General features: G+C 29.2%; 8 protein-coding genes, 1 long non-coding RNA gene and 1 other non-coding gene across 11 annotated transcripts in view; 3 read left to right on the top strand and 7 right to left on the bottom strand.

Moving 5' to 3' along the window:
• Positions 1 to 7,315: 7,315 nt before the first annotated feature.
• TRNAR-UCG (transfer RNA arginine (anticodon UCG)) lies at positions 7,316 to 7,389 on the top strand. The gene has a single exon. It is a non-coding gene; the product is annotated as a tRNA-Arg (tRNA).
• An 11,169-nt stretch (positions 7,390 to 18,558) lies between these two features.
• On the top strand, positions 18,559 to 23,757 carry LOC107432824 (UDP-glucuronic acid decarboxylase 1). Its single transcript, XM_060812734.1, has 7 exons — positions 18,559 to 19,685; positions 19,853 to 19,999; positions 20,084 to 20,163; positions 22,095 to 22,178; positions 22,308 to 22,382; positions 22,878 to 22,970; positions 23,205 to 23,757. The coding sequence occupies exons 1-7, from the start codon at positions 19,058 to 19,060 to the stop codon at positions 23,412 to 23,414; spliced, it is 1,317 nt and encodes a 438-aa protein (XP_060668717.1). The 5' UTR covers positions 18,559 to 19,057; the 3' UTR covers positions 23,415 to 23,757.
• Positions 23,758 to 29,614: 5,857 nt separating this feature from the next.
• Positions 29,615 to 31,495, top strand: LOC107432804 (protein SODIUM POTASSIUM ROOT DEFECTIVE 1). Its single transcript, XM_016043997.4, has 3 exons — positions 29,615 to 30,444; positions 30,557 to 30,632; positions 31,117 to 31,495. The coding sequence occupies exons 1-3, from the start codon at positions 29,836 to 29,838 to the stop codon at positions 31,287 to 31,289; spliced, it is 858 nt and encodes a 285-aa protein (XP_015899483.1). The 5' UTR covers positions 29,615 to 29,835; the 3' UTR covers positions 31,290 to 31,495.
• A 24,971-nt stretch (positions 31,496 to 56,466) lies between these two features.
• LOC107432827 (uncharacterized) lies at positions 56,467 to 63,415 on the bottom strand. Of its 2 annotated transcripts, XM_016044028.4 has the most exons (5): positions 63,095 to 63,415; positions 61,742 to 61,830; positions 59,561 to 61,561; positions 58,392 to 58,578; positions 56,467 to 57,412 (listed from the first exon to the last, which is right to left on the bottom strand). In XM_016044028.4, exons 1-5 carry the CDS (start codon positions 63,165 to 63,167, stop codon positions 56,784 to 56,786), a joined length of 2,979 nt encoding a protein of 992 aa, XP_015899514.3. In that variant the 5' UTR covers positions 63,168 to 63,415; the 3' UTR covers positions 56,467 to 56,783. The 2 variants fall into 2 exon arrangements, with proteins under 2 accessions (XP_015899514.3, XP_024922499.3); XM_025066731.3 differs by lacking the exon at positions 61,742 to 61,830 and having other exon boundaries at positions 63,095 to 63,414.
• Positions 63,416 to 84,053: 20,638 nt separating this feature from the next.
• On the bottom strand, positions 84,054 to 85,218 carry LOC125419648 (uncharacterized). The gene is made up of 2 exons (XR_007238527.2): positions 84,595 to 85,218; positions 84,054 to 84,472 (listed from the first exon to the last, which is right to left on the bottom strand). It is a non-coding gene; the product is annotated as an uncharacterized LOC125419648 (long non-coding RNA).
• A 1,362-nt stretch (positions 85,219 to 86,580) lies between these two features.
• LOC107432791 (protein SLOW GREEN 1, chloroplastic) lies at positions 86,581 to 88,232 on the bottom strand. The gene has a single exon (XM_016043984.4). The coding sequence runs from the start codon at positions 88,144 to 88,146 to the stop codon at positions 87,100 to 87,102; it is 1,047 nt and encodes a 348-aa protein (XP_015899470.1). The 5' UTR covers positions 88,147 to 88,232; the 3' UTR covers positions 86,581 to 87,099.
• Positions 88,233 to 96,560: 8,328 nt separating this feature from the next.
• LOC107432796 (uncharacterized) lies at positions 96,561 to 98,229 on the bottom strand. The gene is made up of 3 exons (XM_016043989.3): positions 97,860 to 98,229; positions 97,639 to 97,744; positions 96,561 to 97,171 (listed from the first exon to the last, which is right to left on the bottom strand). The coding sequence occupies exons 1-3, from the start codon at positions 97,890 to 97,892 to the stop codon at positions 97,059 to 97,061; spliced, it is 252 nt and encodes an 83-aa protein (XP_015899475.1). The 5' UTR covers positions 97,893 to 98,229; the 3' UTR covers positions 96,561 to 97,058.
• Positions 98,230 to 119,185: 20,956 nt separating this feature from the next.
• On the bottom strand, positions 119,186 to 123,000 carry LOC125419627 (replication protein A 70 kDa DNA-binding subunit B-like). The gene is made up of 9 exons (XM_048465937.2): positions 122,993 to 123,000; positions 122,880 to 122,907; positions 122,637 to 122,784; positions 121,971 to 122,049; positions 121,753 to 121,885; positions 121,508 to 121,668; positions 120,478 to 120,598; positions 120,094 to 120,349; positions 119,186 to 119,999 (listed from the first exon to the last, which is right to left on the bottom strand). The coding sequence occupies exons 1-9, from the start codon at positions 122,998 to 123,000 to the stop codon at positions 119,764 to 119,766; spliced, it is 1,170 nt and encodes a 389-aa protein (XP_048321894.2). The 3' UTR covers positions 119,186 to 119,763.
• Positions 123,001 to 128,742: 5,742 nt separating this feature from the next.
• Positions 128,743 to 133,082, bottom strand: LOC107432833 (serine/threonine-protein kinase AFC1). The gene is made up of 12 exons (XM_016044035.4): positions 132,667 to 133,082; positions 132,096 to 132,267; positions 131,683 to 131,709; positions 131,413 to 131,566; positions 131,281 to 131,329; positions 131,047 to 131,161; positions 130,690 to 130,781; positions 130,164 to 130,320; positions 130,024 to 130,088; positions 129,501 to 129,598; positions 129,295 to 129,400; positions 128,743 to 129,198 (listed from the first exon to the last, which is right to left on the bottom strand). Exons 1-12 carry the CDS (start codon positions 132,772 to 132,774, stop codon positions 129,040 to 129,042), a joined length of 1,302 nt encoding a protein of 433 aa, XP_015899521.1. The 5' UTR covers positions 132,775 to 133,082; the 3' UTR covers positions 128,743 to 129,039.
• A 9,186-nt stretch (positions 133,083 to 142,268) lies between these two features.
• The window catches only part of LOC125419546 (uncharacterized), a 4,709-nt gene continuing 2,798 nt past the window's right edge, over positions 142,269 to 144,179 (bottom strand). The window contains exons 3-4 of the mRNA XM_048465747.1: positions 143,931 to 144,016; positions 142,269 to 143,033 (exon numbers count right to left, since the gene is read on the bottom strand). Of these exons, the coding sequence (XP_048321704.1) occupies positions 142,269 to 143,033; positions 143,931 to 144,016 (851 nt within the window). The remainder of the gene's footprint in view (positions 143,034 to 143,930; positions 144,017 to 144,179) is intronic.

The following is a 144,179-nucleotide window of genomic DNA, read 5'->3' as shown; positions in this document are numbered from 1 at the left end:
CTTATTTTAGCATGATATTGATATGGCATAATGCTAGATGAAGGCAATAAAGAAATGCAAATATATATATATATATATATAATATAAACAGAAAAATCCAATATTATTTATATATCATGTAACAGTTTAATAAATTGCCATTAAAGGGTTTACTTTCTCTTATTAGAATTTTAATATTAAAACATAAAAATAAAAATAAATACTGTAAATTAATATTGTCTATATTATTTGTCAATCTTATCCTTAAAAGCCAATAATAAAGTGAGATAGGTAGTCTAAGAGATCATTAGTGTATATATATGCATAATATCTTTTCATATGCTTTATATTTAATGAGTTCAAAGAATGTTAAATTTGATATTTATGGAAGCTTAACTTCGTTTGAATTTCTTCCTTTTTAATTATGGGAGGGCGGTTGAAGTGATTAGCCCAAACCTACAAATAAAAACCAAACCAGAAAGATAGACACAACCGACCTTTTCTAAAGTCACAATGTTGGGTGACTATGTCTTTATTTAGCCTTTATGAGATTTATTCATTAACTAAAAACAAAATTTATTGATAGTTTACAATTTTGTTAGTCTGCTTGACTTTACTTCCAAGTCTTTGTCTTGATGGAGAACACAACTTGGGTGGTACCATAAATTTCTAACGGCAATTAATTTTCTCTTCAACACAAAAATCACTAAATAGATGCTAATCATTTGACTAATGTTGTTAATTAAATTAATAAAAGTCAAAGAAAAGTGTGCAGAGTATAATGAACTAGTGCATGCATGTTGGGGTAGAGCTCTTTTTATTTTTCTATTTATTTTTTATTTTTTATTTTTTATTTTTTAAAATTTTGGAGCTAAATGCATTTTAAGGTTCCTCTAAGTGGAAGCACCAAAGTAGCTAGATGCTTCTTTCAAAACAAAAAATGCAGGTTTATCATTAAGTGCTATTTTTATAGATCAATAAAAGCATAAATAAATACAAGTGTTGAGAGTTCGAACCAATAAGTCCCACTTAGACTAAAAACAAGCCTTTTATTTTTTATTATTCTTTTTATATGACTGAAAACAAGACTTTTATTCTTTTTGAAAGGCTTTTATAGGAAAGTCCACAATAATTATTATTATTTGTTAATTGCAGATATTAATCACGGTTGAATTTAATTAGGTCTGCAAATAGCCTCATAAAGAGTTTGAATATTTATTTATAGGTATCTATACACAAACTATATTTATTATTTTAAACATACTGAGTACTAATAATATTTTTTATATTTAACTTTACAAACTTTTCAAAAAATTATGAGAATAAAAGTAATTTATTAATAATTGAGTGTTAAAAAATATTTTAAAAATGAATATTTAAGTTTTTAGGATTTTGTATTATAAAGAATCGAATTGAGCTAAACTTACGTTTTTCATGAATGGGCCAAGTCAATCTTGAATCAAAAATTTTAAAATCTTACTAACTTAAGTCGAGCTTGAACACTCATAAATTTTTATGAGCTTAATATGAAAATCCCTAAATATTTTGCTTGGCTTGTGCTCATTTATGCCCATATAACACACACACACACACACATATATGTGACCTTGTACGTATCAAATTCCAATTGTAACAGAGTAAGATTTATTTCTATGCTATATTTCTTTGCCCTTTCTTTTGATTACCATAATGGTGTGTTGTATGTTCACACTAGTAAATTTAATAAACATGCTATATTTTTAATGAAATTTTTACATTCTAAAAATATTTTTTGATAAGAGCTCACAAATATTCTTAAGCACATAAATAGAATAAAAATAACTATGTACATTACAATGGAGTTTTAAGGAAAATAATAAATCTTAACAATTGAGACAATGGAGTTTAGCAATCAAGAGGAAAATATTAGATCATTTGGTTATTCATTCCTTTTGACCTCGAAAATGTAAATATTTAGTTTTTTCCTTTTTGATTTATTTGTTTTTTTTGTATATATATATATATATATATTGTTTTTTTTTTTTTTTTTATAAATTTTGTTCTATTTGTTCTTGCACGATATGTTTTAACTTTCCTCATATATACACTGAATTCATTTAGTACACATGCATTTGGACGATTTGAATTAATCTGGGTTATGTATACTGGAGAAAATAATTGTTTCTGGATTATATAAACCGAACGCAAATGCAACGATATGTATATTCAAGGAATTTTATCTACCAAAATTATATAACCCGAATGAAAATGCAATAATACATGACGTCATCCAATTTATATGACCCAGAAGGGTTCAAAATATATAGTCCGGACGATTTTAACTCCAACCGAGTTATTTATGTCTAATGACTCTAATTCTCTTTAAATTATATAAACTGAATGGAAACTAAATGATCTATGAAGTCTTTTGTTTATATTCATATTTTCATTCTTATTCAATATGTAAAACCAGGACCACCTCAAAAGTTTCTCCAAGATTGCTAGTAAGAGAAAAAGCTTTCTTGTATCTTGAAATACAGAGAGAGAGAGAGAGAGAGAGAGAGATTTTATTGAATTGTACAAAACTCAAACTCCATGTTTAGCTTTCTCATCCCTTTAATTTTTGTTGTTTTAAAGATGGATCTGATTTGTTGCTTTACTTACAAATGTTGAAGATAAAGCAAGATAGAATTGAGAATTAGGATAGTTGGAGGCATCTTTAACTTCAAAGGGAATTAAGGGCAAAGATATATAGTTTCAATATTTAATTATACATAAGGGTAAATTAGGTATAATCAACTGCTATAAGTAGTAAAAATTGAATTAGAAAGGAGCATGTAGAATATAGTGTGGTTATTGAAAATATATAATTGGAATTGAAAACATACATACAAGTATAGATATTTACATAGCCACGCCATCCAAGCAGGAAGGAATAATATTACTTTTCAAACTTCAATCAACATAATCAAGCATACAAGCACATGGCCTTATCTTTGGCATACGATATAATTTATATATATATATATATATATAGCTATAAATAAGGCCTTGAATATAAGAACTAACATGTGATCTTTCTTTTTTAGCCTTTAGATATATTAAGAGCTGAGATTTACAATTATATGTATTAATCATCGGGTCCGATAATGTTTATTTTTCTTAAATAAAATTTTAGTATGTCACTAAATACATAATGGATCACTTTTTTAGTTTTAAAATTTTTGAGTTTTAAATCTTAACCCTTGATGTGATCCAATAATTATAAAGTGTAATCTTAGTTTAATAATGTAAGTTGGACCTTACTTGAGACTAACTGTATATATATTATACAAAGAAATATTAGTACACATCTATTTCATGTTTTACTAACCTTTATTGTTTATACCACTAGTTGCTTTCTTTTTTCTTTTTCTTTTTTTTTTTCTCAATCGAGACTATTTGCTTTGCACATGAACTAAAAATTAGTATAGTTATAATATATAGTAATACCCAAGATAAGTGAGCCCATGACTTAAGGCCTAGCAAATGCTTATAAATAGCCTTGCCACCATCATTTGAGGTATATGTGTGTTCTTTTTTAAACCTCCTTCTTATCACTTTTTCCAAAACACTCCTCATCTACTTAAGCGTCTAAGTTTCTTCAGCTGCTACCACACCGATGCTTAGATTCTAATCTCATTTCTTGTATTTTGTACGTTATTTATCCTTTATTTCTTTTATCATATGAACACTGGAGCAGAATTTTACCTATATAGTTTGGCACCCATCTTGAGGCTCCAACCCCACAACCACAAAGTCGAACACTGGAGCAGAATTTTACCTATATAGTTTGGCACCCATCTTAAGGCTCCAACCCCACAACCACAAAGTTGAACACTGGAGCAGAATTTTACCTATATAGAATTTTACCTATATAGTTTGGCACCCATCTTGAGGCTCCAACCCCACAACCACAAGACATTTGGAGTAAGTGAAAGTGGACCATACGGTGCTTATTAGCCCCACGAGGGTAGTAAGCCATCCATTAATGCTCGTTGCAAGCAAATAACCCACAAGATATTAGTACAGTACAATCACCAAGCAAGTAATAAAGCAAATAACAATAGTCAATATTAAAAGAGACACGTGCACAAAGCAACAAAAGACTGAATGAAATACATTCATTTTATTAGATCTCGACAGGGAGAACAATAGAGGGGTTACAAGTACACATAAAAAGCTCTTACCTATGTTAGTAGGCTAACCCAATACCTAGCTGACTAACCACCCCTTTTTAAAGAGCTTATTTAGCCATTATGATTCTAACAGGAAGAAACATTAAAATGTGCGAGGAATCATGATGGTGCTATTTTTACAATGCAAAATAGAAAATCTAAGCAAATGACCATGAGCTTGACTAATAATCCAGGATAAACTTAACTTGGTATTATAGACAAAATACAAGGTACATGAGACTTTCACATTCTCCCCCACTTAAATTGTCAACATCTTCAACGATGCGATCGTTTTGAATTCTTCAATCATCTACTTGCAGGATGTCAAGTTGTCCTCTTTCTCCCAACTGATATCTTCATCTTCTAGTCTCTTCCATCTGATAAGGTACTATTGTATTGGATGTTGATGAACATATCTAACTTTGTTGTCCAGGACCTCCTCTACTTCCTTCATCATCCTCGGATGCTTGAAGTTGATGCTGGCTCTGGCTGGATTATTGTGCACTAAATTTTCACCATATATGTTGATGATATTATCATTACTAGATCTAATGGTATTGTTATTAAGAAGCTAATTTGATATCTTAATTCTCAATTTTCCTTAAAAGATTTGGGTGACTTACAATTTTGTGTTGGGAATTGAAGTTAAGCGAAGCTCAAAAGGTATGCTACTCACTCAAACTAAGCATATTTGTGACCTTCTTAAGAAAATAGGAATTGATGGAGCTAAACCCTCTCCTTCACCTATCTTTGACCGCAGGTGATATTCTATCAAATCCAGAACTTTTTAGAAGTACTATTAGAGGTCTTCAATATCTCACTATAACAAGATCTAACATTTGTTTTGTTGTTAATAAACTTAGTCAATTTCTTCATGCTCCAACTTCTTCTCATTGGGAAGCTTGCAAAAGGTTATTGAGATACTTAAAAGGTACAGTAGATCATGGTTTATGGATATATTCTTCTATGAAATTGATTATACATGGTTTCACAGATTCATATTGGGGTAGTGGTCATGATGATAGGAGATCTACCAGTGGTTATGGTATATTTATTAGCTCAAATTTAATCCCTTGGAGTTCTAAGAAGCAAGCCGTAGTTGTTCGATTAAGTACTGAAGCTGAATATTGAGTCTTAGCTCATATAACTTTAGAATTATGATGATTGCAAAATCTACTCACAGAGTTGCAAATTCAACTACCAACAACTTTAATCTAGATAGATAGTCAAAGTGCTACTGCCTTGACATTGAATCCTGTTCTTTATCAGAGAACTAAACGTATTTAGATTGATATATATTTTATTAGAGACAAGATACAAGACAAATCTATTGCAATTAAATATGTACTAACAAAGGAGCAGGTGGTAGATGTTTTCATAATGGCTTTAGGCACAACAAGGTTTTTATACTTAAAGGCAAAACTAAGGGTTGCTAATGTTGTTTAAGATAGTCAAACCAAAAGGGGAATATGTGTTTTTTTTCTTTTTTTCTTTTTGAAACTCTTTTGTCAAATCTCTTCATATATATATGCAAGAGAAAAAGACTTCTAGTGTAATATACATGTAGCAATGATGGCATCTATTTTAAAATTTTGCATTTTAGCATATTTGAATTCATACATCACATTAAAATTGCTTATCAAAATATTTAATTGAATTAGAACGCAACAAGTTGAAATTTAATAGTCTCAATTTCACCAGCTAATGCTTAAAAGCCCAAAATTACAATTCTTTCAAATTAAATATACTAAATTGCAATTAACATTTACATGTAATATAAACGAAATGAGTAAATAATATTAATATTCTCATCTCGTGAGTTTTGGTACAGTTTTTCAGAGAATCAATAACGATATTATATTGGTCTAGTTTTTGTCTCCCTGCTAGAATTGTGTATAACTTTAATTTGTCATGGAATCACCAAAAAAAAAAAAATTTGTTCAATTTTTTCATGTATGAGAGAGAATTCCCAAGTGGAAATGGTTAATATATAGTCATCAACTAATTTAGTAAGTTTGTCGGTTAGTTAGATATTAATTGTTATTTACACCTAAAGCAGGTTGATTCAATTAAGAGACATACTCTGAAGGTTGATTCAATTAAGAGACATACTCTGAAAGGAAAAATATCAATTAGTAATAACTGAAACTACCTCTAAATATCAATTTATTTGTAATAACTGAAACTATCTCTAAGGCTGAGGTAGTAGTTTATGTAATAGGTATATATTCCTTTTTCATTCAGTATTTGACATGTATTAATATGCTTTATATGGAAAATGAATCTATCCAACATATTATTAACTAAATGGAATTTCAGCAAAAAAATTATTAACTAAATGGAAAAGAGATACTACATGTATATGTAAAATAGAGAAACATTTTCATCCAAGGATATGTGAAGTTTCAAACCTTAACCTTTTGTTTTTTTTTTCTTTGATTACCAAACTCATTTTAGGATGTTACAAATGATATGTCAATATATTAATATTTAAGAAAAATAAAATACACTATTTTTTAATAAGTAAAAGAGTTTATAACAATTAAATAGAGCTTTTCACTAAAAAAAAAAAAGAAAAAGAAAAAAGTCATACCAATCAAAGATTAAATATTGCATGTATGAATTCTTAAATATATATTCACCAAATTTTTTTTTTTTAAATATTGATAATAATTCAACATAAACCGGTAAAATATTGCCATTTCTTCTCCCATCAATTGACAAATTGAACGATAAACGAGTTGGTGACTATCAAAGCTCAAATATATATTTTCATGGAAAATTTCGTTTATATATAGACAAGCCAGCTAGCTAGGACAATTGACCTTTTTTTTTTTCCTGGTTATCAGAGGGTGAGGTTGACAATACGTGAACCAAATCTCTCTTGGCTTTTTCATGAGGTTCCTCTGGTGAATTGGTAATAGTGACAGCTTCTCATCCATTCCTTTCAAAAACCATAAGCCAATGTCATGTCTGAATGGATTGACAAACTCAAGAGCACGAGACAAAGATTTTTCTTTTAAAATAAAAAAATGCCCAAAATATAAGTGGAAATCACAGATCACAAAAGTTAAGCTTGAGGTCAATACGAAGCAAAATAAATGCTAATAAAACTTCCACGAGACTTAGTTTACCAATCCGACCGCATAGCGCAGTGGATTAGCGCGTTTGACTTCGGATCAAAAGGTCGTGGGTTCGACTCCCACTGTGGTCGAATTACATTTTAATTTTTAATTTCGCAAAACCAAGTACACTGCAAATTGGCCCTTTTCTTTTCATTTTTTTTCTTTTGGGCCCTCGAAAGGGGTTTCCTTCTGGGCCGATATTATTTATTAGGTCTTAGGTGCTTGCTTACCTCAACTAACTTGTATGAAAAGCATTCACCACAAAAAATATATATATATATATATATATATTTTTTTTTTTTTTTTTGACAACAAAATTTACATATCCATTTCTACGCTTGAATATTTATGGAATATTGAGGATTATAAAAATTACATTATATATGATCACATGTTCAAATTGGTCATATATCAAAGCAGCATTCCATGGTGATATAGTTTAAACGTCTTTTCAATTATCAGAAAAACCAATTAAAACATTGCAGTTCCCCATTGAAATTGGCTCTTCATATGAGAGAGGCACAAATTCATTATAGACTAAACTACTATTTGCATCCACTTTCACATACTCCCACTGTGGTCGAATTACATTTTAATTTTTAATTTCGCAAAACCAAGTACACTGCAAATTGGCCCTTTTCTTTTCATTTTTTTTCTTTTGGGCCCTCGAAAGGGGTTTCCTTCTGGGCCGATATTATTTATTAGGTCTTAGGTGCTTGCTTACCTCAACTAACTTGTATGAAAAGCATTCACCACAAAAACAAAATATATATATATATATATATATATTTTTTTTTTGACAACAAAATTTACATATCCATTTCTACGCTTGAATATTTATGGAATATTGAGGATTATAAAAATTACATTATATATGATCACATGTTCAAATTGGTCATATATCAAAGCAGCATTCCATGGTGATATAGTTTAAACGTCTTTTCAATTATCAGAAAAACCAATTAAAACATTGCAGTTCCCCATTGAAATTGGCTCTTCATATGAGAGAGGCACAAATTCATTATAGACTAAACTACTATTTGCATCCACTTTCACATACTCCCACTGTGGTCGAATTACATTTTAATTTTTAATTTCGCAAAACCAAGTACACTGCAAATTGGCCCTTTTCTTTTCATTTTTTTTCTTTTGGGCCCTCGAAAGGGGTTTCCTTCTGGGCCGATATTATTTATTAGGTCTTAGGTGCTTGCTTACCTCAACTAACTTGTATGAAAAGCATTCACCACAAAAACAAAATATATATATATATATATATATATATTTTTTTTGACAACAAAATTTACATATCCATTTCTACGCTTGAATATTTATGGAATATTGAGGATTATAAAAATTACATTATATATGATCACATGTTCAAATTGGTCATATATCAAAGCAGCATTCCATGGTGATATAGTTTAAACGCCTTTTCAATTATCAGAAAAACCAATTAAAACATTGCAGTTCCCCATTGAAATTGGCTCTTCATATGAGAGAGGCACAAATTCATTATAGACTAAACTACTATTTGCATCCACTTTCACATACTCCCACTGTGGTCGAATTACATTTTAATTTTTAATTTCGCAAAACCAAGTACACTGCAAATTGGCCCTTTTCTTTTCATTTTTTTTCTTTTGGGCCCTCGAAAGGGGTTTCCTTCTGGGCCGATATTATTTATTAGGTCTTAGGTGCTTGCTTACCTCAACTAACTTGTATGAAAAGCATTCACCACAAAAAAAAAATATATATATATATATATATATATTTTTTTTTTTTTTTGACAACAAAATTTACATATCCATTTCTACGCTTGAATATTTATGGAATATTGAGGATTATAAAAATTACATTATATATGATCACATGTTCAAATTGGTCATATATCAAAGCAGCATTCCATGGTGATATAGTTTAAACGCCTTTTCAATTATCAGAAAAACCAATTAAAACATTGCAGTTCCCCATTGAAATTGGCTCTTCATATGAGAGAGGCACAAATTCATTATAGACTAAACTACTATTTGCATCCACTTTCACATCAAATTGTATTATTTACAAGTGGAGACAACCGTTGCATCAGGCCATAGTTCCGAATTTAAATCGTCTCACTTTCAAAGTAAAATAAGATAAATATTATCATTTACAGAATTAATTGTTCCTAGCAGATTTGAAAAGTTATCAATACAACAAAAGTAGTAGATATACATTATAAAGTGGTTTTCATTAGAAAATGTTAGTAATCCTACCATGTTTTTGGTCAGAAAGGCATCCTACTTTGATAGCGAGGCCATGTAATATAAATTTAACATTTTCCATAAACAAAGTTCTCAAAATTCAAAATTCTTGATCTGGAAAATATAAACAGAAAATCTCTCTCTATGAATAATATATATATATATAGAAAAATTGAATAAATATAATTGAGCATGCAACAAAAACATCAACAATGTACCAACATCAACAAAGTAGGATCTTTCATATTCAGACCTTCAAATCAACTACGAACATATCTGAAATGGCTGAATTAGATGCAATTTTAAAGGCCATGCAAATAGCAAGGTGGTTTGAGTGGCCCAATGTTATTCTGGAATCGGATGCGCTATCAGTCATCCAAGACCTAAAACACAAAAACAAACATTCTCTTCATTGGGCTTTGGAACCTATCTTCAAAGACATTACTTTACTTGTTTCTAATTTCATTAACTGTTCTTTTTGCTGGACCCCTAGAAAAACTATATATTAGCCTATTATGTTTGTCAATGGATAGCGAGCCGAGAAGTTTATGGGCCTATTGATCCGAATTGGCTTCCGCCTTCTATCTTTATTTTTTGTATACTTCAGAAGAGTGTATCTGAGGAAGTTTCTCGGAATCTAGGCTTTTTTGTTGTACAAGCCTTCTTTTTTGTTTCAATGAATCCCCTCTTTTATCCCAAAAAAAAAAAAAAAAACAATGTACCAACATTCCTTTAATGATTAGATGGTGCAAATTGCTTAGCATTGCCATATTGGACGGTAAAAGAGTAAGCTCCCACAAACCCCACAAAATTTAGAGAATGTAAGTGGTGAAGATAACATTATGCGCAAGGTATCATTTCAATTGCAGGTTTTTGGAGAAAACCATCTTCCCAGAGACCAAAATTTCACACTCAAAGCCAATGGAAAACACCATGCTTTTCTGTACAAATTAATATCAAATTTTCCATCCTAGAATAATTAAAACTTATGCTAATAAGATTTACCTAACTTAGAGAAAAGTCAGTTTGCTGATGAAAAAAGAAATGACATCAAGAACTCATAAAGAATGAGAAAAATGTATTTGGTAATAAGAAAGTTAGACCTAGGCTTCCAACTCAAAACAAAAGTCAAAACAGCCATCTCAATGGCTGCAACTGAAAGAAGAAATCCCTGCAGAACATGTAACATGTTTATAGAATGCTATTTAAGTTTTACGATAAACTTTGATATAGCATATTTTCTCAACGGGAAGTACATTTCCTGTTTCCTTCCATGTTCTGTTTTCAAAGGTGCCCGTACCAGAAAATGAAAAAATAAGAACCTTTGGAGCAACAAAACTATCAAAAATTAATCACATGAAAAGAGCAAATAAATGGAAAAGTTTAACACCGCTAGGGAGAAGACTATAAACAACCATGTAATATCAGAATCTTGAATGAAACATAAGCAATAATATAGTTTTTCTCTATTTGTATGTAAGTAAATTATTTCCCATTGCCCCGGCAGCACAACACCACCAGTGTCTCATCAATTTTTTGTTTATCACATGGTTCTAAGGGACGCCTTGATGGTATCTCCTCTCAAATTACATGGTTAAATAATGCATTTTAGATACCAGACATATCAGAACCATATAACAGAAAGAGAAACACCGAGTAAAAGTTTGAAATTTTGATTCATGGCAGGGTTAAAGAATAAAAAGAAAAAATTAAATCATGTTTAACAATCACATATTAGTTTCATATTTTCCACTGTAATTCTGACAAACAAATTTTTTTAGAGAGAGAGAGGAAAAAAAAAAAAAAAAAAAAAAAAAAAAAAAAAAAAAAACTCCTCGAATCAATATAGCTATTCATTGTCACCAAAGCTGGAGATAAAGACCACATAGATTTCTCTGCATCGATCTTGAAATATTGTTCTTAGTGAAATGTCTACATTGATCTTTGTAGCACTAAATTTAAGACACCACCGAATTGTATCACCACATTGCACAATTTGCAAGCAATGAAGTTCGACTATTGCAATGATCTTGAAATATTGCCCAGAGACATCTATAAACTGATCAACCTTCGGACTCTTTGAGATTGATGGATGCGACAGTCTGAAATACATGCCACGAGGATTCAGTCAATTGACAAGTCTTCAGAGATTATCAAAGTTCAAATTGAGTAATTAATGGTTATGGTATTGTCTCTGGTTATAAAAATGACAATCTCGATGAATTAAAGACACTGAACAACTGAAAAGGGAGCCGAGTATTGAATACTTAAGACCAATAGCACAATCCAAAGCTGCAAATTTGAAAGAGAAACAAAATTTTACATGCTTAGAATTGTTATGAGTTTATAATAAAAATGCTGATGCAGCAGAGGAAGAGTAAGAGGATTATGAAATCCAACTAGAAAGCCTCCAACTCCATCCAAATCTTAAAACATTGGCTTTGAAGTGTTATGGGGGTTTCAGGTTTCCAATTTTGGCTTCCTGTTGCAAACAAATCAGGTCAGACTATGTTTATCCAAATGTTTCAAATGCCAATATCTACCTCCAATGAATCAGTTTACTTCTCTCTTAAGTTACTGGGATCAGAATGTTTGGATGGTCTTGAGTACATTTCTAACGACGTATGGTGTAGGCAATTACTTGTGTTGCTCACCATCAACGAAGAGTGTGATAGTTTAGTATCTCTTTGCCAAGTGGATTAAGACCTCAAACATCACTTCAAGAGCTTCTTGTTTCAAAATGTCCCAATTTGACATCATTGCCAGAAGAAATAACCTGTTTCTGACACTGAAGATGTGGGGGGTGTGCCATTTTATTACAAAGATGCCAAAGAGAAAAAAGGCGAGGATTGGCCTAAGAATTCTCATATCCACGCACGGATTTTTTATTTTTATTTTTTTAATTTTTAATATATTGTTGTTATTACATGGCCAAAATTGAAGTGGCCCCCTCTTTTTTTTTACTCTCACATATTCAGTTTTACAGTCCCCCCCAGTTTTAATACATTTATTCTCTTTTTTTTTTTTTTTTTTGGGATAAAATAGAAGCCACTTCATTGATTTTTTTTTTTCGTCACTTACTTTGTAATATTTATCTACATTATAATGTTTTTTAATAAATACAATTTAATACTTAGAAATTACAAATTTTAAAAATGATGATTATTTACAATTATAGTGAATACACTTAGTTAATAACAAAATAATTATATAATTAAAACAAAATTATAGTTGTTTATAAATAATATTTATTTAATTACTATTTTATGTTGTTTTAATTATAGAGATGCCAATATCTTCACTTTAAATACCACCTTTATTGTTCTTTTTCTAGTTCTCTATTTATTTTGGTTAATTAATTTCTAACAAAATCTAAAATATTTTTTTTTCTCATTTTGCTTTAAACTATGGTTTTTTTTTAATGTATTTATTGTGAAAGTCAAATAAATGTCAGAATATTGAAATTATATTGTTTGAAAAAATATTATAAGAAAATAAAAAAAATAAAACTATTCAATTTATTAAAAAAATCTAATTAGTTGGGCTAGCTACAAAATTTATATATATGTAGATATATATGTTATCTCAATCGTATAATAACAAGGTTAATTTTGAAATATCAATAAATTTCATTAAAGTTTTTTTTCTTTCCTTCTTTTTCTTCCTCAATTTTGAATGGAAAATTAAACAGTTTAAAATAAAAGAAAATTTTCCTTCCTTTTCTTTCTTATCCTTTCCTTTCCCCCTCATTTTAAGCTATCCAAAAAAGAAAATTAATTCCTTTCATTTCATTTCTTTTCTATTACATCGATCCAAACATAACATAAATTATTTGGAATATACTTTAATGGATAAGATAAAGGACATCGTTGTCAAATGAAAATAATTTGTAATATTTAAATCGTTTGAATAATAATGCTTTAGGCATCAAAGTGTTGACAAATTTTATTTACCAGATTATATATATTAAAATATTATTGATTAATATATTTATACAACCTAAATATGAATAAATAAATCCTTAAATTAACAAGTTAATAAAAAAAAAAATCATCAATCATATTATTTGGTAAATAAATTTATTGAATATTTTGATAACTACTTTAGTATTATAGTTGGTCTAAAAGAGGCAATATGTTATACATAATTACACTTGAGGGGTTTATTTGTTTAAGAAGATTATTGAAAATGTCAAATAATTTAGGTGAATTTTGTGTAATTTACACTTATATATAATTTCTAATTTACTTATAAGAATGAAAATTAAATAAATAATTTATGAAGGTGCTTCTAACAAATCAATTTAGTGATATTCATTACAGACTATGGTTATCACTTATCACAAATGATTGCAAAAAATTAAATGATTAAATTTTTAACAAACTTAAGGGTTTAATGTGTGTGCTTGTATGTATATAGATAAATAAAAAAAGAAACTTTATTATTATGCATGGAAAACTTGATTTAAACATTAATTGATTGATAATATATATCTTCATAGTATGAATTTTTCTTATTTTATATATATATATATATAGTCATTCTATGATACGAATGTTCAAATCTTTTTATTTTGTGGATATCCAAAAAAATGATTATTTTGAAAAAATCATCATTTCTTAAGAACATCTACATTTATAAAATAAAAATAAAATTAAAAAAAAGGGGACTTCCGCATCAAAAAATGTCCACATATATACATATATATAAATATATATATATATATATATAAATATATATATATATATATACACATATATACATATATATAAATATATATATATATATATATATATATTTATATATATATATATATATTTATATGCAAGAGTACAAATATTTATTACTGACCATGTAGACTTTTAAATGCCTAACAAGATATTTAAATGGAAAATAATTTGAGCGTTTAGGCTAATAAGGAAACTAGTGTGGTATATGGAATAGAAAATAATGATAGACAAGTGAAGCCCTCTTTTTCTTTTTTTTTTTCTTTTCCACAAAAAAAAAAAAAAAAAAAAAAACAATAGAAAAAAAAATAAAAAAAGAAAGAAAATGAAGGTCCCTTTCAAGTAAGTGTCAATATTGATCTAGGCATCCATTTCTTCGTTGTTTTTGTTGCCATCGATCGGCACCTACTACTTATCAATCTCAAGAAAGTTTACAATCCAAGTCTTATTTTATTCGGTTGATCTTGAGGTTCATCATACACTAAAATTAATTCTTCAACATATTTTTCTTTGAGCAACAAACATCAAGAAAAATTGCACATCATTCTCACTTAAACCATTTAGGAAGTCGTTATTGTATGATTTGTTCACTTACCAAATGCATTTTCATCTATTAAACCTTGAATATATATTTACCTTTTCATGAAAGGTTATATCTATGTCATGTAAGCTTTGACTATTTCATTTTCTAGGAAAAAAATCACATTTATTATCATCATCGTCATCATCCTTTTTACTTTGGGATGATAATAGGGCCTTTATTTAGAAAATTAACAATATATATATATATATATATTCGTTCGTTATAAAAGTGTTTATAATCAACTTTACTTACAATGTTTGGAAGATAAACTAATGCATATTATTTCAAACAATTAGTTTTATAGCTTACTTAATGTAGGGTTGATATATGAAAAAAAAAGGTTCAGTAATGCAAATATTCAAAGTTTGAAAATGATCGTGCCCACTACATTAAAGATACAAATCTTGGTGCTAAATATCACTCAATACAAATAAGAAATATTAAAAACTTTAAAAATTTGGCAGCATCATTTTTTATCTAATTTAAAGTATGATAAATAAATTTGGTGTATATAGTGTTTCTTACTTTAATACAATATGTATTATGTAATACTTTTTTCTTTTTTTTTTTTCTTTTTGGGTATATGCAATACTTTGTTTAATAGTGTTCCAAATGGTTTAGGAATACCAGATACAGAAATGTTATCTTAGACAATATAAGATATGTAACTTCAATAAATAAAATAAAATTAGAACTAACAAAGCAAATATATAAAAAATAAAAAACAAAAAAAGGCCCCTTTTTAGGTTAGCAATATCATATACTTAAAGGGGACATATTTAGAAGATTAAAAATCTCCGAAAGACACAATAATTTTCTTATTTTCCATATCAATTTATGTAAAAATATCAAATCTATGCAACAGTAGTCGCACTTTATTATTATTATTATTATTTGTCTATGAGTAATCACACTTATTACTCCTACCAAACACAACTAATGAAATGCACTTACAACAAAAATAAAGCAACATTAAATACTTAGTTATCTACATAACTACATCAATGAAATAAATGAACTTTCAAAATAAATCTACATCACTGGTCTCAAATTTTGAAATTGGACAATGGTTGATTTGCAAGTCTCAACTAATTAATATGGCAAAGGCATGTTGTTTGTTATAGACTTCATATAGCTACATTATATCCTTTCAGCTGTATAATTTTTAGCATTTTGTCACTATACTACAAAATTTATTAATGAACTATTTTACTTTTCTTTTCTTTTTTCTTTTTTTTTTTTTAGTTTAATCATGCATTTTAGATATATAAATTTCATAAAATTAAATTTATGGAATTCATGTAATTTTGTTTAGAAAAATTGTTTTACTCCATTATATTTTACTTTTAAACAAATACTTATAATTAGTTTTACCAAATTTATTTGGAAAATTTAACTGAAAAATAATAATTAACGATCAACAGGGAGAATTTTGTTGTAAAACGTAAAAGGCAGTATAGCTAATATGTGTGTATATATATATATATATATTGGAGAAATAATGGCAGTATAATTAAGGGAATAGCAATGTAATTACATTTAATAGATTCTTTAATGAGAAATATAATTAATTAATTCAAAACAAGCATTGTATCCTTTTCAAATGGAATTAAATGCAAATTATGCACACTCCTTTTACATTAAAAAAAAAAGGTCTATTTATACCTTCCTTCAGAAAGGAAGTAAAACTACACTCTTTTTAATGGTCCTAAAGTAGTAACTAATAATTTATTTTGGTGAATAAATGGTAACTAATAATTGGTACTGATTACCTCCACAACATTAAAAATCAAATGGTTTAACAACATTTAGTAACCGAAATATGTCCTTTAACTGCTTTAGAGCATCCCAATTCACTCTCAACAAAAAAGGAAATTGTAGATAAATAGAAAATTTTCATAATAAAGCTTATATATCATATAACAATTTAAATGGTAATTATTAAAAATTTTAATATAAAAATAAAAAAAATCAAATATTTCAATTACAGTTTATCATATAAAATAGTAATTATATCAATATAGCAAATAACAAAACTTAAATAAATATTATAATTGAAATGAACTATAATTTTCAACAATTTAATTTTTCTAATTGTTTAATTGCTTTACTGTTAAATTTAACGGTGGAAATGGTATGTCAAAGTCCGATGTGGTCTCATCAGTACATGTAAAAAAAATAACATTTTTATTCACATTATAAAAATTATTAGGTAAATCATATTTTAACACATTTGTATTAAAACTTTTATATATATATATATATATATGTATCCTAAATCAATTAAAATACAATCTAAACACAATAGGATCTAAAATCTTTAATGAACTAAAACAGTTTAATGTTTAGCATTCGAAATTTCCCACCAAAAAAAAAAAAAAAAAAAAAAAAGACGAATAAAAACCAATGTGTCAACAAGATCGAATTGCAAAGGTGGAGTGTTCTTCTATGCAAACTGAAAATCAACGCACTGGTTTGGTTCTCTCAGGAAAAAGAAGATGAAGCTGAAAATATATATGTGGCCAGGGAAAGGGAAAGATGGACAGTCCCACCGGTTGGATGGTAGAAAATAAACACATATGCAGCTTTCAAAGAAGGAGTTTCAGCCTTGGCTTTTTGTGGTAAGAGATGATATTAGGCACATTAATTGCGAATTTGAAGACTAAAAAAGTTGGGGAGAGTGGTTCGGCTTTTGAAGCTGAAATCAACGCTGTTGAGTGGGCATATGGTAGATTGCTGCCACAAACAATTGGAACAAAATTATTTGAACTACCCTCTGATGCCCACACTGTTGTGATTGGTTACTAAGATTTCCTCATAATCAAGATAGATCCTAGTGGAGTGGGTGGGACACCAGATATGATGTTTTGAAATTGAGGGACAAGTCTAAAAAAAAGTTTTCGTTTGGAATATTGGTCGATCTTCCAATAAATTGGCAGACCTGGTTGCCACAAAGTCGATTAAGTTTGGATGTAATATTCATTTTGATAAATAATGTTAACCTTAGTGCTCTCCCTGCTGATCTGGTTCATGTGGCAGCTGCTGATCAATCAGGAGGAGCCATCTACATGCAGTTTCCATTTCCATGGAGTAGAAGAAGATTTAGTGGCAAAAGCCAAAGAAAGGGCGGTCAGGAAAAAGATGGGGGGCATGTAGTGTATTTGTGTGTGTATATAATATATATTTTTAATTTTATATATATATATATATATATATATTGTAATTTTTTCTAAGATTGTTTATGAAACTTTAATAGTTGGAATATTAAAAAATTATTAAAATCATAATTTATCTAACAATTTTTATAATATAGATAGAACTATTGATAAAAAAAAAAATTAGTATATCAGAAATAAATTTATCAAAAACTTCTAAATAAGTAATACTAAAATATAAACACCCAAGGTGCATTCTCAAAAAAATAATAATAATTTTTGATTAAAAAAACATTGAAGAGGTAGAAATTGACATGCCTTTAACCAAAAAAAAAAAAACTTTTTAATAAAAAAAAAGTGGGAAAAGTATAAGGTAGATGATGATGATGATGATGATAATAATAATAATAACACTGGTCAGAGTTTGGCAGAGCCAAAATGTAGGTGATCCCATTCCCAGCACATAGGGGATGAGGGAAGTTCCCCCTGTACTCCATCCTACAATGTAGACCTGCCAATAAGCCTTCAAAATGGTTGGGGGTCCCGCTTGACCAAACAGATTTCAAAATCAGAGTGGCTGAGAAACGTAGAGTAGAAAGGGAAAGAAGGGGGAGTCAAAAAGTAGCCGCAGGAGACCATGTTTGTCCTCCTCCTTCCCTCACCCCAGCCCTGCCCTTTTACTCCAATTTCTGATGCCATTTCCATTTTCCCCAAACCCCATAACTGATTTTCATAGAAAACACCGTTCTTTTTCAATTTCTCACTCTCTATCTCTCTCTCTCTTAAAACTGCGAAGAAAAGCTATGATTTGAAACAAGAAGTGGAGCCACTGTTTCAGTGCCTCACCAACCAATTTTCCTATTTCTTTCCTAGCTTTCAAAAGTTGCAACATTACGCTTCAAGTTTCGAAGCTCAGAATCTCAACCCCTTTTTGTTTTTAAATTAGAATTTCGTTTCCATTCTCAATCTTGAAGCCCAGAAAGCCGTAGTTTCAAGAAGACGAAGAAGAAGAAGAAGAGATATATACAGAGAAATTCGATTCCCTCCAAGCAATGAAGCAGTTACACAAGCAATCTAGCGCGAATCATAGACGAGACGAAGAGATCCCAGCGGCCCCAACTTCGCCATACTCGCCCAAAACGCTTAAACACCCCAGATCTCTTCCTAGATCCATCAACTACCTATTCAAAGAACAGAGGCTTCTGTTTATCCTTGTGGGTATTTTGATTGGCTCAACGTTCTTCATCCTCCAGCCTACTTTGTCTCATCTAGGCCCTTCCGAGTCCAATTCTGCCATACCCAGACATGTCACTACCGGTGTCACCACAACCCATGATCAGATTGCGTCGTATTCCAAGAGCAATTTTGGGCCCGGCAAGACGGGTAGGATTCCGGTGGGGATTGGGAACCGCCGGTTGAGGATTGTGGTCACCGGTGGGGCTGGATTCGTTGGGAGTCATCTCGTTGACAAGCTTATTGCTAGAGGGAACGATGTGATTGTGATTGACAATTTCTTCACTGGGAGGAAGGACAATGTTGTTCATCATTTTGGGAATCCTCGTTTCGAGCTCATTCGTCACGATGTCGTTGAGCCTATACTTTTAGAGGTTGATCAGATCTATCACTTGGCTTGCCCTGCATCCCCTGTTCATTACAAGTTTAATCCTGTCAAAACAATCATATCCTTGTCAAAATGTTTGGTTTTTATTATTATTATTATTATTATTGTTTATCAGCATGGCTAACTGCTATATATTTTAATATGCGTTTGATTGAATTTGCCATTTGATATTGTTTTTTCACTGAATTTTAATGTTGTTTGGAGATTCTTTAACTCTTTGATTACAAGACAAATGTGATGGGTACCCTTAATATGTTGGGCCTTGCAAAGAGAATTGGGGCAAGGTTTCTGCTCACCAGTACAAGTGAGGTTTATGGTGATCCTCTTGAGCATCCCCAGAAAGAGACTTATTGGGGAAATGTAAATCCAATAGGTAAAAGTTGCATAAGAGTCTCTGTAGCTGATGGGTCATGTCTCGTTTGTTATGGTAATTTACTTAATGCTTGAAAATTTATAGGTGAGAGAAGTTGCTATGATGAAGGAAAGCGCACAGCAGAAACTTTAGCAATGGATTACCATCGAGGTGCTGATGTTGAGGTAACTGATTGTGATACTTTATAGTGTATTTGTTATTTTGGAATGCTTATTTGATATGAGGATCATGAACCTATAAAACATCTCGTGACAAATGGAAATGCTATTATTTTATTCTAGTTGCAGCAGTATTATATAGGATTTCATATTTCTGGTAGGAAGTTTTATATGAGAGATTTCATGTTTCATACTTACATGCTCTTCTGTGTGAGAAAAGGGTTGATACCCTGACCATCAATTGCTTGCAAGTTGCAACCCTGTCAGGGACATCAAATTTTGTAGTAAATTTTTTATTTTTACAATTTTATCCCTAGTTGGCATTTATTTAGTTAGCTTTTTAGCAGAGTGAAAATTGACGATTTGAGTACTTTAAAGCTTTGGTAGTTAAGCCTGCAAGGTTGTTGTTTTTAAGTATTTGTGAAACTCGTTAGGATTGTATTAGAGCCATGAAACATATTGGTAAATTACATAAACATTTTCTATAGTTTCAAATTTGTTTCAGATGTACTACTAGGTTGTGGTTTCTTCAAGTACTAACAATTTGGATTTTATTTTTGTTGCACCGTGTAGGCTTCTGTCAGTCAAATGACAGAAAGAGTTTAGCATATTGAGATAATTTTCTTCTTAAATAACAAAACTATCATTGCAAACTTATTGTCCAGGTAAATTTTCCATTAAACTGTTGATGGTATCTCATGAATTCTATATAATTGAGAGAGACAAAGTTTACATCGAGATAAAATTTATGTGTGAGAAAATTTATAGATGGTATAAGTTCATGGAATATCACATTGGTTACAAGTATAACAAAGATATGTCATTTTTAAAAATAAAACACAAAGGGATGTGTGTAGAAATGAAATATGGTGATAAATGTTAAAAAGATGAAATTTCATAAGATATTATGTAAATAACCCATGAATATTTAACCAATCATGGAACATTGATTCGCAATAGGAATTTTGTGCACACAGAATAGAACTTACAGGATTGAAATAACGTAGAAATGATGGACCCCCCCCAAAAAAAAAAAAAAAAAAAAAAGGGTAGAAGAAGAAGGAGAAGAAGCAAGCAGCATAACAGTTATTTATGGCAATGAAGTTTATTCATTCTAAATTTAGATGTTAACAAACTAAGAAGATTTTATCCTTATTTTTCTTTTCTAGGTATAATGACTTGTGATGCAAGTGAGGTTTGCAATGTAGACATTTTGGGAACTTATGCAATTATTGTTGTTAACAATGTTACATGCTAATGTGGCAGGGAAACCTTGAGTATCTGCAGTAAATTTTACGGTTAATATATATTGATAAACAAATAATTAGGACTAAGGTAGTTTTGCTTGGTGAATAACTTTTGCTGTTAAAGGTTCCTTGGCTTGCAGTGTTGTAGAATTTTGGTGTATAAATTGGTGGTTTCTGAAGTCATGGAGGAAGCTTATAGGGTCTTATGTAATTTGTAAATTGTAATTTACTTAGAGGATCTTATGCTTTAAGGAGAACTATATATAGAAGGAAAAGCATAGTTGACCAAAACAGTTCACACCCATGTATATCTTTCTTAAAGGTTACAGTGCAATTTACCTTTCTGTTGATTTTGAATCAAGTAAAATGTCATAGGAGATCCTTAAATTGAAGGATTGATAATAACCATCAAGGATTCCTCTGTTTGGTCATTTTCAGCTGTAGTTAATTCAGCTCCTAATGAACTTGGCTATGCCCATTCTCACCACTGGATCACTCGACCATATTAGCAATTTACTGAAGCTTATGTAATATTTGGTTGCCCTTGCCTGTCCATCCTTGTATTTCTTGTCATATCTAATTGCTTTACAGAGTTTTTATTTTATGAAGTTATTACCTGATGTGGTTCAGAGTGAGATCTATGCATTACAATTATCACACTTGGACTTATGTGAGATTTTTTGTTTACAGGTGCGTATTGCTCGCATTTTCAATACATACGGTCCCCGTATGTGTTTAGATGATGGACGTGTTGTTAGCAATTTTGTTGCTCAGGTTAATAATCTAACCTTTTTTATTTTTTTGCCTGTTCACATTTCTTGCGTGTTTGACCACTAGAGCATGTGATATCTCTTCCACTGTTATTGCTGATTAGTTCTTCTGACCAAAGTAACTGTTTTGTAGGCCATTCGCAAACAACCGTTGACAGTTTATGGTGATGGTAAACAAACACGAAGCTTCCAATATGTTTCTGACTTGGTATTGCAAAATATTATCTTGTTTTACTTTTCCATGAGACACTAATTTCCTTTGTATTTCTTGGATTTGACATTAATGGTTTCTATTTTTTGATTTCTTAGTTTGAAATGCTTTAAAAGATTCACGGATGCATGTATGTTATATGGCAAGCATGAGAGAACTCATAAATCAATTCAAGACACCAGTTAAATGCTTGAACATGAATTAATCTAAAATTTTGTCTACAAAGCAGTTTTGGAGGGTCATTCACATGTGATGGTTCTTGTTAAGTCATACTTAATATAGCAGTATCATTTATTAAGAGTCAAATAATGGTCATATTATTATATCTTATTTTAGGATGAGGAGCTTTAACACAAAGTCAATTAAACTTTAGCAATATATGGGAAGTTCATAAGAAAAATCTATCTATTGGCTTCACAGTACAAAATGGCTTGTAGTTGAAACTGATTGAAGTTTTGTGGCGAAGGACCTAAACATTCAGCCAAATGACAGGTTAATGGATTGGTGGCATTGATGGAAGGCGAACATGTGGGGCCTTTCAACCTAGGTAATCCAGGGGAGTTCACAATGCTTGAGCTAGCGGAGGTTTGTCTTCCTTTAAATCTCTTTTTCTAAAATTTTCTAGTTGGCCCTGTTTGGCCTCAGAAAACTCTAGACATTGAATCTCTTCTTACACATCTTTTTGTGTTTTCCTTTAGTTTGCTCTCTCTATTTTTTTCCAAGGTCTGAAACTAATGTTTAGATTTTTTTGTTTTACTCTGGTTTTTCTATCAATGTGCATTTGTAGTGACTTGGTCATTTATCTTCATGAATGTACAGGTTGTCAAAGAAACAATTGATCCTGCTGCAACTATAGATTTCAGACCAAATACTGCTGATGATCCGCATAAGAGGAAACCCGATATTAGCAAAGCAAAGGAACTATTGAACTGGGAGCCGAAAATTTCACTCAGAGAGGGACTGCCTCTTATGGTTAGTGATTTCCAGAACCGTATTTTGAATGAAGATGAAGGAAAAGGGCTTAAATAAAATAAGAAAGCACAGCCCATATGTATAGTGTGAAGCGCATTTCTGTATCTTATCGATTCCTTTATTAAAGTGATCCTCAACTTCACATTGAAATTCTAGCAAATGCGACCATAGGAAGATGTTGTTTATCCCCAATTTGTGCTTGATCAGCACTAACTTACATTTTTGTCAAAGGTTCTTTTTTTTTTTTGGCCCTCTAAAAGGCTATTTACCAACCTTTTTACTTCTGCATCATGGTATTGGAAGGATGTATATGTATTCTTTTAAATCCTTTTTTGACAGTTTGTAGCAACATAAGAAGGAAGTGGATTTTCTATAATGTAGAAATTGTTTACGTATGTCATATTTTGGCTTCTGCACTTTAATGCTCATGTTGATTGTGGCTGGATGTTGCTCCTTGGGTGGTACTGTTCTAATTTAGACCAAATGCAGCTTTGGGCTTGAATTTGGGCTTGCCATTCTCCCTACTGGGCTTGGATAACTGGCCTTAGCAAAGCAGCATAAAAAAAGACAATTTATCCTTACAGGTTTTTTGGGTTTATTGCAGGACTGAAAAATGGTGAAGAATGTTGCATTGACCAGCTTCGTTATCTACTTTCTTAATCACCAACTTCATTTTCTACTTTGTTAATCGTTCTTGCAACTCACCTCCATATACCTTATTTCCAACACCTTTTGCCGACCTATGCCAAGAAAATTTGTTTGTTTATGCCCTTTCTTTTTTTTTGGACGGGTAAATTGGGTTCCGAACTGTGGTTTTCGTTTGGAATGTGGACACCTGGGTCCGGGACCATATATACAGAGAAAGTACGCAAAATCCCTATTATCTAAAAAGGGCAAAAACAAAAAAAAAAAAAAAAAAAAAAAAAAAAGATCTATATTACAACATCATCTATAATTTTTTAATAAAAAATTGTAAGATTTTTTTTTCTTTTTTTTTTTTTCTTTTTGGTCGTTTGTCAAGGAGCTTGAGAGCTACTTCTAACAACCCCACCAATATCCAACCATTCGTCTCCATATTGTATGCCCATATCAACCTTTATTTAAAGTCATATGCAAGATTTTAATATTTATAACATATTTATTACCAAAACAATTCGTAGTCAATCACCACAAAGACACAAACCTAGTTCTTTATTACCACACGCTTTTGTTGATAAAAAAATTAAAAAAATTAAAAAAAAAAAAAAAAAAAGGGGGGGGGGGCTCTAAGAGAAAAGATAGCACTTAAAAGGTGGATTGCCTAGGGAAGTTTTGAGGTAAAATGGAAGGCAAGTGGTACATTATCAGAAACATCTAAAACAAGAAGCAAAATAAAAAGGAAAGACTAAAAGAACATTTAAAAGAATAAGAGAGCAAAATTAGGCTGTGAGAACATTCTTGGTGTCATTGGAATATTTTTCCAAATAAAAATAAAAATAAAAATAATTAAGGAATCGTTTGGGGTTGGGACTATTAAATTGGTGGGAAAGGGTAGGCAAAGATATAAAGAAAGGAAGAAAAAGGAAAGAAAAAAAAAAAAGAAGAAAGCCATCAAATAAGCATCTGATTCTATAAGATTGTGAAGTAGAGTTTTCATGAGCTACATTGGAGAGGGTAAACAAAGAGAGTGGCTTCGAGTCTAATCCATCCAAAGGAGTGAAAAAAATTAAAAAAGGAAATTCCAAAATGGTGTACTATCTGGCAGAATTTGTTCTGAAGGAATCTAATAAGGCTAGATGCTTCATAAATGTCCTCCGGAAAAAGTTTTTCTTGCTTATCTTTGTTCCTTTTTTTTTTTTTTTTTTGTTTATCTTTGTTCCATTACTGCTTGTGATTGGCCAAGCCAATATATATATAGCTATACAATGTCTATTTTTTCTGCGTGAAAAAAAAAAAAGAAAAGAAAAGGCAACAATTATTTTAGCCCTGTGGTCTCAAAAATATGAATGCCATGATGAAATTGGTTTTCATTGGGACCATCTAGTAGCTTTTGAACCACTGCCAACCACCACCTGAAATGATATTTAAGACGAGCGACTATATATTGTGTGTGTGTGTGTGTGTGTATAAGTAAACTTCAATGAGGATGCTAAATTAAGAACACCATGTGGATTATATATTCTGCAATATATTGTAAAACGTATATCCGCAGCATATCTTTAACTTAATATTCTTATATTGGAATCGAAATTTATATATATATATATATATATATATATTAGTTTTGATTTATTAGGAATATAATTACATTATATTGGACATATAACGATGTGTTAAATATTAAAAATTATTATTTATTTAATTAGAAATTTAATATTAAATTATTAATTAAGTTAACATTTTAGAATTTGACACATCAACAAATATTTTTTTATTTTATGTTGTTCACAGTAGATTATTACTCATATATATGTATATATATATTTGCATGTTAATTAAGAATTTATGAAAGAGCTTTCAAAATGAAGATCCAAAAGAGGAAAATAAAAACTCTATAATTGTTATCATTTTCCTTTCAATGGAAAATCTTGTAATCAATGGTCATTTAACATTTTAAGCAAGCTATACTTTTGAAATTGACTGGAGTACTTGGGATTTGGGAATAGCCTCGTATGTTCTGATATTGATGATAAAAATTAAAATTGTGTATCTATTTGTTAATTCAATTGGCACATTAGTAAAGAATTGACGATGATAGCTGATTTTATAAGTATCTTCCATGCTTTGTAATGATATCCGATTTTTCTCTTTTAAAAAAATTTCTACACATTGTCCCCAGGATTTAACTCATTCACTAGGCTAGATCAATAAGCTTAATAAAATTTATGCCAAGTTATAAATTGAAAACCGTAATTAATTTCTCAAGTTGAGGGTGAATGGCTGTGCCAGCCAATGAGACCACAAATTAGAAATCCCCAGCTGGTGGACTGTGCAGCTGAATGCATTTCTGCTTTAATGTTTGTACTAATAGTAAGAACAAAATGTTACTTATTACTAGCAATGTTGATCATCGGTGCTACTGATCAGAAAATGCTATTTGTCATTAGTTTTAAATAGTTAAAAACATTTAAATAAAATCAAATTAACAATTGTTACGTCAGCTTCCTCTTTAAATTTTATGCTCAATAATAAAGAATACTATTTGTCATCCTTCTTCTTTGTTACATACAAACGATGTTTTCACTTTCAAAACTGCAACAAAAATTATGGGTTCATTTTTCGAAATATAATCTTTTGTTTCAAGAAAAGGTTTAAAGAAATTTAGAAATCAATCAAAAATTGCCATTGCCAACTGTCAGTCTTACTAGCAATCACCGTTTATGCATAGTCATAAAAATAACACTACTAATCATCAACCTCAATTCAGCAAGCAAAATGCGAAAATCTAATTAAATTTCAAGGGTATAATGAATTTTTAGAGTGATTGAGACCCATCATGAACTTCAGAAACGTCTTTTTGAAGTTTAGGAACACCTTTTGACATTTCTTCCTGCTAACTTGAATTACAATTATGTCACATTAATTCACACCAATCCCAAATCAAAACGTTTATCTAACTTTATGGAAAATTTGGTAAGAAAGAACAAAAATCACAGTTAAAAGAGACAAAATGATACTAACCCAGCAGTTGCATCCTTCTTTATATATATATATAACTTTCTTAAAGGTCACGTCTATTAGGATAACTTAGACCATATGAATATTACTATATGAATATATAGACCATATGTATATATATATATATAGTCATACTTATATGAAATCAATTAGATGATATCTTTTAGTAGTTTTTTTGTCATTTTGAAAATTGATATTTAAAAATAAATTAATGTGGTAATATGGATTTATGATATATTAAAATTTTATTTAGATAATATGAATCTTGTAGAAATTCAACAAATCATAAATGCATTTTTAATATATACATATATATAGATATATATGTTTATGTAAGTAATTTCAAAAGTATCAAGAAGTTTATCAAAACATTAATGAAGTGATAAGATATTATTATTTAATTAGTTGAAATATTTATATAATTAAATTATAATAAATGAACATTTGAAGGAACTATACTACTTAGTAAATATTTTAGTACTATTTAGTAAATATTTTAGTAGACTTTTTAATATCTTACAATTATTGGTTTTATGTTGGAGATGTGTTGATTCAAAATTTGGAATCATTGTTAAGAAAACAGTAGTAAAGCTACTTGCGGTCTCCACAGGAAGGTTCCATATGAATATTTAATGGATAGATACAAATGGTACATATATATCCGATTCAATTAATTTTACAGAAAATGATGAAATGACAATGATATTGCACCAAATGTATAACCCAAAATGATAAACAATAGCATGCAGTAGCAGAGCATGCATGATGTTTGGAGATGTAGCCGTTAGTGTGTCTCATGTGATAATAATGTTTGTTTTTTCCAAAACTTGAAGAATTGTGGTACAGCTTGCAGTATAAGTGTTTAATGCTGTAAAAATTATTTTTGTAGGGCATGCCCAGCAGTCCAAGCAGACAAGTTATTAATTTACAGTACCATTGCAAATCCTAGTATCAAATTTTCGTGAAACAAATTGTATAATAAGGCCAACGCATTTTATGGAAATGTCACGGGTGCTTCACATTATTCCAAAATGAAGCCTGCGATTTTTAGTTTATTTACATATTATATGCCTAAATTATTTGCTTTTTATTTATTCGTGTTGGTATTTGTGTTTCAACCGTTGATTACTCTCTCTGTTCGAGAAAATAAATTGATTATTATTGCCTACTTTTAAAATTCGAAATGAAAATATTACATGTATCAAATTCATTTATTAAATTTTGGATATCCTATTATGTTACAATTTGATAAATATAAATCAATAAAATGTTAAACAACTGATTTTAAAATTTTATAAATGGACTTTTTTTTTCTTTTTTTCCCTTTTTCTTTCTTTTTTATTTTTTATTTTCCCCTATTGCTAACTTTGTTGTGTCCAAGGGATGAAATTACACCAATTATCAATCCATTTTCCTCATGAAGAGACTTATGAAATTTATTTAAATTAAATTATAAATTTAGAGTATATATATGAATATATATATATATATATAAAGAAATTCTACGGTGTGAACTGTACGTACATTGTTGTGGTACGGATCTCACTATTAATGACGGTTTCTGAAAAAATAATTATTAATATCTATCTTTATATGATAGTATTGATGATTGTTTTTTCAAAATTATCATCAATACTGAAATGTATATGATAAAAATATACAGACATTCATATCATAATCGGATTTTATATATATATATATATATATATATATATGAGAGAGAGCCTTATATCAAATGCCTTTATCCAAATTCAAAATGTCTAACCCTCTAGAATGACTACTAATAAATACTATTAATTATTACATGGAATTCACTGATGATTATTTCTTCATGTGGAATGAGGGGACTTTTAGCCAAAAAACCCCAAAAAAGAAATATTGAAGATTAATAATGCTTTCATATGCAGATCAAACATACATTGACTCTTTTCCAATGAACTTCCAAAAGATACCTCAATTTTTGGTACAAAATTTGCTGGTGTTTACTCAAAAATGGTATGACTGTGCTTCATTGCTCTTACAGCAGTAGACCAGTGCAGAAGAACAAAACAAGAACTCACTGTACATTATTTTCTTCCATTAAAAACCATAGAGAAGTTGGTTGTATCCAATAAAAGATCACGGTTGCTGGAATGCCCTTCATTTAAAACAAACCAAATTAACTCTCTCTCTCTCTCTTTCTCTTTTTCCCTATTCTTTTCCTTTTTCCCCCCTCTATATATGTACATCGTGTAAAGCAAAAAAATTAGAAATTATTAGTTTAATTTATTCTTGAAGAAAATTAAATATAAAAGAAAAATGTAAATTAATACTAAAGTTTATTAAGATTTGATACACTGGTAAATCCAATATTTATTTTCTTCAATAATAAAAATAAAACATTTATTTTTAAGAAACTGAATTTTAATATATCAGTAGGTACCCAACCTAAAAAGTCCATGAGTTTAGTTTATGAAATTGACAGTGACTGTAAAAAAGAAAAAGACATGGGTCTGAAAATGGTTTTGGGCACATACTGGACATGGCAAATAGCTATTGGTATTCACAAAAAGCGAGCTAAAGAGTTTTTAAGAGACATTATATAGACCCTTCCGCAGTCAAATACGTTCTTTCCTTTATAATTGTTCAATGATATTATAATTTTTCAAATCTCTCTCTCTCTCTCTCTCTTCCATAAGAGTGAGTTTCAAGCTCAAAAAAGCATAACCAAGCAAAGTTGTAAAGAAGCTTTCTCTATCTCACTCACATTTATGCAGATTCTCTAAACCACCCGTTTCCTCTGTTTTTTGGTTCCTCTCTCTTTTATCATTATCCAAAAGATATGAAAGGCATTGATATATTCTGTGCATCCCAAGCTTCAACAGCCATATGTTTAAGCATGGATCAAGCATCATCATCATCATCATCAATTATTCAGCTAGGCGGCCGAGCAATCGACCGCCATAATCCCATAATCCGAGATGAAAGAAGGATCAGCAGGGCTCTGCCTTCAGCTCCTTGCTCTTCTCAATCACCAATCAATCCAAGAGCTTACCATCAACTCCAGAAGAGTACTAAGAAAAGCAACTCTTCAGCTAGGCAAAAAGATCAAAGCAAAAGCTCGTCGAAAGAGAATGATCAGAAGAAGAAAAAGAAGAAGAAGAAGAGTAGTTCTAATTCCAAGCAAGAAGATGATAGCATCAAGAAAAGCATTTCTACTACTCCAAGTGATGGTAATGTTAGGAGGAGCTTTGCTAAGCCTTTGGATTTGATTACTCCTCCTGGTTCATCCAGATACTTATTAAGTGATAATAACTCGATCCTTTTCGATGATTATGATCCTGTTTTGGCTTTGGCTTCTTTTGGAAATAAGAAGAATCAAAGTGTTGTGGATCAAGAGGAAGCCATTAATGCTGCAAAAGATGACTCTCCCTCTGAGTCCGAACCACAGGTTTTGTTCCCTTTTTTTTTTTTTTAATAGTTTCAATTAACTTAATAAATAGTTGTTGAATTGTCTGAGATTTTTGCAATTGGTGATTTTTTGAATGGATTTTGGGTTGTAGGTTGTGGTGTTAAGGGTGTCTCTGCACTGCAAAGGCTGTGAAGGAAAAGTAAGGAAACATCTATCCAGAATGAAAGGTACTTAAACATGTCTCTTTGCCTTCCCCATGTCCCTGCAAATTAAATGGTTACCCTCTTTTCTGTCACTTATCAAAAGCTTTCATTCCTCTATATCAAATTATGTTAATCTCTTTTTACTTGGGTTTCATCTGTTGGTCACTTTTATTTTTTTATTGTTATTTTTTTTGGGTAGTTGGTTTTGGAGGCTTCAGTTTATGAGCCACACAGACTGAGGCAAAAATTTCATCATTGCTTCTTTTTCTTTTTTTTTTCTTTTTTTTTCTTTTTTCTTTTTTTTTTAATACATACAATGGAGTTACTTATGGACCACAAATACCATATAGGATTTTGTTTAATAATTATTTAATCAGCGATACCATTTAAGTTACCAGCAATTTTCGAAAAAGTTTGAATTTTTTTTTTTTTTTTTTAAAGAACCAATTATTATGTATATCAAGCTAAAACAGCAAAGTTTTAATATTTTTGGTGTTATTCTGAGTAGGAGTATCTTCCTACAACATTGATTTTGCTGCGAAGAAAGTGACAGTCGTAGGAGATGTAACTCCGTTGAGTGTCTTGGCGAGCGTATCAAAAGTAAAGACTGCACAGTTCTGGCCGGCACCGGCTGCCTCATCGGCCGGTCCTGCCGCTACCAATACAGATATCAAGAAATAGGAAGAAGGTTATTTTGAAGAAAGCAAAATGGGGAAAATACTAAATTGGATTTTTATGTGAATTAGATGTTAATCCTAGTGTAAATTCCGTATTGGAAAGGATAGCCTAATCAGAATCTCCTTTCATTTGGTAGGAACAAAAAATGTAGTAAACTCTTATGGTTCTCTTTTCCTAGTTATATGCTCTGTGTTGATTTGGAACCTTTATTTTTTTTATTTTATTTTTTTTAATTTACAACCTTATTAGAAATGAGTGGAGTCTTCTAGGTGCTAATTCCTGTATGCCCCATTATATGTCCCATTTCTGCTTACCAATTCCCAATAGTCCCTGCCATTCCTTTGTGCTTTCCCAAACATTACCTTTTCTTATTAACACAATTATTCCCAAGGTCAATCTTTTGGTAAATCTAAAATCCATCAGATTTTTGTTGGCTCAAGGACCATATTCTTGCTTCTTGGTAATATTTTCAATTCTAATATAAAAAGTCCCATTTGGGCAAAAAATCTGGAACTTTGTTATATGTATTTGGAAAACCTCCTTTCTGAAGTAGTAGAATAAAAATGTAGTAAAAATTATAATTAAAAGAGGTAGGTCTGCCTATCCATACCCACCTAAAAGATAGTTTAGATCTAATATGACGATGGTAGATATATATATATATATATGTATATATGGAAATTGAGGATTATAGATACTGAGGTTAAAAACCTATTGAGTGTGACAAGAAAATTTTTTATATGTAACCATTATATGATTGATAGGTATACCAAATCATTTATAATTGGATAGCAAACTTTTTATAAATCACATTTTTATTTTTTTTTATTTTACGTTGTATAAAGTAATAGATTATTTGCTTTATACTACATGTAATAATTGCATAAAATACATTCTTGTGTGATCAAAGGAGGAAATGGGCAAGTTCCATTGAAAATAGCCATGGAATCATGATCTTTTTAAAATGGGAAAGAAATTGAGATCACCAAAGAGAATGATGGTTGATATGAAAGTGATTGTAAGAGAGGGAAATACTAAAGGGAAGCAATCTGTTTATTGAAAGATGTGGAGTTGGTGAAAAGGAGACAGTCATTTTGGAAGAAGGTTGAATTACTATGAAGAAACAAGGGGGAAAAGCTTTGATGGCATCAAACCTATGCTTTAAGCAAAATGAAAAGTATCTTCTAGAAAAGTTTGGCATACTTCAAGCCAGCCAAAAAAAGTAGAGAAAACACCCTATTTACTATAGGAACAAAGTGGACCAACCATCAGAAAGTTGGGGTACTATTCCAGCCAAGTAGTCTTATTGAGTTGCATCGTGAGGAGGTTTGAGAGCTATCCATGGCACCAGCTAATTGATGCTGACAGATACAGAGGTTGCACATGGCTTTAAATAAATAACATTGTGTAATTTGTAAAAGGTGTATAAGGGTTAAAATTAAATGGTTACGAAGTAAATCCAGCACCAACCAAAAAAAAAAAATATATATATATATATATATGAAAAAAGAAAAGAAAGATTATAAAGTAACCGAGTAATGTTTGGCATCCCAAATTTTAGTTCTCAAATTTTATTTGATTTTATTTTTTTTATCTAAATAAATTATGAGTTGCCACTTTAAAGCATGTTCAATAGTGCTTTTGTAGAAGTGGTTTTACTCTGAAGCTTTTTATTGTAAAAAACAGATTATTACATTCTAAAAAAAAATTAGAATATGAGCTTTTTAAAATAAAATAGAAAAAAATGTTATTTAATATTTTGCGAAAATTACAAACTACCCCTATACTTTCACCAAATAGGAAAATAGTTTTGTTTTGAAGAAGCTTCGTGAAAATAAACTCCTTTTTTTTTTTTCGTGCTAATGTAGAAAACAAAGCACTTTCAAATTGAAGAAAAATACATGAAAAATTGGTTGATACAAAATAGGAACCTTTTTTATGATAAAAACAAAAATAAATAAATAAATTATATATATTTATACAATCAAGTAAACATCATTTCGATCTAGTTTTATTATTATAACTTTCCTTCTTAATTATTGAATTACTTAAAAGGGTTAGATTTAAAAGTGCATTCATAAAAGTGTTTTTATGGTTCATTAGATTTTTATAGAATTCATTTTTTCTAAATAGGATTTTAGTATATAATTGAATCATATGAGACCAATAATTAATTTTTAAATAAAACAATTAAAGAGTTAATAAAAAAAGATTTGATACTAAAATTATCAAAAGCTTAGATTTAAAAATCAATTTTTACTTCATATGTATTTAGCTATATACTAAAATCTGATTTCAAAAAAGTGAATTCTATAATGATTAAGTGAATTATAAATGAATTTTTAAATCTCAATTTTTAAAGAAATTTAATATCTCATATGCCTGCCACTCACCTACACTCTTACGACATGCCTCCCTTAAGGAAATACGGCTTTTATACGTGTTGCCGATAAACTTTCTGACCTTGTATGAGAAAGGAAAACTAGAGAATTTTCTACATTGGTGGATGAAGAACCATGAACATTAGAATTTTTAAATTTAAATTTAAAGGCAATAATTCTTTTTTATTTTCTATTGGGATATTTTCACTATTTTTTTTTTTCAGTAATCGAGATATTTTCATTACTAGTCCTTAAACTATATGTTCATTGCATTTAGGTGCCTAAACTTTTCATTTCATTTTTTTGGGGCAAAATCATCCCCCAAATCATAGAATAGTGCATTTTTTGGTCCTTTTTCCATACCTTAAATTAAAGGGCGACCTGATGTTTTTTACACCCTATATATTTTCCTTTCTTCCTCTCGCCGCGTATAATCCATCTAAGCAATTGCAAATTTCAATTTTCTACCATGCATGGCTTTTGCCACCTCTATTTCGTCTCTCCACCTCCTTCATATATATATATATATATATATATAAGAGGAGGCTACAGTGCGGTCCATCTATATGCGAACCAGCATCAAAGCCTGCACTTTTGAAGAAAAAAAACATCGTCTTTGCTGTGTATATATACACAGCTGTACACACCAAAACTAATGTTTTTTTTTAAAAACATCGGCTTTGGTGTGAGTTCGCATGTGGACGAACAGTATTGTAGCTTTTCTATATATATATATATATATTATGAGTTTTCTTAAATATAAAATTCTAAATGGGTTGTGGGATTTTGTAAAACTTGTATTTTATTAGCTTTGAATCTTTGAGGGTATGCTAAATTTGTTAGACCAACATCCAGGTTTTGGGTTATTTAGGTAATAAAGCAAAGGCTTCTCAGTAAGGTAGCCATATTCGTGCAATTTGATTAAATTTTCAAGGCTTACGATTTGATTTGGCTATGTTTTGATTAGGATAGAACTAGCATTGTGTCTAAGAAATAATATTTGTTTTCACCCTAAAACTCTTCTCAACCTAATAGTGTGTAGATAAAGATATATATATATATATATATAGAATAAAATTATCAAAAACATTATTTTTAATGGGTTAAACAGGTAAAACAAATTTTGATGGACAAAGCTCATTTGTGACTAGTTGCATTATATGAGAGCTTATTATTAGTTTGTTACTATAACTATCAATCTCAGGTTGTATTAGAATTAAGAGAAAAACCAATATACATATAGCTTGAAGATTCTTTTCTTTCCTCTATGTTTCTCTCTTGTTTTCTTTTCCTATTTTCTTTCATGCCAAACACAATCTACAATCTATCTTCAAATCTAGCATGGTATCAGAGCCAAGATAGATAGATTCTGAGGACTTGATGATTATTGAGTATTTAATATCAACTATGGCCAACGAAGTTGCATCCATGGAGAATCAAGGCGCAAAAATTTTCTCAAAAAAGCTTTATGAGTCTTTGATTATTGTTTCTCCATTTCCTAGCAATCTTATAAAGTTAGATGACGAAAATTATTTGATTTGGAAATCAAAAATCCAACCAATTCTTAGAGGTCATAAACTTGATTAGTTTATTTTGAGTGATGAACCAAGATTTCTGCGAGAATTTGTTGACGAAGGCAAGGAAGTTACTGAAGAAAACCTAATTATCTATTCGTTCGAGCAATAGATTTGGATTTTACAAGATCAATTCCTACAAGGATGGTTGATTCCTATAATCAATGTGAGTGAACTTGGAGACATTGTTGGTTTTTGGACATCAAGAAAGACATGGACCACCATTGTAGAAACCTACTCCAAAATCTGAAATTACTAGATTTCAGCTTCAGAATCAATTACAGATGATGAAGAAAGGAACCATGAAAGTCATTAATACTGCAAGACAATGATAAGAATTGCCCATCAAATGACTGCTGAAGGATTTGTTGTTTCAGAAAAAGAGCTAGTGATGTGTATCTTGATGAGACTTGGACCTAAGTATGAAACAATATATAGAAATTACACTAACCAACCTCCTCTTCCAAGTCTCCAAGAGGTAAAGAGCTATCTTGTGCATTATGAATCTAAAATTGAATAGAACAATTATGTAACAATATTCAATTATGCAAATTTGGCCTTTGCCTTCCATACTCAAATGCAACTGGTACACTTTGCACCTAAAATGCCTAATTGTTCCTCTACAATAAATTCCAACATTGTAAGTAGTGTACAAAATTATGGACATGTTCTAAATGAACATATGTTTGATAATGGGGGTTATGAAAGGAGCATGGTAATGGCCAACAGTGAAATATTTGGAATATTTAGTAATGCTGCCAACAGTGGAATATTTGGTAATAATCAAGATTCAACCGACTTTGCAGCAACAACAGTCTTAATTGGAGATCCCAATTGGTACCTTGATAGCGGAGCAACAAATCACGTTGTCTCAAGTGGTGATAATCTGTCTCAACATGCTGAGTATAATGGTAACAACAAATTGCTTATTGGTAATGGACAAGAACTTGAAATCAGAGGTAGAGTAATAAATTGATTACTTCTTTATATCATCCTCAATATGTTCTTTTACTAAAAGGTGTATTGGTAGTTCCCAATATTGCCAAAAATATGCTTAGTATTTCAAAGTTAGCTCTGGATAACAATGTTGTGGTTGAATTTAATGATGTTGAGTGTTTGATCATGGACAAACGGATGGGGATAACAGTTCTCAAAGGAACTCTTGAAGGTGGATTATATAAGCTGCAAATTCCATATCAAAGTTTAAGAAGGTGGTTATTGAATGGAGTTCAAGAGGCCAACATAGTACATGAAGATCAACTATGTGACAAGCTAGATTTTAAAAGTAATAATACTATATCTATTTTGTTTAGAGTTTTAGATTCTGATAATCAAAGTTGTGTAGTTAGTGATCAAAATAAAGTTGTAAGTAACTGTGAAAATGTTCCTATTACTAAAAAAGAAGTTGTTGATTGTAATCAACATAAGGATGTTGGTAGTAATGAAGATGTTCATGTTACTAATAAAATTGTTGTCAATTTGGAAATGTTTCATTAGAGATTAGGTCATGCATATTCTCCTGTTATAAAGAAGGTTATTTCTTTGTACAAACCAAAGTTACATATCACTAGAGTACCAAATTATGAGTTTCTTAATGTATTTGGATGTGCATGTTGTTCACTACTCAAAGCATACAATAAACACAAGTTTGATTTCCATGCTTCGAAGTGTGTTTTCATTGACTACAGTGATAGTCACAAGAGTTGTAAATATTTAGACAAATCTAAAAAAGTCTACATTTCAAGAAATGTCAACTTTAATGAAACAAATTTTCCTTTTCAAAATGGTTTCTTCTCATCCAAGACTATAAATAGAAATGTTGGAACTGATTACTCTAGTACTCCACTTGTTTTATTAAGAAATGTTTCAGTCAAACCAACACTTGTTTCTACTTCTGTTGGAAAAACTAATTTTGATCTAGTATCTATTGATAATCTTTAAAATACCTCTAAAAGTACTGCTGATCAGGCTACTTAAAATAATGAAGCTACTGCCTTTTCAAGCCCAACAAATTCTCAGTCAACTCAGCAGTTACCAAGTATTTCTAGATCTTCAGAAGTATTTGACAATCGCAACAAGGATTCAGATTATTTTTAAATTGCCAGTAGTTCAAATCTAAATGTTATACATTTGAATTTACCAATTGAAGCTGATGCAGATAAGATGAATCAATTAGTTAAAGGCAACCTGACAAAAGCTAGTCAAAAAGGCTATTTAATTCATCCAATGCACATATAATCTAAAAGTGGTATATTTAAACCTAAATGTTTGGTAGCTACTCAAAGTCAAGATTCCAATATCAGTGATAATACAGAACCTGTAAGTTTTTTAGAGGCTTTGAAAAATCCAAAGTGGAACGTAGCAATGGATCTTTTGTAACACCTCGTCCCAAAGTACAATGGAAGTTTTCCAACTTTGACCGAGGTTGACCATTGACCGTTGACTTTGACTGTGACTTTGACCGTTGACCGAAGGGGTCAAAAGTTGACTTTTTGACTCGGATGGAATTCTAGGTTGACTGAGGTACCGTTATGAAGTACACATTGGCATGAGTTCGTAGACTAGTAGCACGTTGAAAACGGAGCTACGGTTTGAAAGTTATGAGCAAAACAAATTGAGATCCAAACTGTCCAAGGGGTGCCGGAGTTGACTTTTTATTCATAAAAATTTGAGCTTTGACTCATACATGGTTGTGAAGTACTAGTCAATACGAGTTCTTAGACTAGCGGCACGCTTAATTTGGACATGTGGTTTGAAAGTTATGGACCTGTAGAGTTTTTTAAATACTGTATTATTTTAATATTATTTTTAAACGTGTAACAATGTGCCACGTGTAACTTGATAAATGTAACCATGTGTCACCATGTTGAGATGCCACATGTTAACCATGCTTAATATCATATTATTTTATTATTGTTATTTTATATAATAATATTATTTTTAATATTATTTAATTATTTTATTTTATTTTCCTTTTTCTTTTTCTTTTTCTTTTTCTTTTCTTCTCCCCACGTGGGAAAAAAGGGCCACGGGCCCTTCTCCTTCTTCTTCTTCTTCTTCTTCTTCTTCTAACTTCTTCTTCTTTCTTCTTCTTTTCCTTTCCTTCCTCCCACTCGGACTCACCGTTTTTGTTCTCACCGGCCATCGGAAGGATCCACGCGCCGGCCGACGTGAAAGCCCATGGCTGGGCGACACCAGCGGCCAAATCTCCGGCCGAATGGCCAGTGGACGCGCCGCAATCGGCCTCCAACGCCAGCGGCCGGTGTGTCGCTAGTTTGCCGATTTTCCGGCAGCCACCGGTTGTGCAACCGATCCTTTCCCACTAATTTGGACCCTCTGATTCCGATTCTGAGCTCCAATTAACTCAATTCCCATCAATTTGCAAGATACGAATGGATCAAAACCGACCGAAGCTTTCCAGCCACCGCCGGTCGAATTGAGCTTAATGGAGGTCGGTAATGTGATTCTCATCTCACAAGTTTTCCATAGACATATAATTTGTCAATTTTGGTTAACGTTTGTGTTAGACCCCCCGGGTACCGGGTATTATTTACCCGAATAAAATATTAATTTATTTGACTGTGTGTGAATTGTGTTCTAGGAGCACGAGTGAGTCGTGGAATTAATCCCATGGAGGATCTTAGGTTAATTGCGTGCTCCAAGTGAGTGACCCACCTTAAAAAAATATTTTTGGGGTAATTAATTATATTTAATTGGTATTTAATTGATATTTGGAATTATGCTCATGTGGTGCAATTTAATTATAATTGTGGAAAATTATTATTTTATAAGTACGTATATGTTTGTTGTGCTAAACGGAATTTGGGTTATCCAAAAATCCCGATTTTTATTATTGTGATTTAATTTTATTTATCGTGCATAAGCAAGGTATTTTCAGTAATAAATCGTATGTGGTTTTAATATTATTTTTGGGCATAATTGGTTTAAATATTTTAAGGAAATTATTTGTTTAATTGGTGGTTTAAATTTTATAATTATGCCCGTGGAATATTATTTGTTGAACCTCGTGTTACGAGAAAAATTATTTTTATATTGTTATCAATGGTTTCGTACCGGGTATGTTAAAGGAAAATATGTGGGATGGTGAAATTGAAAACTGGTATATTTTCCATGGTAATTTTTGAAAAATTGGTACGGTAATAATTAATTAAATAATTATTTTAGACGTACTCATACAGTATTGGTGTTCCGCTGTATATGTGGTTAGCACGCAAGTTATTATGTCTCCCGTGAGTTGCCATTGGACCGAGGGCAGGCAAGTTTGATATTGGCCACAGCCGCCCCCCTCCTTGGCCGGGATGACGGTTTCAGCAGCGGTACTGTCAGGACGCCGAAGTGTCGTTTGCAAGTTTTTCTCTTTAACCCCCTCCAGTCGGTGCTCGGGACGCTGGGTATCGGAGGGCATCACTGGTATATGGTGTGGTGCGTCAAGTATAAATTTTCGGATAGAAATTTCAAACCCCAAAGTGTTCAAAAATTATTTATTATATTTTATTACATTTTATTTATATTTGGGGTATTTATCTATTGTTTATTAAATTGTTTGATCCCTTGGTTTTCGGGAAATACGAATATCGGGTTTTGTGAAAATGTTTTAAAAGGGGAACATTTCCAACGGAGTGATTAGTGAGGGTTTTGAGAGAAAATATTACTTCAATTGTTTATTATTTATTTATCTATTTAATTGTTGATATTAATTAAATTCCTTTATTTGTTATATGATAAATATTAAAGGTGTTCAGTAGATAGGGTCACTCACTGAGATGATTAGCATCTCACGTTTTTAAATTCCGTTCTCCTAGGTCCAAGTTGGGAGACGTTGATCATCCGGGGTGAGCCCGACGTCTCGGTTCATTGCCGAAAGTCCAAGAAGCATTTCTTCCCTTTTTCCTCTCCATCTTGTATTGCTTCTTTATCTGATGTTGTATTAATTCCACATTTATTTGTATAATGCTCTGTATACTGTATTGGATGGATTTTATTAAATACTGCATTAATTCCCTGTTAATTATTTGAAGTGCTGCAAATTGTGTAATTATATTGTAGTAAAGTGGGAGGAATAAGGGGATGAATATAGAAGTATGCTTTCAGTGCAGGAAATTTTTGGTTAGTCCTACCCTTAGGGGAGGTGCTGCCGGATTTTCCGTTGGAAGGTTCGGTGGTATTTTCCTGGGATCAGGGCTTGTCTAGGGTTCCGGTGAGGAATTTTGGACGGGTCCTGACACCTTGAGTATGAAGCATTGCAGAAAAATGGTACATGGTCTTTAGTACTATACCTTATATTAATAAGGTCGACCATAAGTGGATTTTTCGAGTAAAGAAAAATGCAAATGGTTCCATATAAAGATATAAAGCTTTTTTGGTGGCAAAATGCTTCCATCAACAACTGGGGTTTGATTTCAATGAGATATTTAATCTTGTAGTTAAACCGGCAACAATAAGGTTAGTTTTAACTCTTGCAGTTTTTCTTAATTGGCTAGTGAAGCAGTTAGATTTTTATTAACTCTTTTTTAAATGGAGATTTGCAAGAATTGGTATATATGTCATAACCTTAGGGCTACAAAAGCAAAGAAGCATCTTCCTATGTGTGTAAGTCACACAAAGCCTTGTATGGATTAACACAAGTTCTAAGAGTTTAGTTTGAAAAGTTGAGAATGGATTTATCAGTTCAGTAGCATATTCCTCTTTGTTTGTTTTAAGGATGAAAACTAAGTACCTTCTTGTTCTTGTCTATGTAGATGATGTCATAGTGACTGGACCAAATTTAAAGGCAACACAAAAGCTCACCGCAAGTCTTGATGCTCATTTTTCTTTAAAGGACTTAGTCAACTTAAGTTTCTTCCTGGGAATTTAAATGGTAAGAAATCATAACAATATGTTACTGACTCAGTCTAAATACATGAGAGATCTACTTAACAAGACAAAGATGAAGGGTGCCAAGAGCTGCCCATCACCTATGATGGCTAGCAAGCTGTTATCCTTAAAGGGTAGTGATGTTTTGGCCAATCCTGAGTTCTACAGGAGTACTTTGGTGCTCTACAATACTTTCTATAACATGACTAGATATCTCTTTTACAGTAAACAAATTAAGTCAATATGTGAGAGCATCAACATCAACACATTAGAAAAGCTGCAAAAGATTGCTGAGATATTTGAATGGGACAATTTGTCATGGTTTGAAGATATAAGCTTTAACAAAACTATGTATTCATGCCTTTGCAGATTCGAATTGGGCAAGTGATAGAGATGACAAAAGGTCAATAGTGGCTATTCAATTTTTCTAGGTTCAAATCTCATCTCTTGGTGCTCAAAGAAACAAGCTATTACTCATGTTACTGTAGAATTATGCTGTTAAGAAATCTAGCTTCAGAATTAAAGTTACAATTTTTAGCTCCAATCATTTGGACAAATAGCTTGAGTGCTATAGCCTTGGCTTGTAACCCAATGCTACATCAAAGGACAAAACACATTGAAATAGACCTAAATTTTGTCTAAAGATAAAGTATTGGAAAAATTTATGAAGATTAGATATGTTCATACATAAGAACAAATAGCGAATTTGTTTACGAAAGCACTAGAGGCCTCAAGACTTTTTTATCTACGTTCAAGGCTAAAAATTACAAATGTTTTCAGCTAGGCTGTTACAATGATTATGTGAAGGAATATTGTTATCTAAGCAAATTCAAGTTTGTTTGAATTGACAGACTTTAGTTTCAGGGGGGATCATGGTGCATGGTATTGTCTAAGACAAGTGGCAGCCTTAGAGTTACTGTTATGTTTATTTGTAATAAAGCTCGTGTTTGACTGGTTGCATTGTATTAGAGCTTATTATTAGTCTGTTAGTATAACTATCAATTTCAAGTTGTATTAGAGTTAAGAAAAAACCAATATACAGACATCTCGAAGCTTCTTTTCTTTTCTCTCTAGTGCTCTCATATTTTCTTTTTCTATTTTCTTTCATGCCAAACACAATCTATATCCAAATCTAGCAGGATACTTCCATTAACATAACGGGTCCTAACAAATTAACCTCATGGACCACATCCATTACAGCTAGAGTCAAGCACTAAAAATTTTATATGGATCATGTTGTTTTAACGAACATATGAAATTTTGTTGTCCAGGTTTGATTTATGTTCAGGTTCTTGGTTTGTGCCTGTACTTACTTGATGCTGTATAGGTTTTAATCCAACATGTTTTGTCCAGAGAGAGAAGGCAAAAAAAAAAAAAAAAAAAAAAAAAAAAGATGCATGATGCATCTCTCAATATGGAAATAATTGGGAAGAAAACAAAAAGGAAAAATGATTCTGGATTTGCTAAGGTACACAGGGAAAACGAAGAAGAAAGGTTAAACAAATGTAAAAACAGCCAGTTAACCTTTATTTTATGGTCCCACGCATCATGTGAGGTTTTTGTGAGAAAGTAGGCGGAAAAATGGACCAATGGTGCACTATATTATGACCTGGGGAACAATTTTTTGCTAAAGAAAAAGGAGTAGGAACTAAGTGTAAATGACCACATAATTCAAGGACTAATGGTGCAAGTATTCCTTTCCTATTTGTATATATAAATAAAATTTATATTTAAAGTATTTATTATTAGTTATTAATAAATTTTCTACCCATTTTATTTAGAATATGATCGATGTATATGACCAAAATATCAATTTTTCTCATTATGTTAAAATTTCTTGCTTTTGTTAGAAATGTTAGAACTTCAATTGTTTAGTTTTTAGAAAGCTCAGTATTTAGTGATTTAAGTGATCCCAAATTTTAATTTTTTTTACCCTATGTTTAGATTGATAAGATAGAAGAGAATAGAAAGGAAAATATTTAAATTTCTTCTTTAGATGGTTAAAATGAGGAGGAATGAAAAGGAAAATGAAAAAAATGAAGAAATTAATTCTTTTATTTTACCAGCATTTTACCCCCAAAAATTCATAAGAAACGGATGGAAAGGAAAATGTGATTTGAAGAGTTAATTTGTGCATAGCAAATAAATATTATTTATGCTGTATTTAAAATAAAGTGTTTGGATATAAGCATGGAATTTCTTAAGGGCTTTAAAGATAACAAATCTATATTATTAAATTAGATAAATTTAAAGATGAGAATCATTTGTCAAAAATATTTTTTAAAAACCTTTATATGGGGATGCTTCCCTACACATATATATAAGATATTAGAAGCTTTTTAGAATAATAATTATATAATTGCCTTAATATTTGGCCGTCAGTAGATTGAAGTATAATTTGGAATAATCAAGTAACGAAATTTATTATATTATTTTATTGTTCATAGTATAAAATTTTGACGTTATTTTATTTTTTATGGCGTACAATTTTGATATTATTTTATTATTTATGGTATACCTATGTTTTAAGAAAAGTATTAATGTTCTTTCCTTTGATACTTAATATTTATTTTAGGTAGTATTTTGTAATATTTTCATTTTTCATTAGTTTCTTTTGAAGGTTATCATTTATCTTTTACCTATTAAATCATATTTTTATTTGATTGCAATACGTTTTCGAAAAGATATTTTAATTTTTGTATGTTATCAATTTTGTTCATTAAATATATTTCTCGTATATTAATATATATATATTTTTAACAATGTAGAATCATTACTTGTGTTTTAGTAATTATTTTAAAAGACTTGTCTAAATGGTTTTTAAAAATATATTAGAATTTCACAATCCAAAATAATATTTATAACTTGACCCCTCTAAATATGGAATATTTTTTGCTTGCCCCTACTATCCAAACATTTTCCAAGCCTATTCATTCATTACTATTATGCGTCCTTTTTACTAATGCCATAACAAGCATCTTCTCTTTATTTTTTATTAGTATGTAACTCGAACGTCCGTGTAAGACATGATTAAAAAAATTAGGATAATTTTTTTTACATTAATACAATAAATAAAAGTTAAAGAGACATTCAAGAGGGCAATATCCTTTCGAATTGTCTAAACAAAATTATAAAAATTCAGTCAAAAATGTTTTTCCTTTTTTTTAAAGAAATTAACTCAAACCAAAATTAGAACTAGAAAGGAAAAAACACATCAAAAAAAAAAAAGAAAGAAAAAAAACCATATTCAATGAAAATAAAAAACTTTAATTAACAAGACCTAATTAGCATGCGAATAGATGTTCAAAACCCTTTAGAAGGAAAGAAGAAAATCAGCAAATCTCACATATAAAGGAATAACTTTATAAATATTCTATATATCCCATGATTTTGTCAAAGCGAAAATCGATTTCCAATTATCATTATTGATTTTCTTAAAACAATGACATCCTGATTATTATATAAGGAGGGATGGCACAAATATCGACTCCCAACAGACAAAGTTTGATAGAAATCAAAAAACAAACATGGTGGCAGCTTTGGAAAAATTGTCGTTATGGGTGGCTCTTGTGGTTGTGGTTTTGGGGATTGCTTCATTCCAAACAGAGGCTAGACAATTCCAAACATTTTACATGAAGAACAGATTGCATTTTGGAATGCTACCAAAGGGTATACCAGTTCCACCATCTGGGCCAAATGATCATCCTCCTCCTCCTCCTTCTGAAGCTTTCCTAAAAAGTGATTTTTCCAATTCCAAAATCAAATTTGGAATGCTACCAAAAGGCCCAAGTCCACCATCTGGGCCTAGTGATCCTCCTCCTCCTTCTGAAGCTTTCCTAAAAAGTGATTTTTCCAATTCCAAAATCAAATTTGGAATGCTACCAAGAGGCCCAATTCCACCATCTGGGCCTAGTGATCCTCCTCCTCCTCCATTGCCACTTAGCACTTGATGTTTTCAAGTAATTTGGCCCAATGCAGCTCATGGTTGATCCACTTTTTTTGTTGTTTTTATTTTGTTCTTGGAATAATTGGTCTAAAACCTAAAGTTAATCTATGTTGTTATTCTTACCATAGACTACTCATATTGTTCCTGCAATAGTATGTACTTCCTTTTTGTAATTTTTTCTTTTACGTTTTTATTGGTGGGTTCAGGGCCAAAATTCTATGTGATAATGAAGTTTCTTTTATCGTTTAGTTTGCATTTCTACTTTTCTTTAACTTCTCATATACCATGTGATTTTTATTTGTTTTATTTGTTTTATTTATTTTTTTAATTCGTGGCTTCTATATTTTTACATCTGCTCGGGAGTGGTTTCTTTCATCAGAAATATATAAATACATTTACAGTTATATTCTTGGAGAAATCTTCACTAATATTTAAAACTAAAATTATAGAAATCCGAAAAGAAAAGAATCCAAACAAATATATGCAACATAAATCAATTTTGGAACGCTACCAAATTCAAAAGGCAAACCTATTCCTCCATCTGGGCTTAGAACCCGAAGATCTCCTGCTTTTCCTCTAGATCCACTTGGCACTTGAAGGTTTCTTTTTGAAAAAAATAAAAATTAATTAATGTTTATGCTGTGGACTACTCTGTTTTTAATTTTTGGTCAAATGATATATTGATTATCATACTTTAACGTAGGAAAAAAATTAGTCCTAATGAATATCTCGATTTTCAATATTTTAGTGCCAAGTTTTATCATATTCTTATTTTTTATCCTCTATAAATGTCTATTTGAGTGTTGATCTAATGCCGACATTTGTTGGACACTAATGCTTGTAACGGGACAGCATTTGCCATTTACCTCAACAACATAATTTCTATCTGGTTTTTTCTCTCCATTTTCTTGTTTGATATTCCTGTTTATTTCACGTTCAACATGGAAAAACAATATTCAACTTAAAAAAATTTCATATCCAGTTCCGCAAGTTGATTGGTTTTTTTTTTTTTTTCATATTTAATGTTCCATTTTCATGTTCAATAAATAAAATAAACAAGAGTATTAAAACCAAAAAAAAAAAATTTAAAGGAAAAACAAAAGAGAAATCATTTTTTTTGGACTTAAATAGCGAGCATGCCCATTTTAAGCATTTGATGTGAACGAACATGAAAAAAAAAAAAAAAATGGCAGGGAACATTGAGCTTTGCCCTTTATTAGAACTTAACTCTGCACTTTCCAAATAGGCTCTATACTGACAACTATCTCTCTCTCTTTTTCAAATTATAATGCCTGATGAAGTTGAAAACACTGGTCATTTTCTATAAGTTTTCTTAAACATTGGCCATGAACAAGTGGATCTATGTTAAGATGGCAAATGCTAATTTGATGTATTTAATTTTATATTGATATTTTATACTAAACATTAGTACTAATATGGAAAAGTAGACTTTTTCAATACAACTAATTAAATTATTAAATGACCTGGATTTCATTGATAAGGCATCATTATAGGTGACAAATAGTACTTTTTCTTTGTTAAAATGTCAGTTTTTTTTTTTTTTTTTTGGTTTTTTCAACTCTTTCCAAAGTTATAAGCTCCAAAAAAAAAAAAAAAAAAAAAAAAAAAAAAAAAAAAAAAAAAAACAAATTGCGAAAGTTCATGATACTTCTGTTAATCTCATAACTAATGGACCAATTTGCAGTGCATCGCATAGTGAATGGTACTGGCGCAAATAACCTCTGTATCATACAATAATGGCTTCAATATTGATGTATCATAACGGGTATTCAAGTTTGTTATCCTCTTAATTGCTAAACCCTAAACATGGTTAAAGGCATGAATGGATATTGGACAGTGATTTTTTATTACGAAATTAATTTCTTTACATTTTCTAATTGTACGATATTTAATACTTTATATTTTCATATTTTGCTGAGAAGATATTCAATATGATTCTATCCAAAAAAAAAAAAAAGATATTCAATATTATTGGTTAACAAAGATTAATTACCCTAATCACTTCCACAATAAATTTGCCACGACCTTTTTATCACTGTCAAGTCCTTGCAACATTCTAATTTTCATTTTGGTTTGAAGATTTTGATTCGTTTATTTTATTCACCTATTCATGGAATAACCATTTCATGGTTTCATGTACATAATATTCACATTTTTAGACCAAAAATATTTTTGCTCTTTAATACCATGTTAAGTTAACATAAATTTCAAAAGTTTTAAGTTACTAAAAAGTGAATATTCCAATCAACTAACATAATAAATATTTAAAAATATTATATTTTAAAGCTTCATCATTCTTTTTTGCAAGTTTAAATTGATTCAAATAGCTTAAATGTATAGGAATTTGGTCCAATTATATATATCAAACTAACATACAATTTATTATCAACGATCCTTGTCTACAATTTCACTTTAAAAAAAAAAAAGAAAAAAAGAAATTCCTCACCTACAAAGCTGTTCATGGATATGGGCCATGCCCCTGTGCAAGAAAATGGAGGTACTAAAAGGCTTAAATATAATCACGGGAACCCCACAGTTACAATATACCCAAAAGTAGTTTATAGAAAATGAACCCAATTGTGTACATATTAAGATACCATATTCATAATTTATTGGTAAAAATAAACATTTCTGCTCTGTCTAAGTGGTTTTTTTTACGCAACCCTTTTATTATCCTTACATTGCTTTTTATGTAAATTTTCAAAATATCACTATTCATTTAAAATAATATATTTAGTTTACATAATTAAATATTATTTAAATGTTCATTAGACTCCAACTGAATAATATTAAAATGTATGGTGCATATCAATCGAATAATATATTCAGTTAACTAACATTGAAAATACTTTTCACGTTAAAAAATATTTTAAAACCGTTGAGCTTTAATTAATTCAAATGTAATATAATTAATCCATATACTTCGTTTAATTGTTTTAAATATGTATAAATATATTTGAGCCAGGATGTTTAAAAATCCCTCCCATCTTGAGCAAATTTTCTTGTAATTTTTTTTTCTTCAATATATGTGCTTGAAGTTGATATATTTTGTTGATTAAACATTAAATTTTCATCAAATATAATTATCGCGAAAGCAATCTAATAAAGAAGTTTATGAATATTCTATTACAATTGAATCTACTAAAGCTTCTATGTCTATTTTATAATTATTTTGTCTAATATCATTAAAAAAATTTACAAGCATCAATGGAAATTAGAATAGTGAAGGATAAGAATAAAAAAAATAAAAATAAAAAAATGAGGACCAAAGCAAACTTTGGTCATTATTTAATTTTTTGATTTTTTTGGTAAATTTTGTTGGTCTTTTTAATGATTTTGTAATTTTTGATTAAAATCCTTTATAATTATTTTGTCTAACATCATTAAAAAAATTTACAAGCATCAACGGAAATTAAAACAATAAATGATAAAAATAAAAATAAAAATAAAAAAAATGGACCAAAGCCAATGCTTTTTAGCACTTCAATGTAAAAAGTGTTGGCTTTGGTCATTTTTTTATTTTATTTTGGTTATTTTTTTAATGATTTTGTAACTTTTGATTAAAATCATTTGTAATTATTTTCTCTAATATCATTAAAAAAATTTGTAAATATCAATCGAAATTACAATAATGAAAGATAAAAATAAAAAAAAATTATAAAAAAGGAGACCAAAGCCATCGCTTTTTAATGTAAAAAACGTTGGCTTTGGTCATTTTTTAATTTTTTATTTAAATTTTTTTTGTAAATTTTGTTAGTTTTTTTAATGATTTTGTAAATTTAAAAAAAAAATGGAAGACCAAAACCAACGCTTTTTAATGTAAGAAGCATTGGCTCTTTTAATTTTTTGATTTTTTTTGTAAATTTTGTTATTTTTTTAATGATTTTATAGCTTTTGGTTAAAATCCTTTATAATTATTTTCTCTATTATTAAAAAAATTTACAAGTATCAATGAAAATTACAATAGTAAAGGATAAGAATAAAAAAAAATTATTAAAAAGGGGACACAAGCCAACGCTTTTTACAATAAAAAGCATTGGCTTTGGTCATTTTTTTTATTTTTTGATTTTTTTTGTAAATTTTGTTAGTTTTTTTATTGATTTTATAACTTTTGATTAAAATTCTTTATAATTATTTTGTCTAAAATCATTAAAAATATTTATAAGTATCAATGGAAATTACAATAGTGAAAGATAAGAATAAAATAAATAAATAAATAAATAAATAAAAGGTACCAAAGCCAACGCTTTTTAATGTAAAAAGCATTGGCTTTGGTCATTTTTTAATTTTTTGATTTTTATTTTTTTTTTGGTAAATTTTGTATTTTTTTAATTAAAATCCTTTATAATTATTTTATCGTATATCATTAAAAAAACTTACAAGCATCAATAGAAATTACAATAATAAAGAATAAAAATTAAAAATTAAAAAAAAAAAAAAGGAACCAAAGCCAATGCTTTTTAATGTCCAAAGCATTGGCTTAATGTCATATTGGTGATTCATTTTAGTATTTTTCTGAATTGCTTCAAGAATATATTGAATTTCTCCATTTTCAAAAACAAATGACCAATTTCACTGATAAGTATATCCATTTTATCAAGCTTAGGTTCTCCTTCTTTTGTCCAAATGAATTTACCACATCTTTTTCCTGTGTCAATTTAAAATATAAAATTTAATTATTTTTTAAGCGAAAATAATTGAAAATTCAACAAATTAACATTTTTATACGACCTGTTCTTCATTTAAGCATTTCTAAAATTGACGATTTGGGTTCTTATTTGTCCTTGACGTTTTTAAATGCATATATTGCCCACACGAGCATATCCGGATCGGTTGAACTTCATTAGTACTTGTTGACATGCTTACACAACTAATCTCCAGTTGTGACTTCTAAAGAAGATAATGCAGAATTTAATAAGTCTTTGGTTCATATTTTAAAAAATAAAAATAAAAAATTAAACAAAGGCTCCAAAGAGGAAGGGGGAAAAAAAACAATGGCTGAGAAATACTAACATTTATCCCAAGTTCTCAATGGATTTGGGATTATCATGGAGAAGGCCTGGGCAGTGGAAGTAACAGAAGAATATTTGGGGCTGGAACGGTGGTGTGAGCGGAGCTGGAGATGGTAAATTTTATTTGGAACTCGAAACATTTAGAGATGATGAATTTTATTTGAGAATTTTGATGGTGGATTTACTTTGGAAATTTTGAAAGAGATAGTAGATTTTATTTGAAAATTTTAAAATGGAGAGGTCTGTGTAAAACGGGAAAAAAATGATATTTTAAAGCAATAAGATTAAAGGAAATTTTTTTGAAAGTACAATTTTCTTACGTGTGACAAAAAGGTATTTGAGTCATTTGTGAGACTCCTAAAAATTCAATGGCTAGGTATTTTTCCATGTTTTTTGGCCACATCATTATGATCATGACCGTCCTGACCATAAAAGAACTATATATATATATATATATATATGTAAGTTCGTAAAATTTTATTAACAATTCAGTAAGGGATTTTAAATAGATTTCCCAATCCAAAATAATATTTATAACTTGACCCCTTTAAATATAGAATATTTTTGGCTTGCCCCTACTATCCAAAAATTTTCCAAGCCTATTCATTCATTACCATTATACCATTATACGTCCTTTTTACTAATGCCATAACAAGCATCTTCTCTTTAGACGAAGCAGCCTAGCTCACTTGGTTGAGCGCTGCTATCCAAGCCAAGACGTAGGTTCGAGTCATGGGTGGGGTGGGCATAGGGGACAGCAAGAAAAAACAAGCATCTTCTCTTTGGTTTATAGTAGTATGTAATTCGTGGGTTTGAGTGGGTGGCGCGGGCATAGGGGACAGCAAAACAAGCATCTTCTCTTTATTTTTCAGTAATAGGTAACTCGGATGTCCGTGTAAGACATGATTAAAAAAATTAGAATTATTTTTTTATATTAAAGTAGTAAATAAAAGTTGAAGAGACATTTAAGAGGGCAATATCCTTTCGAGTTATCTAAACAAAATTATAACATTCAGTCCAAAATGTTTTTTCTTTTTTTTTTCAAAGAAATTAACTCGAACCAATAGTAGAACTAGTAAGTAAAAAACAGTGTCAAAAAAACCACATTCAATGAAAATAAAAAACTTTAATTAACAACACCTAATTAGCATGAGAATAGATGTTCAAAACCCTTTAGAAGGAAAGAAGAAAATCAGCAAATCTCACATATAAAGGAATAACTTTATAAATATTCTATATATCCCATGATTTTGTCAAAGCGAAAATCGATTTCCAATTATCATTATTGATTTTCTTAAAACAATGACATCCTGATTATTATATAAGGAGGGATGGCACAAATATCGACTCCCAACAGACAAAGTTTGATAGAAATCAAAAAACAAACATGGTGGCAGCTTTGGAAAAATTGTTGTTATGGGTGGCTCTTGTGGTTGTGGTTTTGGGGATTGCTTCATTCCAAACAGAGGCTAGACAATTCCAAACATTTTACATGAAGAACAGATTGCATTTTGGAATGCTACCAAAGGGTATACCTGTTCCACCATCTGGGCCAAATGATCATCCTCCTCCTCCTCCTTCTGAAGCTTTCCTAAAAAGTGATTTTTCCAATTCCAAAATTAAATTTGGAATGCTACCAAAAGGTCCAATTCCACCGTCTGGGCCTAATGATCCTCCCCCTCCTCCATTGCCACTTAGCACTTGATGTTTTCAAGTAATTTGGCCCAATGCAGCTCATGGTTGATCCACTTTTTTTTTTTTTTTTTTTTTTGTTCTTTGAATAATTTGGTCTAAAACCTAAAGTTAATCTATGTTGTTCTTCTCAATATAGACTACTCATATTGTTCCGGCAATAGTATGTACTTCCTTTTTGTAATTTTTTCTTTTACCTTTTTATTGGTGGATCCAGGGTCAAAATTCTATGTGATAATGAAGTTTCTTTTATCGGTTTGATTTACATTTCTACTGTTCTTTAATTTCTCATGTACCATGTGATTTTTATTTGTTTCACTTTTTTTATTTTATTTTTTATTTTTTATTTTTTGGTTTATTCGTGGCTTCTATATTTTTACATCTACTCGGGAGTGGTTTAAATATATAAATACATTTACAGTTATATTATCGGGAGAAATCTTCACTAATAATTTAAAACTAAAATTATAGAACTGTAAAAAGAAAAAGAATCCATACAAATATATGCAACGTAAATCAATTTTGGAATGCTACCAAATTCAAAAGGCAAACCTATACATCCATCTGGGCTCATCGAAGATCTCCGGAGTTTCTTTCAGAAAAAAATAAAAATTAATTAATTGATTAATGTTTATGTTGTGGAGTACTGTGTTTTTAGTTTTGGATCAAATGATATATTGATTATCAATTAATTAATCAATTTTTATCATATTCTTATTTTTTATCCTCTATAAATTTCTATTTTGAGTGTCGATCTAATGCCGACATTTGTTGGACACTAATGCTTGTAACGGGACAGCACTTGCCATTTACCTCAAAAAAAAAAAAAAAAAATTTATTTTTGGTTTTTTCTCTCCATTTTCTTGTTTAATATTCCAGTTCATTTCACATTCAACATGAAAAACAATATTCAAGGTAAAAAAAATTTCATATCCAGGTCCGCAGGTTGATTGGTGTTTTTTTTTTTTTTTTTTTTTCCCTCACATTCAATGTTCCAATTTCATATTTGCACTTTCCAAATGGTGCTTTATACGGACAATTATCCCTCCCTTTTTTCAAAATTATAATGTTTGATGAAGTTGAAAACACCAATCATTTCTAAAAATTTTCTTAAACATTGACGATGAACAAGTGGATCTATTATAATAAGATAACAAATGCCAATCTGATGTATTTAATTATGTATTGATTTTTTATACTAAATATTAGTATTAATGTGGAAAAATAGACTTTTTCAATACAACCAATTAAATTATTAAATGGTTTGGATTTCATTGATGCTTCATTATTATCTGAAACAAATAGTATTTTTCTTTGTTAAAATGTCAGATTTTTTTCCAATGTTACAAGCTCAAAAAAAAAAAAAAAAGGAAAAAAAGAAAAGAAAAAAGAAAGAAATTAACCAAATTTGGAAAGTTCATGGTACTTCTGTTAATCTCATAACTCATGGACCAATTTGCAATGCATCGCATAGTGACTGGTACTGGTGCAAATAACCTGTGTCATACAATAATGGCTTCTATATTGATATATCATAACAGACATCCAAGTTTATTATCCTTTTAATTGCTAAACCCAAAACCCGGTTAAAGGCATGAATGGATATTGGACGGTGATATTTTATTACCAAATTAATTTGTTTAATTTTTTAATTGGACCATATTAAATACCTTACATAGTCATATTTTGCTGAAAAGATATTCAATATGATTCTATCCAGGAAAAAAGAAAAAAGATATTCAATATTATTGGTTAACAAAGATTAATTACCCTAACCACTTTCCCAATAACTTTGCTATGACTTATTTATCACTGTCAAGTAAAGCCTTGCAACATTCTAATTTTCATTTTGGTTTGAAGATTTTGATCCATTTATTTTATTAACCTACTCATGGAATAACCATTTCATGGTTTTATGTACATAATATCTTTATTCTTTACTACCGTATTAAGTTGTCATAAATTTCAAAAGTTTTAAATTATTAGAAAGTAAATATTCCAATCAACTAATATAATAAATATTTAAAAATATCATTTTTGAAGATTTCATCATTCTTTTTTGCAAGTTTTAATTAATTCAAATAGCTTAAGTTTATAGGAATTTGATCCTATTATGTATATCAAACTAATATACAATTTATTATCAACAATCCTTGCCCACAATTGCACTTAAAAAGAAAAAAATATTCCTCACTTACAAAGCTGTTCATAGATATGGGCCATGCCCCTTCATGTGTACAAGAAAACGGAGGTACCAAAAGGCTTAAATATAATCAAGAGAACCTCACAGTTATAATATACCCAAAAGTTGCTTATACAAAATGAACCCAATTATGTACGTATTAAGATAGAATATTAATAATTTATTGGTAAAAATAAACATTTCTTTTTCTTTTTCTTTTTTTTGTAAGAGGTGTTTTTTCACACAACTCTTTTATTGTCCTTACATTGTTTTTATGTAAATTTTAAAAATTTTTAAAATATCACCGTTCATTTAAGATAACATATTTTGTTTACATCATCAAACATCTTTTAAATATTCAGTGAATTTCAACTAAATGATATTAAAATGTATGATACATATTATTCCAATAATACGTTCAGTTAACTAATATCGAAAATACTTTTGACGTTAAAAAATATTTTAAAACCATTGAGCCTTAATTAATTCATATGTAATATAATTAATTCATATACTTCATTTAATTGTTTTAAATATATATAGATATATTTGAGAGAGGACATTTAAAAATCGCTCCCATCTTGACCAAATTTTCCTGTAATTTTTTTTCTTCAATAAATGTGCTTAAAGTTGATATATTTTGTTGATTAAACATTAAATTTTCATCAAATATAATTATATCGAAAGCAATCTAATAAAGAAGTTTATGAATATTCTATTACATTTGAATCGACTAAAGCTTTTTTGTTTATACTTTCTACCATAAAAATATAACTCATTTTTTAATATGAAAAAATATGATCACCTCTATTAGTTTATTCAGTTTTTTTTTTTTTCCCAAGAATTTATCCGTTTAATGTGGACGGAATATTTTTGTATCAACCGGAGTTTACCAAATATTTAAACAATATTTATTAACTATTCAATAAAAATAAAAGAAAATGTGCGCATGGGTATTTTAGAAATTTAATGTAAAAAAAAAAATAAAGGGTAATGTCATGTAAAATGCTTTATTTTATTTTTTGACAAAATAAGTAATGAATCTTTCTTGATCAACAAGGACGAATGTAAATCATTAAAGATTAACCTATTGAAATATGAAGGAATATTGCTCCCCCAAAATAAATGAAAAGATGGTTTATTTCTGCTCAAAGCCAAACCAATATATCAATGTCCATTATAGATGCAAAATTTTTTATTTAATTTAATTTTCTTTTTATTATGTTTATTAATTTAATATATCATTCGTTGTTTCTCTTCTATATCTTCTTTCTTTATGGTTATATACTTTATCATAAATGCGTTTCTTTGTTTGGCATTGTTCACAAAGAAATTATGAAGAGACAGAAGAAAAAAAATAAATAAAAATGATAGACGAGATGGTTTTCCAAATATCCAAACAGTGCAGGTTGATCTTAAACCTCCCTCAGTATATTTCATCTACGGCTCAACAACTAAACTACCATTTTTTTTTTTCCCTGAAATAACAACAATTAAACTACTTTTATGCTGAATAACAGGGACCAATCGAATCTGTTAAAAACAAAACAAAACCAAATAAATAAATAAAATCATAAAAAAAATTAATTAATTAATTTACCATGGCAAATATTAATTAATTTATCATATTTTTTATGTTTATTTATGTTTAATTGAACACATGCTTTCAATTAATTTTTATGTCATGGACTGGAATTCTGTCTGCGGTTTTCTATCAAAAAGATTTACTACCATACCATGAATACTCTTGTCATTTTATGTACAATTATACTGTTGTTAACTTTTAATATACTATGTGATTTTATTACCAAAATAATATTATGTGATTTCTATTTTTAGTTAGACATGGTTTGATAAGTTTTAAAATTAATAACTTATAAATGAGAAAAAATATTAAACATACCTCAACTTATATCTTTAAAATAAATGGTAATTTGTTGCATTTATTCATTTCATCATTTTATTTTATTTTATTTTATTTTTTTTAGTTGGTTCTCAGCAAAAAATTTACATGCATGTTAACAAACACATATTTTTATAGCAAAATCCTATATATATATATATATAAATGAAATTTATTTCTATCAGAAATTTTCTAATTTAATTAAATCCAGAGTTTGTTGATGATAGCAGGTGTGTACGCATTCATAACAGACTTTGAAAGGAGTTTTGTCATTCTCTTAGTTTGTCCACTGGGGCAACTTCAAATTCCCCATTCCAATAACAAAAAAAATAAATACTCATGGTTGGTAAAGAATTTTTGAAGGCATGACCAATTTGTCACCAGACTTATTTTCATTTTCCAGTACAATTGGTGCGAATTTCTCTTTTCGGCGGAGAAGATATTGCTTTTTTTTTTTTTCAAACAAATCATTTAATTTACAAACTATTCAAATTTCTCTCTTGTTCCGTGCTTCATCAAGATATTGCTATTTTAAACTTAGGAATTAGGATCCTAATAGCCTTCATGATCCATGTTGTCAAATTACATCATTAAATAATGTCCAACCGATCCAATCATGTAATTGCCATTCCATTCAACCAATGCCAACAACTTAATATAGTATTGCATCTAACAGTAATTTCAATTTCAACCCTTAATCGATTAGACTCCTTCCATCCCGGTTTGTAGCTCGGGTAAGAAATTGCCGCAACGGGGTTAAATTTGAGTCTCGGCAGCATTCTAGTTTCACTTTTGGTGTGAAGATTTTGATCCCTTTTTATTATTTGATCTACGAAATAACCATTTCATGGTTTCATGTACATAATACTCAGATTCCTAGACCAAAAATAGCTTTGGCTGATAATCTCTACATTAAATAGCTACTACTACCTCACTTAATAGCTCATCTAACAACAATCTCTCAACTTCCGTACCTATTACATCAATGTCATCGCCCATGTCCAACCATTCTGATTCCCTACCCAGAACTTTATCAGCTGTATCTTTCTTCGCATTCTTTTCTTGGTTTTTAAGCAACCGACGCAGTCCGTCCTGTAGACCATCCTTAATCCATCGAGGCACAACCATTTTTATTGCAGGTCTCGCCCATGGATGTGGATCAGTGAATTGTTCATATATCTCCAAGAGCCCTGAGTTTATCCGGTCGAAAAGTAATCTTCTTTCGGACTTTGGCAAGGAAGTTTGGTCATGGTACTTCTTCTCGAGATCTTCGAATACTGAAAGACTCACAGGACGCTCCCGAGAGTGCCATGACGCCACAAACATATTCGGGTCAGTATTGCTCAATCCAGAATCAGTTAATACTTGAATCATGTAGGAAGATTCCCAGCTCTCTTGAGTTTGAAATATCCCAATTGCATCTGAAAACCCAGTTGATCCTTCCCCATTATCTTCATCACTCGAGATGAGCATGGGTCCCTCAGTGTATGATTCAGACTCCAACTTGTCCAACTTGAGTAGCTGAAGTTGCATACGAAGCCCTGGCAACAGAAGATGATGGCAAAATTGTAGTCATGAGACAAGAATTCGATAGAAAAAGACTACATAAAGAAAGAATCCAATCATTTAAGAGGAAGTACCCAATACTACACAATATTCAAATACCACACGATAATTAAACCATTTCATAAAATAGACATGCAAATAATGACAGCATAAAAAATAAAATAAGTAAAATACTAGGCAATAAAATGTATTATCATCATTATCAAACTGAAACTTGCATTCTTAAGAGTTTTCTACCTCGCTTTGTTGTGTAGCATTCTTTTTCTAAATGCTTTAATTTCAAAAAATTCAAAGTATTAACTTATTTTTAAGTTTCAATAAGTCCAAAAAGATTTGGGGTCAAGACCAATTGTATAATAAGCCTTGTTTTAGCCTTATATCCGATGTTAAGTTGTCAAGACTCAGATTATGGAGTTACTTCCTAGGAATAGAACAATTGTGTGGGAATGATCTCATGCCCCCCATTCATATGTATAATTTTTCTTGACAATTGGAGGACACACCTATAATCAAGAATCTCATTCCTGATTGTAAAGGAAAGGAATCACTCACTGAGACCAAAGGCAGAAATTTGATTATCATTTCTCTTCGAAAAGTAAAATGTTAATTTTCAAAAAATATCCTTCACCAAAATATAAAAGGAGAAACATTTCATGGGCATTTTGGTATATTAAATATTGAAATTCCAATTCCTCTACTTAGCAAGCACCTAAATGGAATAAGCCCCCCATTCCCATTCCCATTCCTCATAGTTTAGTAAAACAACTCAACAGAACAAGCTGTATTCCCAGTACAGACAGTTTAGTAAACAATTCAATAGGAGTTCAATAGGATTGCTATATTTATGATTAATTTATAAATTATAATTTCAGTTCTTTCTCATTTGCATTCCCAACCAATAAAATTTCTTTTAAACCTATACGGGGTAAATATTGCCAAAAATTAATTATGTACCTTGTAGGTCAGCACTGATACTCTCAAAGCATTCAGAACAAGATGACACATCATCTATGAAAGGAACTTCCAAAACTGAAACAGGACTTGGCTGATCGGTCTCCTTAGAGCTTGCAGGGGATTCTAACCCAGGTACAGAGTGGTGCAAGGGCACCGAACCTTCCCTAGGTGCCTGAACTTGTGGTTCCTGGAATATCATTAAAAATGTTGAGGAAAAAAAAAGAAAAAGAAGAAGAAGAAGAATTTATATATAAAAAATAACAGTCAAACTAAACTGCCACACTTAACATCGTGAAGAATAATGAAAATCTTCTAAGTTCTAATTTAATCATACCCCAATTTTTAAATTTTTGAGAGCACTTATGGCAGCAATACTTCAAGCACATTAAAGAGGCATAACAAAAATTAATCTCAATTTATTTGTAGACATATTTCCTTTCAAAAAATGCATACCATAACAAATAAAATTACTTGAGCATGTCCTAAACTCTATCTTTTACACCTTATCCAGAGACATTAGACTATACACATCAATAAGAACATAATGCAGATTTTGAATATACGAAGCACTACATCCAATTCAGAATTTTAAGAGGCTTTTTCTTATAAATTGAAAATAAAAAAAATTCACGTTCTTCACCACTTATATGACAAGTGCCCATAAAGGCATTGGTCCACAGAATTTTAGGGGTAATACATGTTAAAACTTCATTCTAAAAATTGTCAAAATACAATTTTTTACTCCTTAGCAGGCATCTTTTGATATTAAGTCACTGGTAGGCCCTAAGTGAATTCAAATAACAACTCTGGGAACTCAAAGAAAAGGAGGAAAGCTTAAATTGTCACTAAAGATTACTGTTATAATTTGAAGATTAGAGAATAGAAAGCTCGCACAGTCATAAACAATAAGGATAAGGAAGCAAAAGCACAAATGTAACTTAAAATTAGAAGCTTTCCGGAGTAAAATGAGACAAATCACAGCTAAAGGGCTAATCAAAGGTAGTGCATGCAACATCTACATGTGAACATCAATGTTTCAAATAACATGATGTAATCATAAATGGATACATTGTAAGCTTATTAGATTCTGGATATAAAGGTTTCATTATTCTTATATAATTAGATCCATTTCTGCATTGAAAAGCCAATTGCAAAACTCTGAGACAAACCTGAGAATTTAAATTATCTTGGTTATCAGCATGGCAATCATCTGTCGCCAGCATACAAGCTGATAATTCTGGAAGAATCTTATGAGGAGATTCAGAAGAAAAAGTTGGGTTCTCGCGGTCCACATCCACTATATTTTCATGAAATGGACTGGTATCTGTGATACCACCAGCCAATGGTTTTAAGGCTTCAACATTCTGTTCAGAATGACTGCTCTCTTCAAAATCAGCCTTGATGTGATTTTGCATTGTATGGCTTTTGAATGAAGTGTCATTGTTATCTCTTATTGTGGAGCGAGAAGATTTCTTACTCCTCAATCTTGAGTTTTTGTTGACACCTTCCTTCTTATCCAAATTACCCTTTGCTGACTTATTCCTTTCCCGCTTTAAAGCATCTTTGGGTATCACATATCTCTCATCACGAATAGTTTCACGGCGCATAATTGCTTTAGGACTTCCAGAGGCAGTGGATGAAGCAGGAAGAGATCTTGATCTTGTCAAATTTCTGCCACATCCATCCTTCCAACCATCCCTACTGCTGATGCCTAAAGGCTCAACCCAGCCAGCAGTTTCATCATCAGTAGCAAACTTGTTACTAAATCCTTCCTCATATCTCATGCTATCCAAATGTGCAGACCTCATCTCCTTGTCAGGGATAGCAAGCATATCTGCAAGTGTGCTGCCCCTACTAACACCTCTCAAATCTTGAGACTTGTGAGTCATCCTCCATCTCTCTGAAAGTCTTTTCTTAGCCTCTCTGCTCACAGATGATTCGGTTGAATGGGATGAAGCAGGCCTGGACTGATTATTCAAGTCAAAGGAATATTTGGAAGTCACTGACACCACCTCTGATTCATTTCCAGACATGCTACAGGAACTCTCATCCCCAGCATATCCTTTAAATGCAGAGGACGCAATATTCATAGAACCACTGCTAAAACTATTTCTCATTTGCCTAGTAATTTCCTTTGCAAGTTCTCTAGATTCTCTAGACTTATGCCTTGAAAGCCCCACATTCTGATGAAAATTCTTCTTTCCCCCAAATTCTGTCTCCCTATTTTTAATATTTGGAATATCTCCGTCTTTCCTACACTCTGACAAGGAAGCATGCGTAGAACAAGGTGCAGAAATGGTCTTCGAAGGATTCAGCAACTTCCCAACATTTGGTTTTAGAACAACAATTCTTGTGGGGAGAACGGCAGACTCATCTCTCCTCTCTAACAGATTTTTAGTTGACTTGAGAGAACTTTGGGTGTCATGGTGGATGTCAGAGTGGCTGGAATGCCAATCATGCTGCTTCTGAGGAGATATACTGCAACTCTTCCAAGGAGCTTCCCTTGCCGATTTACTACCAAGGCGTGTGTTATCATACTTCTGCACTTCTGATGACTTCATAGCTACCATACGTCCACAACGAGGTTGGGCTTGAGAAGTGGCACCTTGAAGATCATGGAGATGCTTTGTAAACAATGAATCTGGTTGCTTAAGGAATTTCAGCAAAAGATCCTTGTTAGACTCCAAGACCTCAAGTGCATCATGGAACTCCTTAGAATCCTGTAGCTTTTCATCAGTAGAAAAACGTTTAGCATCCATGAATTTCTGCCGAATGAATGCCATCTCAGCATCAGTTAGCTTTGGGTTTTCAGTTACTTGTGATGAATAACTGCAACTACCTACTTTTGATGTTTCCAACACCTCAAAGACATCCTTAAATTCTTGCTCCTCTTTTGAGCTCTTCCTAGATGATCGGTGGTTGTAACCCATGCTGCTCCTTTGACCCTTTTCTACTGATCTTGTATTCTGGACATGATTATCTGATATGTTTTTTGGTTGTTTACAAGCAGACTGCTGAGGTGGCAATCCATCAAGACCCATCAATTTGGCAATAACACTAGGTGACCTCCTTTTGGATTCAGTTTCTCTTGACATTTCTTTAGCTAATAACTTCTTCATTGGAGTTCCATTAGCTTGTTTATAAGATCTCCACCCCAATTCAAACGTAAACTGAAATGGGCAAAAGCATACGATCAGAACTGTTACTTTTGCGATTTTTTTCCGTTTACATACAGAAACCATAAGAACATGTTAAAGAAAGTTATTATAACAAGCTGAACTTGGCATGGTAGCTATTCTGTTATCTTATAAATATAGCGCAATGAACAAAAAAGAAGAAAACCAGCGCACCGAATCCTCATCTGTAGTACCACTACTGCATGAACTAGAATCAGAGGCCAATTTGGGAAAGTTTCTCGGGTTTTGAACCTGCTTGTTTCCTGGAAATGAATTCCTCAAACAACATTAGGATAGTGGCTATTAACCAAAAGTAACAGGGAAAGATTTCTGCTTAAAAATTTCTCAATAGTGGCTATTAACCAAATCCAGCCTAGGTCCTAAAGTTGAATAAAATCCAATGCAAAAGACATATTAAAAAATAAAAAAAATTAAAATTAAAATTTTAAAAAAAAAAAAGGTAATTGGACTTGCTTTTGAACCAAATGGCATAGGCTGGTTGGAATTTTAAAAAAGAACTTTCCTGTTTGAAAATTCATCTCTCAACGGCAGTGAAGGCATGGAAAACGGCAATGTCATTGAAAGAAGTGAAAAAGAAAAGGGTAAAAGAAAATTCTGCCGGAACAACAGCGAAAAGAGGATTTATTGGAGTCCCGAATAAATCAAACAAAATGTTTCTTTCTTTTCTTTTTTTTTTTTCTTTTTATTCCTAACTAACCTAAAAGAAAAGGCACTGCAATTATACATCATCATGTTTAGAAGAATTCATAATGGAAATAAAACAAATCATGCCAATACCACTAAAGAAAAGTCACATAAAGCAATTCAAACCCAACTTTAACAAAAAAGTACCAAGCAAAACCAAAATTTTAACCTATTTGATGTTCCCTACATTAAAAATGGTAAGGGAAAAAAATAAATAAATTAGGAAAATGCAACGTAGTTTTAAAAGAAAAAAGTACTTACGCTTACATCTAGGTTGATAAAAATTCCAAACTAAAAGAAAATTTAAAAACAGAAAATTCCAGTATTTCTTTCCTTTTCCATCATTTAGAAACCACCAAGAATATAATAGCTTCCGCTTAAGTGAGCCAAATTCAACAGCTTAACTTTCTCTTTTTTCTCATTTTCCTTAAAAAAAAAAAAAAAAAGGTATATATAAATATATATATATATATATATGTGTGTGTGTGTGTGTGTGTGTGTGTGTATATTTTAGCTCCATTATATCGAATTTTCTGAGATCTTAGCAACCAAAAAACCATTTGACAGCTAGGAAAACGCCGGAAAACAAAATGAAAATTCTCAAAAATCTTGGATTATCTCGAAATTCACTATCCTACTCGATTCAGACAAGCTCGTCATTCGCAACATACTAAAAATCTATAAAAGATAATAATAATAAAGCAAAAGAATTCAAAAACTCAAAAAGTCACGGTTCCATTTCTTAGCTTCCTCGGTTTCCTCGGCAAACAAGCAAGAAAATTTCCCAGGAAAAAAAAAACAAAAAAGAAAAGAAAAACAGACCTTGTTCTTTAGAAACCGAGCTCCGTTCAGTAATGCTGGCAATCTTGGACCTCTTAGTCCGAAAATGTTCCATTTTCTTTCATCAAAAACCTCCACTCAAACCCCCAAAAAATATTTTAAAAAAAAAAAAATCGTAATGAAGAAGAAAAACAAGTAAGAAACCTAGATCGAAAAGTTCGGAAAAAAATTTAAAAAAAAGAAAAAAAGAAAAAAAAAAAGAAAGCACAAGACAGAAGCAACAACAGCCAGTGAGAGACGAAGGATCCAAGAAGCTCACACCTCCTATTACTTTATAAAAAAAATTAAAATAAAATAAAATAAAATAAAAACCTCTCGCTTCGCCGTAGAAGAATCTCACAGATCTTGAACACAGACAGAGAGAGAGAAAAGAGAAAGAAACAGAGCTATAGAGAGAGAGAGTGCATGTTACAGACACAGAGATAGAGAGAGAGAGAGAGAGAGAGAGAGAGAGAGAGAGGGAAAACGGTTGCGCAATTTGGCCTTAGCTCAACCAAAACGGAGAGAGAAAGAGGCAGACATTAAAGAGAGAGGGTCCGTTAGAACCGTGAAAGAGAGGGAAGCTGCGAGAGTAGAGAGAGAAAGAAGAGAGAGAGAGAGTGAGAAGGAAGAGTGGAGAGGGGGGGAGGGGTGGGTCTTTTATTTTTGAACTTTCAAAAAAAATTGACATGAAACTTGTTTCAACTACACTGACACTGAAGAGAGAGAGAGAGAGAGAGAGAGAGAAGAGAGAGAAGAAGAAGATAGAGAGAGGAGAGAGAAAGAGAGAATCTGCTCCGCTGCGCGGGCGTGTAGAGTTTTTTACATGTGAACTGACCTCGTCATCCACGTGTCATTATTCCATGAAGCCGCGTCTGTCTCCTCTCTTTTGTTTGTTTTTTCAAATTGACAAAAGCTTCTGTCTTTTGCTTCCCCTGCTTGGGTTACTTTTGGAATGCACTGTTTTATCATCTCACCAAATTTTCCGGCTTCTTTCTTTGTTTTATATTCATATATATATATATATATACACACACATCGAATATTGAACATTGGATTCTGGATTAATTTTTCAACGTGTCTTTTACAGTGGTTGAAAGTATGGTTATTTTTTTTTCCATTTTTTTATGTATATTATATGTTGATAAATAACACTCTGTCCGTTTGATTTTCTATACGGTTGATTTTTTTAAAAAAATTCTTTTGAAATTATATTTTACTTAGATATCTTTATTCATTATTAAAACGTGTTGAATAGAATTATTTTAAGTGATAACAATAATTTGATCAATGAAATTTACAATTCATTTACCAAAAAATGAAATTTATAATTCATATAATTTATTTATGTCCCCATGTAACAATTTCAAGAAATATTTTTACTAAAAAAAGGCTTTTTTGGTAGATATCATGATTCAAAAGTTATTTCAATCAGAATAGTATTATCCATTCTTATAATTTTTAAGAGTCCATATGTATGTATATTTTGACATTATTAAATCTTATAACTTAAAAGCTTTGAGACTTTCTTTTTGGTCTATCATCTCCTATAAGACAAGGGAATTGGGAAATCATACATATATCAAGCTTTCCTCACCTGTGAAGCTAATATATACATCCTAATAGAACAAACTATATAGGGCAATTCATCTATTTCTAGATCCGATTATCTGAGTTCAAATTTTTGCACAAATGTATATAGCTTCAACTCAAAGTACATACTAATTCAGCAATATATATCTATATATGTATTATTTCTTAAAAAATAAATTCTTCATAAATGGACTATACAAGATTAACTGTGGATTTCGATTGACTCTTTTTTTTTTTTTTTTCTTGGAGGAAGAGAAAATTTCATCACAAGACCTGAAAATTTCAAATTGACTTTTTAAAATAGAATTGAGGATAGAAACATTTTACATTTAATATTATTTTGCTTCCTAGAAGTTTGATATAAAGTCGATTAGACTTCTCTAGTTTCAAATATATTAGATACATCTTCAACGGTGTCAAAAAGTTTTCATCTGTCTTTTCTTATTATTACATTTACACTAATTAAGCTTAACACAGGAGTGTTCTAAATTTGATTGGTCGGTCGGTTTTATCACCGACAACCATTTTCCAAATTTTGAAGATTGACCATTTATTATTGGTAGAACAATTTTCTATGGGTTGCAATTTTGGCCTGGGTGGGTTAATTCATGAAATCGTTATCTACGTATTTCTCCTACTATGCCATATACACATACAGCAAACTTTTTAGTTTCCCATCTTATTGGATCCAAACAGTGTGAAATTTAATTGGTACCCCACTAAGGGTGAGCTTAAACTAATTCGAATAGATTCAACCAACAAAATCAAACTGGTTCAGTTCCATTTGGTTAGGTTTGATTTGGATTTTTTTTTTTTTTATTAATGGTTCAGTTAATTGATCGATCTATCGTCTATCACAGAAAATTTTACTCCTTAAAAGAAATATATTGAACATTTTCAAGATCAGAAAAAATGTCGATGAAATAAAAGTAAACCTCAAGAGTCTACAAGAATATTATCAAAGACAGAGCCAGGAATGTCTCTTTGCGGCCATTTGTAAATGGAGTAAAGTTATAGATGATTTGAAAAATATTTACGCATTAAAAAAATAAAACATGTTACCAACATTATTATTAGTAGTTGAAATACTTAATAAATTAAAAGAATTTTAACATGATTTTTATAGTACCTTTCGTATAATTCAAAAAATTAAATTAATTATTTGTAAATTATAAATACTTAAAATTTATAATAATGTATCAATATAACATAACTCTTTGATTAAGGGGGCCAGTTATCAATTTGAACAGATTTTTTTCTTAATTTTTTTGAAAATAATCCTATGTACTGTAAAAAATTACAAAAATCTCACGGAAGTGGTGGTGGGTGGAGGGCCATTTGGAAACATACCAAACAAAGGTCAATTTCTTAGGAGCGCATGTCACAATATGAAGGAGTAAGATAGCAAATGTGAGGAAAGTAATACAGGTTAGTTAAGATACAATCCATTCTATTAAGAGAGGTGCAAATTAGCTAAGGCGTCTTGGCATCATGTATGGTGGAATTGATTTAATACTAATCTATAATTTAAGAAAGCTTGTGTACAAATTAGTTTTAGGACAAACATAGCATGGATAGGTATCGACAATTTGTTACTACCAAAAAAAAAAAAAAGGGTGTGGACAATTCGTAATGATTAGTTGGGGCCTCCTGAAAACTCAAAAAACAATAAAGTGCATAAGAAAATGCTTTTTAGAGTTTTACTTTGACACTCCTCATAAATTTTCAAGCCAATAATGGAAAAGCAAGGTTAAAAAGAACAACTTAAAATGCAAAATAGAGAATTGCCACTAAAAACTTACCACAGACTTGATGTTGATACTTCGTGGAATAGAAAAGTAAAACTGGCATTGAATTAGTGATAAAGAATTGTTAAAAGGAGAAATGCTATGCTAACTACTCTATCTTTGATGTACATTTAATTAATATGATATCTTTGATGTACATTTAATTAATATGAACTATGTAACATTAGTCAAAATGTGGAATCTACATTTAGTGGAAGAAGTTGGTGCCCGTCCTTTGATCGTTAAATCTAGTCTTTTAGAGGTGATCAAACAAGTGAATTATTATTCTGAAAATGCCTTTTTTTTTCTGTTATTCTTTTCTTTCTTTGTCAAGGTGAGTTGGAAAGTAAAACATTTACCTTAAAAAAATACTCAAATAATATTAATTTTTATTTTGAATGTAAATTTTTTACTTAATTTTCTTAATATTATATAACTTAAATAATGTAACATTATCATAAATAATAATTAAAATTCAATTTAATATATTATGGATAATGTTAAATTTTTTATAACTTCTTCTAATATTATATAATGTTAGATGATGTAACTAATGATGAAATTAATTTAATACGTTATGGATAATGTATCTATTTAAAAAAACGCTTTATGAATAATAATAATAATAATAACTCAATTTTATTTATATTTTTCTTTTTAAAATTAATTTTGTCTTATAAAAGTTTATAATATAGTATGATCTTGCATCATATATGATAGAATATTATTCCAATACAATTCAATCCCATACAAGAAAATTAAAACAATACAAATTATTTATACCAAATATACTGTCATAATTCAATTTCTTAGCAGAAACGCAAAAGACAAAAGTGTAAAAAATACACCGACACTTTATTTATATAACTTCAATGTTTCGCAAAAAAGTCCAATTTACTTCTTTGCCATGCATAAATAACGTACTTTTTATTTTTTCTTTTTTATAAAAGCATAAATATTTACTTCAAATCCCCTACTCTAATATCAAAAATTAAAATAAAATAAAATAAAAACCCGTTCATTATAATAATAACAATGGTCCATCTGTCATTAATTAGACCCGAAGGAGTTTATTTATTTATTTTGGAAAGGTAGATTTTTTCATGCTTTAAATTTAGAATTCAAAAATTATTATTAACGATCATTATCAATCAAACTATTCCAAAACTAGACTGTTCTAAAAGTTTATTTTTCTTTTTCTCACAAAAAAAAAAAAAAGAGAAAAGAGGGGTACATTATTTAAATTCAATATAGATATAAATATGTACATAATTTTGCATATCTTCTTTCGATTGCTCAAGCAATTAAATCTTCCCCTGCTATTACTAATTCATGAGACTCCTAATTGATGAAAACCATGGTAAATTCAAGACTCTTTCTTATTTCACCAAAAAAAAAAAAAAAAAAAAAAAAACAACCATAAACAAAAATTCAAGGCTTTTCTTGCCACTGACCAATATGGAAGAGTATCCTATGAAAGTTTTTATGATAAAAATCTGTTAATGTATAATTTTTATTTTATTTTTTTATGTCTTCAAAAGTTATCTCCCAATTTATATTTATAGTGGAAAAATGATAATGTGGCAACTATCTAGGGGTTTCATATTAAATTTATTAATTCTAACATATTACATCACCATTATAAATAAAAAATAATTTTAATGCAGTTATATATAATCAATTTTAAATCAGGTTGATATAATGGTTTTAGCATTATATCATTCTTTGTTAGCTTTTCAATTATTTTAATAGTTAAAATTTAAAAATTAATTAACGATATAAGATTAGTTTAAAACGAACCACACAGCAATCCAAAAAATCATAAATATAACTAATAGAGAAAGTACTAATAGTAAAAACTATTAGATCAGCATAAGAACAGATAAAGGAAGTATAAATAATAAAATTATTAAATTAATCTAATATGAAACTAATTGTATATGTATATATATGTAGCGGGAGAGAGATCCTATACGTTATTCGTATAGAAATTGGCAGACGTCCAATTTAAGCTGCCTCTTTTTATTGGTTTTCTATGAAACAGAGAGTGAATGAAAGAGGCTTAACACCAATGTAGTGTGCCTTGTTTAATGGCACTTGGATGTTCACGTTAACAATGGATTTGTTGGGTTTTGAAAATGATAGTGAATGCGGTGGCAAGGACTTTATTTATGTAATTGGACTTTATAGTGGTCGAGGTCTTTATTTAACGAAGATGAAATTATGTCCCTTTGGGAACAGCTTTTGTAAGCCATTATTTTCTTAGGCAAAACTTAATTTAACAAAAAAAAAAAAAAAAAAAAAAAGCCGAAATCCTTCCCTAAATTTATCACCGGCAATGTTCATCATAAATGAAGCATTGCAAATTGGTTTTATTTATGTTTTGTTTTCTTCTTTTTTTTTTTTTTTTCTTTCCGTATTTGAACTTTTAAACTAACATCCTATGTAAAAAAATTAACTCATAATATTTTATCAATTCATTGTATCATATGTTTATGTAATTTTTTATTATAACGTGCAACATAAATTAAACAACCTATAATCATACAAAAAATAAAATATATGAATTCTACAAAATAATTATTAAATATTCAATTATAAATTACATGTAATATCGTATTATTTATTTACTAGTTATATAACAAGGTTTTTCTTGTAAAAAATTATATTTTCTATAAATATATCATTGATGGGTCTCAAAAATCTAACACTATTAATGTTCATTAACTTTTGTGAGGCCTATATATTAAGCATATAGAGAAGAGTAATATGCAAGAAAAAAAAAATTTTAACATCCATTATTTAAGACACAAGTATATTCATTTCCACAAATAAATAAATAAATAAATAAATTCCAATATTGTTATACATCATTAATATATTCCTCTCTAAAACTTGAAGAAAGCCAAGAACCGTACACAATAAAATACAAATCATTCTCTTGTATCTATCAAGATATTGACTATTACTCTTGTAGCCGAAAAAGGGCAAAAAAAAAATATTGACTACTGAATCAAAAAACTCAATAAATAAATCAAGATATTGACTTTCGTGCCCATTCCTTTATTACTTGATGGAGTCTATAGTGTAGTAGAGAGAAGTTGTCAAGTTGAGTAAAATTAAGAAAGTTTATCCAACAGATTTTATGGCTTTTTTTTGGCAGGCAGTACCTAACGTTGGTTGAACTTTATTATAATTAATATTATAATTATTGTCGTTGTTACCCTGGAATATTGATGAATGTGGTCATAATCTGTTACCTGCATACACATTAAAAATGGGTTTTATGTTTGCGTTAAGAAATGGACAACATGTCACAAAAATATATAATAAATGTATGCATCTATATATATATACACGTGTGTCTGTCGAATATTGGGACCTTTTAGATCTTTGGAATCATGCAAAAATTTTCAGCATATGTAGAGTGAAATATTTTATAAATACATATATTTGTGGTGAATAATGTAGAGTGACATTTAGGAGAACGATACAGACCAAACAAACAGCGATGATCAGGAATCTTTAGATTTTGGCTCTTGCCAATCCTCCATAGCTGACTTGCCAGCACACGTCTTGTACATGCTATTTACGAAATAACCAAAGGTGGCTAACTAAACGACAACTATATTTTTTTATATCTAGCAAGTTATAAAAATGTCATTTTAAGTACTTTTTTTAACTTTTATTACCACCTTGCATAGTAGTAGTAATTTAAAACGTGATAACGTGCATTTTGATACTTTAAGTTTTTTAAATTTTATAACATAGATTTTTTATTTTCAATAAAGCAATTTATACTTTTAATTTATCAATATATTACAATTTAAACTTTATTCAACTTTTAAATACATAGTTTAAACAATTAGAAGGAGAGAAAGATTTACGGGTTCTTCAAAAAATTCTTATCTTCGGTAGTTTCTTTTTCTCACCGCCTATACCGCTGTGAAGATCACTCCAAATCCAGCCAGCCATCTAAATTTCACGGTTAGATTATTGATCGATCGAAATTGGATCGATTTCAATGACGACAGCAGCCCCATTCCCCCTAAAGCACCCTTCTTAGGCCACGCATTTTTTCTCACTACCATCACCATTGCGTTGCCCATCCCATTTCCCACCGATTTGCAAAGTTTCATAGCTAGCTCATCAGCGAAGTGCAAGGATCAGAGTGTTTATATCTATATATATTATTAATTTCAAAAAAAAATTCATAATTTGATTTATTTAAAATTTTAGATACGTTTTAATTGATCAAATTTACAATATTTGAGAACTAATAAACACTTTATTTGTTTTAATATTTATGAACTATTTTTTTCAATTTTTATTCTAATTATTATTATTTTTTTACTTTATATTATTGGATTAAATATCTCATATGTTAAAATTTTTACGTTAAGTTAAATATTTATAATTTTTGTAATTTATTTCGATATTTCCATTGATATTGATATTTTTATCGATATTTTTATAAAATTATATCTTTAATATTTCTATCGATATCGATATTTTTATCAATGCTATGGAGATAATGGCGGCTTATTGTTTCTCACCTTTCCGATTTTCGACCAAACAACCACTTATATCCACCATTTATGACCCCTTGAGCTCAAATCCAAGGTCCTTTTAGCTCAGCTCAAGTTATTTTGAAAGATATCATATTTTATTCCTAATTTTTAAATTATGATTTATGGTTTGAAAAACCTACACTATTGGAGATGGTTTGGAAGGTATGTTATCCCTAAATTATTTAGTTTTACTAGACATTTTTCAATGTTAGTTTATAAAAATGGATTTATAGAAAATTGGTGATTAATATAAGGTTTGTTCAATTTACTTATGGATTTGAAGGATTTATATCGGATGATGGATTTGATATTTTATGGATTTTTTTTTGTATAGTTTATAAAATGGTTTGTGGAGAAATTTGTATATTTATGTTGTTTTTAAATGCACCATACAATATGAGTATTAGTCGTTCTCCCCTTAGACGTATGATGGCAAGATTATCAACGCTGTCACTTGTGGGACACTAAGATGTTCGACTTCATGTATTCTTCTCCCTCTCTATTATCAGGTGATAATTAGGATGCCAAATATTCATCTTACATCACTTAGTATATAGTTTGATACATTAAACATATATCTGATTTTTTAATAATTTTTAAATATTTTTAACAATTCAATTAAATTATGATTTCAATTGTTTAATTGATAGTTTATTTATTTTATTGGTTTTCCTCATTTGTGTTATTTATCTTATTTTTTGTTTATATCATATATTTAATTATGTATTTAAATGTTATATCGTTTTATTCATTGATGAGCTATTTGATTTTCACTCATTTTATTTTAAATTTTATTAGTTTATTAATTTAATTTAATTATTTAATTTTATTTATTAAAATGATTATTCTCTGATATGTTATACCTTTTTTTTTTATTAAGCACTTATTTATTTTATTAGTTTTACTTATATTTATTTCTTATTTCATTTTTGGATGATATCATTTACTTAATTATTTATTTATATAATTATTTTGTTGGGATATTTATTTAAATATTATTTTATTTTATTCTTCATCAAACTATTTTTATAATAGGGGATACAAATTGATGGATTTTGTAAAAAAAATTTAAAATTTTTTTTCACAATGAGTGAGTTAGTGAGGGTTTTGAGAGCTAAATATTTATTTTATTGTCTTAAATCATCACTATTATTATTATAATTAAAATTATGATTATTATTATTATTATTGTTATTATTATTATTATGACTACTACTACTACTATTTAGATTAATATCACTGAGATGATAGTATCTCATTATACTTTACTATTATTTTCCAAACCCATTCCCCTTAGGTTCAGGTAGCTAGCCATTCGTCATTGGAGTTGCAGAATTATCTCTCAACTGCAATTCTTCTACCAATGGTTCATGTAGTTTTCCTAATTCTATATTTTACTATTGTTCCTTTATAATTCCTATATTTGTGTTATTCGTATAATTTGTATTTTATTCTATTTTTCATAAATATTCTTAGTATGCACTGGTATAACTTATGGATATGAGATACCATATTATTTATTTAATTATGTGTTGCTTATTATTTTATATAGTACTGAAAGTTGTGGAAATTATAGTAAAAGGGAAAAAATAAGATTGATGCAAATTTTGGAAGTGTGCGTAGTCGGTATATGGTAAAATTTGGTAAAGTTCAATTTTCAAAGTAGATGCTACCAAATTTTTCTGTAGAATTATTGATGAGGTTTCTCCTAGTCAAAGTTGTTCTAAGATTTCGATAAAGAATTTTGGGAGGATCCTGATATGCATCCTTACAATATCCTCAACTTAGCATCTTTAGTGGAGTTTAGCTGTATTTATATATAGTCAGTCTCTTATCAAGATATTTTGATTATTTTTCATCAGTATCTCATTTTTCAACATTTGAATCACTTCAAAGTAGGGGTGGACAAAAACCGAACTGGACCGATCAAACCGAGATATTTGGTTTGGTTTGGGTTGGTTTTAACTTATTAATCGGTTTGGTTCGATTAAATATATAAAAAAAAAACCGAAATGGTCAGTGCAGGTTACGGGTTGGATGAAATTTTACCCAATTTAATCTGCACCAAATCGATTATCAATTAAACTAACATTTTATTTTACTTTTGTATATAAATATAGTATATAATTATAAAATAAAACTATTATTTTATTTATTATGAGAATGGGATTGAAAAATGTGGAAGATTACATTTTAAAATCATTTTCATTTTTATGGATTGTTAGTTTATTTAATTATAAGTTCATTTTGAAATTTAAAATTTCAAATATGGGTTGTATTCTATTTTATAATTAATAATGGTTTTCGATTTGTTATAGAATTTATTTGTTGGTGTATGATATATTTGTATAATTAGGTTGTAGCTGTAAACTTATATTGTAGTTGTATGGTTTTATGTTGTATTATAGTTAATAGTTAATTTATTTGGTATTTTTGCTAGGTGAACATATGTTAAAATTATTTAATTTAGATATTATTTAATTTAGATAATAGTTTAAAAAAAGATACCTAATTCAAAATATAATGCATGAATATGATTGAAGATTGATAATTATAAAGGCATAAAAAAATTTATATAATTTTGAGCAAAATATATACAATTTCTATCTCAAAATAACATAAATAAAAAAATTTAGGCCGAGGCCCAATATGAGTTCCAAACCGGTCCAAACCGTTAATCTAACCCAAACCAACCAATGACCATCGGTTTGGTTTGGTTTTGGGTTGAACGTAGTGGTCGATTTGGTTCAATTTCGTATCCAATCCAAATCGAATTGGTCGATTCAGTTTTAAAAACCCTATAAAACCACACCGATCCGCACCGAGCCCGCCCCTACTTCAAAGATTGAGATTTAAAGTTATCTTATGGTCTAAATGTGTTAAATGATGTACTAAAAGATTCAAAAAGCAAAATAAATCCTATCTAAACTCATTTAAATCTAAAAAATTATTTTATATTTCTACCCGTGAAATAATATAAGGTTTGAAAATTGAAATTTTGATGGAAAAACTATCTAAACATCATGATAAGAAAATTTTATATCTATATATATAGCTGTATAGATTTGATTTTTAGAAATTATCTTTCAATTTATATGTTACTGTGCTTCAAAGAAATAAAATCTATGGCAAAGTAATTAAAAAAAAAGGATAAAATCATAATTTAATATTATATATATATATATATATATATTTTATTTTTATTTTTATAAATTATAGAACTTATATTATAAGGATATTATGAATTCATTGAAAAAGTATATAGAAACCTCCCCTGGATTGGTAGGAAACGGACGAGTGGAGTGGCAAGTGGCTCGAGGTAGCTTCCCTGTACTGACAGCATTAATCAGCTACTATTTGACAGCTAAGGTAGTATATACGTCTTTAAAATCTTCAGGGCTTTTGTTTTTGTTGCAAGGGGAAATGTGAAGTTTGACGCAACCTTTTGTTTTATTTTGGGGTTGCATGGAGAAAAAGCAGCGCTGCGATTGTGTCCCTAACTCGGCATGAAATAGCAAATAGCTACACGTTTCTTGACCAAGAATTACTTTTAGTTCTTGATATGAGAATGAGGAATTCCACAATTGCATGAGAAAAGTGACAGACAACATGGACATTTACGTTGGTAATTGACAAAGTGCTTTGATTGTTTATGAGCGGACCATAGTTTACATAAATAGATTGGTAATTTACCTTGGCAAACCAATTCCTATATTTGCTACTCCCTTTGAGGAAAGTATAGTGGCTTTGGCACGTGTTTTTGGATAACAATTTCGACTTGGAATTGTGTTATATTTTTATTTAAATATATATTACTATATGGAAGGAATCGGTTTTAATTTAGATGACATAGTTCAACTCAACTATCTATCATTGTTTTGTCTAAATATTTACTAGAGTTTTAATTAAATGTATTCACCTATTTTTTAGGATATTGTTATTTGCTTTATAAATGTCATTTTTTGTTGGTTGTTTTCTATCATATTCTAACTATTTATATTCACTGTAATGCTATAAGTATCTAAATATTTAAAAATTTTATTTATTAAATGATATATATTAAAATATTAGTGGTTGAGATAATTATATTATGAGTGAATTTTAAATGAACAAATGAATTAAAAAACAAACCAATTAAATATTATCACATCATTTATTAAATTATTTTGTATTTAAATTTAGTGAACATTTTAGCAACTATAATATTATTGTTATACTAATATGTTTTACATTTTATTTCTTGTTTTAAGTTGAGTAAAATCAATTTTAGGATTTCTAAAATTAACAAGTTACAATAGATATTTTATTCCAATTCTATAAAAGGACATGGTTTACTCTTTTAAGATATACAAACTTTTATGCTTTGATAATAATTGTTTTTCTCTATCAAATATTTTGTGTGTGCTGCTACATGCAATAATATATATATATATATATATATATATTCTATTTTTCTATATTATTTTAGTATATACTTTGAGTATCATTCGTATGCTAAAAGGATCCATGGAAAGTTTAATTGCTACATTTTTGAACTTTTAAAGGATTGTTTTATTTTAAAAAAGAAGTTATTAAAATTACTAGTGCAGAAGGGGTCATATCTTCTTTAATAACAATATATTATGTGTTTCTCGATCCATTTTCATAGGCTATAACTTAATTAATTATGTTTATTATTTGGTTATTTATTAATAATTTATGTTTATGTATAACAGATAATTCTTCCTTCTATCTAATTTTTCCAACAAATCGTCCACTCCAATACAATAAAAAATATTCCTATATTTGCTTCAATTGATGTAAATTTTTTTTTTTTTTTGGTGGCTTTCTCTGTATATATACAGTTCTTGAGAGGATCATGGTTTGTATTTGCTAGTGTCTTCGAGTTAGTTTTTTTCAGATTTATAAAATCCATTATTTCCACAAAAAGTAATAAGGAGAAGACCATTTGTTTGGGTCAGGTAACTCAAAGAAAGTCATCATTCATGAAAAATGGGGGGATTTAATGATGCCCTTTAAGTTTAAGGCATAATTTTCTTCCTAATAAATGTCCTAAGATAGATGACTCTAAATATTCCATCAACTTGTGCATTTCTAACATTTCTTACCTCGATTGAAGGGGGAGACTTACCATGTACAACACAAAAACTCATTTCTCACGACCTTAATTCTACCATGCGCAACACAAAAACTCATTTCTTACACTTGATTTTATTGAAGTTTGTAAAGAAAGCAAGCTCTAGAGAGCCATAATTGGGTGTTTATTTGTTGGTAATCTTCTCTGCACAATGATCAGCCGTAATAGCTAGTCAGTCTTCGTTGAATTTGACTATATCATGAAACCATATATATATATATATATATAGACACACACACACACATCAAATTAAATAAATAAATAAATAGTATTAATTCATGTGAAATATGGAATTTATCTGGATTGAACTGAATTATTTTAAATATGATTATTGCTATATATCATCCATGGTTATGATCACACTAGAACCACATGTAATAATTGCTAATTTGTTGTATTTAATTGTATATTAATTTTTTATTCAAAAAATTTAATATATAAAATTGAACTTTTTTAACAACCATTTAAACAGTCTAATGCCAAATAGCTCATGCCAATAATGGTTACTAACAGTGAAATTGCCTTTTACTTTCAATTTTGTTGACTCAAACTGGATTTTGAACTGTTTTAAGAATGCGGTCTAATCAAATTGAATTATTTTAAATATAACTAAATTTAAGTGTTTCTGACTTAAAAATTGTCTAATTTAATCTAATTCAGCCCTGCATTTTAAATGTTTATTTTCCAATCGATATAATAGAACTCTTGACTGTTTGAAAAGAAGTATCAAAAAGAGCAATGGAAACAAAAACAAATCAGGAAATAGGACAGTGGATCTGATTTTCCTAGATATACATGTCGTTTTGGATAGAGAGAAAAATAGGGAAAAAAAGAAAAAAGAAGAAGTGGAATATGAGGTTTAATAATATTTATTTATCCAATTTGTGAGTGGCATTGCAACATTATTGGTAGCTATTTTACACGTGATAATTGATATGATGTGCACCACATTTGTCGCCATAAATTTGTATGATTTTGGGTTGGGAACCTTTATTTCTGTGTAGGAGGAATCAAAGTAAAAGGACATCAGAACATGGATATCAATGTTGTCTACAGTCCCTACCATAAAGTTGATAAAGCTAGCTAGGTTAGCTTGTGCATTGCATAACAATGATGAGGATTCTTCTATATGTGTTGTTCGTCCCCACTTTTTATTTCCATCTTTTTTTTTTTTTTGGTTAATTTTAATAATTTTGATCAGGCATATATGTAATGGATTTTATAGAAGCATGCGAAAGTAAAGAGTTTTCTCAGCCCCACAAGCTATATAATCATGTTTGATCACTCCAAGTTTGTCAATGATTTTTTCAATTTAAATGTTATTTTAACTTGTATCTTTATATAAATGAGACTCAACCTTAAAAATAATTTTTATGAGATGATTGAGTATAAGTAATGTGGGACTAGAAAGAGTACCGACAAATTGTTTTTCAGGTAGATCTTTTTTATTATTTATTTATTTTTGTATATTATTTCTATTACTATTTTGGATAGCATGTTAATGGTATATACTCAACCATGCATCTATTCCTTTTTTAGCCAGAGCATTTTTTATTTATTTAATTAAGCTGTTTAGGTTTAGAATTTGAAATTTATTAAAGAAAGGGGAAATACAAGGGGGAAATACAAGGGATGTTGGTACCTCTACAATTTTTTATGAAACATATAAAATATTTATTTAAATACATATATTCTTTTAATTTTCCTTTCTTTGTTAATGTCTTTTGTTCATAGAGCCCAAAGTTTAGTTATGTTCAAAGACTATAACGATTTTTTTAAGTTAAAAGATGAGAATTTAAATCTAGATCATTATTTAAGAAAACAATAGCTTTTATTATTAGATTGTCCTTTTTTTAAATAGTCTATAAGTGCATGATTTTTTTTATTTGGTGGATTGATCAATTTCATGATTTGCTTTCATTGCTGGGATGCATAAGCATCGGACGGAGTCTTAATTGTTCAAAGTTTGTTTGTTTGTTTTTCAAAAAATAAATTAATTGCATTTTAGTACTTTTTCACTTTGGAAAGGCTGCATTTTCAAATCTTAAATTTAAAACATTGCAACATAGATATTTAAATTTGAATTTGTTTTTAGTCCAATTAATTTTTTTAAATAACAGTGAATAACAATTAGAGGGAATTAAAAGCTAATCTCTAAAACTAAAGACCTAAATTTTAATAAATTAATACTTAAATTGAGATAAATTAGATCAAATTGTATTTAAGATTGGTCATGTTAGAGTCACATGTAATGGACTTGCTAACCACATTGGCCAAAAATAAAAAATAAAAAATAAATAAAAATTGAAACAAATGCAATAAATTGAAACTTGAAAAGCTAAGTTGTAATATTTTAAACTTGAGATTTAAAAATGTAATTTTATCAAACTAAAGGGCTTTAAAGTACAATATTAACTTTTAAAAATATTAATATTCCATCAATTTTTTATGATATTGTAATTTGCGACTGAAATAAATTTAACTTTCTTTGCCATCAATACTTTTTGAACTTCATCAGAATGCACTATAATCTCTAACCTCTTAAACGTATTTTTACTTGTTTAAAAGAATTTTTTGTTTCTAAATGGCCTAACTTAGCCACTTTTTCTTTCCACCAGCTTCTTTCTAGCCTAGCCTCTAACATAAATAAAGATAAACCTCTCAACAGCAAAACAGTACACTGAGTTTCAAGATTTGCATGGTAGTTAGAGGGTTTGATTTGTACCAACAGAAATGGTTTTAAAAACTAAAATATGGATATTGATAAAGAAAAAGTCTTATTTATAAGGAGTTTATACTTCCACAATTTACTCTAATGTTGCTATCCTATAAAAAAAGGGATACGCATGTATATTTTACGGGTGCTTTTGACGATTCAAAATCAACCTATTTTGGTAATAATCAATTCAATCCGATTACTAATTGGTTCGATCATTTTCAATCCTATCAACCTTTGGATTATACAGAATTGACCCCTATAACACTCTAAATTTCCTATATTAATTACCATTGAATGAAAATTTTGATTCTAATGATTAGATCGAAGCTTTGCTGTTTGAGGAGCCTCGACATGGATAACCTTGAATTAGATGAGCCTCCTCTTAGACATAATTTTGGCAATCTTAGAACAAATGAACCTTCTAATCATCAAATCAAGATTGAAATTCTCCATTTTGATGGTCATTTAAATATTGAGGATTTTTGTGAATTAGCTGTATAATGTTAAAATCCTTTAGATTGGATGAATACTTTTAAGGCTCGGCAAGTGAAACTAGTAGTTTATAAGCTTAGAGGTGGTGCTTTTGCCTGATGGGAGCAATTACCGACGCCAATCCACGCGGTTTAACTATGCTAATTTAGGATACACTAGAATTGAGTCCTTATATGGAATTTGATCGATACGATGAATTTGGTCAATAGAGTGGAAAGACAATTAACCAAATATAAATCATCTAACACATGGAGACTATTATTTGATTTCTACCATAATATTCCAAAATCAAATATTATTACCAACACCAATCCAAACCAAAACTTTAATACCCTTGTTTCACTTAAGGATCTCTCATTCTTTACCCATATTGTTCATAGTTTAGCCACTGTACTCGGTATAGGGTTTTTTGTTTAAAAAGTCCTCGAAGATCATGCGTCCTTGAATTACTCTTGTCTGAACATGCTTGACTTGGGGAATTCTTTAGAACCCAATAGTCAGTCACTCTGAAGACGCCTTGGTGTTATGAGAGTAACTCTCATTACATTTGAACCATCCTATATTCCATATCATTTATTCTATATTTGAGCGATATTGGACATCTAGGTAGCCTGCTAGTACTTCTTATACCCACCATTTGTAACACCCCTTCTTCATTAGTAAACTTATCATTTCTTCAGAGCTTCTTAGGAGGTTACTCATTTTTGAATTACTTTCGTTGAGAGTTACTATCATTATATTTCAAATATTCTCACACTTGGGCAATGTGACATTAGACGCCAAATAACCTACTAATGCCCCATATCAACCCACATTTGTTGTCACAATCCACCATTTTTTAGGCCCAATGTCTTTACTGGCACACTTTTAGCTAGGTATATATTTTAATACCATTTATAATACCCCATCTCCATTGATGAATCTGTCATTCTTTTCTAATATTATCCCTAATTTAGCCATCGCACTAGGTATGTGATTTTTTTGTACAGAACTTTATAGGAAATCACTCATTTTTAGATTCCTCTAGTCTAAGTACGCTTAACTTTGTAATTCTTTCAAACTTTGAAGTCAATCAGTCTTTAAAAAGACTCAGCATTATAAAAGTGATTATCATTATATTTGAACCATTTCATATTTTACATCCAGGCAATATGCGATTCGAAATCAGATAAACTACCAGTGCCTCTTGTACCCTCCCACACTATCATCACAATAAAGTAAAAAATTATTATAAAAGGCATGTTTGAAAAAAAAAAAGACAAAAACAAAAAACAAAAAACAAAAAATGAAAAACAAACCATTATCAAACAAACCCCAATAGGAGTTGATTATGACAACCAGTGTCGCAGTTGTTAGAAGTATTGGTAGGCTATCTGGTGTCTAATCCTACATCATTTGGATATAGAATAGGGGATGGATTAAATGAAATAATAATTACTCTCATAACGCATAACCCTTTTCAGACCAATTAGCTTCAGGTTTCATAAGAACTCTAAAGTTAAATGTACCCAGGTGAGAGTAGTCCAATAATGGGTGACTTCTTTGGAAATTCAGAATAAAAAAAAAATCTCATACTAAATACAATAGTTAAATTGAAAACAATATCGACAGAGAGTGGCAAGTTTACCAGTGGAGACATGGTGTTACAATATCTCTCCTAAGTGGTAACTTGAATTTCTTTTATACCCTTAACAAAGTTAAACTACGGGTAGGCGTCAGTTCGATTCAGTGATTTTTTAATGATTTTCTTGCAAACAAAACTGAACTGTAAAGGAAAATCAAACCGAACTGACCATTTTTACTCTATTTGGTTTGGTTAGATTGAATATTTTATTTTTTAAAATTTTAATAATTCTTTTAAATAAAATTTTATTAGTTTTAAATGATTTAAATTTATTATTATTATTATTAATATATTTAATTGAATAATGTAAAAAGATAAAATACATTAAAAATATAATTAATTATAATAAAATAATAAAAAATTATATATAATATATATGCTCGGTTCGTTTCACATTGGTTTGCATTATTTTTAACTCAAAACAGAATCCCATCCAATCATAGATATTAAAAAAAAAAAAAAAAAAAAAAACCAAACCCTACCATTTTGGTTCGACCTGTTTGATTGGTTTGGATTAATTTGTACCCACCCCTAAGTTAAACTAACCTTAAATTTGAATTAAAAGTGATAATACGCAATATTAGAAATTAGTAATATTCTTTATACAGTTAAGGCTCAAAAAACGAAATGGTTTTTGCATAAATTTGTTTTAGTTATATTCATTTAATAAAAGATCTTTAAACTATAGAAAAATAAAAATAAATGAAATTATTTTAAAGTAATTTGTAAATGTATATTAACTAAATGAATTTTAAAAAATAATAATAAAACTTTTTTAAAATTAAGTATATGCATTAGAAATTAATTTGTGATTGAAAAAAAATTAAATTAATCTACCTTTAATAATCAATACTTTCCAGTTAAAAATCAAATCCATTATATATATATATATATATATATATATAACAATATCTTATTTCTAGCCTTTTGATCAATCAATTAAAAGGCTTAGATATAAAAGTATAATAAAACGCTAAATAATTCAAAACTAAAAGCATAATTAATAAATGATGTATTATTTGGTAACATGGTTAGTTTTTAATTTTTAATTTTTAATTTTCTCTACTGAATTGTATGTTATTTACTTATGTCAAGTATTGGTTAGTAATCTTTAGAGTTTACTAAGTATCCAAATTAACTATACTTTAAAAATAAATAAATAAATCAACAACAACAAAAACAAAAACAAATTCAACACTACTTTAAATTACGTTTTTTTGCCCCTTTCATATTTATACTTGTTAAAAACGTCTAATAAATTATAACCACTATTAGCTAATATTTGGCACAAACAAATTACATAGAATTAAACAAAGAAAAAAATAAAAACTTATTTAATTTTAAGTTGCAAATGTTAAGGGGCCACTTTAGTATTAAAGGTTAGAACTAGAAAGGATCAATACAAGGTGCAAGACAAATCCCTTCTACTTGCTTGCTTAAAAAATTGAAAAAAAAAAAAAGAATCTTCTTAATTTATTTATTTATTTAATTTTGTCTTGGATTGGAGAGTAAAACGATCTTTCACCTTTTCTTTTTCTTTTTTTTTTTTCCTTTCTTTTTTCTTCTGATTGGGTGATTGAGAATAAAAATTGGGAAAAGCAATATATTATTGTTTTGGGGTAGAATAATCACCAAATCAAATTGGACAGACACATAAGGGCCGTTAACGTTTTCAACAAACAATTTTTATAAATCAATTTTGTAAAATGAAAATGGTAATTATTTTGTATTTTTAAAATTTAATAATAAATCCAAAAGTGTTTTACAAGAATGAAAATAATAAAAATGTAAATGTATCATATATCAATATGGTAAATAAAATATTTGTTTTTGAAAAAGGTAACGATCATCCGCTTTGTCCGTAATAAATCTCTGACAATCTTGAAAAACCCAAAAAACAGAAAGAAAAAAAAAAGAAAAAAGAAAAAGAACTAAGCTCTTAAGCATTGATTTTTTTCCTTTTAATGACTATTGCTTTATCTTTTTCCATGTTAATCACATCTTATCTTAGTTTTCAGATTATACAACTACCATTTTTTTTTTACCCTTAAGCTGTTTACTTTTAAAGATCTATTAATGTTGCAAGATTTAACTGTACTATTTTAAATTTATACCAATCAAATTGAAATATTTTAAATTTAGACTTAATAGTTGAGCCCAATACAATCCAATGCTGCAACATAAATGAAAACTAACATAACAGGGCTCGCAGATTATTTTTTGAAAAATCTAAAGGGAGAAATCTAAAGGGATGATTTTGTAAGTAGCAATTAGGCCAAAAACTGAAAGGTTGCACATGAAACTAAACCATACCTTTTCCATCATGAACAAAATCTTAATTTGCATTAGCATAAGATTTTGAATAATTGAATCCCAACATAAGCAACTGTGGGTTCTGTTTATACCTCTCATAAGCATGCCAAGATTCATTCCATTCCAGTATTAGCCAAAAAGAAATTCCATTCCTTTCTAGATATCCCAATTTTGAATTAAGACAACCAAATCGGTTGGTATTTAAAAAGTCAGTGTACAATTTTTTATTTTTTTTTTAACTCAAATAAATAAATAAATACCAAGTTTTTTTTTTTGGGGGGGGGGGGGAACTAAATAAATACCAAGTTAGCATAACAGTTTGACGACTCTAGTATAATTATTTAAACCATAGTCGAACACCCCAACCAAAAAATTGAATGTATTTGATAATATAAAATTCAATCTCAAGTTAAACTAGGCTATCGCTTAGCTTTCCTCTCCAACAAATTTTACATCAAAGATGCAAACTAAATTTCTTAAACTGAGCTAAACAAATTGCAATCATACGATCCAAGGGGAAGAAACCGATACACGAATGATAGATCGTTCACAACAAAATGCAAATATCAATTATATCTTCAAATCAATTAAAACAAAAAAGGAGAGGACTTTCCATATGGCAGTTTACATCAACCAAATAATGCCATATTATTTAGATTCTTTTATTAATTTTAGAATAAAAATTTAGGTGATTCAACATTTTCTTTCTTGGGGGGGGGGGGGGGGGGGGGGGGGGGAGCTCATGGAGTCCTTACCATATATCAACTATATATACAAACATACATATATATTGATTTTTCTCTCATCAGGAACTAAAGTCGGAATTTGTCCTTTAGAATGCGTGTAGAAAAAATTTACACACCCGCATCGTCCCAGATGAATTCCGACCAGTGTTCCAGATGAGACAATATATAAAACACGACTTATAATGCATAACTCAAAGTAAGATGTGCTCAAAGCATAAAACATGTAGAAGAAGCCTAAGCATTAAAATTATGTCAAAATCACAAGATTTAACATACCTCAGAGAAGTTCCAATTTGGTAATGTCTATTAGATATTATAAACCTAGACAAGAGTTTTTTCCCATGACACATGCCAAGTTTTCGCTATTCATCTGCCACTAAGAGGGTGTAAATACACATCCTAGCAAACGGTAAGAATGAAGATATAATAGTCAATGCATCCTTAGCGAAAGGTACTACAGATGACAGATGACATTTACATAATTGCAACTATTGGTACCATTAGCAAGAAAGAATTCCTACCATTAGCAATCATGTGATGTTTTCCCTCAAATACTTCCTCACCAGTCCAAGCCAGTTTTCCTTCAATTTTCTCAAATGGACTACATATTAGAGCACGGTGTGACCAAAAAAAAAAAAAAAAAAAAAATCAATTGAAGCAACTTAAATCAACGTCCAAAGTCATCAGCTCAAACTCAAAATCAATTAAAGAAACTCTTTTAATTTTCAAGCCATGTTTGTTAAACAGCCATTATTAATCACCATCAGAATATCTAGAAACTAGAACCAGCACAGAAAGAAAAGAATGAGGTTGGATAAGAGCAACAGAGGTATTTCAAACGAAAAATTAAAAAAACTTAAAAAGGGGTACAAAATGAACTAATAATTTTATCAAATTGAATGCAATCAAGTAAATGCAACGAGAAAGAGAGGCATTATATATGTGTGTGTATGCGCACGCGCATGCATGTATAAATGCATAACACATCGTCATATATGAAGCATGTGAACATGTGCAACTAATTTAGGGTGTTTTGCACAAATGCCCCTAACCATGCACTTTGTAGCAACTTGTCCCCAGAATTATGATATTAGCAGCAGTACCCTGAAGCTTCCAATTTGTGCTCTTTAAGGACAACTACATAATTCTCCCCCACCACCCACCACCCACCACCCCCCCCCCCCCCCCCCCCAAAACTTCCCTTTTAAAAAAAAAAAAAAAAATTATAACGTAGGAAGAGGTTGAACACCAAGGTCATTTTGCTAAAATGTCAGCATTCCACCTTTTTCTATTCTTTCCAATGTCATAATCCCCCGCCCCCCCCCCCCCCCAAAAAAAAAAAAAAAAAAAAAAAAAAATATTAGATAAATCTCCCCTCAGAGCACTATTTGGGAAGTTCAGGGAGTACTGCTGCAACACAGGGTCTAATTTAGGGGTTATCTGTGCTGATAATACATTAATTTACGTAGCTTAATCAAGAACTAAACTTGACCAGCTAGTTGAAGAGCTTTTTTTTTTTTTTTTTTTTTTTTCACTAAAAGAACGGAAAGTCAGCTGAATATCTCTGATTTACTAAACAGCACTCAAACAACATTTTAATAACACCTAAAACAGAATGAATTATAGTCATTTAACCACCTGAAAACAAATAATAACAAAAAATAAAATAAATTACATATATATAAATTAAAAAAAAAAAAAAAAAAAAAAAAAGATCAACTGTAAAATTTCTTCATACATATAACAGTTCAGTTACTGTTAAACGGCCGATCAGAGATACAATGAGACTAGTTACTATCTAAAACTTTGTGAATGACAATGATTCTCAAGCCAATAACCTTTTAGGTGCACTAATAAGGTGAATTGGCAACTTATGACACTAGAGCCCCATCAACAAGAAGGCACAAAAACAACAACTGACTAGGGAATAACAATAAAGGCACTTCAAAAGAACATCGAGTCCAGACAACAATATGCATATATACCATTACCACATGAGGATTTCTAAAGTATATCCTTAAAACGTGTATGAAACAGATGTCTTCACAACTGACCATGGAAATAATAATTTTCAATACTGAAGCAAACGTACATCCAAAAAGTTTAGATCATTAATACACTAAATATATCACCAATTTCAAAGAAATGGCTTCAAAAATCACATTCTGAGCATAATATCCTGAAATATTCCTGACTTTCAATATCATGTTATTGATAATTTTTGAAAAACAAAGTGTTTTGAATTCTATAGGTTTACATATATGTAACTAAATAAAATAATTTTTGGTAAGCAACCTAACTAAAATAACACTTTTGCAGATGTTCTGGCATGTCAAGGTAACTGACAGTGCCCTATGAGTTCTACATATCATAGTTAGTATCATGTAGAATTGAGGTAGCACAGAAAACTAAAGTTTTAAGAGAACAAGACAATTTCTTTCCCCCAATTTCGCCATCATTCACCATAACAAAACCAATACATGAAATGACCTCATGGGAAAGATGCATTTGACCATCAAGCATAAAATCCTATAACACATCAAACTTAGCAAATTCAATAAACAAAAGACAGCTGAATGTTCTTTAACCAGACATACTAACGCATGTATTGTCACATAAACCTTGCATCATGCTGCCGAAAGTTAACAAATGTGGCAACTTTTTTCTGCACCAAAATACGTTTTCCTCATTGCTATCTTCTATTCAAATTACAGAGACAAAATAGTAATTCAGCTCCATATTAAGTTTCACCGAATGATTTGCGCACCACCACCCTACAATCTAAAAGAGAACTAAGAGCTATTCACTTATATCTAAAATCTAAATGAATATAGTAAAAATAACAACCCAAAAAAAAAAAAAAAAAGGCAATAAATTAAACAGAAGTAGGGAACCAAGAAGGGCAACCTCACAGCAGAATCAGCCAGTCTACATGAATCTAAAGCAATTACTCTCAATCCTTTGAACCAAGAAGGGCAACCTCACAGCAAAATCAGCCAGTCTACATGAATCTAAAGCAATTACTCTCAACCCTTTGAACCAGCTCTCTCCATTTCAACTTTTTGTGAAAAAAGCTTTGTTGCAAACATATTATCATCAAAATACTCTTTATATGGATGATTCTTCGGTACAAGCCTCCGGAACTTCTCGAATTGTTTCTCTGCTTCATTTTTCTTCCTGAGCAGTGTATATATAATTCCTTGACACAAATAGGGTCTGAAATCCCTTGGCTCCTCCTTAACAAGTTCCTCATAAAGCTTCAAAGCATCCACATAATTCGCTTCCATAACTCTAATTTGGGCAACTAAGAGCTTGAAATCCCTAAGATCAGAATTCTTCTTCTCCTTCTCGCACCGTTCCATTGCCTTCTCAACCCTCCTCAAAACATCTTTCAATTTCCCAGAAGATTGCGAAACCGCCATCACAAGGCCATGGTAAGCCTCCACACTAAATGGGTCTTTCGACAAAATCTCCTCAAACTCATTTCTAGCCAATTCAAGCTCTCCCATGAAGCTATGGATGTTGGCTTTCAACAATAGCCATTCGAAGTCACCGGGTTCGAGTTCAATCAACCGGTCCAAAACCTCGACAGCTTCCGAAAGCTTATGAGCTCTGATCCTAACCTCCATTAAAGACCGAAGCGCTTCGGTATCATCGGGATTCCGACTCAACTGCTCCTCGATGAGTCTCTCTTTCTCATTGAACGAGACATTCGCGGCCGATTCTTCGCTGGTCTCCACCGTAGGGGTTGCAATCGGCGTGGCAATGGCGGGTTTGTGGTGGAACCGCATGAAGAAGAACGCGGCAGCGGTTAAGGTGGTGACGGTGGTCTTGAGAATCGACGAGACGAGAGGGGTTAGGGTTGGGAAGTGTGAGGGTTTTGGGTTTTGGTGTAGATGGTGAAGTGGTTCGGAAGATGATGAAGAGGCTCTGATAGACGAAAATTTGAAGGGTGATGATGATGGAGATGGTGGAATCTTGATGGATGAAATGGGTATGGGGAATGATGAACGGTGGCGATGAAGCGATAGGTAAAGGGGTTGGTACTGCTGTAGTTTAGCAATGGACTCCATGGTTGAGAGAGAGAGAGAGAGAGAGAGAGAGAGAGAGAGTGGGGGATAGGTCTAAAACCCTGTTGGTGTGCAAAAGGGGAGGGTATAATGGGGGAGGAGGGTTCAAAACCCTTGGAATATGTCCAAACGACGACGTGCTTATAATGACTGGAAGAAATATTTTTTTGGTAAACTTAAAAAAAAAAAAAAAAAAAAAGGGTTTCAGAGGTCATAATCCATTACTACTAGAAGAAATTAATAAAAAGAAAGAGAACATTAGGACACAGCATACCTCCAAATTATGGAGGATTGAACTAATAAAGTTTGAGCATCTTTAGTAAATATTTATTTAGATCAATTAATAAAAAAGCATAACTAAGGTAAATTTGATATTTATTACGAAAACAAAAGGAAAGGGATAAATCTAATATTAATTTAAAAGTTCATATCTGGATAAAATGAATAAACTACTTTTCTAATTCTTCAATTTTTTATGTAATAATTTCTTTTAATATAGAAGCTTATAAGTCTTTAATCATTTCCAACAGTGGGGGCCAGCCATTTTAAATTCCTAATATTTATCGAAAAAATTCTCATTCCATTGAATGGCGTGGTTTAACAACAGTCAACGTATTTGTATACCAGGCAAACTAATTCATCTTAGAATAATATAAAAATAGTGTCATCCCGAACCATTATTAATACAACAGTCTTAGTAGTAAATCAAATCACATTAAAAATTTCATTTTAGGAATGAACCAGGCCACGATATTCCTAAAGAAGTAAAGAACGTTTAGATGAATTGTTAATAGGTTTTTGTTTTTTTTTTTTTTTTTTTTTTTTTTTTTGGGGGGGTAAGTAAGATGAATTGTTAATAGTTGATAAAACTGAGATCCACCAAATTTTATGGGACTTTGGGCCTAGCTTAAGATCCTACTCTCAAACCATGTGGACCTTAATTTATTCACCTTATAGTAACTAATATTTTAAAACATAATCTTTTATTTAGACATTTAAACCATAATCTTTACGGATGTAAAGAATTCGAAAAACCCAAAATCAATCAAACACGATCAAAGAAAGATCCAAATTTAACTCGGATTCGATATGATTTGAACTTGTCTGATTTATTTTTGGGTTAGATTCAGACTTTAAATTTTTATTATAAATATTGCATGAAACCGAATCCATTAGGCTATCCATTGGGCCGATCAGAAGTTCAACCCAAAACCAATTTGATTAGTTTGTTGGATATAATTTTTGTTCTATTTTTGTGCAATATATTATATGTTAAATTATATTTATTTATTATTTGTCATAAAATAAGATAACTTATTAAGAATAATTATAGATTCACCAAATCTATTAATAAAATATTTTATAACCAATATCTTTGCATTACTATTTAGATTTATCATTTGTGATTTTAGAAAGTTTATTAATATATCAACTATTAATAAATGGCCATATCTTTTAATATATGAAATTTCATTACTAAACTTGGTACTTATGGCATTATCTATTTATTAAGTAATTACTTTTATTTTATTATTATAAAGATGTTTTAAGCAAAAAAAATATATATATATATATTCTCTCTACTGAATCAAATTATAAAGACTATTAAAAGATTAAAACATAAAATTTGGATTCCAAATTTTGACCTTTCCTGCAATTCTGAAGCTCAATTCTGACACCCATGTATGCCCACTTTAGTACCCATAAAAGCGGATAATGGGCTTTAAATTTAGAACATTAACTCAACCCAGTTCCAATGCTCTCTCCAACCTGAAAAAATACCCGCCTAAATCCCATTTTTTGGGCTTAGCCCAATTTAGGTAGCTTAAATTTAGACGACATAAAACATAATCTTTAATACCATAATAGTTCTTCTAAGGGATTTTTTTTTTTTTTTTTGGTTCTGGTTTCCTTTATTTTGGTTGTTTCTCTTAATTAACAGTCAAATATGAAATAAACCATTTAACATAAAAGAGAATAGAGTAATATGAAAGGTAAGAATAATACTATAAATATCATTTAATTTATCAATATATCTATTAAAAGTATATGTGTCATTATTTGATCGGTTTATATTTAGTAACATTTATCTTTTTAAAAATCCACTTATTCATTTTTAGAATATATTAATATGTTAACCAAACAAATTATAACATGTGTACTTTTTATAAATATGTTGGTAAATTAAATGGTATGTGTAACATTAATCAGGTAGTTTTTTTTTTTTTTCAAAAAACAAATATTAAGAGTAATATTAGATAGTGCTTTTTCTACTAGTTTTTATATTTAATAGCACTTATCTTTAGTTGAACCATTTTATTAACAAAAAGTACTTAAACAAAAAAAAAAAAATTAGTAGGAAATTTTTTTCTTTTATATCAAAAGTATATAATTATTCACGTGTGAGATGGATTCACTTTCCAAATTTAATATTTAATAAATCGCATATCAAATACTAATAATGGAATGAAATGCCACTTGTCTATATATATATATATATATATATATATATCTTACATAAGATATTATCTCAAAAAGGAGAGGCTTTTCTTTTTCTTTTCTTTTTTAAAAAAAAAATTAAAGGAGAAAATCATTCATACAAAGAAGGAATCACATCCATATCTAAAGCAATGGAAAGTCAACCAAAAAAAGAAGGAATCACATCCATATCTAAAGCAATGGGATTGTTTCTCATTAAAGGGGCTCATAAACTAGGACCGTTCATCTCTTTCTCTAAAGTTTTTTCAAGTGTAATCCTACAGCCAAACAGTCTTGATTATCATTTATCAAATTTAAAAAGCTTGCAGAAAATCAGAATTCAGCTAACATAAATTACATAGCGACTCAAACACTCTCAAAAGTGCTTTTAGCTTATTAAAAAAAGGGGGAAAAAAAAACAAAGCATTACCAAACATGCAATAAAGTCATGTTATAAAAGCACTAATCTATTAAGACTCAAATAAGAATTTTTATGTTTTTGATAAAACAATTATTTTGATAAAAGTTGATTTAATTAGTACTACATTGTATTGCCCCTTCATGGCACATTTGGTATGAAAAATTGTACTTTATTAATTTTAGTGCCTTTGATTGAAATATGGTGTAATGTATTGTATTATATTAATATTATACAATATTTAGCCAAGAAACATACTAGACTTCAATTTCCTTTTTTTTTATTAAAAAAAAAGAAGTTTAATTTTAACTAAGAAAAAAATAAATTTTATTTTATTTTTAATGCATATTATTTTCTTAAATAATTGCGTTACTCAAAATAGATAAAATAGATTTTTTGTTATCATTTATTAATATTTTTAAATAACTATATCATTCTAATAAATTAAATTAAGTTGATCATTATTTATCTTAATAATTGCATTACAAATAATTAAGAAAAAGTTTAACACTAAAAATTTATAATTTTTATTAACTTTAAAAAATTAGTTATATTTTTGAAAATGGTATATCCATCATTAGTAGATAAGAAAAAGAAATAGATTTTCTATATATGTGTGTATATATATATATATATATATATATATATGTATATATGACTCTATCTCACAAAGCCCCAAAAAAAAAAAAAAGAACGAAAAAGCAAAAACAAAAATATAAACTAAAAAATAAAAAAAGGACAAAGATATTAAATGAAAAAAGTAAAAGATAAGAAAAAAAATTAAAATATATATATATATGCCAATAATTTTTGTGCGGTGACTGCAGGGTGGGGTCTATCTAGGTGGTGGAAACAGTTCTCGACGGTGGGCACCGGTTTAATTATATGGTTAGGAAAATGCATTGGATTTACTGAACGCTGTAGCATGTTAAAATGGTACACTCTATGATATTTTGCGCGTCTCACCAAACATAGCCTTATGTAGATTCCATAAAAAATCTTTCCAGATCTTCCTTCGATCCAAAATTAAAAAAATAAGTAAATAGATAAAAAAAAAATTTCCAGATTTTGCTATTAAAGAAATGCAAAAAGAAAAACAAAAAATCTCCGAGTGTTTTCAATGGCTTTCCAAATTTTTATCTATATAGTACAAGGATTAAAAAGAGTTTCTAATTTGTATGTCATCAATGTTTATCTCATAGACATTTAACCTAAAAATTATTTCTTAATGATTCTATTTAAATTTCAATTAATTAATAATGTATATAAATAAATATCATCTAATAAAAATAATAACAAGGAAAATTTTCATTTAGACATTTTCAATTTTATCTATGAAAAATTATATTCATAACTCATCTATTAGTTTTTTCAATTAATTTTTATAAATAAGAATCATAAATGTAATTATAGAAAAATTGAGAGATCTCAATGAAATTTATTCTAATAACAATTAATAATGATTTATCTCTTTATTTTTTTCCATCTAAAAAATATTTTATTTAATTATACTATCTAACAAATCTTTTTAAAATGTAGAGCAATTTTTAAAAAAAAAAATTATGAAAAAGCTCATTCTATTGAAAGGATCTTTTAAGTTTTAACAAAGCAGAAGAAGAGGCTTTGTTTTTTTCAAATGAATACCTATATTTTGATATGGCAAAAAAAATTTTTAGCAATCCACCTAATCATTAGCGTACTATTAATCAATTATTACATGTTTTATTATTTAACTTTTTTAAAAAAATAAATTTTTAAGAAAAATTTACAACATCTAACATGTTTTATGAAAGTAAACGATTCACTTTGGCAATAACTATGCCTTATTAGTTTAACATTCATTTTATATATAATATCATCTCCAATAGCATTGTTTAATGTTAAATTTTCTTATCATATGAAAAAATAGACAATCATTTAAAAAAAGCTCTTTGATAGATTTATCTACAATTTTATAATTTTCTATATATTTATTCTATCTAAAAGCTCTTAAAGCATCTTTAGTAGTGAGTATAAATTGCTTTATGGCATATAAGATTGATACTGTTTAAATTTAAATGATATAAATACAAAGTCAATTTTAAAATTGTTTTCCAACGATAATATATAGAAAAATTATTTATGATTATTAATTAACTATGTATTTTATTTTTTCTTAAAAAAGTTGACTTTTAAAAAAATTAATATCAAGATTTTCTTTTTAAGTTCTTAAATCTTATCAAAAATTTAAATTTAAAATTATATTTATTAATTATCATATCCAACAAAATTTATTTTTCCTAAATAAAATTTTAATATATCACTAAATCTATATTTATCATTTTTAAATTTTAAATTTTAACTCCATGATCGAAAGATTAATAAATAAAACTTGATATTAATAGTATCATGTTGTCATAATATTAACTTGACTAATATATATAAATATATATAGTTCTTCTCTCATTAAGATGTCCTGATAAAATTTTTCATGTGAAATTAAGCATATTCAATGAAGAGTACGTGTGTATTTTAAAATAGCTACATATTCTTGATTGGATACGCTTTAAGTTTGCTTGAAAATTTCATTAGAATGTCATAATAAGAGAATATATATATATATATATATATATATATATATTTTCTTTTTATTATTGATGATCCTATCAAAATATTAATTAATACCAAATGAAACAATTATTTAAAAATATAAATTTTTTTTTATCCTTTATTGGTTGTATTAAAAAATATATGTTTTATTCTCATGATATTATATAACTAATTGAAAGCATATGAAATTTTTTATTTTTTATAGATGTATTCAAAAATATATAAAATCTATTATTATAAAATAATAATAATAATAATAAATATATATTATTATTTATTTATAATAAATAATAATATATATTTATTATTATAATATTATAAGTATAATTATCATGGACGTGAAGTAAACAGTAAGTTGATCAGTTAAATATTGTACTCGAACATGAAGTGAAAGAATAAAATATATATTTTTATTATTATAATATTATATGACATAAATTGTATTTGCATATATATGATTCTCTTAATTAAATATATTTTAAATATTTTTACATATATAAATGTGGTTATAACATTATATATTATACATATTATACTTTTATATATTATATATATACATTTCTATTTTTATATATTTTATAGATTATTGGTAATAATATATATTATATATTGAAAATTTTGCTATCATGAATATTGATATGCACATTAAATGTAAGTTGTAATCAAATTATATGTGATATTAAAATAAAATATATAAAATACTCCATAAATTATGTATAATTTCATGCTAATCTGTATCATAATGTATAAGTTGATACATGTGATAGTGAAACTGTATATATATATATATACCTCTAATCCAAATTATTGTTAATTAAGTTATAGTAACAATAATAATAATAGTAAGTATAATTAAAAATTTTATTATAAGGATTTAATATAAAAAATTAATTATTTTTAGGAAATTAAATAATACATTTGAATTTGAATATTATAAATGAAAAAAATAATTAGGTAAACGTTTTTCAATTTGAATTTCATAAATAAATTACCTTATAGGATAAAAATGTGTTTGTAAGATAAATAAATAATAATAATAAAATTATATTATAAAGATTTAATATAAGAAAATTAATTATTTACAAAAAATCAAATAATATATTTGAATTTAAATCTGGATTCCATAGATGAAAAATATTATATAAATACTTTTAAATTTGAACTAAATTATATAAATACATTGGAATTTGAATTTGCATTGTATAGATGGAAAAAATTAAATAAGTAAACATTTTTGAATTTAAATTTCATAATTGAATAATATTATATATAGAGGTCAAATTTTTAGTTTCTGATAATCTTTTACGATATATATTGAAAAAATTAAAATACAAATATACTTATTAATAATAAAATTTTTAAACAAGTTTTTAAATATGGCTGGACATGTTGATTTTATCAACCAGATCAACATTATTAAGATGAAGTGAATGTTAAAAATTTGAGTCCCAAAACTGTGAGAGGTCCTAAGCTTTGATGATAAATTAGAAATTAGTAGATGATTTTAATGAATAAACAAGTTTTATTTTTTTGTTTTTCTAATTTTTGTTACATATTATTATTATTATTTGTTTCAGTATATCTAATTTTATTTTATTTTAAATTTTTTTATAACAAATAATATATATAATATAATTTTAATGTTTTGTATGTAAAGGTGCATGTAATATATAATAACATCAAAAATTAAATATTATTATTTAATTATTATTTATGATATTATATATAGATATATATTATTTATATTATATATAAAAATAAGATAGTTAGTAATTTTTTTTTCCATGTTATTAAATTTGAACATAATTAATTATTATATATTATTTTTAAAATCAACTATTATAAGTACACATACCACATCTTATGAGGTTAATGCTAATATATATATATATATATATATATAATTCAAAAATGATGATAATGGTTAATGCTAGTATATATATATATATATATAAATAATAAAAAAATGATTATAATTATAAATTTTTAAAAATGTTGGAAATTTTTCTTTGATTTTTCTAACCTTTTTTTTTAGTTGCTTATTTTGTCAAATTTAATTCCATGAACTAAAACGGTAAAACCATATTGTACTGTTCCTTTTTAAGTCCCACGAATGTTAAAGGGGAAAAAATAACAAATTAAGCGAAACAAAAAAAATTTTGCATTAAGCAAACATTTAATTAGATATAATCGATTCAACATATATATATATATATATATATGTATAATTTTTTTCTCCTAGCTTTCAGAGTCCAAGCAATGACGGTCTTCAACAAGAAACGAAGAGATTTTTTCAAAAAATCCTTAATTTTTTGTTGAAGATTTTCGACATTATTACTTTTAAATTATGTTTTTTTTTAAAACATAATTTCATATAGACTAAAAAAATAAAAATAAAATGTTGGATTCCATTATAATATAGACTCCAGAACCTAGAAGAAAAAAAATTTACATATATATACGAACAAATTATACAAGAAACCTATCAAAATTCAGCTACCTTCTTTAACAAATCAAATTCGTAATTTTACCCAAAAAAAATCAAATTCGAAATTGCATAGCCGTTCACCATTTCGAAATTATAAACGTATATATAAAATGACAGAACATCTTTTTCTATATCACAAGTCACAAATACAGTTTCAATCGTACAATACAAGAACGTTCATATCACTTTCAAAAAATTGACCAAACTTTAATTCTAAAAGTGAGATGGTGACGATTCCAATGGTCCACACTGCTTCCCAATGTTTTGATACTTCACCTCCACACCTCTACAATCATTACTAGCATCCAATACATAAAATTATAACAAACAAAATATCTGTCAATTCTCTTAACCAAACAATTATATTTTTTTGACAAATAATAATCTTTTTTTCTTTTTTTTCGCAATAAAATTTTCAGAATTCAGTGCACCCCATCACGCCTATAAGAGTAATATTTTTGATACAATATTCATACCACATTATCATCCTTACAACAATCAACAATCTAAGTGCAATTACAAATCGAACATTTTTTTTTTTTTTAAACAATAAGACGCACACAATGTCAAAATAAAATATGGATAGACCAATTCAACAACGTTAGGAGTTTTGTCTACTCACACGGTGTGGAGGGGCAACGCCACGTGTTTACAACGTGTCGTCAACTCCATGCACCCTCCTAGACACGTTTGAGCACGCCATCACGTTTCTTAATTTTGCTTCTCCATATGGACAACCGATTCTCTTCCTGCGACGTCGTATTATAACCCCCATTGGTCAATTTTTTTTTTATTTCTTTAATTGATAAACCTTTTGTCTTTATTATCCACCTTCTTATCTACAGCATTTACGTAGAAAATAACAAAGCTAATAATAAAAGACCCAAAACATGGTTTTCTGAATCAAAACCCATCTCTATTTCTTTGGGAAGAATCCGAAATTCAAGCTCTTTGGATCTTTTGCTCTGTCTCCATCCCAGACTCTCCATTCCTTTCCCTTCTCTTTTCGTAGGCTTCGAAGAACTCCTTATTCTCTTTCTCTAGCTCCTTCCACACTGCACTTATTATATACACATACACAGACAACAACCCATTTAAGACCTTGATTCGATCATATACAAATATAATACATCCATATGATATAAATTGGAAATATTGTCCCTGATATAAGTTGAGATAAATATAAAAAAAAAAAAAAACCCTGCCTATATATGTACGTTATTAAAAGTGTCACTTCAAATTGAAAATCTAATCAAACAAAAATAAATGACAAACTTTTATCATCTGCCACATCATCAGCATTGGAAACTATTTGCTCCCAACGAATACAAATTTCATATATTATATATCAAAACCGGCCCTCATATATTTAGAATCAAATCCAGAACTTATAAAAGGATCTCATAGAAAGGGCTATTTGTATATATGTTCAAAGAATTATCTACATACAAAATATGCGTGTGTGTAGATATATGTATATATATATGTAATAGATAGCTAGTGAGGATGTTTTTGTTGGGACCTGTGGAGGTTATAACAGGCTTGATATTTGCATGCTTGAAGAGGGCTTCCATGCACTCTTCCTTGCTCATATTGAATACCATACACTCCTCTATCAGGTGGTGCACCTGTACTTGCATCATTATCACCATCAAAAATCAAAATCAAAAATCAAAAATCAAATCATTGTGAGATCACCAAAAAATCTAACAGCTCATGAAGCTTTCTAAAGAATTAGCTTACCATGTGAATATAGGAAGCAGGGGAGTCACTCATGTTCTTGTAAGCCTTTCTTCTTGGTATTTTCTATGTTTATATATATATATATATATGCAAGAAGATTTCTAGCTCTATTTTTAAAAGAACAAACTTAAGAGAGATCTGATAGATATTTATAAAGCAAAAAACAATCTGAACATAAAAGAAACTCCTAGAAAAAAAAGTAGAGAGAGACAGAAAAAAGAGGAAGCAGCGAAAGCAGATCAAGAAAGCCAAAAAAAAAAAAACGGAAATTAAAAAAAGAGGAAGCAGCGAAAGGAGATCAAGAAGGCCAAAATAATAATAATAATGATAATAATGGAAATTAAAGGATGCAGTGGGATAAGTTAAAAAAGAGTTAGGATCCTCTGCTTAAATACAAGGAATATAAGGGCAATTATAGGGATATAAATATATTTTAAATAAAAAAAAGAAAAAGAAAAGAAAAATAGGGCTGGTAAATGTTTGTGTGTGACGTCATGGGCGGATGTGGGGCCCAGATTCCCACGTGGGAGGAGGACGATTATTGGAGGAGAGAGGATTAGAGGAGATTCTATGAGGAGCCCTAGTTTGTCGTCTTACGTGGCCACTAAGTCCTATCTCCACGTGAAGTATGGGCTCCACATGCCCAAAAAAAGCTCTATTTTTTGTTTTAAGGAAAAAAAAATGAAATAAAAAAATAAAAAAAAAAGCATTTTTATAATGAAACCTATAGGAAAGGGAAGGATTTGGAATTAGTGCACGTTACGCCGCCCACACTCCCTCACCAGCAATGTTGGGCCCCACATTTTTTGGGCCAACGGGCCAACGGCTCTCTCAAATTGCCGTGCCGTCTTAAGCAAAAGCCCTTCTCACTGCCCCCATCAGGACCTGCCACGTTATGTGCAAGTTGAGATCTACACATGAGGTAATTTGGATTAGCGATAAGTACATTTTACCACAGTCAGCTTGACTGCAAATTTTTACCGTTTACAATACTTTTCCCTTTTATACTGATGTTTGTAACTTGCAAACTTTCAATTGCAAGTGTAAATGTATTAGTGATTAAGCCAATTTTATTTGACAACTTATTTATACTTTACCATTTTTATTCAATTTTTTTTATTTTTTTATTTTGCCTTCTTTTTCTGTCAGTAAAATCTAATAATGCATTGTTAGAGAAATTTTTTATTTTACTTTTGAACAGTAATATTATTAATTTTGCCAATTTAATCAGGAAAAAAATACATGATTTGATGAAACTAAAATGATAATAATAGTTCATGGGTACAATATATGAAGTTTTGTGATTTGGATTGTAAAATGCCATTATACAAGGGTAAAATTTAGTTATCCCTTTTGATTATTTGAGGGAGGGGCAATTTCAGTTAGATAAAGGTTTGAATACTGAATTTAAAGGTATATTCTCAATCATCATACCATCAAATTAAACTTATAAATGCACTAAAATTATCGGAATTGATTTAAATATTAAGTATATCTAATAAATTATGTATATATATATATATATATATATTAAATTCCCCCACGTTTTTATGACGATTATTTTTTAATTTGTAGATTATTTTTTAATTTTTTTTTTATATTGGTAGCGGATAATTGGATTGTGTTTTTAATAATAGTTATAAGCCTTTCACTTGAGTACGAACTTAAAGAAACCAGTGATAAGATCATCAAAGAAAAATAAAATAAAAATATCAAATTCAAAAACATTTCAAATTGTTTATATAATAAAGCTTAATTTGAGTAAATATCACTTTGATGTCCTGTATTTTGATTTTTAACACAAGTGAATCTCTATTTTCAAAGATGTAATTATCGTCTCTTTTATGATTCATTTTTGTTTTATTTTAGCCCCTGTTATTTCATTTTTATTTTTATGTGTGTGTATGTTTGAATTAAAAAAGAATTAAACTTTTCTTTTTTTTATTAACATATATTTTTTGACTAGGGTTTAACCTTTAACCTGTAAAAGAGGCTAGTGTAAAATAAAAATGAAAGTAAGAGGGTTATCGTACAATTTTCAAAAAGAGAGATGCATTTATGCAAAAAAATTCAAAATAAAGGAGACCAAAAGTAATATTTATCTTTTTGATAAATCAAATTTTCTTGTTTTGTCATTATAAATGACTATCATAATAGTGATTTATTTATATATGATTGATCTCTTAAACAAAAAGAAAAAGAAAAATTTGAATGTTACCAACTGAGTACTTATTATTATTATTATTACTTTTTTGAAATAACAAGTACTTAAAATCTTGTTAAAAATTTGAAATTGTTTTCTTATCTTGTTAGGATATCTCCAAAAGAAATATATATTGTGAAAATAAATATATCATATAAGTAACATGGACAAAATGTTAAACAAAATATTGTTCTTCATTGATAATGTTTGAAATAAATATTAAACTGATATAATCTAAATATTATTAAATTAAATGTCTATTTTTAGAAATTTACTAAATATTGCCAATTTTTTTAACAAATAATGTTTTCTTAAAAAGTTAATTTTTTAAAAATATTAATAAAATAATTAATTAATTAATAATTATAAATAATTTTTATACATATTATTATTATAAAACAATTTAAAAAATATTTGTATATTTATATCATTTGTATTTAAATAATATCAATTTATAAGGAGAATCAACATTCATCTTTGACCGTTAAGAGATGCTTTTACTCTCTTTTACTGCTTTATTTGGATTATGGATTGTGAGTGGGGTTTCTATTTCATGAGGTACTCATTTCATTTGATTTTCATGATCTGGTCCATATTTGGCAATTCTAGATGCTCCTTCCATCTTTTGTAGTCAATCGGTGAGAAAAAACCAAACCTGTCAGTTCAAATCATTTTTTATGCAAAAGAAAGAAGCACATTTTTCTTCTATTCAACAAAAATAGAATAGTATAAGTACGTGTATGATTATTTAAATAAATTAAATTTTTAAAACTAGAATTTTAAAATAAAAAATTAATATATATAATTAAATATTTTCAATTAAAAATTATCAAGTCAGTAATGATTCAATTGATAATTATCATCACCATTGGTAAATAGTAAAAATTTTTCAACAAACATATTTAATTTCAATTTCATCTAGAATCTGAGATGATATTTTTTTACCATTTTCAAATTTTAATCATGGAAATAGAATGACGGATGAGCTATTTTTTTGGTCTTTAGGTTAAATAATGCACTTTACTATCATTTAGCAGGGGCAAAATTCATTTTGGGGTCTCTAATTTTTTCTTCTTCTTTTTTCTTTTTCTTTTTCTGCATTCGATATTCTTTAAATGTCAAACAATTGTATTTTTGTGACAAACTATTAAATATAAGAGAATTTCTACTTGTAATATCAAAATAACTTTATACAGTGCCTAATTTTTTAAATTTTCAATAATTAACATTTTATTTTCTTTTTTGTTTTTTAAGATCGAATATTTTCTGAAAATAAAGATTCTCCAATTCATTAGTGGCCACCACCAGTGGATCAAGTGTGGCAGCGATTTGGTTGCAAACAATAGCTTTTAACTGGAGGTTATGGTTGGTTTTTCTTCAAACCATATATATATATATATATACACACTATAAATGATGATGGTCGGTTTAGATTTAAAGAAAAATTGATTTGTTATAATGTTCCCTTTTGTTTACGTTTTGATCTTCATCCTGAAAAAGTAGATTAGGTGAACCATATCAACACTTTTGGGTAACTAATTTGGACCTTTTAATAAGTTTCTACGAGTTTGTTAGCTTAAAATAATGAATATGCCGAAGCTCACACTTTTGCCAAGACCAAAAGTGTTTTAAGGTCCTCACCGGCGTCAAGGATGCTAGAGCCTCGGTGTGAATACACTGCCCTTGCTGAAAGCAATGCCGATCCTTCTATTGGCAGTACAACTGTTGCTAATTGAGGAGGAATTTTTAACTCTAACAAAGGAATACAGAAGTCAGGGGCTTGTTGATAAATTTAATTTTTATGGAACTTATTAGAGTTAATTTGATATTGTAAAAAGAAAAATTTATTCACTTTTTAGTTTTTTTTTTTTTTTTTGGGCCTATTTCATCCATTAAAGTATATGAAAAAAATAATAGAATTTAATGTTAAAAAATAAATGAGCTTAACAGTTTCCATTAATATTCAACGATTTATCATCAAAATGCAACTTCTTAAAATTTAAAAGGTATCAAATGCCCCCCCCCCCAAAAAAAAAAAAAAAAATGTGCAACCCAAAAATGGACTTTGCCAATTGAAAACTAGCAAAATGCATTTCTCGTCACTTAATGAATACCTGGTATAAAAGAAAGACTAGGAGCCTAGCCCAAGATGGATATATAAGCTCTTCAAGTCTCTTTGTATGATAAATTTACGATTTGGCGTTTGATTTCCCGAGCACTCGGATTATGAACGCATTCATCCGCACTATCTTCCTTTGTAATAATATCTAAGGGCAGAATCCACATATGAAGGGGGGAGGAAGAAGGAAAGACAGAAGGGCGAGTCTCTGCCTTATTCTTGTTGTCTGGGAGTGGAAGATTCCTATATATATATATATATATATATGGTACTTTAAAAACGTTGCAAAAGCCACTTGGTTGTTCAGTCTCAAAAATCCAAATTTTTTTGAGCAAACGCCACTAGGCTATTTAGGCTCAAAAATCCAAATTTAATACATATGCAAGTTTAATGATTTAAACTTGTATATAAACAAGGCAAAGAAAAATAAGTTAACAAAACAACAAAAAGGGAAATGAAGAAAGCGTCCATAAATAGCAGAAAATTAAAATAACAAAATAATAAATATTGACAAAAATGGACAATATACAAAGATAAAATTTATTGGAAGTTTTGAACTCTTTCTTCAAAAAAATATAAATATAAAAATAAAAGTAATACATTCTCTTGATTAATATTCTTTTACCTTCTTTTAGATCCAAAAAGAACTTATAATAAATTTAAATTATGATAAAGAAGATAGATAATTTAATTTTATTATCATTTGAATTAGAAGTTCCATCGATACATATAAAACTATAAATATAGTATATAAATTATCTGATCAGCATGTATGAATTTAACGTTGTAAGGGTATAGTAACCTCTACTCCTCCAACCTTTTTATTTAAACAAAAAATAAAAGTTGGGTTGGATGAGGGTAAAATTAGTATTACTGGCAAGCAATTGTGGATAAATATTTTGTTTTCTACTTTTCTTTATTTATTTATTTATTTTTTTCATACCGTTGGTCTTTGTGGTAGAAATTTGGGTCTAATAATTATTCCATTTGCGGTAATTTCGGTATTCATACTAGTGTTTTTTCTCTATTTCAACCTGAATATATATATATATATATGTCTAGTCCCGTGGTTATGGGAGGGAATGGAATCTAAAATAGTCTGCGACATGTTGGAGATGTGCCTCTCTTAAGCTCTATTCCTGGGAAGAAAATTTTCTTATACATGTATATATATATATATATATTATGTCCACTCAAATTGATCAATTTTTTTACCTACTTAATTAGGTGGCCTACATATATCCTGAAAGTGAAGGGAAATCTATTGTAGCATTTGGTGCTAATTAGACATGTAGCTAGCTTTCTTTGTCTTGACATAAAGATCAAACTCCATGTAATCGAGTTTCAATTAATAATTACGAGGAGGCTCTTCTCATTCAATACGGCTTAATATTTTTGTCTTCCATAATTCAATATAACTAAAGTTTTATAATTCACTATGTTCTCAACATATAGAAAAGATAAATCCCAAATATATTAGAATGAATACCCAAATATGAATCATAATTGTAAATGGAGAATTAATATGGTACTTCCTTAAAAATAAGACTTTTGGATATCATTCTTCTGTTTGAAAATCATGTAATTCCCCGTTTGAAAGTCATGTAAACATGCACATTCAAATGTGAATAATGGAAATAGAATTACATATGAGAGTCCTCATTCTTTTTTTATTTGGAAGTGAAAGATTCCTATAAAAGTGGTACATAAAAAAATTGCAAAAGTCTAGTGGTCGTTCAGCCTCAAAAAATCCAAAATTTTGAAGAATACATATTCAAATTTAATGATTTAAACTTGTAACTAAAACCGAAAGATCCGTATATCAATACTTGATTTAGGGGACGTATTTGATTGATATTTTAATTGATTTTTATAAAATTCAAAAGTTATATGATATTTAATTCAAACTTTTAAAAATTTTATAAAAGTTTAAGATATTTAATATAGATTTAAATGACTTTTTAAAAACCTATAAAAATTAAAAAGTATTCAACTAAATTTTTTTATAAATTTATAAAACTAATATGGTATTTAAAATGTTCAATGATTTTATTGATTTTTTAAACTAATGACTTTCATTGATTTTTAAGTAAAAAATGGAAATATTTGTTTAAAAAATTCTAAGTTTTAAAACTTTAAAAATGAATATAATTTAATTATCTCATAAGTTATTTTACAATTCATTTGCAATTGAAAAAAACTCTAATAATCCCATAAGGATGGTAACCCTCAAGTATCCGCCCCTATGAGACAGACAAATCCAAGATGGGGACTAGATGAGATCGGAAACGTACTTCCTACTGTGTATATATGTTTATTTAAATTTGGTTATACTTTATATTTATACTTTGAAATACTTATTAGTAAAAATATATATTTTATATTTATAAACTAATTTTATTTTTTAAAAAAATATTGAATATTATTTTTCTGAAAAAATGTGGAAAAATAGGTTTCTTGTCATGTTTCATTTATGCTTTAGATTCATTTAGTGAATCTCCATCCCACACCACCCCATTATTATTCTTACATTTTTGGAGTATACTATCCATCGGTCATTACCTACCCTTCATAATATAAATAAAAAAATAAAAAAAATTATTGACTGTACATAAAAAATGAAAAGAAGAAGAAAAAACTATAAACTATGAATTTTTTCTAATTAATTACATGAATATCATAAAATTTCATTTCTATTTTTCTCTAACCAATTTTTCCTTTTTTAAAGTGATTCTTATGAATTTTTTTTTTCTTTACATGTAAAATAGTTTTGTCACTATAACGTTTATAGTTACATTTAAAAGTTAATAAAAATTTATCAATATTTATGAAAGTCGATTAATAATTATAAAAGTCTAAATCTCCATCAAAGTATTTTAAAATAAAAGTTTATAAATGTCTGTAGGAGTTTTGCAAACTCTATAAAAGTTAATAGAAATCTATGAATTTTGCAAAAGTCAATCACTAAAAAAGTTTACAAAAATCAATTAAAATCCCAATTAAATACAAAATTTAGGCTTCAACGAGCTATTCTAATTTATTTATTTGCAATAATAAACTATTCTAATTGTCAATTTATTCGATCCAACTACTATAAATTAAAGAGTTAAAAAAATTACATCCGATTCAAATAACAATATTTATCTAACATAAATTAGACATGTTTAACAACTATGATGGTTCATTAAAAAGTCTTCTCTAATATGTTAGTATATGAAAGAGAATTTTTTTTCAAAATTTCAAAAGAACTTTGAAAAGTTTCATTTTTTATATAGTACCCTTTAAATATACAAAAAATATAAAATAATTTTACGCACAATTTTTTTTACTAACTTTTTTTTTTTTAATGTTTTATATACTATTCCTTATACCTAAAATATCTACATTTTATAGAATCAACCCAAAACCCAACCAAAATCACTTCTTTTTCACCATAACCAGAGATAAAACTTACAAATTGACAGTTAAACCGGCAACTCATTCCAGCTTCCAATCTAGTGGCCTTTTTGTCTTATAAATTTTGATATTTTTTCAATTTTTTGAGAACATATTTTTTTTAAGTATTATTCACTTGTAAACTTCTAAATAACTTTAAAAAAATTTTGTTGTGAACTTCTCAAAGTCTTTAAACTTGTTTATTCATGTACTTTCAAATGTTTTTTTATACTTTCATCCTTAGAGTGTTTGTTCAGTTATAATTTTCTGAACAACTTTGAATATGTTAGGTTGTTACTTTTAAATAAATTCAAATTTTTTCTGTAGTTTTAAACATTTTTTAATAATAATATTTTCTTAAATTGTTCGATCATGAACTTTGTAAAAATAATTTGAAAATGTTTGGATATATATTTCTGAATATTTTCATAGTTATTTGTACTTGATTAGTTGCACCAAATATTCTCCCATAATTTCAGATGTTATTGGTAAACAACAAAAGTTGAAAATTAGAAAACAAAACTTATCATGTTGAAATGAAGGAAAAACTAAATATAACTTTTTGTTTTATGGTTTTAGCTTCCAGGATTTTTATAGACGTGTTTGTAACTGTGGTTTACCAGGGAATATGAAATAGACAAATAGAAGCATATGCTGCGTATATTTTGAGAGGAAGAATGAGACTGTTATAAAAAAGTTACTTGAATAGATTTATTTAGAAAATATTCTTAATTATTAGTATATGTTCTTAGTAATAATTTTAAATGGAATAAAAATTTAAATTTATAATGAGATTGTTTATAATTCATTTAGTAGTGCAATTAAAATTTTTTTTATTTATATATGAACAAAGGAAAGAAGAATAAAAAAACAAGATGAAGAAGATCCATACATACAAGAAAATTAAAACAAGAAGATAATAAATATTGATCAAAGGGACAATATAGGACAATATAGGGCAGACAAAATTTTAAATTTGAAGTTTTGGACAATTTTTTTTTTTTTCAAAAAGAGAAAAACCTAGTTAATTCCATTTGAAATTTCTATTCGTCAAACATTGGTAGGGATTATGATTTTAATGTCATATAATAATTTAATTGATTATATTTAATGAGATTTTTTTTTACTAGATTTTTAGTATTATAAAATAAATACATAATAAAATATGTCTAATTAAGATATGTTATCTCAATACGGATACTTATAACTTATGATGACAAATAATAAAATTAATTTTCTTTTACCTTTCCTTAGATCTAAAAAAGGCTAACCTTAAAAAGATAAATATGTGCTTGGTTTACCATCGTATTGTCTTAATAGAACTTATTTTAAATGAATAATAGTTTTTTAATTAAAATACATCTAATTAGTATATTATCATCTTAATATGAGTTCCAAGTTCCAATCATATTCATTAAGAGGTGTAACAAATAAAAAAAATTTACTTTATTTATCTTACATTAGATCCAGAAAAGGGCTGGGCTCCAAAAAGGTACAATTATTATTATTATTTTATGTTTTAACATAACTTATTAACTAGAGATTTTAGTTTTTCTTTCTTTTTTCTTTTTTTCCGTTCTTTTCCAACTTTACTATTATTTTAAGATTTTTTCATGTAAATCAATTTATTTATATTTCAAGTCATGAATTGATTATTTCTGTCTTACCATGTTTTTAAAATTCTTTTCCAAAATTATTCATTGATTTTTTACAAATTACGAGATCTAAACCAAACCAAATCCTTTCGCTCTCTCTCTCTCTCTCTCACCCCCACCCTATCGTGTCGTTCTCTTTCTCCTATTTTTCTCCATCCCTTCCTCTCACCCGTTTATTCTGTTCTACTTTTTTCATCATCATACATAGAGCTCTGTTTGCTAAAATCCGTGTGCTTGACTAGGAGATTTCATTTCTTACATCACATTTGTACCACCTTAAAAAAAGTCATTGAGTAGTTTACGGGCAACTGTTTCTATCGTTGGGGCAGATGGTGGAGAGTGTTTGGCTGTTTAAATTTTCCAGCTGGTATAAAAATCTTCACCTATTGAATTTTCTTGGGAAAGGAAAGGTGAAAAGTGAGAACAGGAGAGAAGGGCTTTTGGTCAATTTAATATTTTAACCTTCTAGATGCAGGCAACTTCTAACCCATAAATAAGGACACAAAATTTATTCAACCAAAAAAGGACATAAATGTGTTAATTCAGACATAATCAATATACATTCAAGGAGGATAATTTAACTAATCTTTTCAACTAAAAATTTATTATTTTTTATGTCCAGATAATATTTTCAAAAAAACAAACATATCTTTTTCTTTTTTTTGGCTAAAGAAACGTGTATTGAAACCAAAACCCAGAAAAGCTACAAAGAGCTTACAAAAAAAGAGGTGGTTTAAAAACCACATTCCTAGGAAACTAAGGACAAAAATACATTAGGAAGAATACTTTCATCCACTACACCAGAAATTCCATTCCTAATGCACTAGTTACAAACAAAATCTGCAATAATATATGATTCCTTGGGAGACCAATGGAAGATGACTTCGTGAAAAGTATTTTTCTCCATCAAAATGTCTTGAATAATACTTTCTGCCATCCAATGCGTGCCCTGCAAGTCATCACTATGCAGCCTAAGAATGATTCTCCTGGCATCTAAAACACACCAAATATTAGTCCACCCTTCCTGTTTTTCTTTTACAAGCCCTTGCAGAATACCAAAGGCTTCAGCAAGCTTTGGAATGTCTGAGTGAAAAGGGATAGCTCACATCTTCAATATTTCTCCTTCATGGCTACAAGCAACAATGCCAACTAAGCTGCTGCCATTTTTGATCGCTGCATCCATATTGATTCTGATCAACTGAGGAGGAATTTTAAGGCTATCCAAGCAAGCATTGTGTCTCAAATTGATATAATTTCTGTTTTTCATTGAAAGAGAGTTAAAGCCTCCTTAACTCTAAAATTAAGCAGAGCCATAGTATTCTCTAATGAGAAACGCTGGTTTTCAAAACATAAGCTATTTCTAATTTGCCATAACTGGTGAAGAATGATAGATCCAAATAGGAAAAAGTGTGCTCCGTCATTCGGATGCACCGGGAGAACTCCAATCGGGTGGCCTAAGAGGTATAATTTCTCTTTCAAGGAAAAATCTATGAAGGCATCCCATTTTATACTTTAAAGGCATGACAAACCAGATTGCCTTGGCCACCTGCCAATGAAAAAACAAATGGTTTGCAGACTCAAGACAATTGCACCCATGAACACAAAATGCCTGAACTACCCTGATGTTTCTAGCAATCAGATTATCGGCGGTGAGAATCCCATGGTTAGCAAGCTTCCATATAAAAACCTTTAAACATTCATGTACTCCTGAGTTCCACAGTAACTGCCACCAAGGTGATGCTTGGACATTATTCCAGAAACCCAGCTTGTGGGTAGATTTCACTAAGAAGCTACTATTGTTATTGCCCACCCAAACTAGCTTATCCTCAAGAAGCCGGCTAGTAATGGGAATCCTGCGGATATTGGTTGCAGTGCTATTGTCAAACATCTGTAACCGTTCCTCATTCCACCCTCCATTTGGCAGTCTTAAGGATTCAACTATACCACAAACTCTAAAACTCAGATCTGAAGAACTGGACTTAAAATTTGGATTGAAAAGGATCCAAGGATCTTCCTAGATGTTCATTTTGTCTCCTCTCCCCACCCGATAGCAGAGCCCCTTAAGGATAAGATGCCTTGACTGAAGGATACTTTTCCAAGTCCATGAAGCATGCTTCTTCCATGGACATCGCAAGAAGGTGGTACTGGCAAAATATTTTGATTTTAAAGCTTGAGACCACAAACGATCAGACTCTATTGCGAGATACCAACTTAACTTACTAAGGAGGGCAGAATTAATATCCTTAAGCCTCCTTATTCCTAAACCTCCAGCATATTTTGATAAACACATCTCAACCAAGAAATTGGAATCAGCCTTTGATTCGACCTCCCTCCATTTCAAATGAAATTGAACGCTTTGCTTTCGATATCCTTACACCACCGTTTAGGAAATTTCACTACAGACATGGTGTAGATGGAAATATTGCTTGTAACTGACTTATTTAAGGTTACTTTCCTTGCTTGAGACAAGAGCTTTGTTTTCCAGCTTTGCAACTTATTCTCCATTTTACTTTTTAATTCTTCATAATCCTTAAACACATTCCGGCCCAGAAAAAACAAACATATCATTTTTTATTTTATATGAACTTTTATTAGAAATAATAAGGACTTGTGTATATTTAAATTTAAGAGAAAGAGAAAGAGAGGCATTAGAGTTCATAGTAACGCCATTTGGTCTAACCAATCCCTCCTTTTGCACAAAGATGAATGACTTATTTCGTCCCTACTTAGATAAGTTTCTCGTAGTCTGTGCTATTTGATACTAAATAGACCAGAAACCATTTTTGTGTATACTCTCATTGGAAGAACACGCGGAGCACCTTTTTCACATAGAGCTGATTTTCCCTTATGATCTGGAACACATCTCTATGTGAAAAAGGTGCTTTGCATAAGGTCTAGTTCCTTGGGCACTGGATTGGCGACGGCATGAGTTGGTTGGATCAAGAGAAGGTGCGTGCAAGCCATGGTGGACTAGGAGATGCCACGCAAGGTGCAGGAACTACGATTATTCCTCGACTTAGTCATACTTCATTTATATATATACTAGGTATGGCCACGTGCGATGCACGTGATTTGGATTAAAATTTGAATGTTTAATAGCTTTGAAGTAATATGGAAAAGTTTGAATAAAAAAATTGTTAAATTAGTTTTTTTAATTAACATTTTTCAATTTGTTTAGAAGGATTTAATCTTAAATTATTAACAAACATAAAGAAATTAATCATTTTATCCCAAGTTTTTCATAAATTTAATATCCAAATCGCATCATAAAATATCCGGTGTATGGATGTCCGATGTATCATATATATTCTAATGGAATTGACCTCAATCCCTAAAAAAACAAAACAATCATATATGTTCAAAAGCATGATTTCAAATATATAAAAAATGACCAGAAAATTTAAAATAAATAAATAAATAAAAATAACATCAATAATATAAGTAACATACATTGAGCTTACCTATTTGAAGAATTTACTAAACTCAACAATTCATGAAATACAACATTTTTGGTCAATGTATAATCTAATTCATCTATTGAAGGCATAATATTCAAAATTTTTATACATTGTCGCATCTTTGCTCTAGACAAAGCCACATATAACTGACCATGAGAAAAAACTGGTTGCAGTAAATATACACCAATATAGTCTAATGTTTGTCTTTGAGCTTTATTAATTGTCATTGCAAAACATAATCGTATTGGAAATTGTTTACGTTTAAAATGTAAGACATCTTTTACATTCTCTATTGGCATAAATGGAATTCTAGGTAAGAAAACTCTTTTTTCTCGATATTCTCCAACACTAATTTCAGCATCTATCACATTTTGATCAAATCTACGACAAATTAATCTTGTTCCATTGCATAGCCCTTCAGAAGGATTAATATTCCTTAATAGCATAACTGGACAATTTACTTTTAATCTTAATTCATGTGGAGGAAATCCATTAGGCACTAACATATTCAAGAAATCTTCATGAATATCTTGTTAACTTTTATCTAAACATTCATCATAACTATAATATGTTATTGTATCACCTACAAATCTATTTATTAAGACATTATTAATTTGATCCACATAATCATTTTTAGGTGTTAAAATAGCTCTATTTATCATAAAATCTAAGTTTTCAGCACACTTTTCAATTTCAAGAAATACATGTTTAATTAAGTTATCCAATGCATCTTCTTTATCAACATTTGGAACAATCATTTGACATGGCAATTTAATATAATCATCATGAATATATTCTTCAACTCCATCACCAATGCGTAACAAATATTGAATAAATAAAGGATCAAATTGAGCTCGCATATTTTGACTTAATTTTATTTTATATAATTTTGGCCATAAATATGAATTAACTAAAGATGAATTTATAACTTCTTCTCTAGTACCTTTTGGAACTACAGGAAGAACTTGTCTAAAATCCCCACCAAAAACAACTACTTTACCACCAAATAACAAATCACATTCATTTATATCTTGTAACATCTTATCTAATGATTCACTTGCTTCCTTTTTTACCATCGGAGCTTCATCCCATACTATTAAACTTGCATCTTTCATAAGTTTCGCTAATCCTGATTGTTTACTAACATGACATGTATTATGTTCTTCCATCACTAAAGGTATTTTAAACCTGGAATGAGCTCTTCTTCCACCAGGTAAAATGGAAGCTGCAACTCCTGAAGATGCTGTAGCAAGGGCAATTAAACCTTTTGATCTAACAGCAGCAAGAATTGTTTTATATAAGAAAGTTTTTCCACTTCCACCAGGGCCATCAATGAAAAACAAACCACGTACTTTAGAGAACACTTTATCTAATATTTGATCGTATGCATATTTTTGTTCAATATTTAAAGATTGTGCACATGCAATATCATCATCATTTATAACAATCGATAATTCCTCACTAATTTCTCTATTATCATCATGAATATCATTGTCATCAATGTCAAATTCCAAAAGATCATAATCAGCTAAAGTTTTTCCCATTGATTCCAGGATAATGTTAATATGTCCTAAAACTTTTGATCTTTTAACTTTATCACTATAATTTAAATATTTAAAATCATCAGATAATGCTTTCTCATATTTAATCCATAAATCTCTCGGATTACTTGGACTACAATATACTAATAAAGTAGCAAACAACCTTCGTAAACTATAAGGCATTTGGTACAAAGATGCTTCCTCCAAGCATAACTCAAAACTATTATCAGATTCTAATAGACCATGCAACAAAGCTGCATCACGATATGATAAGCATTGAACACCATTTACACATTTAAGATCATCAAAAGATGTGGCTCCCCTAACATGATTTAATAATAATCTTAGATAATACCTCTCATGATCAAATGGATTCACATTTACAATTCTACCAACAACATCACACCGTTTGCGTATATTCCAAGTTTTAAATTGGGAGGACCAAATATAATGTGCAGGAAACTCCCTATATAATAATTGTCTACTATTTACATTTACATGATTCATAACAAAATATTCAGTAAGCATAGTTTTTGCAAAGAAATCATTATTCACAACAGATTGTAAATTAACAGAATTCTTGAAACTCATCATTTGCTTATTTTCCAAATGAATTTGTAATGTCATTACATGTGGATGCATTTCATTTAAAGAAAAGCCATAAATTCTCCACATCGCTTCAGGCGGTGATATCCATCTAGCAGACTGAAAACTATGTATTTCATCAATATCTTCATCATTTTTAAATGACTTTATATTCATTGCAACTTTATCATGTCCTTTGTATATATATTTATATAAATATTTAATAGCCTTTATTGTAGAACATATTTCAACATTTATGTGGCAGTCAAACTTTGCAAGCATATAAGGATTGTAAGGAACCACCCATCGATTATCTAGAATAGATCCTCTAACCTTAACTTTACAACCATCATCACGTCTTCTATACAATGGAAAATAATTTTTCCCTAAAACAGTTTTTGATGTAAATGACATAGGAAATTTATTTTTACAAGTACCATCTTTTTTCATACATATGTTTTTAGGATTAAATTTTCCACAAGGTCCATGCATCATGTGTTTTTTTACAGCAGAAAATAAATGTAAATTATCATTCTTATTTGGTATTTCAGCACATACAATCTTATCAAATATATCGGGACATAGTAACTTTGAATTAGATTTTAAAATGATTAATATATGAGCATGTGGTAAACCTCTTTTTTGAAATTCAATTACATGTACATGTGCAGCTACTGAACCAAAAATTTCATCTTTAAAAAGATCTTTCTTCAACTCTTCTAATTTAGCTTTAAACACACGTGAAACTAAATCTGGTCTATTTTGTGCTTCCTCATTTTTTATCAATTCTTGTTTAATTTCTATCCAATTTGGATTGCATGTCATAGTAAGGAAAATATCTGGCTTTCCAAATATTTGAACTAAAGTCATTGCATCCATGTACCTTCTACGCATATCTCTAGGACCACCGATAAAAGTAGAAGGCAATATAATTCTTCGACCAACTTTTATGCCCCTAGTTTCTCCAACATCAACACTATCCATAATTCCTTGATACAATTCAGCACGAATTTCAGTTTGATTTTTTCTTAAATAATCAAGCCTAGAAGTTTCTAATTTTACATACATATCTACAACAAATTGTTGCAAAAGACATCCTATATGTAAAATCATCGAATCATTTAGTGATCTAATTTGCAACTTATAAGAATAATACTCACGACATGAAACGCTATTTCTTTTCTTCTTCATTCCCATCATTGTAGAAAAATTGCAAAGAAGATAAGTTAGCAGGACTATTGAAAATATATATACATACATAAATTCTGTTGTTTAAAAAAAAAAAAAAAATACACCTTCTGTTTCCTTATCAAGCATGTCTACAACAGAATCCATTTCAGTCACATTGGTTAAAAATTGACCTTCACAATATGATTGTCTTTTTTTTTTGTTAATTTTTTTTATTCCTTGATGCCAACCAGCATCTCCAAAAGGAAATATCAAAGGATATTGTAATGCATCATAACAACCAAAATAGTATTCTATTTTATGACTATATCCAGCTTGATTATACACAACAATTTCACGATTTCTATTTTCAGAATTCATATCTTCTATCCATATAGCAGCTACTTGAGATGCAGTGGGAAGATTATACACTCTCTGATCTAATCCGACATCAGATTTGATATGAATAGAATAATTTTGTAAATTTTCAATATCTTTCAAGCTTCGAAAAAACTTTACATAAGGATTCACAGAAAGAATATTGATTATTTTTTGTAGCAACATTAAATTCATTGAATTAGAACAACGAAGACGATTTTCTAACTCATGTTCAGTGTCGTAAAAATATAATTGTAGATATGATGGTTGCTTATCCATAGGTAACAATTCATTTATGTAATGATAGACCTGTCCTTGTACACGAAAAGTGTAAATACCTTTATTTCTCATCCAAAGTTGTTTATCATATTTGACATCAAAAGAAGTGAAAGCAAATGTATTATTGTAGGTTCTAACATATTTTCTAAATTCTTTTGCTTCTTCAGCATCTAAAGTAAATAATTCATACAACTCAATAGGCATTTTATTATGAACCAATAAAACTTCTCCATTTGAACAACAAAATCCCTTGGGTTCATATTGTAATATTTTAGCATTGCAATGATTACAAAATGTAGGATTTGATAGAACATGCACACTACTAACTATTTCTTTCAAAATGTTTTTTCGTTGCTTTCTTTTCTTACAAACACTTGTTCCTTTATTAGATATTAATGACTCATTTTCAATTTGATTTTTCAAATGTGCATTAACTATGCCACTCTTAGTTACATATCCAATGGGTAAATTTTTTGCATCATTAATACCAACCTGATTTGATGAAGATCCTAAATATATAATTTTTAACACTTCATTATGTGCATTTCCTTCTTTGGTTTGTTGCTTATTAATTAGTTTTTTTTCCCTTTCGATTTTTTTGCATATCTTTCTCTTCTTTTTCTTAATTGTTCTTCCTTATTAACTATTACTAAATTATCATTATCTTTTATATGCATACCATTTGTCTTGCTCTTTTTAGAATAGGTGTTTTCTATTCCTAAATTATCTTCTTTTCTTCTTCCTTCATCAACACCTATCATTGCTTCAGATGTATTTCCAATGTTATTACTGTGACATTCAACAAATGAAGTTTTCAAAAATAAACGGTCTCGTCTAACATTTATGTTTAGTAATTCATTACGTAATAGCCTTTTCTCTCTTCGTTTTTTATTTTTTTCTTCTCTTTTAGCATTTGACATACTATCATATTTTTGTTGATCTTGTTTTTGTTTTTCCATACTCTCACCTATCAATGATAAATTAGAACTGAAAATATATACAAGCTTACCAAACTCTCTAATAAACAAAAGTGAGGCCAAATTTAAGCTATAGCAACAACGAACACCTAAAAAACAAAATGTTTACAGAGACATCAGCAAAGAAAAAAAATTTTCTATTTTTTATTTAAAGAAAACCACACTTGCTAATTCTTTATTTAAAAAAAAAACACCTAAAAAGTGAGGCCAAATGTATAAATACCTGAATAACACAATCCTCAGGTTCTTTGTCGTCATTGATAAAGAGAGTAGGGGGAGAGAAAAGCTGAAAACAAAAAAAAAAAAATAGAAAAGAAAAAAAGCCAATGGCATTTAAATACTGAAAACCAAGGAAATAGGCTTTGACTAAAGGATATAAATCAAAATCTTTACTTACATTGTAAGGCAAAGTCTTTTCTGAAGTACAATAATGAAGTCCAGAATTTTGTATAAAGTACACCAACTCTATCCTTACCATACTGTAAGTCATCATAACCATAATGCATGCCATACCACAACCCCTGACACCTGTATGGCAAAATAAAAAAAGAAGCATAAAATGTGGATCTCACCAGTATGGCAACTGTTGAAGATCAAATATGTGATGGAACATTCAAGGATTTTAATTAACGTAATAGATAAAAGATAAAAGGCTAATGCAAAGCAATAGTTGGAGTAAGTCCAATCCATTGTTTATTAACAAAAAAGTCCAGTCCATTTAACAGAAATTTATTTAATATTTAAAGTGAAAAAATTTACTACATCTCACATATGGTAAAATATTCAACAAAAATATTTATATTTTTTTTAATTTACTTTGAAAATCATATATATATATATATATATATATATATATATATATTGTATGCACATATTTATATACACATCAAAACATAAATTATTTCTTCATTTTACATTTATTTTTTGATACATATTGGATCAAAACTAACTGATGTCTGGCCAAGCTAACTTATGTCTGGCCGAGCTAAGTTGTGTCTGGCCGAGCTAACTGATGTCTGGCCGAGCTAAGTTGTATCTGGCCGAGCTAACTAATGTCTGGCCGAGCTAAGTTGTGTCTGGCCGAGCTAAGTTGTGTCTGGCCGAGCTAACTGATGTCTGGCCGATCTAAGTTGTGTTTGGCCAAGCTAACTTATGTCTGGCTGAGCTAAGTTGTGTCTGGCCGAGCTAACTGATGTCTGGCCGAGCTAACTTATGTCTGGCCGAGCTAACTTATGTCTGGCCGAGCTAAGTTGTGTCTGGCCGAGCTAACTGATGTCTGGCCGAGCTAAGTTGTGTCTGGCCGAGCTAACTGATGTCTGGCCGAGCTAAGTTGTGTCTGGCCGAGCTAACTAATGTCTGGCCTAGCTAAGTTGTGTCTAGCCGAGCTAACTTATGTGTGGTCGAGCTAAGTTATGTCTGGCCGAGCTAACTGATGTCTGGCCGAGCTAACTTATATCTGGCCGAGCTAAGTTGTGTCTGGCCGAGTTAACTGATGTCTGGCCGAGCTAAGTTGTGTCTGACCGAGCTAACTGATGTCTGGCCGATCTAAGTTGTGTCTGGCCGAGCTAACTTGTGTCTGGCCGAGCTAAGTTGTGTCTGGCCGAGCTAACTGATGTCTAGCCAAGCTAAGTTGTGTCTGGCCGAGCTAACTTATGTCTGGCCGAGCTAAGTTGTGTCTGGCCGAGCTAACTGATGTCTGTCCGAGCTACCTTGTGTTTGGCCGAGCTAAGTTGTGTCTGGCCGAGCTAACTGATGTCTGTCCGAGCTAAGTTGTGTCTGGCCGAGCTAACTTATGTCTGGCCGAGCTAAGTTGTGTCTGGCCGAGCTAACTGATGTCTGTCCGAGCTACCTTGTGTTTGGCCGAGCTAAGTTGTGTCTGGCCGAGCTAACTGATGTCTGTCCGAGCTAAGTTGTGTCTGGCCGAGCTAACTTATGTCTGGCCGAGCTAAGTTGTGTCTGGCCTAGCTAACTTACGTCTGGCCGAGCTAAGTTGTGTCTGGCCGAGCTAAGTTGTGTCTGGCCGAGTTAACTTATGTCTGGCCGAGCTAAGTTGTGTCTGGCCGAGCTAACTGATGTCTGGCCGATCTAACTTATGTCTGGCCGAGCTAAGTTGTGTCTGGCCGAGCTAAGTTGTGTTTGGTCGAGCTAACTGATGTCTGGCCTAGCTAAGTTGTGTCTGGCCGAGCTAACTTATGTGTGGCCGAGCTAACTGATGTCTGGCCGAGCTAACTTATGTCTGGCCGAGCTAAGTTGTGTCTGGCCGAGTTAACTGATGTCTGGCCGAGCTAAGTTGTGTCTGGCCGAGCTAACTGATGTCTGGCCGATCTAAGTTGTGTCTGGCCGAGCTAACTTATGTCTGGCCGAGCTAAGTTGTGTCTGGCCGAGCTAACTGATGTCTGGCCGAGCTAAGTTGTGTCTGGCTGAGCTAGCTTATGTCTGGCCGAGCTAACTTATGTCTGGCCGAGCTAAGTTGTGTCTGGCCGAGCTAACTGATGTCTGTCCGAGCTACCTTGTGTCTGGCCGAGCTAAGTTGTGTCTGGCCGAGCTAACTGATGTCTGTCCGAGCTAAGTTATGTCTGTTCGAGCTAAGTTGTGTCTGGCCGAGCTAACTGATGTCTGTCCGAGCTAAGTTGTGTCCGAGACTAGACCTGGCAATTTGGATCATGACACGGCAACACGACTCGAAAACGACACGGAATAAATGGGTTTGAGTTTATTATAAATGGGTTCGGGTCATAATCGGGTCAACCCGTTTAACACGATTATTAATCGTGTCATTTTCGGGTTGACCTGTTTAACTCGAAATTGACCCGTTACGACCCTTTTATTAAACGTGTCAGTTTCAACTCGACACGATTATATACCTATTACAACCCATTTAAATTTAATTTTAAATTAATATTTTATCACTAGTATAATATTTAATAACTAAAAAATATTATAAATTAAAAATTTTATAAAAATAATTTTCTATTACTAATTTTTTAAAAACAAAAAATACATCTTTAATAAAACAAAAACATAAAAATAAAAAAAAATAAAAAAATTTTCGGGTTAATAGGTTAATTTTCGGGTTAACGGGTTAATAGGTTAGTTTTCGGGTTAATAGGTCAATTTCAGGTTAACGGGTTAATAGGTCAACACGACCCGTTAAAATAATCGTGTTAAACGGGTCGTGTCGTGTTGACCTATTTATAAACAGGTCGGGTTAGTGTTTTAGGTACCTGACACGATTAATAAATGGGTCGTGTTCGGGTTAGGCATTTTTGACACGATTATTAAACGGGTTGACACGAACACGACCCACCAACCCGAATTGCCAGGTATATCCGAGACATGGGTGTCCGATATAAAATATCCGATATATGGGTGTCCGATGTATCAGCCTCCACCACTTGAATACTTAAAACAGGTCTTTTATCTTTAGGTATGGACACGCTCTTTTGAGAATGAATTACTTTCTAGATAAAGGCACCAAGGTTGCATCACCAACTCTTAGATGAACAGAAAATCTAGAAAAGCAGAAAATTTGAAAAAGCAAAAACCATTATTGTTCGTAAATAGATTCTAGCTTCATCCTTTCAATTTTATTTGTTTTTTATACACCAATCAATATTGAGATGTTTTAGATATTTAGTGAGAATAAATTAATTTTAAAACTAATGAAAACATAAACAATTTATTTTGATTCTAGTCCATTATCATGAAATTTAATTTATTCATGGATTTATATATTAACTAAAAGAAACACAAAAAATAAAAAATGATCATAGGAAATATAAGTACAATCATAAAAACTCATAATTACTATTTTACTTTCGTTAAACAAAAAGTTGTCATAAAATACTTGTGTCATAGATGAATCTATCTTAGCATCATTGCTATCTTCCTAAGATAAATTGCAAGATTTAATAGAAATGTATTAGGTTATACCTAAATCAATTTCTATTACATCTTGCAATGTACAAAATAATAATATTAGTGTAACTATCACAGTATAGTCTAAATATGCTATAAATTCACAAAAGACTGATAATAATCTACTTATGAACTGATAGTAATCTATCATGTCCACATTAACAAAAAGATGGTTCCCATGATAACGAATTAAGCATTGTCTTTAAGCTCGGCAAACTGCTTCCTACTCCCTTCACCAAATTGTAAATGAGAACTTTCAAGATTCAGCGCTATTGGATCTGCCTCACCTGCACTTTTGGAAATCATCAGCTTTAGTTTCTTTGTTGCATTGTTTCTTGCAGTAGGCTTTGAAACCAAATCAGCTAGGACTTTATCTTCATTGCTCATTTGCTCTATCTTAGCATTGTCAACACTTCCAGATATATCTGATTTTGAAAGTTGCAATATATATGCATTAGAACATTAAATAAAAGCTCATGTAATTTCACTTAGGATATAATGTATCAAACATGTTCATACCTCTCAATTCAGTTATGCCTAATGATTTTCCACTTTGCTCTTCAACAATTTTTAAAACTTGACTAACTTCAGCATCATTTGAAGTATCTGTTTGTGTTAATGTGTTGATTTCTTTTGAAATAGTATCACAAACAGAAAGGATTGTGTATTTCCATCTTGTAATATCACGATATTCATGTTTAGATGCTTTAACTTGAATTAGAAGCTTATGACTACTGGATAATGTGGCAATTTTTTCAATATCTTTAACAGAATCCTAAAAAAAAGAAAGATTCACAGTTAGTACTCACATAAGCATTTACATCATTTATATATGTTTTTTCAAAGAACAAGTTAAAACTAACCAGTCATTTCCACAAATACATATGAAACGAATTATATTACCCCATCAGATTTATTCATCAACTCATATGCAGTGCAACCAAGAAATTTTTCAGCTTGATTTCCGAACAATGTAGCATTCAATGATGAAGACTCATCTATCAAATCAACAATGACTCGGCACCTGAATAAAAGAAGAATTACCAGTTAGAGATTATAATTAATGATAAAATAAATAATATGAAATGTCTTATACAATAATTGAATAAAGTATTTCATATTATACAAAATTGAAGTGGCACTGGGTGGAGAGAGTAGAGGCAAAGATTGAGGCATTAACCTAATGTATTACAACAAAAGGTGATGAAGTAATAATGTAGATGAAGTAATAATCTATATGACAAAGATAAGCTAAGTATTTAGAGAACAAAAATTTATGGAGTTCTATATTTTGCTTACTAAACTATAAATAAAAATTCCTAATGAACATGCTTAACATAAAAAATGGCTCATTTTGTTATTTTTCTTTGTTTTGTGTTGCAATCCTTAAACACGATCTCTGTTTAAGTTTGATTTTTGAGTTTCAAATAATGATGATTAATTTCAATTATTAATTTTTGTGGATCTCAATTATTATGGCAACTAAATATCCGAAAATACTCAAAAGACAGTGGAGTTTTTCTTGCAACAAATCTTGTTATTTTGGCTAGCAAGCACGATCCTCAATCATAATGTAGCCTGTTTTTGCTTTTAAATGCAGCATATTGACAAATGAGCAAAAGTTGTAGAATGGGGTGATTGCTATGGGGCTCAACAAATGTACAAATCGATCAGTGCAAGGTATAATCATATCTTTTTTCTGTTTTATTCTTGTCCTATTCATTTAGATCAAAGCTTTATCTTATGTTTCACACGTGAGATGAAAAATATAATATCATTGATTATAAATTTTTCATGCATAATTAATTAGTGTGTTTTTAATGGGGAAAAAAACCCAGTAGTTGTAAGTTACAATCATATAATGATGATTGCATAATTGGACGATAATAACAATAATAATAATAATAATAACAACAAATATTTGTATGCATACCTTGGCATAGCTTTAACTTGATCATGTCTGCAATACAAGCAGTTAAACCTCTGTTCAAATTCATATCCAGTTGCTTTTGTGCATTTTTCACAGCTTAAGTACCAAAAAGGTTGAATCAAATTTGTCACTTTGATGTGACCATTGATCCAAAAGCTTCTCCTCTGTTTACATAATGAAAAGTACAAACATATCTTAATATTATAGTTGTTAATAATTATAAACAAAATAATAGTCAAGAAATTTACCGTATTAAGTTGATTATCTATCATCTTAATGGTAATGATGTCCTCAGCAGAAGGAAGTGTAGACAGTGACTTTGTCTCAAGACCAATCCTTCCACATATTATGTCCATGGCTTTTTCAGCATTAGCATTATACCTGTAATTGCTCAAATTAATTATTGCTATTTTTATTTTTTATACAAGAAAAATTGTTCTAAATTTAAACTCCAATATTAGTTTACCAAATTGATAAAGCAGCTGCTTGTGGTATCCCCGGTTCAATAACAAATGAACTGGAGGATTTGGTTGAAAGCGAGATACCTATATGATGATATAAATAATACAAATATGCATGTAAAAAATTGAATTAATAAAAACTAATTTAGAAAATTGCTGACTATTTTAATTACATAAAAATTGTTCAAAAATAACATGAATTGTAGTGTAGTCATTAAGGAAACATACCATTATATGAGCTAACTTTAAGTCGACATCCAATTATGATTGGTTTTCTATTCATAATATTCAAAATTTGAGTACATTCATTGTTCACAAATTGGTTCTACATGGTGAGCATCAAAGTATCCATACTGTCCATAAAATTAAAATCAAAATTCAGAAAAATGTTTATTAACTTATTTAATAATTAATAATTATTTTTATTTTTTTGGAGTACTTACTTATCATTCATCAAAGTCATCTCTTGGACAATCTCTAAGCCATCATTCGTGATTATCTCCTTTTTTGGCTTGATTTCAATCGCTATTCCAATCACATATGATGATAAACAAATTCAAAAGTTAATTAAAATGTTATAGATCATTAGAAATTTGTCCACATGATGAATTAAATATAAATGAAAAGTTATAAAATATAGCCGAACAAATTGACTATATAGACAAACATACCGACGTGGGATAGAGAATCAATATAAGTGTGTAGTCGTGAGAACGGAACAAAGTTGTAAACAGCAGGCACAATTATCTCTGAATCTCCAGTCACTTCTTCCACAATGGTTCGACCATTTATAGTCCATTGCAAATTATTTTGAACAATCTGATATTGTGCACCAATTTCTTTAACCCAAGCATTAGAAATATAATAATTTTTCCCAATTATGAGTGTGTCTCGGAAGATGTGGATGTCTCCACCATATATTGTGGCCTGGATCTTATCACCCTGTATAAGAAAAACAAGAGACTTAAAATTGAGTTATATATGAAACAAATTATACAAAATAAATATATTATAAAAACAAACTTACTTCTTCATCAGCTAAGATTAACCTTTGATATTTGTTTGGACTTGATTTAGAAACTCGTGGCATTGCTTTCTCAATAACCACCACTTTTACTGTCCAACCTCTTTGTTGAGCTTGAATATCCTTGATTAGCTTTACTTCTCTAACCATTTTGCTATATTATATTTTAGAAAAACATAAAATGAAATCACTATGAATCAAATAAACCAAATTATAGATGACATAGTCATTGACTATTTATTTGTTTTTTAGACTGAGAGAAAAAAAACAATGACCATCACGATCTCTTGTGGGATTGCATGCTCTCCTACTACTTTTTTTTTTCTGTTTTTTTTTTTTTTACTGTTTTTTTTCCCCAACATAAATACATGTTGGTTTTTCATATATCAATATGTGATATTGGGTGAAGAACTGAAATATAAATCATATGCATGTGCACACAAAAGCAATGAAAAATGCAAAGATCCATGGACAATGAAATTCATGAACTCACAAAAGAATTGAAATGCATGAGGAAATTAAGTAATAAGACAAAGGAATGGAAAAAATTAAAGTTACCAATTTTGTAGTGAATAACACAATCCTCAGGTTCTTTGTCGTCATTGATAAAGAGAGTAGGGGGAGAGAAAAGCTGAAAACAAAAAAAAAATATATATATATAGAAAAGAAAAAAAGCCAATGGCATTTAAATACTGAAAACCAAGGAAATAGGCTTTGACTAAAGGATATAAATCAAAATCTTTACTTACATTGTAAGGCAAAGTCTTTTCTGAAGTACAATAATGAAGTCCAGAATTTTGTATAAAGTACACCAACTCTATCCTTATCATACTGTAAGTCATCATAACCACAATGCATGCCATACCACAACCCTGACACCTGTATGGCAAAATAAAAAAAGAAGCATAAAATGTGGATCTCACCAGTATGGCAACTGTTGAAGATCAAATATGTGATGGAACATTCAAGGATTTTAATTAACGTAATAGATAAAAGATAAAAGGCTAATGCAAAGCAATAGTTGGAGTAAGTCCAATATATTATTTATTAACAAAAAAATCCAATCCATTTAACAGAAATTTATTTAATATTTAAAGTGAAAAAATTTACTATATCTCACATATGTAATAATGTTAGTGTTATTAATCATAGATTGTTTTATACTAATTATTATAATTATTATTTTCAAAATAGATAATTGATAATAAAAATCCATAATGTTTGCAAATAGATATCAAAATAAATAAATAACTAAATGTGATAATTTACCTGAAAATAATCATATCCTATCCCTTTCTTTCATTTGTCCACTGCTGACTCTTTTTCTCTTCTTAGATCTTCAATTTGTTCTCGTTTTGGCAGCAAGAACTAAAAATAAAAAAATAAAAAATAAAAAATAAATTTTTAACGATGGTTTTTGGAATTCAGTCGTTGAAAAAGGAAAAAATCCGACTTTTTTATGTAAAAACATCGGCTATTATGTATAGGTTTTTAACGATGTTTTTATCCTTGGCATACTATTGTAAAATGAAACAAAAAAAGGATAGATTTGGATAAATAAAATTGTAAAAAAAAAAAAAAGTAAAAAACAAAGAAAAGAAAACTATTATGTATAGGTTTTTAACGATGTTTTTATCCTTGGCATACTATTGTAAAATGAAACAAAAAAAGGATAGATTTGGATAAATGAAATTGTAAAAAAAAAAAAAAGTAAAAAACAGAGAAAAGAAAAGCCAAAACGCACCAAAAGTAGTCGTTTTGGAACCATTTTGAACAGTAAAACATGACCAAAATTTAGGAGTCCTTCTCGCTTATAATATAGACTAAAGGATATATATATATATATATAAGTATATATAATACTATAGGCGGTTCATCGAGGACTTCTCGGGTGATCGGAAGGGCTTAAGCTGCTTTTGCCTTCCCTTCTATTATATTAGTAAAGGGTGAATGAGGGGCATGTGCAATAGTTTTCTTTCTGTCTCTCGCTCGATCGCTTCAATGCCTATAATTTGAGAGTTAACAGGAAATGTAATTAAAACAAAATTAAGGTGGTCTGTCTAAATACAATTATTCGTTTTTACTTTTCTACCATTTTTGGTGTTGTTATCGTGCATCGCAACCGTGGGCCTAATAATTATTCTATTTACAGTAAACTCCGTGCTAATACTTGTCCTTTTTCTCTATTTCAACCTCAAAATGTACAAAATATATATACATATATATATATATATATACAAATACCTGCTCAATATATTCGTTTCCTGTTTAGCCTACTCCTCATTAGATGGCCTACGCTTATCCTGAAAGTGAAGGAAAATCTATTGCAGCCTTTTGTACTAAATTAAATCTGTAGCTTATTCACCAAAAAAAGTAAAATAAAATTATAAAATTAGATGTGTAAATAAAATAAAATTGGATATGTCGCTTTCTTTGCTTTGCAATACGGACTCTCTCCTCACTGAGAAGGGCATAGCCTATTGTCTTCCATAGTTCACTGTAAATAAAGTTTCATAATTCACCATCTTCTCAACATATAGATAAGATGACTCCCAATTATGGGCTAAAAGATCTTCAATTCCATTTGAAGTGTTTTCAACTCAAATGGAATGAATCCCCAAATATGGATCATACTTGTAAATGGAGAATTAATATGATAATTTCATAAAAATAATTGAGGAGTTTTGGAATTCGGTCCTTTGTTTAAAAATTATGTATTTAAGTAGATTTGAAAGTAAAAGAATCAAATTGATGATCATTATTTAAAAAAGCAATAATTTTGCTATTAAAAGAGTAGAGGAAGCAAAAATAAGGCAACAAAACAAAATCATAAAAGGTTTGACAAAAGTCACTCAAGCTTAATTGGTAGAAACAGGACAAAAGTTTCGTCTCCCATCACAGTGCAATTAAAATGATAAATCCTAAAACAGATTCAGAAAGAGAGACATTAAGCACGTTTCAACTCTTGAATTGAATGAGAAAATATTATTTAATCTAAAGCGTTGTAACATAATTGCATTGCCCGACTTTATTATTATTGCAAGTAAAGTTTAAAAAATTGTTTAATTGGTGTTCATATAATATTTGTTAGTGCAATTACATTTAGAGACTATGATGACACGACCTGCGACCTGCGACCTGCTACATGTTTTCGGTTAAATTATTGAAGGAATCCACTTGAGACAATCAATAAGGTACAAACTTCTCAGCAACCCCAAAAAAAAAATAATAATGATAAAAAATAATTTCTTGATCAACAAGACGGTTTTTTAAAATTTACCATCAATTCTTGATCAACAATTTTTAAGTGCATGAAATCAATTGCAATGGGTTCATATTACAAAAATTTTGTTTGTTAATTAATAGCACAGAAAGAGACAGTTGATGTGACAAATTATTAATAGCACGAACACCCTATACTTCATTAAGCTTTTGTATTTTGCACTTTGTTCTCTGATTTTTTTTTATAATTTTTTTTTCTCTATTTTGATCCTTAAAACTTCAAAATTTCTATACCTCGGTTCTTTTAACAGTTTTGAGATATATAATGCTCTTATTATAACAATAAAACTACAAAATTAGATAACCTAAAAAAAAAAGAAAAAAAAAGGAACTGTATGTTGCATCAAGTGTACAACACATTTTAAACTGCTAAAACATAGGGAAAAATAATTAAAGGACCAAAGGTAAAAGATAATAATAATAATAAAATAATTTAAAGATGAAGTGAAAATGGAAAAAAACAAAAGAAGGATTAAAGTGTAAAAGCCTAATAATTGAGGAGGCATATATGCTAAAGATCCTTGATGGGGGCGAATGCTATGATTCAGTTTATTTCCTATAAAGTGCAAAAAGTAAAAAAGATATTTAAAATGAAATTGTTTATTGTTGTAATGGGTATCATCCTGCATGAAAAATGTCAATGCATTTACCAAAAAAAAAAAATAATAAATATCAATGCTTTTTTTTAAAAAAAGATTTTACAAATTTTAATTAATTATATTGGATATATCAAAACTTTTTTGGTAAAAATTACAGATATTAAAATTATTTACCAAATAATATGGCAAATAATATAATAATATTTTATTAGCATTTATTGAGATTCACTTATTTAGTTTATCTAATTTTTTCAATCTATAATAATTTCACAAATTTCTCTTATAGATTAAAACTTTTGCCAACTCACTCTTCTATTGTTATTTTATATTTCCAGAAACTTCCCCTATAGTTTGAATTTCTTAGAATACTTCACTTTCTTTACAGTTTCTTTATTCATTTAAAATAAAATATAAAATGGGATTCGAATTTTAAGTGGAAAAGCATAATAAATAAATAAAAACTGAATTCATCATCTCATAGATGGATTAAAGTGAAATAATTAGATTTATAATGATAATATTTTGAATTATAATGTCTTTGGAAATTAAATAGTATTTAATTATTAGCCTTCCTTTTTTTTTTTAAACACTTACAATAATTTCCCTTACCCATGTGTTTGAATCAAGATCTACTCTTAATAAGAGGTATGAAAGGGTTACAAATTGAGTCAATTTTATTTGATTAATTATCGCCTTTTTGTTAAGTTGAAGATATATGTACTATTACTACTTCGATAATTTTCTTGTTCAACCCATCGATTTGGTACATTTTTTATATTTTATATTTTTAAATAGGTAAACATATGCAAGAAATTTCAAACCATAAAAGAAATTTTCCCCCAAAAAAAAAAAAAAAATAGAAGGGAAGTATGCGAATTTTCAAACTAGAAAGGAAGTATATAAAATTATCTCTCTGGTAAACATATTGTTTTTGTAGCAATACTAAAATTTAATTATCTTTTTAGAACAACATCCCGATAATCCCCTGCCTAAAATGAAACAAAAACAAAAAGCATAGGGGACAAGATGCAATGTTTTATACAGCTAGCTTTGTTTTTGATATCACGTTGGATATCAGATATGATCCATCATCCCCACAAAAGAGTTAGAAGAGATGTTTGGACTTAGCTAGGCACACCCAAAAAAAAAAAAAAAAAAAAGAAAAAAAGAAAAAAGAAAAATTCCATTTCTTTTGGCATTTTGCAATTTGCACAAATTTGGTCATCTGCAAATCTAATCCCACTTATTATGCTTTTTCTTGCCCAAATGGGCTTTTCTTGTTTTTATTTAATTTGCTTTTTAGGTACAGAGACCTAATGTGAGGAGATGACGCCTACTTTGTCTGTTTGCAAACTGAGTCCTCCATACAACTTGCATTTCAGTTTAGGTAAATTAGTAGGGCTATAACAGTAGGTCACGGATTACCCCCAAAAAAATAGGCCACTTTTCATTTTTTGTTGAATAAAACAGCAGGCCACTTGACTATTGGCCAACTACGATACTAGTATAGCTGGAATTGTTCTACTAAGTAATAAATCTGTAATTTCATTATCTCTGTCTTGCTGCATATCGTGGCGGTACTCTCTTCTTTTCATTGTAAATAATTCCGGATATCTATGATTGACGTGATGCCAATCGGATCGAATGGGAACCACAAAATGCTCAATTGGGTTTTACAAATATGTTAGCAAGATTGATTGTAAATGATTTACTATTATAAAAAGAAATTACAAATATGATGTTTTTGACCTTACTCTTTTCAGTCATATGACAACAGTTTCAGTAGCCTCACCAAACGCAGCAGCTTTCATGTACTTTTCATTTTACACACATTATAACGTTCATCAATTTGCAAATCTCAAAAACACGACATAACAACTTTGCTATCCGATTTTGTTAAAAGTAATAAATATTACAGAACAAACGAGATATTATCTTGAGAATATAGCTTCGTTGGTATCCCGAATCAAAAAGAGAAGAGAACTTGGAAATAAATGGAAAATATGATAAAAAGGGAGGGTATATCTTTCACTATACATGTGTAATCTTACAATCAAAGACACCAACAGAAGGGAAACGCAACAAGTCTAAACATTCATCAATTCCTCATCTCCAACTTGCGGAAAGCTTATGCTGGTCTCATCAATACTGAGGATATGAAGGAAGGCTTTACAAATGATAGCCACCCCTTCTAATATCTCTTGTAAAAAAGGGATGTCTTAGTGCTTCCCTTGCCTTCAGTCGCTCTGTTGGTTCATACCGTAAGAGCCCTTGCAATAGATCAATCAAGTCACCACCAGAGTGATCGACGTGCTGCATTATTAGGTTCTGCCACACAGTATTACAGAGTCATATTTAAATTCTCCGTTATGCATAAGAAAAAATATAAGAAGGCAATTTAAAGGAAAGATGTTAAATAATTACTGGCAGGCGGGGCAATTTCCAAACTGCTTTCATGCTTTCTCTTGAAGTTGCACCATCTGGCCAGTCCAACCTTGCACCCCGTCTAAAATATTTTTCTGCCCGTCGGCTGGAACATCATCAGGTGCCGGTGCAAAATATAAGATGCTTATCCAAGAAAAAGAAATAGAAGGATAAAAAGAAATGGACAGCAATCTCAATGCTCTTACTCTGATCTAAGCACCATATGTTGAGGCAGTGGCCCCAAAACCCTCTCCATCATGGCAAGATGCTCCAGGTTTTCATGTGTCTGAAAAAGGGCCTCACCCTATTGGGGAAAAAAAAAAAAAAAAAAAAAAAAAAAAAAAAAAAAAAAGAAGAAGAAGAAGAAGAAGAAGAAGAAAAGGGAGATTTATAGCTGGGCCATACATATGATTACTCAATAGAAAATAAACATTTCTTATAGATTCAAACAAATAGTTAGAGCTAAAATGCAGAGTTTAGATCATCCAACATGAATATTTCAGAGGATTACTGGACAGCCTGACCAAAGGGAAAACATGGTCAGTTACGCCAACAGACAGCCTTCATATTTTAAGGGCATTTGTCAGAACATTTTCTTATTGAATTATGGGTCTTTCACTTCCTAGTAGAAGTAATACCCAAAACCAACATCTACAATCGCAAATTGTTGAAGAAATTGAATCAGCTTTAGATGATGACAACCATCTAGAATGGAATGGAAGCACTTACAGAGCAAAGTTCGACAAGTATGCAACCCACACTCCATAAATCGCAAGGGTAGTTCCATCCAAGACCTGCAGTATACATAATTACATCTCCGAGAAGCAAATTACAGTATTGACAGGAATCTTATAGGGAAATGAATTTACCCAGTATAACCTCAGGAGCACGATAATGGCGTGTTGATACCACATAACTATGATCTTGATGTTCAAATGTTGTGCTCCCAAAATCAATGAGTTTAATGGCACTTGACTTGGGCAGGTTCTTGAAATAGGAACCATCTTTTGCAGGTCGTGATAGAAACTTCATTGCAGTCGAGACAGAACAGAGAAGGAAAAAAAATCAGATACTTAGGACTTTACCAATAATCATAACTAAAACACGAGTTTCAAAAACTACTTGGAATCAAATTGAAAAAAATAAATAAATAAGTAAAATGATCCCCCATTTCTTACTACAATCTTATCCTTGAAATGCATATGTCATTACATAAATACATAGGAATTCATGCATGGAAAATATTAATAAACAAACATTGATATAAGACACAGTGTCACCCTGACCATGAATGTATTACCTAATATTGATAAAATATCAAAGTACCAGATTAGATAGGCGAAAAACCACTGAACACACTTAAAATTCAATTGAGTATGCCCTGACATAGCCTACCTTATAGTCTGGCACTTTTATATACTCAGAAGAAACAAGAAGAATATTTTCTGGCTTCAAATCAGTGTGAATCAGGCGCAAATCATGCATAACTGCAAACAAAAACAAGTCAATAAATCAACAAAAGGTGGAATCATTAACATTGTTATCATCAAGAACAAGTTTGCACAAACAAAAATAATGTTGCATTTGAAAATTGGTAAAACAATCAATTGGAAATTAAACAAATATCCATGCCCAAATCACAGCATTACTATGTTTTGAGCATCAAAGTGAAAGATATATTTTTAAGAAAATAAAGTTTGAAATGCAATTTGAAAGAATCTAGATATAACGGTGCAAGAATTGTCCACACACATGCTACAGACTCCAAAAGTTGTCTTCCAAGCTCGCGAACAAGATCAATGGGAAAAGAACGGTAGCTATTTTTGCGAAGAAAATCGTATAAGCTTGGTCCAAGCTTCTCAAATACCTGTTGAAACCATTTAAATTCATCCGCAAGTTTTTTTAACTCACAGAATATTCAGGCATGAAGGAACATTCACTGCTCCGTTCAAATGAATCAAATCAGAAGTACCAATAGATACTTACAATACAAATATGATTACGATAGTCAAACCAATTCCGTATTTGCACACAACTGCAAAGAATAAAATCACTTACACCAACATCGCTTTGAATTACAGCCAATAAGGGAAGACAAAAAGAGTAAAACATCCTTACCGAGTGCCACCAACATCATGCCTGGATAGCCTTTGCAGGACATCAATTTCAATCATGGCAGCTTCACGATACTTGTTTATGGAACGAACTATTTTGATAGCCACAACTTCCTTCTTTTCATTATCTAGACATTCCAAAACTTGTCCAAAAGTCCCTATAAAGTTACACCCAAGAACCCACAATAACAATTATTATCACAATTGAAAAGATATCAATTAAAGCCGAAAAATTTACACATCCCTTCTCCAGGAAGACATTGAAAATACCAACCTTCACCCATTTTGCTGAGAATCCTGTCTGCAAGTACGATGACCAAACAAAACCAACAAACAGATAGTGAGTACTTATAAAATAATTGAAGGAAGAAATTTGTCTCATGATGCACGATTATCCATATATTGCTCGGAAATGATTCCACTAACACACAAGAAGGTGCTTAGTCAAGTATAATAATCAATTCTCCAAGTTCATAAACTTGGTACATAATTAAAAGACCGCAAGCAAAGGAGCTACAGAATGATTTACATACTGATGCAATCGAGAGCAGCAAAACTGGAAAATTTCAATATTCGATCTTACTTATTACAATGACCAAAAAAACAATCATAAAAAAGGTTTCCATTCCTTACTGCGAAAAAGTTAAAAAGCTAATATTTTTAGAAAAAATGGTTGAAAAGACTTACAACGTGGGGTTAAATTTTCCCCAATGGCAAACACATAATGTCCATCTTTATCATCAGGTCGCCAAGGAGGGGAACCATTGCGAGGAAGTCCCCTATAAAACATAGATGAATACGCGTAACTGGGGAAAGCTCCATTTCCAAACTCCTGCCCGCAATATATTGCTGGAAGAACCTGCAAAACAAATTAAACAAAATCCCTTAAAACTTCAGTGAATTTGGGGACAAACAAAAATCACTAGCCACGAGCTCCAATTCAATGGATCAATTATTAAACACCATCAAGTTAAAATTTTTCAATGATCTATACAAAAAGAACTCAATAATTAACAATGAAGAAATAACTTTAAGAACAAAAAAAATGGAACAATTAAGCAAACTTACAGATCCCATTTTTCCACAATCAATGACAAGATCTAAAAATGTTTTTTTTTTTTTTTATTTGGAAAAATAATGATTATTGAGTTAAAAAAAAATTAAAAAAAAAGATGAAGAAGAATTCAAATTCAAATTCAATAACCATGAATGCACGAAGAGTTAAAAAAAAAAAAAAAAAAAACAAAAAAGGAAAGACCTTTGGCGGTGGAAGAGGAGGAGGCATATCCCATGTTAATCGAGGTCTCTTTCTAGGGCGTTTGTCCATGTTCTTGTGAGGAAATTCCATTATCCGCTGAGTCTCCATTTTATCTATATTTGGTCGAATCCTTATCCCCGATCAGCAACCCGCAGAACAATTTGCAGGCTAGTGTTCCAAAAAATTTTCAATTTTGCCCCCAATTTTTTTCTTAACCCGATAAAATATTCCGACAAAAAAAATAAGAAAAAAAATTCTCGATGAGAAGTTTGAGAATCTGCTAAGATTATCCTTTTGATATAAAAACGAAATTGGGGGAAATTTTTTTTAAAAAATTAAAATTAAAAAAAAATAGAGAAATAGTGAAAAAGAAAAAAAAACAAACCCTAAGCTTAGGGGAAATCAATTCAGAATTCAGAGATCTGAAAGCTAAGCCGAAGGGGGTAGAGCCAAACCATGGTTAAAAGTTGTGTATGGGAATTAACTGGGAGTGGTGGTGCATCGTCTAACCATGGTTAGAAAAGTGAGGTGTGGGTCCCACGGGGACACATTTTGTAAATTGCCCCTCTTTTGGTGAAAGGGCAAATTAAAAGAGCCCCGTTTTGTCATGCTCTTTACGTGACGCGTGTAGTCATTGGTAGGGCCCACGAGTTTTCTCTTTGTTTTTTTTTTTTTGGTTCTCCTAATGAAAAGATAATAATAATAATAATAATAATAATAATAATAATAATAATAAAATAAAATTATCCAAAATTAGGGAAAAAAAATAATATTAATATACAAATGATACAGTGAATAAAGTTTAAAAAATCGATATCGATAAAAATATTGAAAGTTTAAAATATAAAAATTTTAATGAACATGTAAAAAATATTGAATATTGATAAAAAATGATGAAAATTTGTTTTAAAAAATAAAAATTTTAATCGAAATTTTAAAATTAGCTTATTTAATCAATCAATTATTAAATTAATTATAAAACTTGCTAAAATATTAAATGGATGTTATATTGTTCTTAGTGAATTGATTTATAATAAGCATTAATAATCATAAATGAATTATTATTAATAAAAATATGTCAAAAAATATATATATATATATATATATGATAAAATTATTTATTAATGATTATTACAATTATATTTATTAACTAAAATATATAAAACGATTATTACAATTATATTTTAGTTTATAAATGTCATCTTAATACCACATAGAACTTCTGGATGGTTGAAAATCATTGATTTTTTCTTCATTTTGATTTTGAGATGTGAAATGTAAGAAGTAATTATGAAAAAATATATCTCCTTTGTAATTTTGCATATAATTATTAATATGCCAATTATATGGATATTATATTATTGGTTGACTATATGCATAGCTACTACTCTCTGATGGTTGAGTTTGAGATGGTACCCATAAATTGCTATTTGTGACATTCCATAAATATATATATTGAATAAAAATTATGAAAATAACTTCCAACCCTCATAGATTCAAAATTTATAGAAATCAAATCTTTTTTTTATTGTGACATTTCTATTATAGATTTTTCTTTATGCATATAGTCTTTTCCAACAGTATCGAATCTTTGACTTACATCTCTACTCCCATGATTTTCATCTTGTGTCACATGTGTGTAATATTGTTCACCATTAAATGATATATTATCTTCTTCTTAAATGAAAATAAAAAATAAAACATGTTATAAAGAATATATTTTGAACAATTTCTTCTTCAAAAATGTTTAAAAAAAAAAAAAAGCTTGTGAATTGTCAGGAATTTTTTTTTTATTTTTCAAACAAAAATTATTATTTCACACACACACACACACACACACAGATATATATTTATATATATATATATATATATATATATATTTTATAAATATTTACCCATATTTATAAAATATATATTCCCGACAATAAGATTTTCTAGATTTAAAAATATAATTCATAATCTTTATATTTTTACTTTATCGATATTCAATAAGTAGAACTTATTAATGTTATTCAATCTAATTCATTCTATTTTGCTTATATTACTAAATTTCTAAAAAGCAATTAAAAGGTAAAAAAAAATTATCAATGAAGAAATGTAAAATGTAAGAAGTAATTATGAAAAAATATATCTCCTTTATAATTTTGCATATAATTATTAATATGCCAATTATATGGATATTATATTATTGGTTGACTATATGCCTACTACTCTCTTATGGTTGAGTTTGAGATGGTACCCATAAATTGCTATTTGTGACATTCCATAAATATATATATTGAATAAAAGTTATGAAAATGACTTCCAACCCTCATAGATTCAAAATTTATAGAAATCAAATCTTTTTCTTATTGTGACATTTCTATTATAGATTTTTCTTTATGCATATAGTCTTTTCCAACAGTATCGAATCTTTGACTTACATCTCTACTCCCATGATTTTCATCTTGTGTCGCATGTGTGTAATATTGTTCACCATTAAATGATATATTATCTTCTTCTTAAATGAAAATAAAAAATAAAACCTGTTATAAAGAATATATTTTGAACAATTTTCTTCTTCAAAAATGTTTAAAAAAAAAAAAAACTTGTGAATTGTTAGGAATTTTTTTTTATTTTTCAAACAAAAATTATTATTTCACACACACACACACACACAGATATATATATATATATATATAAATATATTTTATAAATATTTACCCATATTTATAAAATATATATTCCCGACAATAAGATTTTCCAGATTTAAAAATATAATTCATAATTTTTATATTTTTGCTTTATCGATATTCAATAAGTAGAACTTATTAATGTTATTCAATCCAATTCATTCTATTTTGCTTATATTACTAAATTTCTAAAAAGCAATTAAAAGGTAAAAAAAAATTATCAATGAAGTTAATTTGATAAAAAGTTTTATTAAATATCAATAATATTTATGAATTTTTTAAAAAAAATTAAAAAATTTCATGGATATTTTTGAAGTTTCAGTGAAAATTTCAAAAAGTTTCCATAGAAATTATAAATTTTTTAACCAAATCATTAAAGATTTGATGTGGATATTTTAAAGAAATTTCCATGGAAATTTTGCAGAAATTTCAGAAATTTCAATGGATATTATGGAAGTTTTATCCATTTACATTTCGAACCTAAATTTTATTTCAACCCCTTCAAAAAATAAAAATATCGATGAGTTTCAAAAAAATATCGAATATTTTAAACTTTGATGGTGAACACGGTTCATAAATATTTTAATGGGAAGTTTTAGTAGCGGTAGCAAATGAAGTTAGTGCGGTCTCCATTTTTAATTTCTAAAACCACCTTTTTTATTTTTATTTTTTAATTTTACATTATTGTTTTTTTTTAAAAAAAAATGTTATTCCTCAACAATAGTTAAAAAATTATTCTTTTATTTTCACAAATTTTTATCCTTCATTTTATCCCAAAGATAAATTTAGAGTAACATCTATAGGGATCTAGCTTCAAGAGTGCTTGCTGGTTTTTCATACAAAACAAACCTTTTATCCCATTAAAAGAAAATGATTAAAAAAATAAAAAATAAATAATAAAAAGATAAAACTTGGTTGTTAGATATTTTGGAAGGAGAATCCAAATATAAAGCTTAAAAATTTATAAAAATAATAATAATAAAGATAGTTTAATAAAATTATTTTTTATGGAATTGTATATGGTTAATTTGGAATGGAAAAAAAATATCTCATATTTTATACAATTTATGCAAAATAAATAAATAAATATTTTATAGAATTTATATGCTTTATTTTAACCTTATCTGATACTACATATAATTGTAAATTGGTTATTTTATCAATAAAATGTGATTATAAATAATTGAGTTAATAGTTTTAATTTTTTAGAATATTTTTTTCATTTTTTATCTCAATATGTCTAATTTATGATCTGCCTATCATATATATGAAAAGTTTACCAACTAAATCAATATCACTTGACATTAAATTTATATTTTTAAATAATAGTTTTTGAGTTTGTATTATATATACGTATATGATGATTAAAAATATTTTAGATGACAAGGTAAAACAAAAGGTTTTTGCTTCTCCTACTACTTTTTATATAAATTTTGAAAAATACATTTTTTCATTAAAACGTCATTACCATTAGATTTTGATTAAACAATATTAAATTGTTGGATAATCTACGGATAAATAATATTAAATTTTGCAGTATATATGAACCAAGCAATATGAATATGTTCAACTAACTAAAACTAAATGTATTTTTTTTTAAATTAAAAAGTAAATTATTAGTACCCAAAAAAAAATAAAAAATTACAATCTATCAAAGCAGCGTAGAGTTTATTCATAAATTTCATTGGCAAATTTTTAATCGAAATTCAAACCTTAAAAATTTATAGAATAATATGATTAAGGTTGGAGCTTTGCAAGATATTTAAAACTCCTTTGACAAAATAAAATTATATTTAAACTGATTAAATAATGCATATGTATAAATTATATACATACAAATGAATAAAAGTAATAGGTTTCTACCATAAAAAAAAAAAAAATCAAAGGAAAAAAATACATTTAGTTTTTGTTGGCTATAAATATTTACATTATTCAGTTGATATGTACTGAAAAATTTAATCTATTGTTTAATCCAAATCAAATGAGGAACTTAATACTGTTTAACGAACATTTAGAAAGTATATTCAATCTAGAGTTCGAAGGATTTTAAAAATATTTAAAAGTTTAGAGGTATTTAATTTAAATTTTAAAGTTCATTAAAATCGAAGTGTATTCAATTAGGATTTTATAGAATTCTTTTCAAATCTAATGGTATTCAAAAAATCATTAATTTTAAAAGATTTTAAAAAATAATAAATTTTAATGGATTTGAAATAATTTTAACAGTAAAATTGTAAAAAAAATTATCAATATAAAATCCGATTTTAATCGTAAAGATTTCGTTGTATTCTCATAATTTTTTTTTGAAATTTATGAAATTTTATTATAACCTATTAAATTCTTTAAAATTTATAATTTATTTTAAATTTATTAAATTTTAAATTAAATACACATCTTGTAATGAAAAGATATAATGTCTTAAATGTTGCGGAAAATGTAGTGTAAAAAGATAAAACTGGTGCGTAGAAAGAACTAACCTTCAACCAATCCCCGTGTCCAAGAATATCTAAAGCCCGCATGGCCACGCCACTCATTATACACATTTTCTCTAATTTTACAGGCCGACAACATTTTCGGAATATATATATATATATATATATATATTCATAAGAAATTGTTTAATTGAAGCATTGTTTATGTGGATTTTTTTTTCAAGGAATATAATACATTCTAAACTAAAAAAAGGGGAGGATTTCTTAAACTGCTAAGTGTACCTACAAATATAATTTTTCTTCTATTCCTGAGTTGACCCAAAACACACAAAAAGGAAAAAAAAAAGAAAAAAAAGAAAAAAAGAAAAAAAAAAGGGGACATTTTCAATATTCCATCTATTATTAGATTTTTTTATTATATTAAAAAAAAACAGTTATTCAAAAATACAATTTTAATGGCTCTGTTTAAATATCTTGTTATATTGATATGACAAGAAAAAAAATAAATATTGTTAAAGTAGAGGTTGATATTATGAAGTTTTTTTAAAAATAATTAAAAAAAAATTATAAAATATATAATGAATTAATAGTCATAAATAAATTTTTGTATGTTATTGAATAATAATTTTAAATTAATTGTATATTTATTCTATTTTGATTCAGAAAATACCAAATTTTATGCCACATGGACATCAATTCTTATTTACGTTTACCATCGGAAATGGTCTAAGCTATTACATAATGAAAAATAATATCTTTTTTTTTTTAAATAAAGAATAATATCTTGTTTTAAATATTTTGAAAATAAAATAAAATTCTATAGTAAGACACTATTAAATGTAGTATTTCTACAAACATCAAATTGTTTACCAAAATTATTTATCCAATATATATCAATGTATTATTAGTGAAATATTAATATTATTTAAATATATATAAGTGAACTTAAATGAGTGAAATAAAAAATAACCAATTAAATGGTAAATTTTTATTATTATTATATAAATATAGCATCATTGATAGTTGAGGTTGGCAAAACAGCCCGCTACTTTGTTTGTTTGCATTCTCTAGTTATGGATGATGACTTCCTTCTACCCTCTTTTAATAAGCCATTTGCACCTATATATGATAATTTCCAACAAGAACATGAAGAATCAATATCTTCTTGAATCCAATCCACCTCAATTTTTTTTCTTTTTTTTTTTTCTAAAACTCATTTTAATAATAAGCTTTGCATTCCAGCTTCCACACTAGTTTTGAACCATGAAAATGGCATCAAACCTTAGCAAGAATACAATTAGCTATTCCAATATTAATTAAGAAAGTAGCCAACCATTTCTCTGCATTGTTATAATACCATTAGAGCCACTTAGATACTGGTAAATGGGGCAGATCGACTTTATCAATTACTTTGTAAAAAAGGTGATAACTCAATAATTACATACATTTTGTATTACTCTTTTACTAAATTATTGCTTTGTTTTCGTACCAAACTTGTGCAATTAGTTTCATTTGTGTTTATTTTCAGTTTTATAATTTTAAGGCTAATTTAAAGAGAATGAGCATTAAAAAGTGAATTTTAGAGCTGTTTTGAGAAGAGGAAACCAAGAAACGCCTTTGGTGCTTATTCTTACAAGGCTGGCAATGTTAAGGACAGAAGGAGCTAGAAAAATTGTCAAGAGGCAATATTAAACGAATCATCAATTTCGTTTAAAAAGAGAGAGAAAATTTAAAGTTTAATTATTTGGCTCTCTGACCAAGTCAAAGCTTTTAATTTGATTGCTCCTGATCCGTTTAATGAAGCATATGCAGAAAATATGTTTCACTAAGAGCAAATCAGACAAGTCAGAGACATGTTCTAAAGGAGGATTTGAAGAAATTTTCTCCTTTTCTGGCTTGCAAAGCAACGCTTTCCTAAAGAGATATAGGAGGGACGAAATTTATGTGGAATTTGGCATAAAAGAGCAAATTGGGTTTGTAGCAGCCTTCTTCTTCTTCTTCGTTGTTATAATCTTTGAATTGTGTGTTTTCAATGATCTATTCGATGGAGTTTATCGTTGATTTAATTCTCCATAACTTTCATTGTAGTCTAACAATAAGATTTCATATTGTTTCGTAAAAATTTCGATTTTGAATAAATTTAGACCTTTAATTGGTTTCATTCACGTGTGCTTAACTACTTTTTTATGTTCATTTTGATACCTGATACACTATTGGAATCCCTACGAAGATAATCTTGTTCAAGTCTACATTGACACCGTATGTGACTCTTGTACTGAACTAATGAATGGATGGGTAAATTTATTAAGTTTTAAATATATATATCTATATATATATATATATATTTTTGTAATTATCGGTATTACCATCTTGGTATAAATTTAAACTTGAATATGAAAAATTAAGAAAACATGGCATTTGCTGATTCAGCTGCGGCCGTTATTAAGTTTGTTAGAAAGCATGATAAATGCATAGATCTTTATTGTTCTTCTTGTGTTTAATGGGTTCAAACTAGTTATTTAAAATAGACACGGGTTAAATTATTAGTTTGACTTGCTTAACACTAGATGTCATATGGATAAATATATATGAATTTAGTTTTTCTGAAATATTTGATTACTTAATGCATGGAATTGAATTGTTACGTCGAAGTTGAATCCCTAGAGTTCAGTATTATTGTTTACAACCTCAAATCATATATATATATATATATATATATATAATCAGATCCACTCTTTCCTTAATTTTTTTTTTCTTATTTACTTCAATTATTCTAACCAACCCAATCTTGAAAACCAATTTTAGGCTTAGTTTATATTGTTGTAACTTCTAAAAAAAATTAATTTTAACTGTACTGCAGAAATAATCAGTTTAAGTATTTAATAAATTATTATTTCATAATTGTTATATATTTTAAATCAGTATTTAAGTTTTTGATAAATAATTGTAGTGTTTAATTAATGTTACAGTATATAACGCTCAAAAAGTATATTATTAATTATCATCAATTTACTTGATGTATTATATTACTAAATATTTGACGTAATTTTTTTTTTCAATGTTGTTTAAAAAAAATATAGTAAATGAAAAAAAAAAAAAGAATAAACAATGTTGATTATAACATTGTTCAATAGAATACTAATAAATTTAGGACAAAAATGATATTAACTCTTTAATAAGGGATAAAATTGATATTTTAATTATGGATAGTTATAAAAATTAAAATTCTAATCTCAAAAGTTAGTCTTTTACTGCTTCTCGATAATAATGCCAGATAATATAGATTCTTATACAGTCAAAATTTTTAAATTTTACCAAACATTAAAAATAGCTTTAAATTTGTTTGACAATCAATTTTAAAGTTTCAAAATCAATCTCAAACAGAACCTTACTTTGGTACTATTAATTATTCACCAAAAAAACAAAAAAGTAATGCAATAATCATAAGTTTTTTGGTCTTCTTAACAAATCTCTGTGCATTATGCATTGACAAATAAAAATGAGATTAAAATCTTCATAATCAAATGGCAATACGGATGGCCTTCTATAGGTTTGGGATACCCTCAACCCTGCGACCTTTGCTCTCTTTTCATTTAGGAATTCTCATTCCTAACCTGAAACCGTATTTATACCCATATTTCAACCCAACTCAACCCAGTTCATTCTGGTTTTAAAGAGCTAGTTTGAAAAAAAAGGGGCTAAATTAAATTTGTTTTATTATTTTTGTGGGTATTATTTTTTTTTCCCCTTTTTTACAAGAATTTTTGTTTCTTTTTATTTGTGTTCACCAATCGACTTTGATAGGAAAACATTATTTTACCTCTTTATATTTAACATAAATAGCATTTCTAGTATTGTTCTACTGCTTTATGATAGTGCACCATTCTTTACTAGTTTCTACTACCAGATGTATATATTAAACTCTTAACACGAGTTTGTGCCATCTTAAAAATTATAATTTTCTTAAAGATTTTTTTTTTTGACAAAAAAGTGCAGTTAACATATTAAAGGCAATTAAATATCCATTCTAAGTTTTTTCTTCTCTCCACATATAAATATCCATTATGGAATGTGGAAAGATTTCCAACCCTTTGTTTACAGAATTAAAGTCAATGGTTTTTTTTAATTATTTTTTATGTTGGTCAATTTTCATTCTTATCACAAATAATAACAAGAATAATAAAAAAAAAATAACAAAATAAAATAAAGCAAAAACCCACTGTATATACACAAGGAAGAATAGCTAACAAAAAATAATTCCAAAATAATTGGCTTTTCACTTACATATGTCAGCCTTCCAAAAGGGAAAATGTTTAATATGTATGAGATTCCCAACTTATTTAGAAGTCCAAGACCCTATGAGCAATCCTCAATTAGATTTACCAATAAGCTCTGTTTTTTACTTCTCTCACGTCGTTACATTCTTCTACTCCCTGCTGAGATTTTGTACACTGGACAAAATCTGAATTTCTACCACCACTATTGGGTTTCCCATTGTTCAAACATGAGCTGAAGGAACTCCATGAGGAATAATCTCATCAAGGTGTGAAGAACTCGATGATGAACTTTGCACTGCAGCCAAACAAGAGTTGTTATTGGAAGCTGCTTTCTGGCAATTCTTCGAGCTGCAAACATTAATCCCAATATTATTATTGTGATTCCTGAAATCCGATGGGTTTCGCAATATTAACGGAGGAAGAGTACGTGGAGGAGGAGGAATTCGCCATTGAGGTGGAGGTGCAACAAGAAGTGTCTGAAGCAATGGTCCAGCTTCAAACACAGCCTGCAGAAGCTTCCCTTTCTCTGGCAATGGCTTCCCTTGTATAAGATTATCAATAGCAACCGAACCCATTTGCAAAAACTCCTTGACTTGTTGAACAACAGGGTATTTGGTGCCGTGGTTAAAGCCTTGGAATGAGGAATAAACACCAACATTGGAATTGCATTCTTCGGAAGACAATCCATAGACTTGAGACAATGTTTCTGACATGTTATTGGATTCTTCGATTGTGGTTGGAAATTTGTAAGTGATAGGTGTATTGGTGATGATTTGACGATCAGGCTCTGTGGATATCAAGTACTTGTTGAATATTCTCTGCAATTGGTCTCTTGCTTCATCTCTTTCATGGTAAGCTATCTTCAAGAGATGGAGCAATTGTTTTATGGTTTGCTTGTTTTTGGCTATTTCTTCTTTTGCCACCATTCTTACAGTTTCTAGCTCCAAGTTGCTGCAGAGAAGCTTGTGTTTTAGATCGTTAATGTTCTGTCAGAGTAACAATTTTACAATGGTTATATGTAAGTTATGGATGATACGGGAAAACAATCTCATTTAGCAGAGATAAATGTTAAGTGAAAAATGTGTAAGTGAAAAATGTGCTAACCATGGAAATAAACAAACATTTTGAGATTGAAAATTTAGAATTCGAAAAGACAAGTACAATAATCCAAATTAAACTTCTATTCTAACCATTTTGGAATTCATAAGGGAATGGAAGATAGAGAAAAAAAAGAAGAAAAAGTTTTCACTATTTTTCTCATATTTTACTCTTTAGTCAAATATCATCGGAGAAAAACATTTTTTTTTTCAATTCTTTTTTGTCTAAAACCTGAAATATAAATCACATACTTTTTTAAGAAAAGTTAATGGTCAAATTAAGTGGATAGTTGTTAGCCTAATAAGAAGGAACATATTATACCCCTCAAAAAACACATATCCAAAGGCTATACTTTTTCTTATTTACTCAAAACTCGGAAATCCTTTGTGCTTCTGTGTGTCATATTTTTTCTCAGAACTAAAAGGCCATAGCGCTTGTTACATTTTCTGGTATTTAATGATCATGTACTTTCTAATTAAAATGATATCAAGCAAATATCTATTAGTATATAGCTTTTAGTACTTTTCAATTCAGTTGGGCGCATGACAAAAGCAGTTCTTGTCGCTCCAAAATCAACTTATAAATTTGCACAATTCACTCTTTGGGGCATAAATCTCTACCGGAAACTTTGATAATATATCATAAAATAAAAAAAAAAAAAAATCCCATTGCAAATGAAGATCTATAAACTAAAAAAATTAAAATTAAAAAAAAAAGTGGAATTACATATAGCACAATAAAAGTATGAAAAAAAAAAATAAAACAAAACAAAAAAACGTGCATACCTCTTGGCCACCCCGCATAGAATGCATTCCTTTTATTTTCTCGCATGAACAAATACAATATACCAAGGTTAGCAATTTAAGAGGGCCTAATAAACGAAACTCAGAAGGAGAAATTAAGGTGGGTTTTTGGGAAAGGGCAGTGCTGAATGCTGATTTCATAGCTAGCAAACTTTCCTTAAACATAATAATATAATTTATTGATTAGTATAAGGAATGTCCACTAAGCCTTCCATAGATTATTTAGAATAT

Source organism: Ziziphus jujuba, chromosome 11 (assembly GCF_031755915.1).
Source record: "Ziziphus jujuba cultivar Dongzao chromosome 11, ASM3175591v1".
Classification (NCBI taxonomy): domain Eukaryota; kingdom Viridiplantae; phylum Streptophyta; class Magnoliopsida; order Rosales; family Rhamnaceae; genus Ziziphus; species Ziziphus jujuba.
This window is presented reverse-complemented; position numbering and strand designations above follow the sequence as displayed.

Coding starts and splice junctions, on each gene's coding strand:
- LOC107432796 (XM_016043989.3), bottom strand. CDS start 97,892: ATGAGTGACTCCCCTGCTTCCTATATTCACATG. Junction 97,745..97,859: donor CTGCTTCCTATATTCACATG/GTAAGCTAATTC, acceptor ATGCAAGTACAG/GTGCACCACCTGATAGAGGA. Junction 97,172..97,638: donor GCCTGTTATAACCTCCACAG/GTCCCAACAAAA, acceptor TAATAAGTGCAG/TGTGGAAGGAGCTAGAGAAA.
- LOC107432827 (XM_016044028.4), bottom strand. CDS start 63,167: ATGGAACATTTTCGGACTAAGAGGTCCAAGATTGCCAGCATTACTGAA. Junction 61,831..63,094: donor CTCGGTTTCTAAAGAACAAG/GTCTGTTTTTCT, acceptor ATTCATTTCCAG/GAAACAAGCAGGTTCAAAAC. Junction 61,562..61,741: donor GTACTACAGATGAGGATTCG/GTGCGCTGGTTT, acceptor TGCCCATTTCAG/TTTACGTTTGAATTGGGGTG.
- LOC107432804 (XM_016043997.4), top strand. CDS start 29,836: ATGAAAGGCATTGATATATTCTGTGCATCCCAAGCTTCAACAGCCATA. Junction 30,445..30,556: donor CCTCTGAGTCCGAACCACAG/GTTTTGTTCCCT, acceptor TTTGGGTTGTAG/GTTGTGGTGTTAAGGGTGTC. Junction 30,633..31,116: donor ACATCTATCCAGAATGAAAG/GTACTTAAACAT, acceptor TATTCTGAGTAG/GAGTATCTTCCTACAACATT.
- LOC107432824 (XM_060812734.1), top strand. CDS start 19,058: ATGAAGCAGTTACACAAGCAATCTAGCGCGAATCATAGACGAGACGAA. Junction 20,000..20,083: donor GGGAAATGTAAATCCAATAG/GTAAAAGTTGCA, acceptor GAAAATTTATAG/GTGAGAGAAGTTGCTATGAT. Junction 22,383..22,877: donor TCCAATATGTTTCTGACTTG/GTATTGCAAAAT, acceptor GCCAAATGACAG/GTTAATGGATTGGTGGCATT.
- LOC125419627 (XM_048465937.2), bottom strand. Junction 122,785..122,879: donor GATCCAGGCCACAATATATG/GTGGAGACATCC, acceptor GCACAATATCAG/ATTGTTCAAAATAATTTGCA. Junction 120,000..120,093: donor AGGCATAACTGAATTGAGAG/GTATGAACATGT, acceptor TTTCAAAATCAG/ATATATCTGGAAGTGTTGAC.
- LOC107432791 (XM_016043984.4), bottom strand. CDS start 88,146: ATGGAGTCCATTGCTAAACTACAGCAGTACCAACCCCTTTACCTATCG.
- LOC107432833 (XM_016044035.4), bottom strand. CDS start 132,774: ATGGAGACTCAGCGGATAATGGAATTTCCTCACAAGAACATGGACAAA. Junction 131,567..131,682: donor TCTCAGCAAAATGGGTGAAG/GTTGGTATTTTC, acceptor GTAACTTTATAG/GGACTTTTGGACAAGTTTTG. Junction 129,599..130,023: donor TACTTGTCGAACTTTGCTCT/GTAAGTGCTTCC, acceptor TTTCCCCAATAG/GGTGAGGCCCTTTTTCAGAC.